Raw genomic sequence first — 144,179 nt, forward strand, 5'->3', positions numbered from 1 at the left:
GCAATGATGCAGAGAAAGGGGAACCCTCCTACACTGCTGGTGGGAATGTAAACTAGTTCAACCATTGTGGAAAGCAGTATGGAGGTTCCTCAAAAACCTAAAAATAGAAATACCATTTGACCCAGGATTCCACTCCTAGGAATTTACCCTAAGAATACAGGAGCCCAGTTTCAAAAAGACAGATGCACCCCTATGTTTATGGCAGCACTATTTACAATAGTGAAGAAATGGAAGCAATGTAAGTGTCCATCAGTAGATGAATGGATAAAGAAGAGTTGGCACATATACATAATGGAATATTATTCAGCCATAAGAAGAAAACAAATCCCACCATTTGCAACAGCATGGATGGAGCTAGAGGGTATTCTGCTCAGTGAAATAAGCCAGGTGGAGAAAGACAAGTACTAAATGATTTCACTCATCTGGAGCAGAAGAGCAAAGCAAAAACTGAAGGAACAATACAGCAGCAGAATCACAGAACCCAAGAATGGACTAACAGTTACCAAAGGGAAAGGCACTCTGGTGGGGAGAATGGGAAGGGAAGGAGAACTGGAATAAGAGGCATTATGATTAGCAAAGATAATGTAGGGGGGTTAAAGGCAGTATAGCACAGAGAAGACAAGTAGTGACTCTGGCATCTTACTACGCTGATGGACAGTGACTGTAATGGGTTATGTGGTGGGGGCTTGATAATGGGGGGAATCTAATAACCACAATGTTGCTCATGTAAGTGTATATTAATGATACTAAAATTTAAAAAAGTGTGGTATTTCCTCTTTTGACTCATTTGCTATGGGGAAGCTAGCTGCTTTACTGTGAAGATACTCATAGAAGCCTGTGGAGAGACACACACATGGCAAGGAACTGAAGTCTGTCACCAACCACATAGGGGAGTTTAGAAGTGGCTCTTCCAGCTTGAAGAGACTGTAGCTGCAACCAGCCTTGTGAATGCAACCTCTTGAGAGATCGTGAGCCAAAACCACCCACTTAAGGCACTCCTGAATTCTTGACCAAAGAAACAGTGAAATACTGTTCGTGTTGGGAGTTAGTAAGTTTTGCAGTGAATATGTTATGGAGCAACATATAATGAATATAATATTCACCTAGAATATTAACCTACATAGTATTTCAAGAATTTTGACAATGTAACCTTATATTACTTAGGATAATTAATGTTAACTGTCACAATACACAAATAGACCAAAGTTCATTTCTTGACTAACATCACACACAGTCCAATTCAGATCCAGTGGTTCTGCTTGGTGACCTCCCTTCAAACTGCACTGTAGATCTGGGTTCCTTTTTGGAAAAATCCCATTATTACATTCTAATCACTCTCAGCTGTACATGACAGAGGGATCGTGAACATGGAGGACTGACATCTACCTTCATTCCCTCGAAGCATAAATAATACATCACTTCTCTCAGTTCCTTATTGGTAAAAACCCAAGTACATGACTCTAAGCCAAACTGCAAGGGGGGCTGGTAAATGAAGTCATTTGGATCTAAGAAAAGGAAATATTTTATAGGTAAAATTGTCTCTGCCACCTGGTTCGTACTTTAGAGCCAAAGTAGTGAAGGAGGGATGTTCGATACGTTCACAAAGTGAGACTCTGTATTATTATTAAATACTTGATGAATTTCTATTTTTTATGGATTATTATCAGAGTCAGAATACTTTTACTACTTTGTTCAATTATTTAAAGAAATTGATTTCTAGTTTGCTGTTCACATGAGAATAACTTTTTGATGTTTCTTCATAAACTGCCTTGAATGAACTCTGAATACAGAAAGAATTATAATGGACCAGTTATCTTTTACTGCATAACAAACAACTACAAAACCTGTGGCATACAGTATACATTTATTGCTCATATGCTTTGCTGGAAATCAGCCAAGCATTTCTGCCTATCTTGACTGGTCTCTCTCACTAACATGTTCAGGTAATCTGGTGGCCAATTGCTCTAAGCTGGCTTTGACTGGGGTGACTTGGGTGACTTGGCGGTGTCCAAATGTCTTTCATCCTCTAGTAGACTAGGTCAGGAATGTTTTCATGGTAATGGCAGAGGTGTATAAGTGAATAACCTAACATGCAAGCTCATTTCAAGTTTTTGCTTATATGACATATGTTAACACAACACTGGTCAAACCAAGCTAAGGATGTGTGTGTGTGTGTGTATGTGTGTGTGTGTGTGTGTGTCTGTGTGTGTGTGTGTGTGGAGGGGGGACTATAAATAACATGGAAAAGTGCATGGACGTAGGCAGAGGTAAAAGATTAGGACACCAGTGTAATCTATCACATATATGCATGCTCTGAAATATGTTAACAAATAAATAAATATAAACAGCACACTTAAACTTCAAAAAGGCAGTCTGTAATTACCTGTTCCTAAAGAGGTCACCTTTGGAATGATTTATATTTCCTCATATCCAATTTTATATATAAGTAAACTCAATATCACAATTTGCCAAAATTGAGAATAAGTATGTATTAACTCTTAGTAATGGTTCTGGTCATTAAGAACCCCTTGATATTAAATTTGCCTTGATTGTAAAATAAAGAATGAAATTTTTGTATGGATTTATGATTAAACAAAAAGAACAAAGACATAGTGGCCAGTAGGTTTCCAAATAATATTAGGAATTCCAATTCTTCATTCTTTTGGGTTTTATTTTTCAGGAGAGATATTTTTAAGGAAATATAATATGTTCTGTCTCCTATGAGATAATCATTGGCAATGACATCACCTAATAAATCACCTAACATGTTTTCTTTAAAAGTAATTTGAGTTATTCTTATTAAGCACAGCATACCTGCCATTTTGCTGGTTGCTAGTTTTTTAAGGACTAGCAAGAAAGACTTAGACATTCACCAAGTTTATAATTAAGTGGAAAATACAAACAATAAATCAACATTTGCCATTCAGGCAATACACTGTAATTATATATAAATGTCTATAGTGCTTAAGAGAACAGGAGAGCAAGCCAAGCCAGACATGGGGAAAGTTTTCAAGAAGAGACTAAAATCTCAGTTTGAATTTGGTCATGAACAGACGACTCATGGGAAGGATGTTAGTTTCCTCCAGACAGTAAATATTGAAAAAAATATATATCGGTTTATAAAGACTTGTAAGGTGTATAACCAACAGACCAGGTGATTTATTGGAAACTAAGCATAAAATAGAGAAAATAGTTAAGAAAAATGTATGATTTTATTGTTAGCATAATTGCATTTATTATTCAGTAAGAGATTTGTGAGGGGCAGTCCTGGTAGTAAAGATAACCTTATCATCTGGATAAGATTGGCTTAGGGTTCCTATAAGAAATCCAAGTGGGAATATCTATAAGACTATTGGCTTCTTGCACCTGAAGATGAAGGGAAAGCCCTAAGCTGGAGACACACTTGGAAATGTTAGCTTATATGTTAGCTATGTGCCAGATAGCCACTGAAGTCCTGAGAGTAGTGGAATTGCCCAGAGACAGGGCTGTCTACCAAGGAGAAGAGCCTAGGAATGAAACCCGCAGAACTCAAACATTCAAGGGATGGGCAGAATAAAATTCATCTACAAGAGAAAATTTGGAACCACTGGAATTGTAGAAAGAAGACAGAATAATATGTTGTGATAAAAACTGAAGGAAGAGTTTTTTAAAGGAAAGCAATCATCATTTTTAAATGCTTGTGTTTAATCAAATAAAGTCTGAAAATCCATTGGCTTTATCAACAAGATGGCTATTAATACCCTTGACAAGATTAATGGCAGTAGTGAGAATGGAAACTAGAATGTAATTGGTTGAAAATAAGTGGATATTTTTGAAGCAGAGACTTACAAGTGTATCTAACTTGTTCAATAAAGAAAGATAGGAAGAACATCGTGAGATAAGGGTGTTTTACTTTTTTTAATAACAGGAGAAACCTGCATGTTTTAAAACCCTGCTTATTTGCAGAGAAAAAGGTTAAAAACTCAAATGCTGAACAAAGTAAACAAGAGAACAATCTTTTAGAGACATGAGAGCACATAAACAAGGTAAGAAAGAAACTAGTGAACAGAAAGCCCAATCAAGGATAATAATAACAATAATAATTCAAGACAGAGAGAAACTAGGAAATTATCTGATATATTTGCCTATATAGAAAATAACATTGAGAAACATTTTACTGAGCTCATGGACTATTTAGGAAGGTTTATTTCAAGTACTTTGAAAAATAAGCTGAGGAAAAGTAATATAGTACTATAAAAATGAAACAAAAGAAAAAAATATGATAATACTATTAAAATGGTTCTGAGACTCAATTTCAGTGTGTGGAAGAGAGAGTTCCTACAGAGCACTAAGTAATTCTCAGATACCAGCTGGGTGTCCTACAATTCAACTCAATTCTGACACTATCTACCTGGAGCTAACATCAGATGCCACAGATTGAGGGCTCAATCTAGCAAGTCTGCCCCAACCCCTCTTCCCCAGACCCTTCCAATTTCAGACCCTGGACAGAAGGCCAGGTTGTCACCTGCACCTGGCTTGCTATAAATCAGAGATTCCTAAGACCCCTTCTTCATGTTAGACTAATTTGCTAGAATGGCTCACAGAGCTCAGAGTAACATTTTACTTACTAGATCATTGGTTTATTATAAAAGGATATTACTCTGAAACAGTCACATGGAAGAGAAACATAGGGTAAGGAATGGGAAAAGAGCACAGAGCTTCCATGCTCTCTCTAGGCACACCATCCTCCCCAAATTTCCACATGTTCACCAACCCAGATGCTCTCCAAACCCTGTTGGGTTTCCTATGGAGGCTTCATTACAAAGTCATGACTGATTGTATCATTGGCCATTGGCAACTGATGCAACCTACAGAACCCCCTTCCCTCCCTGGAGGTTTTGGGGTAATATTGTAAGTTCCAAATTGTATTTAATTGTATTCAGAACATTATCATCACCCTTAATCAAATGGCTGGTTTCCCTGGCAACCAGCCCCCATCCATAGGTTACCTAAAGCCTTTCTAAAACTCACCTCGTTAACGTAAAAAAAGACACCTTTATTGCTCTTACCACAAGAAATTCCAAGGGCTTTAGAAGCTCTGTGCCAGGAACTAGGCAGAAGACCAAATATAAACTTATTATATATATATATTATAAATCACAGTATCATAGTTATAATATGAGATGGTGGAGGCACAGGAGGCTGCCCTGGAGGACACCTAGGATGGATGAGGGAAGCTTGGTATTAGTAGACACCAGTGGAGAATCAAATGATGGATTACAAACAAAAAGACAGTCTTGGTTATTATGCTCCAAGGGTAATTCCAGTAGGCCTGGAATTGGCCTGAGATATTTTACTTAAGTAGGAGGTGTATCTGCGTGGTACTGACCCATGGTCAATGAAATAGAATGATTAATAGTATTGTTCTGTAACCATGGGTCTGAGGCAAGTTTCAGCATGTTTTATGCCACCCTGCCAGCATTGTTTATGAAATGAGATTGATGGTATGCACCTGATTGATGGTTTACACATGATAACAGCAGAATTATTGATGGTTTTGCACACCAGCTCCGCCACTGTTGGTTATGTAGCAATAACATGACCGGAAAGGTGTGAGAAGCTCTGGCCAAGCCTCCATCTTGGGATCACTGGCTCCATGTAAATGTTGGGGATTCCAGATCCAAGTGATAAAGCAAGATCATTAAAGGAGGATAATTTGAACCTGCTCCAAACTTTTCAATCCTTTGCTGTGATGTAGTGTGGGGTAAATGGTCGAATTTCCAGAATCTTCCACCTGGCCTTAGTCTATTTACATATCAATGGGTGTTTACCACTGCAGCCTCCAGTGGATCTGGGGCAAGTGGTAGAGAGAAAATGGCCATTCTCTTGTCCCCTCCATTTCTGGTAGTAATTGGTCTGGCATCTGCCAGTCACCAAGGACTCACCCATGGAGTGCCTCCTGGAAGGGGCGGGCAGGGGAGTAGAGAGAGTGCCATGGCTACAGAAGAATGGAGCAGGGGGCAGGTTTTGCTAGTGTGGACTGGGGAGAAAGGACTTGGGGAGCACGCACACCCTGGCTGGTGGGAACGGACGGAGCTGGGCCTGGCTAGCAAATTTGAGCAAGCTGTGAGCAATGAAAATGATTTCTCCCAACCTGCCCTTCCCCTTGCCTTACTTCAGTCACTAGATTCATAGGGGAATTTGTTCCGGGAGGGGTACCCCACTCCTCACAGCAACCTGTAGCTGTGATGCATATCCTGACTCTATTACGGCATCCGATCTCTGCAATAAATAGTATATTTGTAAACCTTGTCCTGTGAGTCCTGTGATTCTTTAACAATCTAAATTTGTGTGACTATCCACCATTAACAGAGTTATAGAAAAGAATATAATTATATGTAATTATGTGCATGCATATTTGAGAACTATGGGGAGGATGGCAATGACAGGGTAACCTCAAAACTTCCTTTTGCCGACTCAGCTGCAGAGGTACTCTCTGGAATTGGAAGAAAATCCCTGTTTACCAGTTTGCAGAGAGGATTTTCTCTCTGAACTCCAGGTGAAAATTGAAAATATCAATTATGTCCAGCCATTCGTGGTAATTGAAGGTGTTGTGGATTGGTGGCTGAATTTGAATGTGATGTCAGATTTCTGGTTCAACTAACTCGCCTTTGCAAATGTTGATAGAATATACTTTCTTTTCTCTTTCTATACATCTCAGGTTACTTTTGAACATCTTAATTTATATCTTCCTTACCATCTTATGTATCTTCTTTGTCACCCTTAACTTGTCCAAAGCCCTGCTGTGATTCATTATGCTTTTGAGCATGCGGGTGTTGGTTCCCTGAGTCTGGTCTGGCCTTCCTGAGAGCTCTAGTCCATCTACGTCTAGGTCAGTGACAGGGAGCAAATTTTGCCACCCCAAGATATGTTTCTTTGGCATATTGATTATTTTAGGCTGATTATTTTTAAGAAACAGAAAACATAGGAAAAGCTCCAAAAACCAAGTAGAAGCTATCCTATTGTAAGACACCAAACCAGGAAGGGAATGACTCTCAATCTCTACAAATTTATCAATCAAGAAGGAGTGAACTTAAAATCCACTTTACGACCTTACGCTTGTTTACTGTACTTTGCCTGGTCACCTTTCATAACTGGCTCCCCCACCCCCAATATCTTCTTTTGTCTTCAGCTGAAGATGGCATTTAAGGTGATGTCTTCAGCCATTTCTGAGAGCTACTCAGTTTTCCTGAGTTACTCCCATGTACATATGTTATCAAACTTTTGTTTGTTTTCCTCCTGTTAATTTGTCTTATGTCAACTTAATTATTAGACCAGCCAAAGAACAGAGAAGGGAAGAAGGGAAAGCTTTTCTGACCCTTTACCAGGTCTCAGAGGTCCTAGTCTCAGATTATCAATGATTCTCTTTCTTCAACAGGAGTACCTCTGCTTTTAGCTGGGTTCATTCTTTCAAGAGGTGGCTACAAACTGTCCATGAATTTATATATTTTTGCTGCCTCACACCCTGAACTGTATGGGTATATTGGTCCTGGGTATTTGTTTTCTATAGAAAAAAAATTCTCATATCCTAATCCAACACTAACAAAGTGAAAACATATAACTAATTTTTTATATTCCTAGTGTGTAGATATTTGAAGTTAGATATTCCTTGTCTGAAGACTTGCATAGCACCATTTAGAGTATGCATATCAGACAACTTTTCTAGTGATGGTATATTAAAAAGCAAGAGACTATTAAATAAAAGAACTTGATATGATTACATTTTATATATACATTCTTCTTTCAGCAGCTACCAGATTATTCTTTCAATGTGCAAGCATTGCAATTTAATTATCCCTATTTGAAAATTCTAATTTTGGAGAACAGAAAGGCATTTCATTATACATTCATTCCATTTCTCTAAGGTGTCTACAGGTGTTATCAAATTCATGTTCCAGAGTTACTCCAGGTGTATTACTAAAGGCTTTGAATCCTTCTGCAGAAGTAACAGCACATTGTAACTTACCTAAGCAGATGTGGCCAAGGGCTAGAGGTCCATGCCCTGGTTCTTCCAGATGGCTAAAGCCTTGCATTAGGCTTGTCAGCCAGTGGTAATGTCAGATTTCAAATTTGTTTCCAATTTCATGGGTTGAAGACTTACAGAAGCAGCAAAATACTAGTAATTTCAGTAATATAATAGTTCTTAAAACTCAATAGCCACTTGAAGATATTTTCTTGAGTTTCCTCACTTTGCACCCACAATGTAAAAGATAAAAATCACTACCATATCTGGCAGGGTTGGCTATTCCTGCATTATCGGCCAAACAGCCTTGAGCAAAGACAAAAATCACAGGAGTCTCTTGGGTAAAGAATAATTATTGTTATACCCATAATACAGAAGTTATTTGCAGATTTCTTTGTTTTTTTAGAACTTACGGATGCCCCTATCTGAATCTGTAGGTTTTGTGTGTTGTCATTGAATCTAAAGGAACACTACATTGCAGAAACAGAAAACTGTTCTAGAAGTTTCACTGTCAAGCCATAGAAAAATGTTCCAGAGTACCCTTGAGCTCTTTAATCTTTAATATATTCTCTGATGATTCTGGTGCTCCCTAGAGTTCCAATGGCCTGGATATAAGTATTACATTTCTTTGCAGAGATTATTGATAAACTGCAAAGTCTTTGGGAGGGGTGCTCAAAATGGGAGGTGATCAGAACTGATTGTTAATGTAAGGTAATATGTCCAAAGAGATTGCTCTCTGGCTGAAAGACTGTTCATCAGCTGTTCCCCACTACATAATTTCTTACAGTGCAACATAAGTACTGGAATCTTTGTGGTGTCTGTTCAAAATTATGTATTATCCAAATTATAACAGTAATATTTCTTTCATACTATGTTCCTATGCAGAGGGTTTTTTCCCCAATTATTTATTGTGATAAAATACATGTAACCTAAAATTTACCATCTTAACCATTTTAAGCATATAGTTCAGTGGTATTAAGTGGTTTCATATTGTTCTACAACCATCACCACTATTCATCTCCAGAATGCACCTTGTAAAACTAAAACTCTTTACCCATTAAACAATGCTTCCAACCTCCAGTTTTGAAAGGCTGAATATATACAAATGGACAATGGCCAGACCACACATAAACATAGTTCTGATGCACAACCTGCAGCAACCAGCCTAGGAAATGAACTCATCTACAGTGTCCAGCCCAGGAAGCTGGCCTGTTATCTTATTAGTCAGACTGGTAGGCATTCAGACCACTATCTCTATCCAGTCAGGGTAAGTGTACCTGAAGGCTTCCCTTTTTTCCACTATAAAGCTTTCCCACTCTGTCTGCTTTTGAGATTTTGCCAAAACTCAACTGATGGTGGCTGATCTCCCTGCTATAGCAAGCTTTGAATAAGTAGCCTTTGAGTGTTCTCATTTGGTTGGTATTCCTTTTTTCCAGTTTGAAAAGGTTAAACAGCTGTTCTACCAGAAGGTTTACAAGGACCAGCATGTTTGAACTTGTTCATAGAAGTAGTATGCCTGGTACCTTCATCTGCCACTAGGGCTCAAGGTAGCCCATCCACCACCAGATAAAATTTTTTTTATCAAGATTCTTTGAACATCCATTAGTGTTCCTCCAGGACCTACATGTGAAGTGAGTCAGAAAAAAAGAAAAAATAGAGAGGGGCAAAGAGGAAAAAAAGAAGAAAGGAAGAAAAAATATGTAAGAGACAGAGAGAAGAGAAGAAAGAAGAAAGAAGGAAAAAGTTTGTCAGATCTTGGACAGTGTTTTCTCAATATAAGCATTAACAACTAGTTAGCCTTTTGAATTAGAAAGCTGCCTAGATATCAGAATTTTTAGTAACAGAACGTTAACTTTTGGATATAAACTCTAATCTCTGCCTTGAAAAATGAAAAGTCATAATGTACGCTTATTTAATTTAGTTTGTTTCTTTTTACCTGGCTGGCAAGTTACTTCAATTGTATTCAGAACATTAGAATTGGTAGGAGCTTTTGTTTTGTCACAGCTTAGAAACTGACTGTTCCAGTTTGGAAAAAGAAAACCCAAAAACCTCAAAACCAATCCACCAACTACATGGAAAATCTCCTTATTATAATTTTCAATAAGAAAACTCTCCTTGGGGTGAAATTTCAATTAGAGATTAAAATAAAACAAAATTATCCAAAATTCATTAATATAGTGATGAAAAATTACAGATAGATAGTTCTATTCTCCCTACTAGAATATTATGATAGAAATGGAGTTAGGAATTAATGGGCCTTTTTGCAAAGTTGTTTCATAATAAAAACTATATAACTTGTGGGTTTTTTCATTTTAAACATTTCCCTATGAGAAGATGGGAAAATGATGAAGTAAATGTTCATGTACAACTCTCACTTCCCCCAAAATTAGTAACAATAATGAAAAATAGAGATTGAATCATTATTTATTACTAAAATAGAAAAAGGCTCCAATCACCATGTTGGAAGCATACACACCAAATACAATGCAATTTGGTCCCAGTTGAAAGAGGATATTGGAAGCTGATACAAAACTTTGTGTTGAGAAAATCTAGCAAAATTTCCTCTGAAGGACCTTGCTGGGCACCCTCAAATTGGAGGGCCTTAGGCTGTTTGGCTTGTAGGGTTTCTTTCCTGACCACATATCAACAGTGAAAGCAGCACAGATGCTAAAAACTCAAGGCTAATCAGTACTCGTTTCTGAAGTCTGGAAACAAAACACCTTTTGCACCTATAAGCCAGAGATTTTTTTTTTAAATATATGCCCACTAACATAATGAGATTCTATTACATATCCAGGAAAATGGCTAAAATATAAAGAATGACAAAACCAAATATCAGTGGGGCTGGGGGGCAACCATAATTTTTGTACATTGTTGGTGGGGGTGTGAAGAGGTACAATCATTTCAGGAAAAGTTCTGGCAGTTTGTTATAGAATTAACCATACATCTATCATATGACATAGCACTTCTTACAGGTTATTTAGCCAAGAGAAATGAAAATGTATGTTCACAATAAGATGTAAAAATTGATCACAGTAGTTTTATTCATAAGAGCCCAAACTGTAAATATCCCAGGTGTCCATCCTATTAGAGAATGGACAACCTGTGGTATATTCAGGTAATAGAATACTACTTAGCAGTAAAAAGGAACAATTCAGTGATATAACCAACAACATGGATGGATCTCAAAATTATTATGCTGAGTGAAAGAGGTTTTACATGAAAGAGTACATACGGATGGAGTTCAGGCTGGGCTGTCCCAAAACATGGCATATTGATTATTTTGAATTAAAGCTTTGAAGAATTAGCTGGTGCAAGAACACTCTGACCTACCTCTGTGCCCCCAAAAGCAGAAAATAAGTTCCCCATGTGAAAGGTACCCTTATGGAACCTGAAAGAAAAAAGGCATCTTCATCACCAGAGACAGGGAATTTAGGGCCGAGAAGACAATATAAACAAACGCTGTTACTTCATTAATTTGCTACCCGAAGCCCAAACCCCAAAACTGTCTTGTCTATTCTTCACAAATTTACTGTTTCTTTGTCTAAAAGATATAAAAGCTGTCTGCTTTGGTCACTTCTTTGAAACTCATATTTCTATGAGCTCCCATACATATAAACTAGATTTGTTTTTCTCCTGTTAGTCTGGTTTAAGTCAATTTAATTATTAAACCAGCCAAAAAACCTAGAGGGAGAGAAGGAAAAAAGCTTTCCTTTATCCTACAATACTCTTTGCCATATTATAGTCTGCCTTGTTTTCATAAGTGGTATAATATATACTGCATTATTCTACTTATATGAAATTTCAGAACAGGCAAAACTAACGTACAGAGAAAACTAACAGAACATCGTTTTTCTCTGGAAGGGTAAGGGCCAGGATTTTCTAGGAAGGGGCATGAGTGAACTTACTGCTGTTTTGAATTATTTTATGCCTCGATAGAAGATTGGGTTATATAGGTGTATATACTTGTCAAAACTCAACAAATGTATGTTTATGATTAAAATAAATTTCACTTCAAAGAAAGAAAACATGGCAAAAAATTTCACTCTAGTCAATGATAAATTTGCTGATGTATTTAGAGGAAAGAGTACTACTATCTGAAAATCAATTTGAAATGCATAAAAATAAGACGGATTAATGTATATACAGATGAATGGATAGACATGTGTGATTTTAAAAGTATAGTAAAATGTTAATACTAGAATTTAGGTTTTAAGAATATGGAAGTTCACTGTAAAATTCTTTAAATTTTACTTTAACTTAAAAATTTCTCATAATATTTATAAAATATTCAGACATAAAATATAGGAAGACAAAGACCCCAGTAGAAAAGTACCAGGTAGCAATCCTCTTTTCACTGATCCTGAATGAATTAATGGCTAAACATGGAAAATTAATAATCTGCTTCCAATCTCTGGGCTCAAATTTAAAGGTTTTGATCTTAAAATTTGTTTGCATCACCTGGAAGGGGAGTCAAGCAAACACCACTGAAAAGGTTCAGAATGAGCCACCTTAAAATGTGCCACTTTGGCATATGGGTTACCTTGAGCTGAAGTGAATCAAGGCCCAAAAAACTCAGGAAGAGCTTTTTATCTTCCCCCTTAACTGTCTTCAAAGAATTTACGTATGTGGGGAAATGGAACTTTCTGACCAGGATTACCACCTGGCCTTAATAGTGCCCATTGTGTATATAATAAGAGCATGTTTGTACATTTATGAGATGTTCACCTGCAACAGAGCCACTGGTCAGGCATGGGATTGCTGGTTCAAGGTAGGGGTGGAGGGGAAACTCCCATTCTCTCCTCCCCTCCATTCCTGTTACATAATTGGTCCCACGCCTGCCAGTCACTTGGGATGTGCCCAAAGAGTTCCCCCTGTTGTGTGTGTTGGGGCCAGTGAGAGGAGGGGAGAAAGAGAGCTTGGGAGCTGGGAGCTGGGTAGCCAAACAAGAGGCGGCCCTGAGTGGTGCTGGGGGAAGAGTGGGGGCAGCCTGGGTTTGGAGCCGAGAGAATGGGGTGGGAGCAAGGAAACCCTATAATTCCCAATTTCTTGCCCTTGCCTTTCTTCAGTTCAATGAATACATAGAGAACTTCCCCTGGGCAGGGAACCCCTCTTCTTGGAGCTACAGTATAGTTCTTGTCGGAGATAGCTACAAAGAATATGGCCTAGTTGTGGTAAGCTGCGGGAAGCCCCAGCAGGGCCTGGAGATCAAATTCCCCTGTGTCCCATGGTCTCTGCATGGCATGGCAAACATTTGTTTACCAGACATTTGCTTGTCCAGTCTTCCTGTAAAATGTCTTCCTTCCCTTTGCGGTCTCAGACCCTATCTCCTCCTTAGCTCAGAATGGCACATAGCCTCAATTGCCTGACTGCCTGGGAGTTTCATATTCTTAGGGTTCCCATATGTAATTAAATTTGTTTTTCTCCTATTAATCTGCTTTATATCAATTTACCTACCTAGGAAGTCTAAAAAAGAATGGAATATATTGAATTCTCCTACTTCATATTGAAAAAGAAAAAGTCCAAAGGCAGTCTTGTTTTCATTCTTTTCTGGGTCATCTTTTCCCCTCTCTCTTCCTGGATGTTTATATACTTTTATATTAAACTCTGTAATGTATCCCATTGGACAAAGTATCTAGATGTAGCTTTCCCTACACTGATTTTGCTGGTGTTCAGTGACTGTTTTGATCTTCACCCTCAGACCATTTTTTTTGATGTTCAAGAAGCATTTTATCAATTGTAACACTGATATATTGGTTATTTTTTCTTTGTCATTTGTCTCTCCACCTATTTCTGTTTTATATTTATGTTATCCACCTGTTTCAGCACAACCATTTCTGTATATAGTAACCTCTTTATCTTTTTCTCAATCTTTAAGACCTTCTCAGGTAGCTCATGTATAATAGAGCATGCAGTAAAAACTTGGCTTTACTGCTCAACAGCATTGCCTTGGTTTACATTGCCTAATTCACAGATTGTTGTAAAAATCAAATAATCCAGCAAATATAAAACTTATCATTGAATGAATGTATGTGATTATGTTGCAATATTGTATATTCTGTTCTTTATTTTTTTCCAAAATGGATCTGTAAGCAGCTCCTCAATTCTATTTGCCCTATAATCTTTTCCTATTTCAAATTTTGTCTTGTTTCATCTAATTTTATCCATCTCCTCTTCAAATTAATCCTGATGTCTATTCATTTGAGCTTTGTGAATCCTGGCTTTCTTATACTTTAGCACATAACATTTGTCTTCTTGTATTCTTTCTGAATATCAGATTATTTCTGAAATATTGCTTGGATTAACGTGAGCTATTACTTCCAGATGTATGCTCTATCTTTGAACTTCAAGGACTGTTTCTCCTCTTCATGGGAATATAGTTAAAGGACCACCTATTTTTGCTTTCCCCCACAGAGATGGGTTGGATTAGGGACAAGAAATTTGTATTTAATTCTTCCAGAAACTCTTCCTTCAGTCAGAGTAAGCCACTATTCATTAGCTCAATTTTATAGCTCCTTCTCTAACAGGAAGACAAATTAGCAAAAAAAGTCTTTAACTCCTCATGGCTATTATACTCTAGAGTAGTGGTTCCCAATCAGTGGTGATTATGCAACCCCCAACCCCCACCCCCAGGGAACATTTAGCAGTGTCTGGAGACATTTTTGGTTGTTTCAACTGGTGGAGGTGGCAGCATTGTCATTTACTTGGGAAGGGCTAAAGATACAACTAAACTCCCCACAACATATAGGAGAATATCCCACAACAAATAATAATCTGCCTCCAAATGTCAGTAATTTTGAGGATTAGAAACCCTACTCTTGAGCTTACTGCTTGCTCCTACCTTAATTATTTTAAGGAGAAATTTCAGTGGCTTAAGATACTTAGACATGAGTTTCCAGAAACTATGACTCCACAAAGATTACGTTTTAGGAATTTTTCAGCCCAATTGTGCAGATTCTAACAATTTACAGTCCATTTCAAACTGTCAAGACCTTTAAATCCAATATTCTATTGAAATCTTCAACAGAGACAGGGCTTGAGAGATCAAAGTTTACTTTATTTTAAATAAAATTTCTATGATGTATCAGAAAATTAGGCAGGATGTTCTCAAAGAACTGAAATGTCAGTTTGGCTGGAGAAAACATTTCAAAAGTGACAAATAACATCTGAGTTCAGACATGCTAACCTGAGGAAAAAAGTTAAGTCTTCTCTGAACTTATTCTTTTTGAACAGCTGAAATCTGAAAAAGAAAAGCTAGACTTTTCTTTATCTACTGAACAGACATGAAAGCTTTTTAACCAAGCAATGAAGAGATAAAGCAGATAAAAGTATTATAACTAAAACAGTCACTGAAATCATTTGAGGCAAGTCAAAATAATTGCTGCTTTTTAAAACCTGTCTCCTCGTCTCCCTAAAACATTAGAATGATTCAGCATTAATCTAAGCAAAGCAAGCTCAGAGAGAGAAAAAGGAAAAATAAAACATGAGGAAAGGGTATGGCTATGAAGACAGAATCCACATGGCTTTAGAGACAATTAACTTAATGAAATATGATAAACACTGGAACCATGTAGCTAGAGCTGGAAACAAAAAAAGACGGTAACACTGCACTAAAAATAGCTAGCTATATATAGAACAGCATCCTAATCTAACAGGCAGACACACCATAAACTTTAATGGAGTCATTTGATGATTGCACATTTTGTCTCCCTAAAACTTTAAGTGTATCATATCCATCATCATTAACTTTAATGGATGAATCCACAAGAGCCTGGGATGTAAGCATGAATAATTGGTTGGGGACAACAGGAATACATGTGTAGATAGAAAGCCATGATAACTATTAAAGTATAATTTTATATATAAAAACAAAAATAAATAACTGACATAACATGATCTATATAAAGAAAAACTGGAAAAAATAGCTTTAGAACACAAAAATAGTTAAAACAGTCATCAACAAGGAAGGGTGTGTAGAATGGACTGTGAGAGTTTATGTAAATCAGAATTGGCCATGTACTGGAATATCCAGTAGTATAAATCCAGTATTATAAATTCCCCCCAAACTGATCTATAGATCCACTAAGTTTACCATAAAGATCCCCAGCAGGTTTTAATTTAGTTTTCTTTTTCATGTGTGTGTGAGTGGAAGTCAACCAACTAATCAACTAACCTAAAATTTATATGGAAAAGAAAACGCAAATCAATCTCAACAATCTGGAAGAACTTAATGTATATTAAGACTTATTAAAGAGCTATTTATGACAGTATGTTACTGATTGAATGAATAAACTAATATGTTGCATTATATTCACACAATGGGTGAATGTAATAAAGATGAATACACTACTCCTTCTTGCATCATCAAGGATGAGTCTCATAAAAGTAACTTTTAGCAAAAATACTCCCATCCACAAAAGGATATGTACTGGATGATTCCATTATATCAAGTTTAAAAATAAGGAAAACTGATCTATGCTATTAAATCACGATAATGGTAACCTTTGGTAAAGAAGACATTATAGAGATTATGATGGGGCTTAGAGAGGGAATTGCTAAATTTTGTTTAGTTTTTAGAATGGGTTGTGGTCACATAAGCATAATCACTTTGCTAAATCCACTGATATGTCTACTCAGGAATTGTGAATGTGTCTTTAAGAATATTATATTTAAATATTAAAAAATATTTTATTATTTTCTTTTATAAAAAAGGATTCTATGGGCTTATAAGGAACAATATGTTTCAGTTGCAAACACATTGAGTATAATTTAAAAAATTAATGAGTTTATAATGTTGCTCAAAAAATCCTTATTGGCCACCACTGGATGCTGCTATGGTACACTGTCATTGCTCTGAAAATTGATAAATAGAAGGAAATCTTCCATTTACTCTATGTCAGAGTAACTAAATATTTGTTGAGGGAAGTTCTCTTTAAAAAAGAATTTCAGCTTGATACAGAATAATAGAATTATAAAATTGCAATTTTAAAATCTAATGAAAAAATGGAAGTAGCCCACAAACTTCAATGGATGCTCAATCCTTTAGATAAGGTTGTGATGGAAAAGTTTAAGATGGGGGATAACACTGATCCCACCTAAACCCAGTAACCAGACTTAGTATAACTAATAGACAACCCTACATTATGTGTCTACTGATATGACACAATAGGAAATACATGTACCACCTGTAAGATATCTTATCAAAATATTGTTCCTGAATATAATAAGCCCTATAGATCTTGCAGAAATTGATAGGAAATGTGGAGAGTAGGGTGATATGCAGACTAGAAAGTGAAAGCACACCATGAGAAAAGAAAAGTCAACTTCAGAATATAGGTCTTTTTATAGAATAAGTGACCTGGTTTATCCAACAAACAAACACATTAGGAAAAAAAAAAGTGAGGAACATGTTACACAACCAAAGATACTTCAGAGACCTAGTAACCAAATTCAATGTTGGAATTTATTTGAATACTAATTTAAAATAAAAAATATTTAAAAATTGACTTTGAGATAATCAGGGAAATTTGAATATGGATTGTGTATTTGTTGATATAAAGGAATAATAATTATGTTAAGTTTCATAATGGTATGGTGAATGTGTTATCATAATGGCCCTGATCAGTTAGAGCTGCTGACTGAAAAATTTAGAGTGGAAATGTCACAGTACCTTTGTTTTACTTTTAACTTCTCCAAAAAATTCCTGCTTACCCACAAATACACAGATACACATCATATATATGAGAATTAATTTTCACAAAGTATCACAAGACAACCCATTAATAGAGTAACACTAGGTTTGTTTAAAATCATTTTAGTCAGGAAGAATACCATATTGATACAGAGTTAGCAGTGTCTCAGGCTCAAGTGGTTTAGGGAAAGGAACTGAATGGGATTGGGCAAAAAAGTCATAATATAATAATTTAGGACTAGTGAGGTAGCAAGGACCTTAAAGCAAGTTTCCATAAGTAAACTTGTTTGCCTAGATGAATAGACTACTATCTTCAATAAACTAATTTGTAGGAGTTTCCTGAAGTAAATAATAAAATTATTGATTAATTTATGGTCTTTCATTTCCAGACCAAAGGTTTCCTGGAAAGAAAATAAAGCAACTAACTCATATTGATATAGATGATCTTAGTTGTCAGGAAATAAATAGATTTGCAAAATGTTGGTGACTGTTGAGGCTACATGTGGATATAAAGGATTAGCTTATTTTACTTTCCTATAGTTCTGTATTAATTAAACAATTCCAATAATAGCTTGTAAGGCAGTAATATTGAGATCCTCTTCTTTCATAATATCTAAGGAAGCCACTTGGTTATAAATGAACATTTGGAGAACTAAAGAAAGAAGTGGTTAAAAGGATCGGGTAAGAAAGGAACTGGATAAACATCAAGAGTAATAGGAAATGTCCTAATGTGACAGTTAGAAAATAGTTATCTGACATGGATGCTTGTAAATCAAAATACCTGTAAATTTGTATCTTAGCTAATTTGTAAAGTACTTAATATATCCCAGATATTCTGTTAAATGCATAATATGTTTTATGTCATTTGATTCATGCAAAAACTCTTTGAGATAGGAATTCTTAGTAGCAGCATTTTACAGTTGACTTTACTAAGATTTCACAAGGTCAGTATCATGTTCAAAGATGTAAAGCTAGAAAAAGATGGAATACAATTTGAAGACAGCCTCTTCTGGCTCCAGAAAGTGAGGGCTAAACTGCTGCAATAAGATAATTAAACTTCACAAATGGAATGGAAGGTTTTTCCTAAACTATTATTTTCACTTTTTAGGGTATAGAAACTTCATACTTCATATGGAAGCCAGTGCCTGTGAACATGTCTAGTATACTTTGAGAAGCAAGTTTGATCCCAAGACCTATCTAAAGAGAACAGCAGTAACTCCAGATAAATGGTGTTTATGCTTAAATGCTCAAGTTGGACAAATACATTGCAGCTGAATTTCAGTTACAGTCTTGATAAATGGATGAGGGCCCCTGACTTGGAACTACCAGTACTTAGAAGCACCTAAGAATGTGGTCATTTGTCAACATTACTGCTTGCTTTGCTTTTAGAAACACAAGCAATGTGCTCATACACTGACATTAGTGCATACGAAATGTGCAATCTATCATCATCATCAACAAATATTTCTGGAGCGCTCGCTGTAAGCTAGTTTCAGAAGTTGCCATGGGAATTTATACGGCATAGAGAAACCATTGTGTTTTTCCTTCCTTTCCTTTTCATCCATATGTGATATTCCTAAGAAATGTGAACATTGAAAAAATATACTTACCCATCACAAATCTGACAATTTAGAAAGCTGAAAATGCCTTTTTGCCCCTGTTATAATTTGTATTGAATTCAAGATATACCATAGTCATGATTCTTTTGTAAACAGGGTGGGGTTTTAAAATATGAATTAAATGAGTGATCAGTCAGACATTAGATTGCTGATCACCACTGTTTTGAATTTGGGAAAAATGGAAAGAAATATAAGACATGTTTTCACTTGTACATATTGCCAGCTACAGCATACTATTTTGAGTAGACATGTAAAGGAAGACGCTAACTTGTTTTCCTATGGGCACTTAAATTGTAAACACTTCCTGAATCAGTATTCAGTTAGTTCTGCTATGGTTTAGATCTCACCACCTTATCTATTAAATAAATATTATTTTTACCGGATGCAATCCCTATGCAAATAAACGGCAAAGGTTATTTCCATTTCATTTTTGCAAAGGACAGATCTGCAACAGTATTTGTTTAAAATACGTTGTTATTCATCTACTTTCGAGCAGAATTGGTGTTGGCCAACAAAGAGAGAGAACTGGGTTACTAGGCAACATATGCTAACAGTGTTACTTTTAAGAAGTCATTAGCAATTAACTTCCCTCACTGTATTTTAACTACAAGACTGTTGTGGGAGCAGAAAAATTTTTCCTCCACTACAGTTGGTGACCTAGATGGGACAAACTTCACTGGCTAGACAGTGTTCATTCCAGGGCTGCTGCAGTTGAGAGACTCTGGGACCTGTGATAAGTGTTGGCAGTAGGAAGGAATTCCTACCATGTTAGTCCCAGGGATCTCTGCCGGCAGGAATTGGTGGAACCAAGAGTGCTGAGTCTTGTCTTTTCCTTTTCTAAATCAGGACAAAATATCTGTGGAACTGCTCCTTGGATATGGCAACTCTGGTAAAGATTTGATATGAGTACTTCTGATTGTTTTGATTCTTTTTGTCCCAGAGATGGTCACAGTTTTCTTTGTTTCTGTTATGTCATTTATGATAGGGAGAAAAACCAGAGGGTAGAGCACAGGTAAGCCTGCTGTTCAACCTGGCCTCACAGTGGTGAGTTCAGTTTTCACCAGACTCAGTCTCTTTAGACAAACTTTGTTGTGAGTAAATATGTACGTGAAGTAAAGGCTGTTGCTAAGGGACACCTTGGAAGCCAAAGCTGCAAAGGCACAAGTTGAGCACCTCAGGGCTATTAGAGTACTTGCCACCTAACCCAAAGATCCCATGTTAGAATAAGTTTGTCCTGGAATGGGTTGGACCGGCACTGGGTCACTAACGAAGAAAATTTCCACACAATGAAGTACTGTGTAAAATATCACATAGCCCCAACCCCTCTTAGGTATTAGTTTGTTTCCAAGAGACCAAAGGCTTAGCTAAAGCTGTTAATGTGGATATAAGAAAAACCAGATGAGGTTTCCCTTTAATTTTGCTCTATGTCTTGAGAGCTTGGCTTTAAGACCAATGAGAATATTCTCTCGGGTCTCTGCCAATCGGAGGATGCATGTACTGTTGTGTATCTGGCAGACTGCCAAATAGGCTGTGGATCTGAGAAACAATGTTCCCTTTGTCTGGCTGTGCCAGCATTCAGGGGAATTTGTCATAAGGGGTCCTGGTCCGTAAGAGGCCTTTGTTGTCCAGTCACTAATCTGGTTGAACAGAAATGTAGGTTGTGCTCCATTAGGCTAACTTTAGGAGTGAACTTTCTGGATCTTATGAAGGGCTGCATTTTTTTGTACTCTCCTTTGGGGACATCTCTTACATGGTTAAGCCATAAAAAGACTTGAGGGTTTGAGTTCCTATTGAGATGAATGTAAGATCCTGCTCATCAATAGCCAGATAATGGATGCTGTGAATTGGCCATATTTGACAGAAAAAAAAAATTTGAGAAAGCTCTCACCCAACACAGTTGTATCACTTGTACCTATAGAAAGACCAAATTAAAAAGAGGACACAAAGAAATAAAATAGCTACCCTTAGGGACACACTTAACAAGAAGAAAGAACAGAAATTAGAACAAACATTAAAACCAACATACACTTCCCTTCTCAAAATCTGGCCCCATCTGCCTGTTTTAAGTTCCCTTTCCCTATAAGATTCATAGAGAAGACTCTGGTCTGATCTCCAGGCTCAGGGGTTTACAGGTTACTCATGTAAATGCTGTCATAAGGGGCCCTGGTCTGTAAGAGGCTTTTGCTGTCTAGTCATTAATTTGGTTGGACAGAAATGTGGGTTGTGCTAGTTTAAGTTTGTTGGTTTAATTAAAATAGGCATGTCTTTAGAGTTGACACTGAACATAATGTAGACACACAACTTCTGTTCTGCGTTTATTAGCCAAGTTCATATTATATTTCTTATACAATTTGTCACCCAGAAACACAGCTTCAGATGATGATTGCCTTTGTCTAGTGGTTCATGAAGTTTTTGTGAATACACTAAACAAAATTGTTGGGAGCAAGTGATTTAGATAGATATAAGTGGAATAAGAGTTTTTTAGGTAAACTTTTTATCAATAATTCTATTTTATGGTATGTGTACTTAAAAATAGTTCCCAAAATCTATTTGACAACTTGAAACTTTAGAGTTTTCTAAGTTAAGTTAAATGATGGAATTTATTGACTAGATCATTTCCAAATAAGATAAAATAGCAAAACATTACTAATTGAACATAAGTTTCTCTATTTTTGGCTTCCTATTGCAGAGAAACTAAGATAAGTTGGTCTATTAGTAAACATGTCTTATGCCACATTAAAAGAACATACTATAAAAAAAGCATATGTTTCTAGAAATTATGAAATGCACTAAAAAATTTGCCAGTCTAAAAGAATACTAGTGTAACACAAAATTCACAACTACTTATGACTTAGTTTTCACTAGAAATTAAAGTTTCTAAGGGTTAAGAATTCTAATTAACAGATATAATTAAAATAACTCTGCAAGGAAAGTCTAAATATGGTTATCTTTGATTTAAATGGGGGTGACTGTAGACAGAAAACTTATGTTTCAGTAGAAAGTAAATACACACTTGTGTGTATTAGATTCTTGTCCTGTAAGTTATCTCTGAGGTTTCTTGTCTACCATATAAACTAGACTGGATCATGAATTCTTCTTCTTCTAGTTTCCTCCAATATTTGGCTACAACTCTGTGAACTAACATATCCAGTTTTCTCCTACCCTTCTGACCTGGAATCGTTGAGAACAAAGCTACTCTTTTTCTAAAACCATGCAAGCTAAAGTTGCACAACTTGATATAAACTTCAGAGAAATCACCACGATACCATGGACAATCTTCATGCCTGTTGCTGTATGGATGACTCAGAAAGATCACCTGAGGTATTCAAACTACAAACCAGAGCAATCTATCAGATTGTCACTACCTGACTTCACTCCAACTAAAGATAACTTTGAGCTGTACATCTAAAAATCCTCTCAACTAGTTGGCTTCAGAATGCAGAAACTAAGATTATAGTCTGACCCAATCATTAGCTATTGCTTTTCTTTTCTTTCCATAGAAATGCCTTTTATTAAATACCTGATTGCTTGCACCATAGGCTTAACTTATGATAGCCCACCTGCATCACTACTTCTTGAAACAAGACACAACTATTTAACTGAAGTGACCTATTCTCAGGACTAAGAGATTGGTTCAATGAGATGGAGCAATCTACCAACTCAGTTTCTGTACTGTGAAACTTCTTGGGTAAGTTTCAAAGGTGGGACTGAAATGTGAGGGCAAAATACATGATGCCAAAATATGCTACTTTGGCATGTGGATTATTTTCAATTGAAGGCAATCAAGACCCAGTAGATTCAAGAAAAACTTATTTCTCCTTTAACTATCTACAAGAACTTATATAGGGGATGTGACCCAGAAAGAGCTATTACCAGAGATAACTTTTTATCTAAATGACCTATTTGTATGTCAGGGCAAACACCTAATTTCCAAACATCTGCTCTTTTATTGTCCTGTGACTCACCCTCTCCCCCTTTGAAGCCCCAGACCCTTATCCCATTCCTTAGCTTAGGAAAGCATACAAGCCTCAACTGCCTGACATGTTCTCAGGTCTCATATTCTTATGTGGCTCCCATACGTACATAATTAAATTTATTTTTCTCCTGCTAATTTGTTTTATATCAATTTGATTTATAGACCAGAAGGGCAGAAGAAAAATTTTTTCCTACACTTTCAACTTATATCTAATTGAAATTGGAGATAATGGATCATAAGTTTTAATCTCTTTATCTCAAGATGCTGTCAACTTCAACTTATTAATAGTCTTCCATGCCTTCTGTAGGAGAGATACAGTATAAACATCACGGATTATTGGATTAAAGATGGCGGTGTGAGAGGTAGGGCAGAGACTTCCTCCTAAAACCACATATAATATGAACATACAATTAATACAACTAATCCTGAAAGAGAAACAGGAAAGAAGGTTGCACCAGACTGTTTACACCTGGAGAAAGGAGGAGACGTCACGGAACAGGGTAACGTACCAAAGCTGTGACCCGGTGGGGCCCAAGCCCTTCCCCCACCCCAGCTCACAGGCAGGAAGAAGAGAAATAGAGCAGGGAGGGAGTGGAGGCCTGGGACTGCTGAACACCTAGCCCTGGAGATCTGCTCTGGGAGCATGAACCTACATTGCATGGTGCTCTGGTGATTTAGTGAGGTTGTAAAGCTAAGATAGATGGAACACCGGAGAGACGGAGATTCCAGCTGCTTGTGGAAAACAGGGACTCATATCCAACTGATCTGGGTGGTCAGCCTGAGAAACTTCCTAAAAACAAGAGGGCTGCTAAAGGGGCAAGGACTGCACAGAGCTTACTGCTCAGGAGAAATGACAGGTAGAAAAAATTGTCTGGGTGCACTCTGTCCAGCAGGCTGGGAGCTTAAACGATCTTCAGGTGCTCCATCACCCTGGTGGGCTATGCAGCTCCAAGGCCCCCCACCATGATACACAGCCTGCTGTGTCTTCCTCCCAGCTAGGCTGCACCTGGCTCATGCTTGCAAATGGGCAATGCCTGCCCTAGTGTCAGGCCAGCCAGAGGGAAGCTCCCCCTATGGCATCTACAAACACAAAGCACAGAGGCTTAAACCTGTGTGTTCATCCCACTGGTTCTGGCAGTGGAGACAGGCATAGCAGCCAAGAAGCAGGAAATAGTTCTTTCCTCCCTCCAAGCACTAACACTGATTGCCTGCAACTGCTGCCATTGCTCCAGGAGCTGAGCAGCTCCAGAGAGTAGAGCTTCTGGGCACTAGAGGGCACCACAGACAAATTATGAAATGTCAAAGGAACCTGGTTCAAAGGAATATTATGAATATACATGAAAAAGATTAAAATGAAATTGACCTCATGAATCTTCCTGAGAGAGATTTCAATATAAAAATCACTAACCTGCTCATGGAGGTACAGAAAAATATTCAAGAAATCAGGAACGAATTTAGGACAGAGATCCAGTCATTGAAGAACACAATGGAGGGTATTAAAAGCAGATTAGATATGGTGGAGGAGATGATAAATGAAATAGAAATTAGGGAAGAGGAACACAAAGAACCTGAGGCACAGAGAGAAAAAAGGATACCTAAGAATTAAAGAATATTGAGAGAACTGTGAGACCAATTGAACCAGAACAATATTCACATTATAGGGGTACAAGAAGAAGAAGAGAGAGGAAAAGAGATACAAAGTCTCTTTGAAGCAGTTATTGCTGAAAACTTCCTGAATCTGGGGAAGGAGATAGACTCTCAGGCCATGGAGGTGCACAAATCTCCCAACACAAGGGACCCAAGGAGGACAATACCAAGACATATAATAATTACAATGGAAAAGATCAAGGATAAGGACAGCCTATTAAAAGAAGCCAGAGAGAGAAAAATGATCACCTACAAAGGAAAACCCATCAGGCTATCATCAGACCTCTCAACAGAAACCTTTAAGGTCAGAATGGAGTGGCATGATGTATGATGTATTTATTGCAATGAAGCAGAAGGGCCTCGAACAAATAATACTGTATCTGGCAAGCTTATCATTTAAATTTGATGGAGGGATTAAACAATTCCCAGATAACCAAAAGCTGAGAGAATTGAGCTCCCACAAGCCATCTCTCCAGTGTATTTTGGAGGGACTCCTATAGATGGAAGTGTTCCTAAGGTTAAATAGCTGTCACCAGAGTTAATAAATATGAATAGACAAAGAGTAAAATATGATACATAATATATACAGAATGGAGGAGGAGGAAGAGGAGGGAATAAAAAAACCTTTAGATTGTGTTTGTAATAGCATAGGAAGTGAGTTAAGTTAGACTCTTAGATAGTAAGGAAGTTACCCTTGAACCTTTGGTAATCATGAATCTAAAGCCTGAAATGACAATAAGTACATACCTATTGATAATAAGCTTAAATGTAAATGGTCTGAATGCACCAACCAAAAGACATAGAGTCACTGAATGGATAAATAAACAAGACAAAACTATATGCTGCCTACAAGAGACTCACTTCAAACCAAAATACATAGAGAGACTAAAAGTGAAGAGATGGAAAAAAATATTTCATGCAACTAATATGGTGAAAAAAGAGGGTGTTACAGTACTTGTATCAGACAAAATAGACTTCAAAACAGAGTAAGTCAAAAGAGACAGAGAAGGACATTACATAATGATAAAAGGGTCAATCCAAGAAGAGGATAAAACCATTAAAAATATCTATGCATACAACACAGGAATACCTACATATGTAAAACAAATACTGACAGAATTAAAAGGGGAAATAGAATAATGTGTTCATTCTAAACTTCGACACTCCACTCACTACAAAGGAAAGATCAACTAGATGGAAAATAAGGAGACAGAGGCCTTGAACAACACAGTAGAACAGATGGAACCAACAGACATCTATAGAACTCTCCACCCAAAAGCAGCAGGTTGCACATTCTTTTCAAGTGCATATGGAACATTTTCCAGAAGAGACCACATACTAGGCCACAAAAAGAGCCTCAATAAATTCAAAACGATTGGAATTCTACCAGCCAGTTTCTCAGACCACAAAGGTATGAAACTAGAAATAAATTAAGCAAAGAAAATGAAAAATCCCACAAACACATGGAGGCTTAAGAATATGCTCCTAAATAATCAATGAATCAATGACCAAATTAAAACAGAGATCAACCAACATATGGAGACAAATGAAAACAATAGCACAATGCCTCAAATTCTGTCAGACTCAGCAAAGGCAGTTCTAAGAGGGAAGTATATAGCAAACCAGGCCTATTTAAAGGAGGAAGAACAATCCCTAATGGATAACCTTCATTCACAATTACTGAAATAGGAAAAAGAAGAACAAATGAAGCCCAAATTCAGCAGAAGGAGGGACATAATAAAGATCAGAGAAGAAATAAATAAAATTGAGAAGAATAAAACAATGGAAAAAAATTGATGAAACCAAGACACGTTTCTTTGAGAAAATAAACAAAATGAATAAATCTGTAGCCAGACTTATTAAGAAAAAATTAGAATCTACACACATAAACAGAATCAGAAATGAGAAAGGAAAAATCATGACAGACACCACAGAAATACAAAGAATTATTAGAGAATACTATTAAAATACATATGCTAAAAAACTGGATAACCTAGAAGAAATGTATATCTTTATAGAAAACTACAACCTTCCAAGATTGACCCAGGAAGAAACAGAAAATCTAAACAGACTAATTAACAGCAATGAAATTGAAATGGTAATCAAAACATACCCAATTAAAAAACACCTGGACCAGTTGGATTCACCGCTGAATTTTATCAGACATTTAGAGAAGACATAGTACCCACTGTCCTTAAAGTTTTCCAAAAAATAGAAGAGGAGGGAATACTTCCAAACTCATACTATGAAGTTATAATAGACATATACCAAAACCAGGCAAAGACACCACAAAAAAGAAAACTACAGAAAAATATCCCTGATGAACACAGATGCAAAAATACTCAACAAAATATTAGCAAACCGAATTCAAAAGTACATCAAGAGGGTCATACATGGTGATCAAGTGGGATACATCCCAGGGATGCAAGGATGGTACAACATTCAAAAATCCCTCAACATTATCCACCATATCAAAAAAAGGACAAAAATACATGAACATTTCCATAGATGCTGAAAAAGTACTTGACAAAAGTCAACATGCATTCATGATAAAAACTCTCAACAAAATGGGTATAGAGGGCAAGTACCTCAACATAATAAAAGCCATATATGACAAACCCACAGCCAACATCATACTTATCACTGAGAAGCTGAAAGTTTTTCATCTAAGTTCGGGTACTGGAGGTAATAGCCACCACAATCAGACAATACAAAGAAATAAAAGGCATCCAGACTAGTAAGGAAGAAGTTAAACTGTCACTATTTGCAGATGACATGATATTGTACATAAAAAACCCTAAAGAATTCACTCCAAAACTACTATAACTAATATCTGAACTCAGCAAAGTTGCAGGATACAAAATTAATACACAGAAATCTGTTGCTTTGCTATACACTAATGATGAACTAGCAGAAAGAGAAATCAGGAAAACAATTCCATTCACAGTTGCATAAAAAAGAATAAAATACCTAGGAATAAACTAAGCAAGGAAGTGAAAGACCCCCTGAAAACTACAAGATACTTCTAAGAGAAATTAAAGAGGATACTAATAAATGGAAATTCATCCCATGCTCTTGGGTAGAAAGAATTAATATTGTTAAAATGGCTATCCTGCCTAAAGCAATCTACAGATTCAATGCAATCCCTATCAAAATACCAACAGCATTCTTCAACAAACTGGAACAAATAGTTCTAAAATTCATATGGAACCACAAAAGACCCCGAATAGCCAAAGAAATCTGGAGAAGAAAGAATACAGCAGGGGCAATTACTCTCCCTGACTTCAAGCTGTACTACAAAGCCACAGTAATCAAGACAATTTCGTACTGGCACAAGAACAGACCCATAGACCAGTGGAACAGAACAGAGCAACCAGATATTAACCCAGGCATATATGGTCAATTAATATATGATAAATGACCCATGGATTGGGAAATAACAGCCTCTTCAACAGCTGGTATTGGTGAAACTGGACAGCTGCATATAAGAGAATGAAACTAGATTACTGTCTAACTCCATACACAAAAGTAAATTCAAAATGGATCAAAGACCTGAATGCAAGTCATGAAACCATAAAACTCCTAGAAGAAAAAATAGGCAAAACTCTCTTGAATATAAATATGAGCAACTTCTTTATGAGCATATCTCCCCAAGCAAGGGAAAACAAAGCAAAAGCAGACAAGTGGGACTATATCGAACTAAAAAACTTCTTCACAGCATAGAACACCATGAGTAGAACAAAAAGACATCCTACCATATGAGAGAATATATTCATAAATGACACATATGATAAGAGGTTGACATCCAAATTATATAAAGAGCTCATGCACTTCAACAAACCAAAAGGAAATAAACCAATTAAAAAATGGGCAGAAGATCTGAACAGACACTTCTCCAAAGAAGAAATTCAGATGGCCAACAGGCACATGAAAAGATGCTCCACATTGCTAATCATCACAGAAATGTAAATTAAAACCACAATGAGATATCACCTCACACCAGTAAGGATGGCCAACATAGAAAATAATAGAAAAAAACAAATGCTGGCGAGGATGTGGAGAAAGGGGAATCCTCCTACACTGCTGGTGGGAATGTAAATTATTTTAACCATTGTGGAAAGCAGTATGGAGGTTCCTCAAAAAACTCAAAATAGAAATACCATTTAACCCAGGAATTCCAGTCCTAGGAATTTACCCTAAGAATGCAGGAGCCCAGTTTCAAAAAGACATATTCACCCCTATGTTTATCGCAGCACTATTTACAATAGCCAAGAAATGGAAGTAACCTAAGTGTCCATCAGTAGATGAATGGATAAAGAAGATGTGGCACATATACACAATGGAATATTATCCAGCCATAAGAAAGCAAATCCTACCATTTGCAACAACATGGATAGAGCTAGAGGGTATTATGCTCAGTGAAATAAGCCAGGTGGAGAAAGACAAATATCAAATGATTTCACTCATCTGTGGAGTATAAGAACAAAGAAAACACTGAATGAACAAAACAGCAGCAGACTCACAGAACCCAAGAATGGACTAACAATTCCCAAAGGGAAGGGACTGGGAAGGATGGGTGGCGAGTGAGGTATAAGGGGAAAAAGGGCCATTATGATTAGCACATATATTGTAGTGGGGGAGGACATGGGGAAGGCACTGTAACACAGAGAAGACAAGTAATGATTGTATAGCATCTTACTACACTGATGGACAGTGACTGTCATGGGGTATGTGGTGCGAGCTTGATAATAGGGGGAGTCTAGTAACCATAATGTTGTTCAAGTAATTGTGCATTAACGATACCAAAACAAAAATTTTAAAAAAAAGAGGCCAATTTGCGCTATGTTTAAAAATCATTACAAATTAGTTTTCTAACATTCTCTTTGAACACGCCTATATATGTTGAATTTTGTCAAATGCTTTTTCAGCATCTATAGAGATAATCATGTCGTTTTTGTCTTTCTTTTTGTTGATGTAGTGGATGAAGTAGATGAATTTTCGAATCTTGTACCATCCTTGCATCCCTGGGATGAATCCCACTTGATCATGATGAATGATCTTTTTGATATTTTTTTGAATTCGGTTTGCTAATATTTTGTTGAATATTTTTGCATCTATGTTCATTAGGGATAGTGGTCTGTAGTTTTCGTTTTTTGTGGTGTTTTTGCCTGGTTTCTGTATTAGAGTGATGTTGGCCTTGTAGAATGAGTTTGAGAGTATTCCCTCTTCTACTTTTTTGAAAACTTTAAGGAGGATGAGTATTAGGTCTTCACTAAATGTTTGATAAAATTCAGCAGTGAAAACTTCTGGTCCAGGAGTTTTGTTCTTAGGTAGTTTTTTTGATTACCAATTCAATTTATTTGCTAGTAATTGGTCTATTAAGATTTTCTGTTTCTTCTTGGGCCTGTCTTGGAAGGTTGTATTTTTCTCGAAAGTTGTCCATTTCTTCTAGGTTATCCAGTTTGTTACCATATAATTTTACATAGTATTCTCTAATAATTCTTTGTATTTCTGTTGTGTCCATAGTGATTTTTCCTTTCTAATTTCTGATTCTGTTTATGTGTGTAGATTATCTTTCTTTCTTGATAAGTCTGGCTAGGGGTTTATCTATTTTGTTTATTTTCTCAAAGAACCAGCTCCTGCTTTCATTGATTCTTTCTATTGTTTTATACTTCTCGATTTTATTTATTTGTTTGTTTGTTTGTTTGTTTATTTATTTATTTATTTCTGCTTTAATCTTTATTCTGCTTTAGCCCTTATTTGTTCTTCTTTTTCTAGTTTCATTAATTGTGAGTTTAGACTGTTCAAACTGGGATTGTTCTTCTTTCCTGTGATAGGCTTGTATTGCAATAAATTTCCCTCTTAGCACAGCCTTCTCTGCATCCCAAAGATTTTGTGGTGTTGAATTATTTTTATTTGTTTCCATATAATGCTTGATCTATGTTTTTATTTGGTCATTGATACATTGATTATTTAGGAGTATGTTCTTAATCCTCCATGTGTTTGCAGGCTTTTCATATTCTTTGTGTAATTTATTTCTAGTTTCATACCTTTGTGATCTGAGAAGCTGGCTGTTAAAATTTTAATCTTTTTTAATTTACTGAGGTTCTTTTTGTGGCCTAGTATATGATCTATTCTTGAAAATGTTCCAGGTGCACTTGAGAAGTATGTGTACCCTGTTGCTTTTGAATGGAGTGTTCTGTAGATGTCTGTTAGGTCCATCTCTTCTTATACGTTGTTCAGTGCCTCTGTCTCTTTACTCATTTTCTGTCTGGTTGATCTGTCCTTTGGAGTGAGTGGTGTGTTGAAGTCTCCTAAAATGAATGCATTGCAATTTATTTCCCCCTTTAATTCTGTTAACATTTGTTTCAGATACGTAGGTTATCCTGTTTTAGGTGCACAGATATTTATAATAGTTATAACCTCTTGTTGGACTGACCCCTTTATCATTATGTAATGTCCTTCTTTGTCTCTTGTGACTTTCTTTGTTTTGAAGTCTATTTTGTCTAAAACAAGTACTGCAAATCCTGCTTTTTTCTCCCTGTTAGTTGCATAAAATCTCTTTTTCCATCCCTGTACTTTTAGTCTGTGTATGTCTTTTGGTTTGAAGTGAGTCTCTGTAGGCAGCATATGGATGGGTCTTATTTTTTTTATCCATTCAGTGGCTCTATGTCTTTTAATTGGTGCATTCAGACCATTTATATGTAGGGTGATTATTGATAGGTATGTACTTATTGCCATTGCAGGCTTTAGATTTGTGGTTTCCAAAGGTTCAAGGGTAATTCCCTTACTATCTAACAGTCTAATTTAACTCACTTCTTGAAATATTACAAACACAACCTAAAGGTTCTTTATTTGTTTCCTCTCCTTTTTCTTTGTATGTTATGAGTCATATTCTGTATTCTTTGTCTATCCCTTTGGTTACATTTATTTAGCCTTAGGAATACTTCCATCTATAGGAGTCCCTCCAAAATGCAGTGCAGAGGTGGTTTGAGGGAGCCAAATTCTCTCAGCTTTTGCTTATCTGAAAAATGTTTAATCCCTCCTTCAAATTTAAATGATAACTTTACCGGGTAGCGTATTCTTGGTTCGAGGCCCTTCTGCTTTATTGCATTAAATATATCATGCCACTCCCTTCTGGCCTGTAAGGTTTCTGTTGAGAAATCTGATGATAGCCTGATGGATTTTCCTTTGTTATATGATCTTTTTTCTCTCTCTAGCTGCTTTTAAAAGTCTGTCTTTATCCTTGATCTTTGCCATTTTAATTATTATGTCTTGATATTGTTGTCTTCCTTGGGCCCCTCGTGTTGGGAGACCTGTGCACTTCCATGGGTTGAGAGACTATCTCCTTCCCCAGACTGGAGAAGTTTTCAGCAATTACCTCCTCAATGACATTTCTCTCAATATTCTTTCATTCTTAGAGATTCTTTTTTCTCTAGGTGCCTCAGCTTCTTTGTATTCCTCTTCCCTAATTTCTATTCCATTTACTTTCTCTTCTACTACATCCAATGTGCTTTTAAATCCCTCCATTGTATGTTTCATTTCAGAAATGGAATTTCCTAATGATTGAATCTCCATCTTAAATTCGTTCCTGAGTTCTTGAATATTTTTCTGTACCTCCATAAGCATGTTTATGATTTTTATTTTGAACTCACTTTCAGGAAGACTGGTGATTTCAGTTTCATTTGGCCCTCTCTCTGGGGTTTGTGAAATGTGGTCTGAACCAGGTTCTTTTGACGTTTCGTATTTCTATGTGGTGCTCTCTAGTGCCCAGAAACTCCAGTCTGAAGTTGCTCAGCCCCTAGAGTGAGCTTGGAGGTCATAGGCGGTGCTGGTGCCTGAGGGGAGGAAAGAGCTGTTTCCTGCTTTCTGGCTGCAGTGCCTGTCTCTAGTGTTAGAGCCAGTAGACCGAGCACACAGGTGTAAGCCTCTGTGCTTGGCGTGTCCTGCTGTTGTAGGCGGGGCCTCCCTCTGGCTGGCCTGTGGCCAGCGCAGTGACTGCCAGTTTGTAAGCAGGTGCTGGCAGGCCAGGAGGAAGGCGCAGCAGGCTGAGTGTCACACTGGGGGCCTCAGAGCTGAGTAGGCAGCCAGGGATATGGAGCACCTGAAGCTCCTCAAAGTTCCCAACCTGCTGGGAAGATTGTACCCAGACAACCTTGTCCAGCTCTCCCTTCTCCCATGCAGCAAGCTCCATTGAAACCCCGCCTCTTCAGCAGCCCTTTCTCCACTAGGAAGCCTCTCTGATTGCCCATATTTCCTCTGTCCCAGAGTGGCTGGATGTGGATCCCTGTCCTCCACAAATGGCCGCAATCTCAGTCTCTCAAGCATTACGCCTGTCCCAGCTCCCCAACCTCCAGAGCAACACACAATGTAGGTTTCTGCTCACAAAGCAGACCTCCAGGGCTGGGTGTTCAGCAGTTCTAGGCTTCCACTCCATCCCTGCTCTGTTTCTCTTCCTCCCGCCAGTGAGCTGGGGTAGGGGAAGGGCTCAGGTCCCTCCAATCAAGGCTGTCATACATTTCCCTGTTTCGTGAGGTCTGCTCTGTTTGTGAGGTCTGTATGCAGTCTGGTGCAGCCTTCTTTCCTGTTGCTGTTTTAGGGCTAGTTGTATTAACTATATTTTCATACTCTACGTGGTTTTGGGAGGAGTTCTCTGTCTCACCTCTCATGTCGCCATCTTGAACCTCCTGGGCTCTTGTTTTTAATTACGTATTAAATATCAGTTACTTATCTTCTAAATCTATATTCTGCCTCCAAATGTGCAGTTGTGAGGATTTAATGAGAAAAAAAGATATACAAAACTTACTACTCTACCTTGCACAGAGTAAGTGGGTATTTAATAAAGCAAGCCAAGAATAATAAGGTCAATGAGAAAATGCAAAATCACCTAAGCTTATACTGTACTGGATCAATACTGGATCAATTAATATACTGGAGGGCTTAGGATAAGGTAAGAAAAGACAATCCTCCAGCCAGGGAGAAGAGTATAGACTAGATAGATATTTTACATCTGTATCTAGAAAGTTTGAAAATTTTAGTCTATTAGAATTAATCAAGTAAAATGGACATGAAAAGAAAAATTAGAAGCTATTTAGAATAAAGAGAGGTGATGGTACCAGGGAATGCAGAAATATTGTCAGATGAATGTTTACCTAGTTCTGTATGAACACAAAAGCATTTCTTTAACCAGATTTAATATATCCAAGTACATTGCTCTTTGGTTATCTAAACGGGAGCACCCAGAGTAACCAATTATCTCTTAAACTGTCATTATAATATAGATTTTGTGAATAGTACTTTTCCCAAGTCTTTAAAGACATAAAGTGAAAGTTATGTGTGCCAAAAATGCAAATAAATAATTATTTACTGTAAATATTTTAGCCTTCCAAATAAGCAGGTAATAAATATAACTTTCTCTTTTGAAAACTGAGGTACTTTACACATTTCTCATTCCAAAATTTACTACATGGTTACACAGAAAAATGTCATAAATATAATTATAGGCAAAGTCAATAGTATTCTTAACAGTAAATTTAGATTTCTATCCATCATAGATGGATGTAATGAGCCACAATACCACAGCATAAAATAGAAGGAAAAGACAAGAAAAAGTCGATTTAGCCTGAATAACTTTAAAACACAAGTGAATAAATTCACCTAACTGAGTATAAAATAATAGAAAATCAAAAACATCTGACCTGGTGTTAGGTGGTAGAATAGGAAAGAATATTGTCCTTAATATGGGTCTATCAGAATGAACTGGTGGCAAACTATATCCCTAAACACCTGTTATGATGGAATTGTTTACAATCTTCATTTCAGAGCTTCAGAAGTTTGGCCCAATGCATTGGCTTTAATATAAGCATAGGTATTGTTGAGATATTATTTTGGAACAAACTTAATATATGTAGTCACAGATAGTTTTTATACTTTTGTCCATAAATGATTACTTATGTGCAAGAAAGGCTAATCATAACTGTATACATAATATTAATTTGATATTTTTCTCATGAATAAAATTTCAAATAAATAGAATGAAATATAATTATTCCTTTGAAACAGAATATAATGATGAAATGCAATATAATCAAACTTGCCTCAGATAACTTTAAACATGTATTTATATTAAACTCTATCTAAAAAATTTGTTACCTATTCCCATATCTGCCTGCTTTTCATTAGGATATAGATAGTACACAAATGTCCTGATAAACATTCTAAATTACTGATAAATAGCATAGATGCATTTGTAAATCTAGCAAAGTTCCAGTTTGAAGTATTTTATATTATGAGAAACAAAAGATTGAAATATATTTTGCTTCTACACTTACATACATTAAAAAGATGGTCTTTAAAAATATTTATTTTGTGAGACTAGAGGAGGAAAAAAACCTTTATCTCCAAATATTGAAATTACATGTTTTGACAAACAATCCTCTACTATTATATTGATCTTATCATAAAATACATCTAATCTAAAACAATGAAAATATGTAGGACACTAAGAAAATCTAATCTCTCTTTTTGCTGAATTCAGCTTCTGTTAATGTACCTCTTTTCAGACAGAAGAAGTAAATTCACAGTATTACAAAGACTCTACTAAGAACATCTTCTTGAATAAATTTAAATTTGGAGAGTATTTCCAGAAATTTCCCAGATGGCTTCAATAATGATGGAAGTTTCTCTAACTACATTGGGCAAGAGAGAGCGAGTGAGAGACAACACATGAGAAACATAAGCTAATATAGCTAGGCCAAGTATAAGAATAATAATGGACTTTAACTATAGAAATGAAAACAAAAATTATGGTTTTACCAAATCATCCATCAGAACTGAGTAAACACACTAAGAGGCCTAGGAACCAGTGACTTTATCAAGCTATAGGAAACATGGTCTGAGAAGTTTCTGGCAATTAAAAATAAGTCTGGACTGCCTAGTCAAGTGTTAGGAGAATTCGCCAGTAGGCAGTAGCAGAAAGATAAGCAAGCAGGCAGCCTGCCCATGTAATCAGCAATGTCTACTGGAGGGCAGCCAGTGGATGTTCTGGCAGGAAAACGGTGTTAGGGAAATCTGTTGACTGGTAATCAATAGAAGTACTAAAAGGCAATGTTCAACATGCTGGAGGCTTGGCTTAAGATACTACCAAGGTAGTTGAAGAGACTGAGTACTAGGATTTCTGCTCAGAGATGGGGAAATAACAAGGATCCTGTGAATTAACTAGAGTAAGAAGGAAAAGCCTTCACCAAGAATATAGCCTAGAGCCAGTTATTAGAAATAACAGCAGAATCAGCATCAAAGGTGAACTTGAAGCTGATCAATAGAATTCTCAACTGAGACAGTAAGAAACCCTCCAGTAGAAAAGAGATTATTCTAGAGGGTGATAATGGTTTGGGCCAGAATTTTAAAATTAGGCAGCCTCAAATGAGGGACCTTGATGGATAAAATCAAGAAACCAGGCAATTTATTCCCATCATCGGAAAAATTAAGATGAAGTACCCTGATTCTTAGAATAAGACTATAATGTAAGCCACTGCATATTACAAACAATGGTGTCATTAGATATACTGCAAACAATAGTATTTTCTTACTGGATTCCCTACTGAAGACTTTTCCTGCTGCATAATAAAAAAAATTTCCATTTCCATTATTCAGCACGTAGGAGTCTATTTCACTGACAGTTCTGTTTTTTTTAAGGCAACAGAAGCTGACTACAAGTAACTTTAGCTGAATGGAAGTTTATTGCAAGACTAGATACAGCTCACAGAATCAATAGGACAAAGCTTAAGGACAAAGCTCAGGAGATGAGTAGAAAACAAAGGGATCCTGGGCAATGTAGAAACTTCCAGGATATGGTATTGATTTGGAATCATTTTGCTGGACTTAGATGCTGTTAGCATGTCATCAGCAGGCATGACTAAATTCTCCCTTCCATCACCAAACCATTCTGTTAGATTCAAATTCCTGATGGAGAGAATGTGATAGGCTAAACGTAAAGCAGGCTTACACTTGAGCTTCCAGATGGTGGTTTTCCTCCCACTCACCCTCAGCCTCAGACAACCACTGGTCTGTTCTTGGTCATTATGGATTATTTTTAGATTTTCCAGAATTTCATATAAATGGAATCATATGTGTACTTTTCTGTCTGGCTCCTTTTGCACAGCATCTTTTAAATTTTTTCCATGTTATCACATGTATCAGTAATTTGTTATCTTTATTGCTGAGTAGAATTCCATCGAAATACCAAAATCTGATTACCTATTCACCTATTGATGAGCTTTGAGTTTTTTCCAAATTTTTGCCAATATGAAAAAAGTCTCTAAAAAATTCTACAAATAAATATTTGCATGGCATATGTCTTAATTTCTCTTGGGTAAACAATACGGAGTGCAACTGCAGGATTATTTGGTAAAGGTATTTTTGACCTTGTAGGAAACGTCTAAACTGTTTTCCAAAGTAGTTATGCTCTTTGCATTCCCACTGGCAATGTATGAGTGTTCCAGTTGCTCCACATACTAACACTAGGTACATTATATCTTTTTAATTAGTCATTCCAGCGAATGTGGAGTAGTAATTTCTTGTGGTTTTCATTTGCACATCCCTGTATACTAATCATGCTGATGATCTTTCCTTCAGTTTACTGGTCCATTAGGATATCGTCTTTCGCAAAGTGTCTGTTCAATCTCCCTGTGCCAGACTGCATTTTCCACATAGCCACTCCAATTTCTCTTGTTCCACATCCTTTTATTAACAATGTAATTGTAACACACCAACCACCAAGAGAGAGGGCCTATGTCCCTCATCTTTGAATTTGAGAAATCCTGTAGCTTCTAAGGATATGTGATTAAAGGTCTTAAAAAGTGATACAGTTTCCACCTAGTTCTCTCAAGATGCTTGTTCTTGGAATTCAGCCACCATGCAGTGAGGAAACACAAACAGCCACATGGAGAAGCCATGTATAGGTGTTCTGGTCAAAAGCCTCTTTTAAGGTCCCAGACAAAAGCCAGCATTAACCACCAAACTTATGAATGAATAAACTTTTAGATGATTCCAGCATCCAGCTGTGGATTCATCTTGCAAGCTGAGATCTCCAACTTTACAGAACAGAGAGATGCTGCCCCTGAAGTGCCTTTTCCAAATACCTGCACCATGGAATCCATGAGCATAAAAAAACAGCTGTTACTTTGCACTGTATAGGATGACTTTTTTTTGCCATGCAGTAACACCTAAATAAAACAGGCTTTGTGATGCAATCAAGTAGTTAAAGACTCCTTGAATGGAAACACAATGTAGATTGATTTTTTTCCACTTTAAAAGGTCATTTTCTGCTTCATAGTGTTAATTATCACAAATATATATATACACACACACACACACATAACTTTTATGTAGAACTCTTCAAGTGTTGCTTGGACATTATTCTGTCATTATCACTTTTTTCATTGACTTTCAGGAGGCTTATAAAGTTCAAGTACATACCTATGATTAGGTGAAGAAACTGGTAAATGTTACCAGTACTTATTGACTTATCATAAATGTTTCTGCAGTTCTGAATAAGATTTTCATTTGGTCAGATTTGAAGGTGCACAAGGGAAAAACAAGAACACTAAACCAAACAAACAAGAAACACATTAAATTTTATTTTTATTAACTCAGAACAGATGCCAAGGTAATAAGAACCCCAAATCACTATTCATCTAGCCAAGTCAGTGCATGACCATAATTACATCAGTAATTCAAGTTTACAAATGTGCTTGTATTCAAATTGTCTAGGACAATAAGGTAAAGAAGATATACATTTGGATATATTTAGGTTGGCTTAAAATATCTTGATAATTGTGGATTAATGGATGAGTTCAGTTAGCATCTCTAAACTTAAGGAGAGATATCATACCTAGTTCTTGGATTTTTCCACTAAACTTTTATGAACTAAATGTACACAACACATAGTGTATATCTTCTGTGTGTTGGCAAAGGATAAAGTGCTGGAGATAATAAGACAGGCATGCATCCTTCAAGGATCTCAAAATAGTGGAATATGTTTTGTCTAAATTTTATTTTCGATCACTAAGAGGTTTTCCATGCTTTCCATAGTGAAAATGTTTTCTTTGAAAAGTCAATTTATGTGATCCACATTAAAATCATGTTACAAATTAATCAGTATTTTTACAATTGCTTGGTTAAACATGGAATGCATTGTCCATTTCAGAACTTTATATATCAACTATTACATAATAAGAGAATTTACTTATGCATTTACACATCTATCTTCTTTTTCCAGAATTCATCAGCTACAATTATTTTTAATGAAATGATACAAGTTTTTTCTCAATGACCTTGTAAGATGAAAATCCTGATGATACATTGGAAAGATATATAATATAGAAGCTAAAATTGGCATTTGAGTTAGGATGAAATATTTGAAATAGAAAAATAGTTTTAATTGGAGTTAAAAAAGGGAGTGTCTCATTATGTATAAGAATATATGTATAATTGGAAAATTACAATCATTTCTAATGAGACTATGTGTCCATTTCATTCTTTTATTAATAGTAGTGAACACCCTTATAGAGCTCTTCTATTTTTTTTTTAATGTAGGACTGAATGTCAGCTTACACAAGAGACAAACTAAATGTGTGGAGCACCAGAAAAAAAACACTGATTTAAGTTAGTGTTTTCTTAAGAATTTTCAATGAAGATTCAATAAAAGATGATCAGGTGAGAAGGGAGGCAGAAACCTTTAACCACAATTCCAAAAAACATGAAAATACAGCAAATAAACCTAATCCTGGAAAAGCAACCTGAAGACTGCAAAACAGACTGCCTACATCTGGGGAAGAAGAGAAGACTTCACAGTAAAGGGTAAAGTAGGAAAGTCACAATCTAGCATGAACTAAACCCTCCCCCTGGAGAAAGAGGAACAGAGTGGGGAGGTAGTACAAGCCCAGGACCAGTGAACACACAGCCCTGGAGATCTGTTCTGGGAGCATGAACCCACATTACATGGTGCTCTGGAGATTAGTGGTGTTGGAAAGCAAAGGTCAGAACACTTGGAGAGACTGAGATTCCAGTGCTTGTGGAGAATAGGAATGCAAAACTGGCCCTCAGGGACAAAAGAAAGGTGGGCAGTTTGAAGGATTTCCAAGCAGCAAGAGGGGTGCTAAAGGGGCAAGAACTACACAGAGCTCTCTGCTCAGGAAGAAGGGCAGGTGACAAAACCTTCCTGGCACATTCAGACCAGCAGGTTGGGAACTCACAGGAGCTTCAGAAACTCCACTCCCTGGCTGGAAATGCAGCCCAAAGACCCCCACTGTGGTACACAGCCTGCCACACCTACCTTCTGGCAAGCACAGGTCCCTCTCACCTGCTGCCCTACTATCCCATCAGACCTGCCAGAAGGTGGACCACTCACAGCAGCTACAGGGACATAGCATCAGAGGCTCCTTTCTGTGTGCAGTGTCCACTTGACCTGGCAGTGGAGGCAGGCATCACAGCCGGGAAGGCAGGAAACCTTCCAAGCCAAGATCTTTCCTCATGGGAGGTGCTGGTTCTGCTCGCCTGTGATCCCCACCATTGCTGCAGGCACATGGAAGCTCCAGAGAGTAATTTCCCTGCTCTTATAATCAGCTGATGGCCCACACAGCTCACTACAAACAAGGCAGAAAGGCATATACCCACTGCTCACCAACAACTGGGGTTCCACACAGGATACTGAGCTTCTGGGTGCCAGAGTGTGCTGTCTACACAAAGGTGCTATTACACAGGAAATACTAGAAAAATGAAGCAGCAAAGGAATATGGTCCAAACAAAATTACAAGAAAAAAAAATGTCAGAAAGAGAGCATAGTGAAACTGAAATTACCAATCTTATTGACAAAAATTGCAAAATAAAAGTCATAAACATGCTTATGAAGCTGCAGAAAAATATTCAAGATCTCAGGGAGGACTTCAACAAAGATACAGAAACTTTGAAAAACACAGTATCTGAAATGAAATATACAAAGGAGGGATTTAATAGTCAATTAGATGAGGTAGAGAAGATGGTAAATGAAATAGAAATTAGACAATGGGAAAACAAAGAAGCTGAGGCATAGAGAGAAAAAAGGATCTCTAGGAATGAAAGAATAAGAGAACGGTGTGACCAATACAAACAGAACCATATTCATATGGTATGGGTACCAGAAGAAGAGAGAGATAAAGGGATAGAAAGTCTATTTGAGTAAACAATTGTTGAAAACCTCCCCAATATGGGGAAGGAAATAGTCACTCAGGTCATGGAAGTGCAGAGATCTCCCAAGACAAGGAACCCTAGGAAGACAACACCAAGACATATAGTAATTAAAATGGCAAAGATAAAGGACAAAGAGAAAGTATTGCAAGCAGCCAGAGAGAGAAAAAAGAACACTTATAAAGGAAAGCCCATCAGGCTATCAGCAGACTTTTCAGGAGAAATCTCACAGGCCAGAAGGGAGTGGCATGATATATTTCATGCAATGAAACAGAGGGGCCTCCAACGAAAAATACTCTACTGGCAAGATTATCATTTAAATTTGAAGCAGGGATTAAACAATTTCCAGATAATCAAAAGGTGTGAGAATTTGCCTCCCACAAACCATCTCAACAGTGTATTTTAAACGCACTGCTCTGGATGGAAGTGCTCCTAAGGCTAAATAGCTGTCACCAGAGAAAATAAAACCACAGTAAAGGAAGTAGACTAATTACTTACTAAGCAAATACAAAATTAAATCAGTGACTCACAAAGTTAGTCAAGGAATACACAAAGAGTACAGAATTAGACACCTAATATATAATGAGTAGAGGAGGAAAAGAGGAAGAAGGGGAGAAAAAAGATGAACCTTTACATCATATTTGAAATAGAATAATAAGTGAGTTAACATAGTCAGATAGTAGGGAAGCTGTCCTAGAACCTTTGGTAAACACAAATTTAAAGCCTACAATGGCAATAAGTACATACTGATCAATAATCACCCTAAATGTAAATGGCTTGAAGGCACCAATCAAAAGACATGGAGTTACAGAATGGATAAAAAAACAAGACTCATCTATTTGCTAACTAACTAACATAAAAACCAAAGACATTCACAGACTAAAGTGAAGGGATTGAAAAAGACATTTCATGCAAATAATAGGGAGAAAATAGCAGGACTAGCAGTACTTATATCAGATAAAATATATTTAAAAATAAAGTAACAAGAGACAAGGATGGTGGCGTGAGTAGAGCAGTGGAAATCTCCTCCCAAAACCACATAGATCTATGAAAATATAACAAAGAAAACTCTTCCTAAAATAGAGACCAGAGGACACAGGACAACATCTAGACCACATCCACACCTGCAAGAACCCAGCGCCTCGCAAAGGGGGTAAGATACAAGCCCTGGCCCGGCAGGACACGAGCGCCCCTCCACCAGGCTCCGGGCGGGTGAAAAGAAACCGGAGCAGTTTTTTTTGTTTTTTTTTTGGCGAGTGCTTTTTGGAAGCCTTAAAGGGACAGGGACCCCAATACCAAGGAAACAGGGCAGCAAGACTGGTGAGCGGGTGCCTGAGACCAGCGCCTGGGGACAAAGAAAATCGCGCATTTTCCCCAATACTAGAGAGGCAGAGCGGCAGGACCGGTGGGCGGGTGCCTGGGGCCGGCGCCTGAGGACAAAGAATATCGCATGTTTTCCCCTTTTTTTTCTTTTTGTTGGCAAGTGCTTTTTGGAAGCCTTGGAGGGATGGGGACCCCAATACCAGGGAGGCAGGGCAGCAAGACTGGTGGGCAGGTGCCTGGTGGACAAAGAAAATTGTGTGTTTCTCCCTTTTTTTTCATTTTGGCGAGTGCTTTTAGGAGGCCTTACGGGGACAGGGACCCCAGTGCCAAGGAGGCAGGGCGGCAGGGCCAGTGGGCGGGTGCCTGGGAACGGTGCCTGGGGACAGAGAGGGTCGCGCGTTTTTCCCTTCTTTTTTTGGAGAGTGCTCTTTGGAGGCCTTGGAGGGATGGAGACCCCAGTGCTAGGGAGGCAGGGCAGCAGGACTGGTGGGCGGGTGCCTGGGACCAGCGTCTGAGGACAAACAATATCGCACGTTTTCCCTTTTTATTTTTTTTATTTTTTTCCTCTTTCATTGTTGTTTTGGTTTGGAGAGTGCTTTTTGAAAGTCTTAAAGGGGCAGGATAGGACACTTAGACCAGAGGCAGGGAATCTGGGGATCTCTGGGCACTCTAAACCCCTGGGCAACAGGGAGCACAGAGGCCCCTTACAGAGATAAATAGCCTCCCGGCTGCTCCCCCTCCAACAGGGCTCCACCATTGTGGAGGAGCAGCCCCAGCCAGGCCACGCCCATGGCAACAGCCGAGATAAACTCCACAGCAAACGGGTAGGTAGCAGAAGCCCTGTCTGTGCACAGCTGCCAAGCATAGGCCACTAGAGGTCGCTATTCTCCCAGGAGAGGAAGGCCACAAACCAACAAACAAGGAAAGCTCTTCTAGCGGTCACTCATACCAGCTCTGCAAACTATCTCTATCACCATGAAAAGGCAAAACTACAGGCAGACAAAGATCACAGAGACAACACCTGAGAAGGAGACAGACCTAACCAGTCCTCCTGAAAAAGAATTCAAAATAAAAATCATGAACATGCTGACAGAGATGCAGAGAAAAATGCAAGAGCAATGGGATGAAGTCCGGAGGGAGATCACAGATGTCAGGAAGGAGATCACAGAAGTGAAACAATCCCTGGAAGGATTTATAAGCAGAATGGATAAGATGCAAGAGGCCATTAAAGGAATAGAAACCAGAGAACAGGAATGTATAGAAGCTGATATAGAGAGAGATAAAAGGATCTCCAGGAATGAAACAACACTAAGAGAACTATGTGACCAAGCCAAAAGGAATAATATTCGTATTACAGGGGTACCAGAAGAAGAAGAAAGAGGAAAAGGGATAGAAAGACTCTTTGAAGAAATAATTGCTGAAAACTTCTCCAAACTGGGGGAGGAAATAATCGAACAGACCATGGAAATACACAGAACCCCCAACAGAAAGGATCCAAGGAAGACAACACCAAGACACACAATAATTAAAATGGCAAGGATCAAGGACAAGGAAAGAGTTTTAAAGGCAGCTAGAGAGAAAAAGGTCACCTATAAAGGAAAACCCATCAGGCTAACATCAGACTTCTCGACAGAAACCCTACAGGCCAGAAGAGAATGGCATGATATATTTAATGCAATGAAACAGAAGGGCCTTAACCAAGGATACTGTATCCAGCACGAATATCATTTAAATATGATGGCGGGATTAAACAATTCCCAGACAAGCAAAAGCTGGCGGAATTTGCTTCCCACAAACCACCTCTACAGGGCATCCTACAGGGACTGCTCTAGATGGGAGCACTCCTAAAAAGAGAACAGAACAAAACACACAACATACGAAGAAAGGAGGAGGAGGAATAAGAAGGGAGAGAAGAAAAGAATCTCCAGACAGTGTATATAACAGCTCAATAAGCAAGCTAAGTTAGGCAGAAAGATACTAAAGAGGCTAACCTTGAACGTTTGGTAACCACGAATCTAAAGCCTGCAATGGCAATAAGTACATATCTCTCAATAGTCACCCTAAATGTAAATGGACTTAATGCACCAATCAAATGACACAGAGTAATAGAATGGATAAAAAAGCAAGACCCATCTATATGCTGCTTACAAGAAACTCACCTCAAACCCAAAGACAAGCACAGACTAAAAGTCAAGGGATGGAAAAACATATTTCAGGCAAACAACAGTGAGAAGAAAGCAGGTGTTGCAGTACTAATACCAGACAAAATAGACTTCAAAACAAAGAAAGTAACAAGAGATAAAGAAGGACACTACATAATGATAAAGGGCTCAGTCCAACAAGAGGATATAACCATTCTAAATATATATGCACCCAACACAGGAGCACCAGCATTTGTGAAACAAATACTAACAGAACTAAAGAGGGAAATAGACTGCAATGCATTCATTTTAGGAGACTTCAACACACCACTCACCCCAAAGGATAGATCCAACAGACAGAAAATAAGTAAGGACACACAGGCATTGAACAACACACTAGAACAAATGGAACAAACAGACATCTATAGAACTCTACATCCAAAAGCAACAGGATATACATTCTTCTCAAGCGCACATGGAACATTCTCCAGAATAGACCACATACTAGGTCACAAAAAGAGCCTCAGTAAATTCCAAAATATTGAAATTCAACCAACCAATTTTTCAGACCACAAAGGTATAAAAGTAGAAATAAATTCTACAAACAAAACAAAAAGGCTCACGAACACATGGAGGCTTAACAACATGCTACTAAATAATCAATGGATCAATGAACAAATTAAAACAGAGATCAAGGAATATATAGAAACAAATGACAACAACAACACAAAGCCCCAACTTCTGTGGGACGCAGCGAAAGCAGTCTTAAGAGGAAAGTATATAGCAATCCAGGCACACTTGAAGAAGGAAGAACAGTCCCAAATGAATAGTCTAACATCACAATTATCGAAACTGGAAAAAGAATAACAAATGAGGCCTAAAGTCAGCAGAAGGAGGGACATAATAAAGATCAGAGAAGAAATAAACAAAATTGAGAAGAATAAAACAATAGCAAAAATCAACGAAACCAAGAGCTGGTTCTTCGAGAAAATAAACAAAATCGATAAGCCTCTAGCCAAATTTATTAAGAGAAAAAGAGAATCAACACAAATCAATAGAATCAGAAATGAGAATGGAAAAATCACGACAGACTCCACAGAAATACAAAGAATTATTAAAGACTACTATGAAAACCTATATGCCAACAAGCTGGAAAACCTAGAAGAAATGGACAACTTCCTAGAAAAATACAACCTCCCAAGACTGACCAAGGAAGAAACACAAAAGTTAAACAAACCAATTATGAGCAAAGAAATTGAAACGGTAATAAAAAAACTACCCAAGAACAAAACCCCGGGGCCGGACGGATTTACCTCGGAATTTTATCAGATGCACAGAGAAGACATAATACCCATTCTCCTTAAAGTGTTCCAAAAAATAGAAGAAGAGGGAATACTCCCAAACTCATTCTATGAAGCCAACATCACCCTAATACCAAAACCAGGCAAAGACCCCACCAAAAAAGAAAATTACAGACCAATATCCCTGATGAATGTAGACACAAAAATACTCAATAAAATATTAGCAAACAGAATTCAACTGTATATCAAAAGGATCATACACTATGACGAAGTAGGATTCATCCCAGGGATGCAAGGATGGTACAACATTCGAAACTCCATCAACATCATCCACCACATCAACAAAAAGAAAGACAAAAACCACATGATCATCTCCATAGATGCTGAAAAAGCATTTGACAAAATTCAACATCCATTCATCATAAAAACTCTCAGCAAAATGGGAATAGAGGGCAAATACCTCAACATAATAAAGGCCATATATGATAAACTCACAGCCAGCATTATACTGAACAGCGAGAAGCTGAAAGCATTTCCTCTGAGATCAGGAACCAGACAGGGATGCCCACTCTCCCCACTGTTATTTAACATAGTACTGGAGGTCCTAGCCACGGCAATCAGACAAAACAAAGAAATACAAGGAATCCAGATTGGTAAAGAAGAAGTTAAACTGTCACTATTTGCAGATGATATGATACTGTACATAAAAAACCCTAAAGACTCCACTCCAAAACTACTAGAACTGATATCGGAATACAGCAAAGTTGCAGGATACAAAATTAACACACGGAAATCTGTAGCTTTCCTATACACTAACAATGAATCAATAGAAAGAGAAATCAGGAAAACAATTCCATTCACCATTGCATCAAAAAGAGTAAAATACCTAGGAATAAATCTAACCAAAGAAGTGAAAGACTTATACTCTGGAAACTACAAGTCACTCTTAAGAGAAATTAAAGGGGACACTAATAAATGGAAACTCATCCCATGCTCATGGCTAGGAAGAATTAATATCGTCAAAATGGCCATCCTGCCCAAAGCAATATACAGATTTGATGCAATCCCTCTCAAATTACCAGCAACATTCTTCAACAAACTGGAACAAATAATTCAAAAATTCATATGGAAACACCAAAGACCCCGAATAGCCAAAGCAATCCTGAAAAAGAAGAATAAAGTAGGGGGGATCTCACTCCCCAACTTCAAGCTCTACTACAAAGCCATAGTAATCAAGACAATTTGGTACTGGCACAAGAACAGAGCCACAGACTAGTGGAACAGATTAGAGACTCCAGAAATTAACCCAAACATATATGGTCAATTAATATTTGATCAAGGAGCCATGGACATACAATGGCGAAATGACAGTCTCTTCAACAGATGGTTATGGCAAAACTGGACAGCTACATGTAGGAGAATGAAACTGGACCATTGTCTAACACCATATACAAAGGTAAACTCAAAATGGATCAAAGACCTGAATGTAAGTCATGAAACCATTAAACTCTTGGAAAAAATCATAGGCAAAGACCTCTTAGACATAAACATGAGTGACCTCTTCTTGAACATATCTCCCCGGGCAAGGAAAACAACAGCAAAAATGAGCAAGTGCGACTACACTAAGCTCCAAAGCTTCTGTACAGCGAAGGATACCATCAATAGAACAAAAAGGAACCCTACAGTATGGGAGAATATATTTAAAAATGACAGATCCGATAAAGGCTTGACATCCAGAATATATAAAGAGCTCACACGCCTCAACAAACAAAAAACAAATAACCCAATTAAAAAATGGGCAGAGGAACTGAACAGACAGTTCTCTAAAAAAGAAATACAGATGGCCAACAGACACATGAAAAGATACTTCACATCGCTAAATATCAGAGAAATGCAAATTAAAACTACAATGAGGTATCACCTCACACCAGTAAGGATGGCTGCCATCCAAAAGACAAACAACAACAAATGTTGACGAGGCTGTGGAGAAAGGGGAACCCTCCTACACTGCTGGTGGGAATGTAAATTAGTTCAACCATTGTGGAAAGCAGTATGGAGGTTCATCAAAGTGCTCAAAACAGACCTACCATTTGATCCAGGAATTCCACTCCTAGGAATCTACCCTAATTACGCAGCAATCAAGTTTGAGAAAGACAGATGCACCCCTATGTTTATCGCAGCACTATTTACAATAGCCAAGAATTGGAAGCAACCTAAATGTCCATCGGTAGATGAATGGATAAAGAAGATGTGGTACATATACACAATGGAATACTACTCAGCCATAAGAAGTGGAAAAATCCTACCATTTGCAGCAACATGGATGGAGCTGGAGAATATTATGCTCAGTGATATAAGCCAAGTGGTGAAAGTGAAATACCAAATGATTTCACTCATCTGAGGAGTATAAGAACAAAGGAAAAACTGAAGGAACAAAACAGCAGCGGAATTACAGAACCCAAAAATGGAATAACAGGTACCAAAGGGAAAGGGACTGGGGAGGAAGGGTGGGCAGGGAGGGATAAGGGGGTGAAGAAGAAGGGGGGTATTAAGATTAGCATGTATGGGGGGTGAGGGAGAAAGGGGAGGGAGGGCTATACAACACAGAGAGGACAAGTAGTGATTCTACAACATTTTGCTGTGCTGATGGACAGTAACCGTAATGTGGTTTTTAGGGGGGACCTGATATAGGGGAGAGCATAGTAAACATAGTATTCTTCATGTAAGTGTAGATTAAAGATTAAAAAAAAAAGAAAAAAAGAAAGAAAGAAAGAAAAGGGGGAATACTCCTTGATAGGATAAAACTATTGGTAAATCAAAGATTAACACATGCTTTAAATATCCTTAATGTTGATCACTTAGAGGGTATCAGATGATCAGCTATGGAGGTACTCTTTTCTGATAATATGCCTTTCTCTTAATAAAAAAAAAAAAAGCAGCTCCTGTGTGCTGACCTTCAATGAGTTCTACACAGTGGTATAGAGGGCATGTCAAAGTGTGGGCAAAGGGTCTGTTTGTTTCTATGCAGAAGATCAAGGCCTAGCTTGGCTACCCAGAAAATGAACTAAGATACGATATGAGGAGGAGCTTCCGGCATCAGCACTCTCTGGAGGACTCGTGCCATGGGATGATCATCAAAAAGCCTCCACAGGGATCCGGGTGGTGCTGCAGATGTGGCTGCGTCCACCCCACCATTTCCTGGACTTGCCATTGGAATGAGGAGGGAGATGTCTAGGCTGGCATGTGCATACAGTGAGACAACGAATTTGACCGGATCTGTACTGTTGGAACTCAACCAGGAGTTGGGAGGCGTGCAAGTTGTAGTGCTCCAAAACCTTACGACTATAGACTATCTATGGTTAAAAGAACATATGGGATGTGAACAGATCCCAGAAATGGGTTGCTTTAATTTGTCTGACTTCTCTCAGACTGTTCAAGTACAGTTGGACAATATCCATCATATCATAGACAAATTTTCACAAATGCCTAGTGTGCCTAAATGGTTTTCTTGGCTTCACTGGAGATGGCTGGTAATTATAGATTTGCTTAGTTTATGTCACCGTATTCCTATTATGTTAATATGTGTGCACAAGTTAGTTAGTAGTTTAAAACCTATACATGCTTAAGGTACTCTACAAGAAGATATGTCAAAGAAATAATCAATCCTCCCATGTTTTCTTCCACATGCTACCTCTATAGCTTTTCTTCTTCCTTCCTAATTACAACCCTTAAATAGAATTCGTGCCTCATATCGAATTTACCGAGTATAATAATTCCTCCAGGTGGTAAAGATACCTCGAGACAAGTGCTGGGCATAGAAGCCACAGGGCATAAATCTGCAAAGAAGTAAAAAGCTAACCTTTTCAAACAATATGGCTTCTCTCTCACTTACCAACTTTACATTTCCCTGTATGGCCCCGGAAAATGACTGGTTAGCCAGAGACGGTTAAGATTCCTCAGGGGAGGAATAACCTAAGACAGGCACAGTCACAGGGGGGCCATCAGGTGAGAAATCGGGGAACAACAGTGGTGAAGCTTAGAACCTCACCCCCCCTGTTTTGAGAGAAAGCTTCTGCATCAATGGATGTTTTATTGCCCTTGTCTAGCTCGGATTAGCACATAGTCTACAGGCACACACCTGATCATCTACAATTGCTCTCTTAAAACACTAAACTATGTTTTCTACCTTTATCTTGCATCTACCTACCACTTCAGCATTTTATTAAAAATAAAAATAATAATAATAATAAAGGGAGAAATGTGGGATCCACATATAAATCAAGTATAAAAATCAAATGAATATTCATATTTGACCTGATTGTTTATAGTTCATAATGCATGATCAAAATTAAAAGTTTCTGTGATGACTGCCCTTGTCCTGTTCACCATGTATGAACTTATTCACTGTGTAAGAATTCATTCACCATGTAAGAACTTGTTCGTTATGCTTCAGAAGATTGGAGACTGACGAGAATTATGCTTGAGATGGATTAATGATTGTGCATTGAGCATTGACCCCCCTATACAGAATTTCCTTGTTGTTAACAACCATTTGATCAATAAATATGAGAGATGCCCTCTTAAAAAAAAATAATAAAATATAAAATGTTTTCCTTTAAAAAAAATGTAACAAGAGACAAAGAAGGACATTACATAATGATAAAGGGGTCAGTCCAAAAAGAATATAGCCATTAAAATATCTATGCATCCAATGTAGGAGCATATAAATATGTGAAACAAATACTAACAGAATTAAGGAAGGAATAGAATGAACACATTCATTTTAGGAGACTTCAACACACCAACCACACCAAAACAGATCAAGCAGACAGTAAATAAGTAAGGAGACAGAGGCACTGAACAGTGCATTGGAACAAATGGGCCTAACAGGCATCTTCAGAACATTCCACTCAAAAGCAACAGGATACACATTCTTCTCAGGCATACAAGGAATATCATCCAGAATAGATAACATACTAGGCCACAAAAAGAGTCTCAGTATATTCGAGAAGACTGACATTGTTCCAACCAGTTTCTCAGACCACAGAGGTATGAAACTAGTAATAAATGATACAAAAACAAAAAATCCCACAAACACATGGAGGCTTAACAACATGCTCCTAAATAATCAGTGGATCACAAGAGAGATCAAGCAATATATGGAGACAAATGAAAACAACAACTCAATAGCACAGAACCTGTGGGATACAGCTAAGGCAGTTCTAAGAGGAAAGTATACAGCAGCACAGGCCTACCTCAAGAAAGAAGAACAATCCCAAGCAAAGAGTCTAAACTCACAATTAATGAAACTAGAAAAAGAAGAACAAATGCAGCTCAAAGTCAGGAGAAGGAGGGAATTAAAAAGGATCAGAGAAGAAATAAAATTGAGAAAAATAAAACAATAGAATCAATTAAACCATCAGCTGGTTCTTTGAGAAAATAAACAAAATAGATAAATCCCTGCATATAGATGTATCAAGAAATAAAGCAAGTGTATGCACATAAAGAGAATCAGAAATTAGAAAGGAAAAATCATTATGTATACCATGGAAATAGAAAGAATTATTAGACAATACTCTGATAAATTATGTTAACAAATTGGACAACCTAGAAGAAATGGACAACTTTCTAGAAAAATACAACCTTCCGAGAATGACCCAGGAAGGAACAGAAATTCTGAACAGACCAGTTACCAGTAATGAAACCAAACTGGTAATCAAAAACTACCTAAGGAAAAAACCCTTGGTTCAGACGGCTTCATGGCTGAATTTTATTGAACATTTCAAGGGGAGCTAATAAACACCCTTAAAGTTTTCCAAAGAGTAGAAGAGGAGAGAATACTTCCAAATTCATTTTATGAGGCCAGCATCATTCTAATACCAAAACCAGGCAAAGACACCACAGAAAAAGAAATTACAGACCAATATCCCTGATGGACATAGATGCAAATATCCACAAAAAAATATTAGGAAACCAAACTCAAAAATATATCAAAATGATCATCCATCATGATCAAGTGGGATTTATTACAGGGATGCGAGGATGGTACAGTATTCAAAAATCAATCACCATCATATGCCACATAAACAAAAAGAAGGACAGAAATCACATGATCATCTAACTAGGTGCTGAAAAGCATTTGAGAAAATTCAACATCCATTTATGATAAGAACTCTCAATAAAATGTGTATAGAGGGCAAGTACCTCAGAGTAGTAAAGGACATATATGACAAACCCAGAGCCAACATCATACTTAACATCGAAAACCTGGAAGCTTTTCCTCTAAGATCGGGAACAAGACAAGGATGCCCACTCTCACCACTTTTATTCAACATAGTACTGGAGATCCTAGTCACAGCAATCAGACAACACAAAGAAAGAAAAGGCATCCAGATTGCTAAGGAAGAAGTTAAACTGTCACTGTTTGTAGATGACATGATATTGCACACAAAAGATCCTAAAGAATCCACCAAAAAAATTACTAGAACTAGTAACTGAATTCAGCAAACCTGCAGGATACAAAATTAATACAGAGAAATCTGTTGCATTCCTATCTACTAACAATCAACTAGCAGAAAGAGAAATCAGGAAAACAACTCCATTTACACTCGCATCCAAAAGAACAAAATACTTCAGAATAAAGCTAAACAAGGAGGTGAAAGACCTATACCACGAAAACTACAAGACACTCATGAAAAAAATTAAAGAAGACACCAATAAATGGAAATATATTCTGTGCTCATGGATAGGAAGACATAAAATTGCAAAAGTGGCCATCCCGCCTAAAGCAATCTACAGATTTGATGCAATCTCTATCAAAATATCAGCAGCATTCTTCAACGAACTAGAACAAATCATTCTAAAATTCACATGGAACCATAAAAGACCCTGAATAGCCAAAGAAACCCTGAGAAGGAAGAACAAAGCTGGGGGGATCATCACACTCCCTAATGTCAAGCTCTAATATGAAGCCACAGTAATCAAGACAATTTTGTACTGGCACAAGAACTGACCCATAGAGCAGTGAAACAGAATAGAGGGCCCACATACAAACCCACATATATATGGCCAATTAATATGTTATACAAGCCATGGATAAACAATGGGGAATGACAGTCTTTTCAACAAGTGGTGCTGGTAAAACTAGACAGCTACATGTAAGAGAATGAAACTGGATTACTGTCTAACTCCATACATAAAAGTAAGCTTGAAATGGATCAAAGACCTAAATGTCTGTCATGAAACCATGAAACTCATAAACGAAAACATAGACAAAAATGTGTTGAGTATAAACATGAACAATTTTTCCTGGATGCATCTCAGGGAAGGGAAAGAAAGACCAAAAATGAACAAATGGGACTACATCGAATTAAAGTACTTCTGTACAGCAAAGGACACCATCAGCAGAACAAAAAGGTATCCCAAATATGGGAGAATATGTCCATCAACATTGGGACTTATCCCATGAGGGGTTAACGTTCAAAATATATAAAAAACTCACATGTCTTGACACTTAGAAGCAAATAACTGGATTAAAACATGGGCAGAGGATCTGAGCAGATACTTCTCCAAAAAAGAAACTCAGATAGTCAATAGGCACGTGAAAAGATGCTCCACATCACTAATCATTAGGGAAATGCAAATTATAAACCACAATGAGGTATCATCACACACCAGTTAGGACTGCCAACATCCAAAAGACAAGAAACAACAAATGCAGGTGAAGATGCAGAGAAAGGGGAACCCTACTATGCTGTCGGTAGGAATATAAATTAGTTCAACAATTGTGGAAAGCAATAAGGAGGTTCCTCAAAAACTAAAAATAGAAATACAATTTGACCCAGGAATTCCACTCCTAGGAATTTACCTGAAGAAAACCAGATCCATAATTTAAAAAGACATATGTACTCCTATGTTTATCACAGCACCATTTACAATAGCCAAGAAATGGAAGCAACCTACATCCATCAATAGATGAATGGCTAAATAAGATGCGGTACATATACACAATGGAATATTATTCATCCATAAAAAGAAAATAAATCCTACCATTTGCAACAACGTGGATGGACACAGGGCATTACACTCAGTGAAAAAGCCAGGCAGAGAAAGAAACATACTGAATGATTTAACTCATCTGTGGAGTGTAAAAACAAATCAAAACTGAAGAAACAAAACAGCAGCAGACTCCCAGACTCCAAGAAGTGACTAGCAGTAACCAAAGGGAATGGGCTGGCAAGGGTGGGTGAAAAAGGAGGGAGAAGGGGATTAAGGGGCACTATAATTAGCAATAACAATAGGTAGGTCACAGGGAAAGAGCACATCATGGAGAACCACAAGTAATGACTCTACAGCATCTTACTATGGTGACAGACAGTGACTGCAATGGGGTGGGGTTGGGGAGCATGATAATATAGGTGAATGTTGAAACCACAATGTTGTTCATGTGAAACCTTTATAAGATTGTCTATCAATGATACCTTGAATAAATGAATAAATAAATTAATAAATAATAAATTAATAAACAAATAAAAAAGCTAGCAAGAAAGAAAAACATACCAGGATTAAAGATGGGTATTACATAATGACAGAGTGGTCAACTCTCAAAGAAAACATAAAAACATAATTTGCATGGACCATAAAACTCAGTATTCAAACACATGAGTCAAACACTGATGAGACAAGTCTACTTTCAGAGATGGAAACTTCAACATCCCTTTATTAGTAATGGATGCTTCTAGCAGGCAGAAAACCAGGAAAGTACAGTTGAAGTGAACAACTCCATCAGTTAACTAGATGCACATGGTATTGGGAATTATGCACACTTAAGACAACAGCAGAAAACACATTCTGTTCAAGCTCTCAGGGAACATACCCCAAGAAAGATCCCATTCTGTGCCCTACAACTTCTCACCAAATGTCAAAGAACACAAGTCACCCAAAGAATCCTTTCAGACCAAGATACAATTAATTACACTAGAAACTGATACAACTAAGACAGCAGGATAATCAAAAGTATTTGGTGATGAAACAACACACTTCTGAGTAACACATAGGCCAAGGAGGAAATCTGATGAGACATTTAAAAACACTTTGAACTAAAACAGGAAAACCAGAGCTAATACAGAGGCACATGCGATGCTAGAAGACCAAAGAAATTAGAGCTATGAAGAGTGAAAAGGAAAAGATAATAACAGGAACAGTTTCATCCTCTAATTCAACAAATCTAAGGGAACAGGCACAGAAAATACTGAAATGTACAAGGGATTCAGAAACCTGGTACCAAAAAGATCATCAGAGCAAAATCCAGAGACTGATCTGAAGGAAAATCAACAATTACTTAGGACGTGTAATGACAAATACAACACACACAGCAGAAACGATATAAAAAAACATACTTAGAAACATACCTCACAAACACGTCCACACTCTTTAAGGAAGTGAGTCTAAACATTTCCTGACCGATTCAGGAAAAAGAAGCGTCAGCAAGAACCACATGCCATGTGCACTCACGAGGAGCACACGTTCTAAACCTATCAGTCACCCTTAACTCCTTGGTAGACTTAGGGCCTCACCCATAGCAGCTGAGATGACAGCCACACTCAGGCCACTGTTCCCCATGCCCAAAATCAACCCTGGGAAAATTAAAGGAGTGAAAAAAACCAGTATGAACAAAAGCAGAAACTCACAGCAAAGGAAGCCCTGAGGGACACCATGTCTCCACCGGCCTACAAGCTCCGTGGGCAGAAGGGACCAGGCCCTGGAGAGGAGACAGGTCTGTAGTTGCAGTAAGGGAAGCTGTCAGGTTGGGAGGAAGGATGTGGAAGTTCAGCCCATGTTTCTTCCCGAGTGCCCAGGGACAGGGAGTTTATACTGCTTCATTGGAGAGATGGGAGGTGGAAACTCAAGAGCACACGCACCAGAAACATGGGTAACAACCAGACGTCAGAGTTGGTGGTGGCAGTGTGAGTCCACCGGCTGCGCTAAAGCAGCTGAAACTTCAGCAGCGAATGAGGACTGGCCCTAGTTAACGGTCATCTTAACAGAATATAAAGCATGAACTAAAATAGAATAACAAGACCAAAGTAATTTAACATGAGGCCAGAAATTCATTCAGAAACGTTCTGGACAATGAGCCTCATGTCCACAAAGAGAGATCACACAGTGTGAGCGCACAGGCTAAGGAGCCCCTCACTCTGCCTTTTGGGATGTTGTGCACCAAGATAGAGGACAGGGATGGAGTCACATCAGAGAAGGGATGTGACTCTGCCTGCAGTCACTGTGAGAATCTGAGGGAGGACGCGGAGCTACACACCGTAGGGGGTATGGGATCCCACAGGATCCCCTCTGTCCCCTTACCACACGTACCTGCAGCAGCCAAGCTCGGGAGGCGACAGGCAGCTGTGGCCAGGTGAGGTGTACATGCATTTCAAAGCTGGGCTCCGGGAACTGACATCTTTCAGGTGAGGAGTTGGCCTCGTGTCACGAGAGAGGAGGTAGTGCAGCACCTACAAGGAGTCAAAGGAAGGCATAGAAAGGGCTGAGAGGGGCACTCACCAACCCGACTGTCAGACCTGGGGGAGACCGTGTCACGGTAGTAGGCACAGGCCCCCAAATACTCCCTCCTGGGGGTGCTGAGGGGAATGAGAGGCTTAGTGGGAGGTCAGCTGACTCAGCTCAGCAGAGCCTCAAGTCCCAGGCCCAGCCCTGTGGGACTCTGGGCAGAAGCAAGCTGGTCTCTCCCCCGACTGCCCTGCCTCTACCCACAAAACCCCTTCACACCAACTGTACTGCTCCCCCACCTCGAGTGGGAGGTCCGGTGCGCAGGACCCGAAGTAGCCCTTCCTAACTTCTGCCTATCCATGCTGTGGGTGGCGGCGGAGGCCTTGTGGGAGAGCTGCTGTCCTGATAGAGCACACGGACAAGCCCCACGTCTCTCATCAAGTGCTGAGGTGCCAGGCGTCTGGTGTAAGAACTGCGAGGATGTGCCCCCAATACCCCCAAACCCCTTACCCCAGAAAAGAAGCAGCCACACAGGCCCGGCCCCACCTGCCCCAACTCGTGGTCCCGGGAGGACTCGGCCGGGCCGTGAGGTCCCAAGTCCAATTACTTTCTGCATGGGGGCCTCAGGGACCAAAGCTTGTCCCAGTGCCGGTGCCTTTGGCTCAGCTCAGCAGAGGGAGAAATCCCAGGCCCTGTGGAGGGAAGAGGGGCCCTCTGGGAGGAATCAAGGGACTCCAGGCCCTGAAACAGGGGCCACACAGAACCCTGCTCTTGACATCAGCCTCGGAGGATTTGGGCATGTCTGAAGACTCAGGTGCTTCCTCACTTTGCTCTCAGCAGAGTCATGGAGGAGGGGCCGTGGTGCATATGTGTGTGTGTGTGTGTGTGTGTGTGTGTGTGTGTGTGTACGTGCATGTTCCTGGCAAGTGGTGGAGGGTGGCTGCAGGTCTGCAGAGGGAGGATTTTCCGATCAGGGCAGGAGTGGGGATGAGTGTGTCATCTGTCCCGTCCTGTCCTGTCAACCCTTAAAATAGGACAAAGGTCCGCCAGGCTGAGATGTCACATAATGTCCCATAGCACACCTCGGGGAGCTCAGAGCTTGGCTCTTAAGGTACAGCAGGGCATCAGTCAACAGGAACAACGGTCCCAGGACCAACATTTGACCAATGTGAGGATTCGCTGTCATTCTGAATAGCCACAAACCTGTGTTACGAAAACCCTGGCATGCCTACCTCCCGGGTTCTCAGGGCTGAGTACAGGCTGATCGGGAGGTCAGGGTCCCTGGAGGCACCCTGAAGAGGCAGCCTTGACTAGGACCCAGGCAGCGGTGTTGGGCATCTTGAGGCCGAGAGTGCACACGCCCTCATCTCTCTCCTCCGCTTCTTTCCCTGCCAGGTGTCTGCACGACCTGCCCTCCTACCCACGACCGTATGTGCTGTCGAAGCCGGGTGTCAGAATGTCTCTAGAGCCCAAGAGTAAGCACCACATCCAGGAGAATAGCCTCCAGGCCAAGCGGGACACCCAGGGTCCAGAAGGTGTCCAGCCAGCTGTGGCAGCAGATGATGCAGCAGAGACGCCCTCCTCACCCTCCATTTCCGTGTCTGCTTTTGTGTCTGGCTCCAGTGGCTCTGCCCTGTGCTCACCTGTGGGCGTCTCTTCCCAGTAGCCCAGGAAGGTTCCGCCAGCCAAGACAATCAGGGCACAGGCCACTCCCAGGCTGCAGTGCCCCTGTGCAGAGCTGGTGAGCACGTGATCACCAGGAAGGTCAACAAACTGGGGCAGTTGCTGCTGGAGAAGTGTAAGACCAAGGGGCAGGTCACACAGGCAGTGCTGCTCAAGATCGTCAGGAGGAAGTACAGGCACCTATTCTCCAAGATCTTCAGGAGAACCTCTGAGCTCATGGAGCTGCTCTTTGGCCGGGAATTGAAGGAAGCCAATGGCAGACGTCACGCCTACACCCTGGTCAGCAAGCTGGGCCTCCCTGATGATGCAATTCTGAGCAGCGATAGTGTGTTGCCCACCACCGGCCTCATTATGTTGTTGCTCCGCGTGATCTTCATGAAGGGCAACCGTGCCACCGAGGAAGAGGTCTAGGAGTTCCTCAACATCATGAGAGTCTATGTCGGCAGGAGGCACCTCATCTTTGGGGAGCCCCCGAGGCTCATCACCAAAGAGCTGGTGCAGCAGAAGTACCTGGAGTACTGCCAGGTGCCCGACCATGACCCTCCTCACTATGAGTTCCTGTGGGGTGCCAGGGCCCACACTGAAACCAGTAAGATGAGGGTGCTCGAGGTTCTGGCCAAGATCAACAACAGGGTTCTGAGTTCCTTCTCCAACCTGTACAAGGAGGCTTTGAGGGATGAGAAGGAGTTTTTGGAAGCCAGAGCTGCAGCCAGGGTCACTGCCAGGGCCGTGGCCAAGAAAGCCACCAAGGCTGCTGCTAAACACGCTGCCAGGGTCGCCTCTGCTGCCAAAGTCTCTGAGTCTTTAGGGGCCTAGTTCCACAGGTCCTTCCAGGTCTAGGTAGTGCTGGGGAAGCTCTGAAGTTTTGTAGTAGGAAGAGAGTGGCCAGCCTCTTAGTCATTTTAAAGTAGTAGGTCTGTAGGGAAGCAAAACATTTGTTCTGTTTGTTTTCCTGTTGCTTAGAAGTTACTTGTAGCTTTCTTTTTTTAAAAAAGTTTTCAAATATTGCACCTTTAAATTGAAGTTTTGTTTTATAGTCTAAGGCTTTTAATGACATGGATGTCACATATATTACTATTTAGGTTGAAAATTAAGAGTTTTGTTATTTGTAAAGAAATTGAATAGGCTCCAATATTTCCTTCATGCTACAGAACAAAGTAACATGGAATTGGAATAGGATTTTTCATGTAAATGTGAAAGAAACCTGTAGGAAAAACATTTGGATCACAAAATGGTTAAATAAAAGTAAAAGCTGGTTAATTCTGTTTGCCTTATATTCTTTTTGCTCTTTGCTTGTAAAATTAAATATTGTATATCTAGGCTACCTCAGCTTATTCTATGAGAAATTAAATGGTAACAAATTAGACATTGTGCCCATTCCATTTTTTTTTTTCAACTCTAGCATTAACTGAACATCTACTCTTTGGAAGGCTCCCTAATAGTAGTACAGATGGTAACATAAAGAATATCAAGCCATGGCCCATAGATCTGCAGTCTAGCAGCAGCTATCATGTAAGGCTGACTCTGCAAGAAAGGTGTCAGAGATGTGAGGGCCTTGGCCTGAGAAAAGCAGCCTCTAGTCAGCAAAGCCCTGCTAGCAGTGAACATGAGCCCCAGAGTGAAGACTCAGTGAACTCAGCGAAGAACTGAGAGAACCAGACACCCCCACAGCCTTGCTGGCAGCACTGGCATACCTGGGCATTGTTGACCCAAGGTGATATACTTCCTCATAGGGTGTCACAAGGGCGTGAGGGACGTAGGGTCTAAGGCCAACGATGGCAGGATTCCCAGCTTTTTCCAGAGGCCAAGGAGAATACCCTGAGGATAAAGAGAACCAAATACCCCATCACCGTGGGAACACCATACAATTCATTCCTTACTCAGCCTCAGGAGACCAAGGACAGGTATATGGTCAGATGAGGAGACCCTCACTTCCTCCTTCCTCCTAGGGGTCCTTGGTGGCACTGGCCTTAGTATTCTGGCCTAAGGGCAAGGGAGGGAGGAATTCCAGGCCATGACAGGGGTCAGAGCCAGGCCCACGGGACTACGCACCACTACCCCCAGCAGAAGGGATAACAAAATATCTGGGGCAGCCCTTGGTTTCAGGCCTTGAAGAACCAGGGCAAGGCTGTGTAGCTCAAACTCCCCCAACACTTATTTATATCAGGTCTTTGGGAGGTGAAACCCTTAGTTTGAAGGTGCAGCCACCATTCATTGCAAGGGGGGGGGGCTACTAGGCCCTAAGTGGAGCCAAAGTAAGGATTCTTAACAAGGACTGAGGATCCAAAGGAGACCAGGACAGAAAACAGCTCACCGAGCAGTCAGCACTGGGGGCACGTGGACAGGGGTGATGAGGTGGGGACCCCCTGCACTCCCTTCTTGTGGGTCCTGGGAAGCTTTGTGATGTCAACCTCAGAGCAGCAGAGGGACCAGGTCCCATGAGCTCCCAGAAGTTGAGCGATGGCCTTGAGTGGGAAATAAGAGACTTCTCAACCTAGAAGACTGCCAGCCCCTGCTGTCACCCCAGAATGCCTGAGGCAGGGCTGGCAGGATGTAGCCTCACACTCACTCCAGTTTTCTTCACAGGTTTCCCAAGGGACAAGCTCATGAGAAGTCCCATCAGTTTTTAAAGCAGTGGCCCCAGGAACCCTGCAAGTGTCGCCTTCCTTACACACGCCAGCTGAGAAGGTATTTCCACTCTGGAGAAGCACCACCTTTCCAGCGTTCCTCCTCCAGTGGGCCGTCATCACCCGTCCTCCTCTTCACACTCATGCCTGCTGGCCCTGACCACAGAGTCAGAAGAGTAGGCGGCACACTCGTGGGAAATGCCCCCGGGCCCGAGGATTCTCCCAGTCACAGATTTCAGGCCCTTGCAGCCAAAGAAGAGACGCCTTCCTCTTCTGTTTCAGAGGGGAACCCCCAGCCCTCATCATCTCCTGTCTCAGGCGGTGCTTCCCAGGGTGCTTAGAGAGTCCCGTGCACACCATTACTTCTTGGGGCATTTTTGGTATAAGATCTAATGAAGGTGATTAGATCCAGGGTGAGGAACCGTCACGTTCTGCTGAGGTCTCCCTTTCTACTGAGTGATCACAGGGTGTTGCTCTAAATATGAAAGTGTGCTTGTTGGAGCAGCTCCTTCCACAGAAGCATAAAATGAAGCAGCCCGTTATGAAGGAGGACATGCTGAAGATGGTCGACGAATAGCACCCAGGCCGATTTGCTGAAATCCTCAAGACAGCCTCTGAGCACATTGAGATCTTTCCAGTTGACTTTAAGGAAATCAACTCAACCAGCCACTAACAGGACCTCGTCAGAAAACTGAAGGTCCCCACCAATGGGAGGGGGTGTGCTGGCAGGGGCTTGCTGATGCCCAGCCAGTCTCCTGATGACCGTCCTGGGTGTGATCTTCATGAAGGACAACCGTGCCTCTGAGGAAGACATCTGGAAATTCCCGAACATGGTGCAGGGATATGCTGGGAGGAAGCACTTCATCTAGAGGCAACCCAGGAAGCTCCTCACCCAAGCTCTGGAGTCCCTGGAGTACTGCCTGGTGCCTGCCACTGATCCTCCATGTGGTGAGTTCCTGTGGGTCCCAGGGGCCCATGAGGAAAACAGCAAGACGAAACTGCTAGAATTTTTGGTGAAGGTCAACAAAAGGGTCCCCAGTGTCTTTTCATCACCAAATGAGGAAGATCTGCACGGTGAGAAAGAGAGGGCCCGAGCCAGAGCTGCAGCCGGGGCTGGCACTCTGCCGCAGCCGCTATGAATTCCAGGGCCCTCCCCAGCAGCTTCCACAGCCCCTACTGAAGTTTGAGACAGTTTTAGTCATCCTGTAGGAAAATGTGATACCACAATAGGGATTTTCAGGGAAGGAATCCCACAGTAAAATAGCTGGGATAACGGAATAGAGAAATAAAACAGATCACCTTTGAGTTTCCTTACTCCCTTCAGTCTTTCGCTTTATAAAAGTAAATGATTTACACCTTGGTGTGCTTAGCATGTTAAAGAATGTAGGAGATATTAAATCTTAACAAGTTAGACTTTCTCTTTATTCCCCAAACATCAGTTGAGTATCTGCTCTTTGGAAGCCTTTGTATTAGTGCTGGGATGATAAGATAAAGCCCGAGCCTCTGCCTATAGAACTTCAGAAGCTAGGAGCTGCCATCACAGAAGGAAGATGTTGCGATATCCTCTACGACTTACGAGAAAGGGTGGGAATGAAGGTGTCACAGGTGAGAGTAGTAAAGTGTAAATTCCTTAGGCAGGGTACTTTAAGTTTCAGGAAGCTGCAAGTCAATACATGCAATGTAATTATAATTAAAGTGCCTTATGGAGTAGATGTGACTGTGGGAGTGCCGAGTAGAGGCCAGACCCTCAGATGATGTGTCTCAGAGCTGAGGGAAAAAAATCTCTGAATGGAAAACTACACTGTGGTGTAAGGTCTAAAATTAAGGTCCAATGTCAGGTGCTCCTTGATACTTGGAGAACCCAGCAGGGCTCTGAATTGCCTAACTGCAAGTTCTCCTCCACACTGTGCACATGCAGGAAAGGTCCTGTAACAACCAACCATCTTTATCAAGGGAACAAGGCACAGACACATCTTGCTTATTCCTAAATTGCAAGTTTTTCTTGCCTACCAGTTGGTGAAATTTTTCAAACAAACCGATTACTTGCTCCCATGGGGACAGGGGATTGCCTCATCCTCTGATACTGCAAACCCTGCCTTCCACAGGTCCGTTTATTTTATTTGTTCCTGAGTGCAACCCCATGTTGTGCTAGGTAGCACATGGTGTTCCCCCCTGAATCTGTGCATACACTTGATTCATAAACACCTGTTTGTCTCATCTCTACAGTGTCCAGTGTGTTTGGACACCACACAATCATACTGGGGAAAATCTTTCCTCACCTCATGGGGTGTCTAGGAGGCTGTGAAAACATACTACTGTGAATTACTTTGGCATCATAGATAAGCCAGTAAGAAATCTTCATCTAGGGCAGTGTACTCACTTGCTTGGCTAGGGCTGCCATAATGAAATGCCACCAACTAGGAGGCTTAAACAACAGAAAGTAATTTTTTCCTAGTTCTGGAGGGTGGAAGCCCAAGATCAAGGAGCTGGCATTGTGGTTTTGTCTGAGGCTGCTGTCCTTGGCTTGTAGCCCACCTCCCATCCCTAGTCCTCTGCCTTCTTCCTCAGCTTCCCCATCTCATATCACTCCTGGGACACAGACTCATTTTCTGTAAAATTTGCAAGTAGAAAAATTACTCAAGGGTTTGCAGGGATGTGTCATCCCCCGAGAAGCCCTTCATTAAAAAGACAGGCACCAAGATGAAGATCTAGATGAATGTTGACTGAGTACCACGCCCAAACAGCGCGTCAGGTAGAGTTCCCTCACCTCCACTGCCGGGCTGATTTCTGCAAGGAAGGTCTCAAGGAGGTGAGGGCCTTGTAAGGGCAGTGGCAGAGGGAAGTGCCTACAGTATTAAGGAATATAACTGAGAGTCCTGTGTGAACTTGAGGGTATTCCACCCCAATACAGAAGGTTCATCAGAGATCCCACCCCTGCTGTCAATGTACAGCAACTCCGTTATAACTGAGGGGGGTAGTAGCGCTCCCCAGAACATCCGGGTCACCAGAGATCCCGCCCCTGCTGTCAGTCTAGGGAGACTCCGTTATAACGGACGAGGGGAGTAACGCTCCCCAGAATATACGGGGCAGCAGAGATCCCGCCCCTGCTGTCAGTCTAGGGAGACTCCGTTATAACGGACGAGGGGAGTAACGCTCCCCAGAATATACGGGGCAGCAGAGATCCCGCCCCTGCTGTCAGTCTAGGGAGACTCCGTTATAACTGAGGGGGAGAGTAGCTCCCCAGAACATCCGGGGCAGCAGAGATCCCGCCCCTGCTCTGAGCCTTGAGAGAGAGACCCCGTTGTTGCTCACTGGGAGAGTAACGGTCTCTGACTTCTCAGGCGCCTGAGGAACACAAGTTTGCGTGAAGCGGGAAACCACACAACAGGCAAGTGAAGTCCCAAACCCTACCAGGAGTTACGGGGAAGGGCCTGAACAAAGGATGAGAGAACCCCTCACTCCACAAGAGTGGTGGAGGCGGCTCCTTGTGCCAGTCGTAGTGCTGTCCTGGGAAGCTCATCAGGCGGAGGGAGAGTTCTGCCTAGAGGGTCTCGGGAAGGTGAGGAAGGGCCGTAGTTTAAGGGGGCAGCCCCAGGGCAGCAGAGGGAGAGAAGACGCCAACAAGGGTGTAGGTGAGGAAACATAGGCTCAAAGTTTCACCAAATCCCGCCCACCTTCCTCTCCGACCCAGACCCCCCCCCCAACCCGGTGGGCCGTGTAGAGGAGGGGCAGGGCAGCAGCGAGCCAGGGGCTGTGGGAGTGCCGGGGGGTCGTGTGTGACGCGTGGCCCAGGAGGGGGTGTTGTGTGGGGGCACAGCAGCCGGCTGGGGGATGGAGAAGGGGTGCGTGGTGGGGAGTGGGGTGGGTCCCGGCAGTAGTTGGGTGGGGGGGGGTGTGGGCCGGCAGGCAGCGTAGTGCTGGGGGTGGCATGGCGCTGTGGCAGGCTGGGGCGTTGTGGGTGGTTGGCACGGTGCTGCAGCGGGCACAGGGGTAGTGGGGCACGGCAGCGGTATGGGTCACCGCAGGGGGCTGGGGACAGTGTGGTGGGGGTGTGAGGGACATGGCAGGGGCTGGGAGCAGGGGAGCTCCGTGGCGGCCAGCAGGGTAGGGGGGTGGGGGGGTGGCCCACAGCAGTGGGCTGGGTGGTGTGGTGGCCAGCCGGGTGTTGGGGCAAGGTGGTGGCCCGGGTGGTGGGGGGACTGTGTTTAAAGTGGAAGGTTTGTCCTCTGAAACTGGAGGATTTCAGGCCTTTCTATGAGTTTAGGTGAGGACCATGATGTGTGAGGAGAACACACAAAATGAGGGTACACGGAATCCATCCCCTGTTCTCAGCCCTGGAGACCATGGGCGGGAGGGTCTAGGGGCAGGCCACGACTCACATATCCTCCTGGGGGTTCTCAGGAGGTGATGAGTCCCAAGCTATGCCTCGGGGAAAGACTGAGGGACAGTCCACCATTGAACAGATCACAAAACATTCTGAGCCCCACCTCTGCACTCAGAACGTGAAGGCTCAGGTCAGGGCTGTCAGGCTGAGGCTCAACTTCACTTATTTACATTAAATCTAAGGGAAAAACGGTACTTTGTGTGAGGGTGCTGCCAGCAGTCGGCCAACGGGAGGTGTACCAGGAAGTACCGCCAGACCAAGCACCCTACACGAGAACTGCGGACCCGAGCGGCTCTTGAAGGAGAGTGCTCCACCTAACTCTCAGGTGGGTGTCCCCCGACTGGGATAGGGGCTAAGGGACCCCTTCTTTTGCTCCTCTTGGTTCTCCGGGAGGTGTTGGCGTTGGGGCACCTTTACAATAGCAGAATAGAGGGGGCCTAGGACTTGCCAATAGCTGACATTACACTCTTATTGTGAACTGAAAACACCCCCACACCCAAGAACAGAGGCTCCCCACTGGCAGCCTCTGCTGTCACCCCAGTGTACCCCAGATGGAGCTAGCAAGCTCTCATCTCAGGTTTCCTCCGAGGTCCTCTTTGAGGTTCTCAGGGAACAGGATGACCAGAACAGGAGCCCTGTGGGGACCTAGAGTAGAGCCCCGTGGAAACTTGCAGAGGTGGCCTTGGTTAGAGCCACGGTGATCTCCCAGCTGAAGGGGCTCACATCCTCGCATCTTCCCTCCCCCACGTATCCTTACCTGCTCACAGCCTGCCCAGACTTCTGCCTGCTGTCCTTGACCAGAGAGTCATTATGCCTCGGCGTCGGAAGAGCAAGCGCCAGGGCCGCCAGACACAGCAGCAGGCCCAGGGTGAGACCCAGAGTCGTGGGCATGCTCAGGCCACCGCAGCAGCAGCAGCAGCAGAGCCCACTCCCTCCTCGTTTCCTCAGTGTGAAGATCTTCTCCAGAGTCTGCCTGATGTTGAGCCACGTAGCACTGGCCAGCAGCCTCAGGAAGCACCACCTGGCACCACGGCATCTACTCACACTACATCTGATGAAGCTTCCGACGACGAAGATCAGGATATGCCAAGGACTGCTGAGGTCCCACACGACACTGAAGGCTCACGCAAAGTTTATTACGTCAGTAATGTTATTGACCTGTTGGAGCACTTCATTGTGCAGAGGTATAAACTGAAGCAGCCCATCCTGAAGGAAGACATGCTGAAGATGATTGGCAAAGAGAATGAATCCCAATTTTCTGAGATCCTCAAGAAAACCGCTAAGCGCATTGAGGTATTCTTTGCTCTTGACTTGAAGGAAGGTGACTCACCTAGACTATCGTATGACTTGGTCAGCAAATTGAAACTCCCCAACAATGGGAGGGTGCGTCCTGGCAGGGGCTATCCAAAGACTGGTCTCGTGATGCGTATTCTGGGCATCATCCTCTTGCACAACGACTGTGCTCCTGAGGAAGATATGTGGAAATACCTGAGGAACCTGAGAGTATATCCTGGGAGGAGGCACTTCTTCTTCGGGGAACCCAAGAAGCTCATCACCCAAACTTTGGTGAGACTCAAGTACCTGGAGTACCGCCAGGTGGCTGGCAGTGATCCCCCTCGCTATGAGATCCTGTGGGGCCCCAAAGCCCACGCTGAAACCAGCAGGATGAAAATCCTGGAATTTATAGCAAACAGCAGGAAAGAATTTCCCAGTGTCTTCCCAATGTTTTTTGAAAAAGCTGTGCAAGATGAGGAAGAAAAAGCCCAAGTCAGAGCTGCAGCCAACCTTGGCACCACTGGCTGTGCCCAAAAGGGTCTCCCCACCTCTACTGAAGTCTGAGAATTTGGTCCTCCAGACCAAATACAACGTCACGTCACAATTAGGCTTATATTCTTAGAAATGCAAAAGAATCCCATAGGAAAATGGTTGGGGTAATGGGATAGAAAAAAAGTAAACATGAGCAATGTTAGTTTACCTGTTCATTTTAGTCTTTAGTTTAATAAAATAAAGTGATCTATACTCTGCTTTTCATAGCTTATTCAGTAAAGAAGAAAATAAATCTTAATTAATTAGATGTCATGTTGACTGGTTCTTTTATTCACCATACACTGAGTATCTGCTCTTTAGAAGACTCTCTTACTATTGGGCATGCTAAGATAAAGAAAATCCAGCCTCTACTCACAGAATTTTAGAGCTTTTGAGCTGCATGCATCCAAGTTAAGATGTTGAAATACCCTCAATGACCTACAGGTAAAGTAAAAAGAAGAGGGTATTCCTTATGAAAGCAGTTAAGTGGGAATTTCTGGAGCAAGGCAGTTCGGGACTGTCGGAAACTGCAAGTCCTCGGTAGGATATAATTTTACCTTACACTGTGTGGTGAGCTAGTTCAAGTTGCAGAACTGGTGAGTAGATGCCCACCTTCCGGCGCTATGCTTTGGAGTTAAACAGAACCCCATTTGTCTCCTTGGGTTACTATTACAAAATACAAAGGATTGGGTGACTTAGACAACTGGCATTTATGCTTTAACAGCGACAGACACTGGGAAGTCCACAATCGAATGTGACAATGGACTCAGTTTCTGGTGAGACTTTTCTTCCTGGCTTGCAGCGTCCACCTTCTCCGTGTGTCCACACACAGCACAGAGAGAGGGGCTTCTGGCCTCTCTTGCTACTCTTACAAGAGCACTAACTGTATCACGGGCACCCCATTTTCATTCCCTCACCTAAACCTAGTTACCTCCCAAATACCATCACACTGGGGGTTAGGGCACCAACATACCAATTTTGGTGAGGGATACAAACATTCAGTCTACAGTGGAAAACTGCAGCTTTGATTGCTTTGGGATTGTGGGTAAACCACAAAGAAATCGCCACCTAGGGCAAGAAAGGAGGGTGTCCATTGCCCTTGCTCCAGTGCGGAGGAACACAGTGTTCACGGGCAAACCAGGTGTTTGTGCACATTATCTACAGGGAGTTTCTGAGACATAAGGGAGATACTCCCGTGAGGCGAGATGCCAAGTGGCCTCTGTGCTGGCACTATTTGCCCAGAGCTGGGAAAGCCAGAGCCTGCTCCATTAAAAGGGCATTTTAATTAGAATATCTCAAATGTAATTTGGCAAGCTCCAAGGGAGTGCTACCTTCATGGAGCGGGGAGCAAATATAAATAGAGGTCATCGGGAAGCAAGGGTGTCTGGGGGGATGGGAGGACTTGTACATTGACACAAATTCTAGGAGTCTTATTTGTATCCAGCTGGGGAAAAAATTCCACACCTGAATTAAGTGACAGATGCTCTAAAGGGAAAAATTACTTCGTTTTACTAGTTAGGGAGAGTTTTTGGTTGATTCAGTATTCTTTGTGCAAGAATATTGCACGTTCACTGACAATTCCTGGATTAAAAAAACATTCCAAGGGAGGTGGGTGGTATGATCTAGGATCAAAATAATAATATGAAGTGCCATTCTTTAAATGTTAGGGAGTATTTGCTGGTCATCTCCCATGTGGTTTATATATACTGTACACATTGCAACAGTACTCTAAAATAGGGCTTACCACACCCACCTGGAAGATGAGCAACTTGCAGTTTTCTCAACTTTACAAGACTGGTTAGTAGCAGAGCTGGGATTAGACCCCTGGTCTGAGTTTGTCTAGCGGCCACACTGTTCACTGCCTCTCACCCCGAGGCAGACCTCTGGTCTCTAAAATCACTTCTGTTTCCGCTGTTCCAAAACGTATCTCAGGCAATAAGAAGGCACTTGTAGCCAAAGTACTGAAAGGAGGCCTATTGAAGGGGATGGCAAATCTGAGAACAAATCAAAATGTGGAGATCGTCCTCGGGTTCTATTTTCCTGGGATCTTACTGAGAGTGAACTCTGCCCAGGAGCTGGTACATTGCCAAGCTGCAGCTCTTTCCATCATTACAGCGCCTTTTCCTTAGCATTTCCCCAGTGTGCCTACCTTCGAACCCCAGAAGCTGACTGGCCGGCCAGCTCTTCCCTGTGGCTGCTTCTGAAGGCTGCACTCTGTTCTCAGTGCAGCAGACAGCCAATGTCACCTGCTCTTCCCAGACTTAGAGCATCCCGGCCACCCGGTGGGCCCTTCCCCCACGGCGGATATACAGCGTCTTTATGTTTGTCTATGTGGTAATTTGGAGATCTTCCTTTCTCTCTCTTATTTTTAAAATGTTGTTCCTTCTAATAGGTGGTTTAAATATCTTCTCATTATAAGTTTATGAATCACCTTTACATATTTATTAATGGGCGTCGAGTTTACAAGTAGGCGTTTTTAAACATTGTGAATTAAATTGGGAAACCTTCCCACTTATTTTTGATCCAGAACAAGATAACATGGCACTGTCAGAGGGTTTAACTTTGGAAAGGTGGAATAACTCACTAGTAAAATTGTTGTGATCAAAAAACAGAGCAGAACAAAATGAAAAGACTGTCGATTCCTCTTTTCCTTATCTTTTTCAGTCTGTAGTACAGTAAAATTAAATGGCATACCTGGATTTGCTTAGCTTACTTAAGAATTATGGAGAAATTCAATATTAATAATTAGATAATATGCTCATTTGCTCATTTATTCCCTTTAAATTAATTGGACATATGCTCTTTCCAATAGTCTGTGCTATTGCTGGAGGCATTAGGATTTCTGTGTGTGGGAGCAGTAATCTTATGAGGACGATGTTGAGATACTATGGTAACCCAGAGGGACAATTAAAAAGAAAGAGTGAGGGTGTTGGGGTCCAGATGACTACAGTGAAGTGACAGTACAGTATACATGCTCCAGGTCTGCTTGAGGAAATGCAAGTTCTTTAGTGAAACTGCAGTTAAGTTTAGCTATGTAAGGTAAGGCTGAGGGAGTGAGGATCTTCATTTAGTGTGTCTCAGAGGTGAGAGACTTAAGCTTGTAGTGCAAAATAACTTCTGAACTCTGTATAAACTAGAAAACTTCCACTGGTAGAGGTAAGGCAACTTTCTGTGCCCTTTTCCATTGCATTTGAACACTGTTTACCAAGTAATTGTGCTACGTATGTCACCCAAAAACTTTCACAATTTTTATTTTGCAATAAAAAAGTTGTATTTTTATTTCATTTAGTTCCAAATATTTTTTTAAATTTCTGTTGAGATTTCTTCTTCTACTCATAGTTTTGGAGTGTTTTATTTAATCTCCAAGTTTTGGGGATTTTCCAGTTATCTTTCTTTTGCTGATTTCTAGTTTAATTCCATTATTGTCTGAGACAGATATTCTATGATTTCTATTTATATTTAAGATGTGTTTTTTGGCCCAGAATGTAGTGGATCTTGGTGAATGCTCCAAGTGAGCTTGAAGCAAAGTATATTCTGCAGTTGTAAGAAGTAGTCTGTAGATGTCAATCAGATTCAGTTGATTGACGATGTTGATGAGTTCGACTATGTTCTTACTGATTTTCTACCTGTTGTATCTGTCCATTTCTGATTGAGGGGAATATAAGTCTCCAACTCTAATGGTGGCTTCATCTGTCTCCTCTTACGGTTCTATCAATTTTTGCCTCACATGTTCCGATGCTCTTGGTAGGTGCGTTGCTATGTCTTCTCAGAGATTTGACCCCTTTTCATTATGTAATGCCCTTCTTTATCCCTTACTACTTTCTTTGCTCTGAACTGTGATTGACTACGGTTACTTTTACTTTCTTTTGGTTAATGTTAGCCTGGTATATATTTTTCCATCCTTTTACTTTTAACCTATAGGTGTCTTTATATTTAGAGTGGGTTTCTTATAAATAACATATAGATGAGATTTATTTTTTGATCCATGCTGATAATCTTTTGTTTTCATACTATTGATATCCAAACTAATTTTTGATAGCCTTGGATTAATATCTATCATATTTGTTACTGTTTTCTATTTGCTAATCTTTTAAAAATTTCTTACATACTTTTTCTGTCTTTTGTGGTTTTTAGGTTAAGTAGCTTGACTGGAGGAATCATTTCACAATATATATGTATGAAAAACATTTCATTGCACACCTTAAGTATATACAATGTTTATTTGTCATTCATATTTTAATAAAACTAGGAAAAAAAGTTGAGCATTTTATGTGATTCCATTTTCTCTCCTTATATCAATTATTTATTTTTCCCCCTTTTGCAGTGGTTGCACTAGTGTTTGCAATATACATTTACAACTAATGCAAGTTCACCTGACCAATTTACTGATAGTACAAATAGCTTATAATTACAATGTAATCATAATTCCTCCCTCCTGTCCCTTCTATCATTTCTGTCTTTCATTTCAGTTATGCATAAGCCATAATCATCGATTACATTTTTATTATTTTGAATAAATTGATATCTTATAGATCAAGTAAGAATAAGTAAAATAAGTGTTTTGCCTTCAGTTATCTCTTCTCTGAATGCTCTTCTTTTCTTATATGGATTCTATATCATTTTCCTTCTTTTTGAAGGACTTCTTTTAACACTTCTTGCAAGGTTAATTCTACGGACAACAACCTAAGTGTCCATCGATAGATGAGTGGATAAAGAATATGTGATACATATACAGAATGGACTATTATTCAACCATAAAAAGAAAACAAATGCTACAATTTACAACAACATGGATGGAGTAGAGGGTATTATGCTCAGTGAAATAAGCCAGGCAGAGAAAGACAAGTACCAAAGATTTCACTTATTTGTCGAGTATAAAAGCAAAACAAAACTGAAGGAACAAGATAGCAGCAGACTCATAGATTCTGAGAAGGGATTAGTGGTTACCAAAGCGGAGCAAGGGGTTAGGGAGGGTGAATGGGGAGGAGAAGGGGATTAAGATGTACTATAATTCTCAATTACAATATAGATAGGTCTGCAGGAAGGCAGTACAGCATGGAGAGGGCAAGTAATGACTCTTTGGCATCTTATTACGCTGATAGTGAGTGCAGTGGGGTCATGGTGAGGACTTGATCATATGGGTGAATGTTGAAACCACAGTGTTGTTCATGTGAAACCTTCAGAAGATTGTGTGTCAATGATACTTTAATAACAAAAAAGAATTTTCAGTAAAACAACTCTGTCATCAAAGGAAAAAGCAGAACTCTGTTATACTTGCTTACACCTGTTTTATGGCTTACTGTGCTTTTAAAAAATATATTACATATTAAGCGTTTACCATAAGCTTTGTAGTGCATGGGCCTTATTATTTTAATCTGATCAAGATGGAGCTTTAAGAATATCAGAATCTCATTACATTGTGATATTTTTGGATTCATTTTAAAATATATTGGGAAAAGAAAAGTGATGAAAAATGGGAATATTTTATCATCTAATTCTGAAAATAAGAAAGAAATTCTCAGCACTGTATTTGTTCACAGTCACATGGTTTCTACTCAATCATTTCTTCAGGTTTTACTTTGAGTTAAATAGATGGCAAATTGGAAGACATTTATTTCAATCTTTCTATTATCCTGTTTGTGGCAATTGATACATTCTAAGATACTTGATCTTTTTAAAATAGTCCTTTAAATTTTATTATTTGTATCCCATTTAATTGTTTTTCAGTCCCTAAACATTGACCACTAAGCCCAGCAATGAGATGTTTGGGGTCTAGTTATCAGTCATGTGACTCTGGTGAATGAGGCCACTTAGGATCCCAGATCTAAATTGCCGACTTCTCATATATTGGCAAAATAAATTTAGTAAATGAAAACTGATACTTTGAACTTTATATACCAAAGGCTTCTTCTGCCTGGGCCAATGAAATGTTCTTTTGTGTAACATACCTGATGTAAAAGCTCAAACTTATAAAGTATTCAGGCTGGAATTTTTATTCCTCAAATTCTGAGGGTGCTTATTGACTCTATGTATGGATAATTTCCTGGTTGTTTTGGCCAAAAGGGTAATTTGTCTTATTTTCTAAAAATCTATTAGTTTATTCATCACAAAGCATAGGCCTATTGCCTTAAAAGGTAAGCATACCACTTAAATACATATTCAAAATTTATTCCTGAAATGCAATGTTGATTGTCTCTGGTGAATATTTCTTTACTTCACCACATTGTGAAAACAACTTATGCAATTTGTGCTATTACTCATTTTTAAAAATTAAATGAGTGACATGTGTGCATCTCTTAAAAACTAAAACTTCACATACAAAAGAAAAAACCCTCCTAGTCTTACCAAAATTCTTGTCCTGTCCCCAAAGTAACTACTACTATCAATTTGGTATTTATACCTTGAGATCCCTTTCTAGTGATTTATATACAGTTATTAAAATTGGGGTAAGAAAAATTTTTTAAATAGTTTATAGGCAAATTAATTAGGTATGTATCAATCTGCAATTTTTCTCACTTAATAATTTTTATTGAAGTCGTCATTCTGTAGTGTGAAATATATCTCATTTACACAGAGGGATACAGTGAGCCAAAACCTATAAATGCAAGTGTTCAGCAACTTCTATGCTTGTCATTTAAGTAGCTTGTTTAAAGATTTTAGAAAAAAAATGCTGTTAGGAAGACTCTTGATGCACTTGTACAATGATTTCCTTAAGACAGTATTACGTGCCAAATACTGCGTTATGGGAGAGAGGTATTATTTCCTCATTGCACTGTAAATAAAAAGAGACTTATCTAAGTTCACACAGCCAAGTGCAGATCTGGGATTTCCACACATCCTGTCCAGCACCAGGATCAATGTTCTTAGCAACTACTCTGTAGTCCCCAGTTTTAAACAAAATAAGAACTGGATCAAACTGTATATACATTTAGATTTCAATATATGCTGTCCATTTGCCTTCAGAAAGGCAAGAGCAATTTATATTTCTACTAAGAGTGACATTTTTACTGATACTTCCCTGGCATATCCTTCCAATAGCAGGAATTGGTTTTAAGTAAAACAGTAATGAAGGACTCAATATAGATCTTCAGTTAGTGATGATTAGAACCTGTGTCTTAATGTGACTATTAGGGAAGGCTTAATTAGTTGGGTATTGTTCTCTGGTGGAACAGATAATAATGTCCTGTAAAGTGAACGGGTGTGTGTTCTATTCTCACCCACCTCATATCTCTTATAATTACGTTTTTAAAATTTTATAACAGTTTTTGAATAAACTATCTATGTGCTTCTATATTCTCATTTTCTTCTGCTTCTGGTATTGGAAATAGAAGGGTGAATACTCTGTTCTCATAGTCTGGAAAGATGATTCTGTTGTCATATATGTGTATACTTTGTTGTCATATATATGTAGGTGGCAACAGAAAACTGCACCCACTCTCTAATTACAGTCAGAATACTGGTTTCTGATGAACTATTCCTAAACCAAAATCATCAGTTCGATGTCTGCACCATTTAACTAGCTAATAGGAAGCCAGTCTATAGAAAGATAAACAATTTGGTCACTTAGTACAACATATTGCTCATGGTTAAAATATATTTTGGTGTTAGAAAATTTTTTAATGGTTGAGTTTAGCATTTTGTTATTTAGAAATAAATTAGTTCTGGTTGTGCTTTAAATGAAATTTCAGTTAAAAACTTAAGAAAAATTTTACCTAACAATAGTGATGTTTTTCATCTATTTCCTCAATCACCTGGTATAAGACAGAGGTTGTGTCCCCTGGAATAACTAATAAAATTATATAATCTCAGTGCTTTATTTGAATGGCTCATGCTTTTAAAGATTTTTATGATTAGACTTTATTCTACATTAAAGTACACCTTCTTTTCCATTTTAAGCATGTCATATATGAATATATTTAAAATAAGCAACAACTTGATAAAACTACTGCAGAATATTTGATAAGTTATATTTGTCCTCAATATATAAAATGTTCCTTAAAAAATGAAAGATCTATACTTGAATAGGAAAAATGACAAAAGTCATATAAGGTAACCCATGAAGAATACATTCTTACAATCAATAAATGTGTGAAAAATACAATCAACATAGATATGAAGAGATATACAATGAAACATTTCCAAAGTATATGATAACCTAATATTTTAGCCCTCAGTATTTAAAATGCTCTTTAATAAAATCAAAGTCCTATAGTTAGATAGGAAAAATGGAAAAAGCTATATAAAATACCCCATCAAAGAATATATTCCTATGGTCAATTAATGCATGAAAAACACAATCAATCCAACTGTGAACAACGGAAATACAAAGATAATTAGTGAGAAACCTTTTCACATATCAAATAGACAATGGAAGTACAGTTGATACACAGAATTATATTGGTTCCAAGTCTACAACATAGTGATTCAACAATTATATACATTAAATCCTCATCCCAACTAGTGCAGTTACTGTCAACACAGAAGGATGTTACAGAACTACTGACTATTTTCTCTGCTCTACTTTCATCCTCTGACTAATTTATATTATGATTGAGATTTTGTGCTTCTTGAATGGTTCATTTTGAGTGATTCACTTTTAAGTATTTTCTATCCTTATTGAGTTACTCCTTTTTTTTTGTAGATAATTATTTTTTATTGAGGGGTAATTGACACACAGTATTACATTAGTTTCAGGTGTACAACACAGTGATTCAACATTTATATACATGATAAATCTAGCTACCAGCTATCACATACAAAAAGTTGTTACAATATTTTGACTATATTCCTTATGCTATACATTACATCCCGGTTACTTATTTATTTTACAATTGGAAGTCTGTACTTTTTTTTTTTTTTTGAGAGGGCATCTCTCATATTTATTGATCAAATGGTTGTTAACAACAATAAAATTCTGTATAGGGGAGTCAATGCTCAATGAACAATCATTAATCCACCCCAAGCCTAATTTTTGTCGGTCTCCCATCTTCTGAAGCATAACGAACAAGTTCTTACATGGAGACCAAATTCTTACATAGTGAATATGTTACATGGTGAACAGTACAAGGGCAGTCATCACAGAAACTTTCGATTTTGATCACACATTATGAACTATAAACAATCAGTTCAAATATGAATATTTGTTTGATTTTTATACTTGATTTATAGGTGGATACCACATTTCTCTCTTTATTATTATTTTTAATAAAATGCTGAAGTGGTAGGTAGATGCAAGATAAAGGTAGAAAACATAGTTTAGTGTTGTAAGAGAGCAAATGTAGATGATCAGGTGTGTGCCTGTAGACTATGTGTTAATCCAAGCTAGACACGGGCAATAAAACATCCACGGATGCAGAAGATTTCTCTCAGAACGGGGGGGGGGTGTGAGGTTCTAAACCTCACCTCTGTTGATCCCCAATTTCTCACCTGATGGCCCCCCTGCAACTGTGCCTGTCTTAGGTTGTTCCTCCCTTGAGGAATCTTACCCGTCTCTGGCTAACCAGTCATATTCCGGGGCCATACAGGGAAATGTAAAGTTGGTAAGTGATTGAGTTACTCTTTTTAAATCATATTTCTAAGCTATACTTTTATATACAATTTTTCATTTTTAACATTCTTAGAAGTCGCATGTATTGGCATAGTTTTTCATGGTTTTGTAATATGCTAAATGTCTATTATATCTCAGGTTACTAACTCTTCCCTGGGTTGGGCCATTCATTTGGCTCTTTTATACAGCTTCTGTTTCTCTGTTGATATTTTCTTTGTTTCATTCATTTTAAGCATTGCTCATTGGAGCATTTTTATGATAGGTTCTTTAAAATTCTTGTTAGATAATTCCAACATGTGCACCATCTTGGCACTGGTATCTCTTGATTATCCTTTCTCATTCAGGTTGCAGTCTTACCGGTTCTTGGTATGATGAGAGATTTTCAATTAAACCCCGAATATTTGGACTATTATATTAGGACATTCTGGATCCTATTTAAATCTTCAATTTTAGCAGGCAGTCCCCCTGTTAAACTTTAGCGTGTAGGCCCCGGCCTACGTTTGAGGGCTGTAGATTCAAGGGCAATTTAATTTTCAGAGACTCTGCCATGCTAGTCCAGTCTACTCTATGAAGTATATGACTCAGATACCACTCTGAAAAACCAAGTGTTATTCCACACTATAGTTCAGTTCTTGAATCCTCTGGTGTGATAATTTGGGTCAGTCTCTCATGTGGGTTGCTCAAGGCTTCCTATACAAGTTTAAATAACCCCTTTCTCCTGCGTCTTCCTTTCTGAAATTCTCCAACTCTCCAATTGAGAAGCTGAGGGGCTCTGCCTGCCACCATCAGAGGAATGTGAAGTCCAGACTCACTACTCCATCTCCACTGGCCCCACAGCAGCGGGGAGCTGGGACATCTGTGGGGTTTGTGGAGTCAGACAAGTATTTGTAAAAGTTTCTGTTATCCTGGGCTGCCCCTTTCCTCATTTTTTTGTCTAAGAAATCAAGCTTTTCTTTAAGCTTCTTTTGTGGTATGTGCCTGTTTGGTGTTCCACATTACAGAATAATCCAGTGCCCAGTAAGAATATATAGAATATTTGAAAAAAATGAATTAAAAGAAAAAAAAACAGAGAACTTGCTGTCATGTCATTCCTCAAGACCAGGGATTCCCCAGCCAGTCTGCCCTCTTCTTTCCACCTTTCAGAGTCCTTTACGATTGTTATAATTTGTCCACTGTTTTTAGTTGTACTTTTCAGGAAGAAACAGGGAGAAATGAGTCTATTCCAGCCTATCTGTAATGAGGGTCCTAGTATGTAACCTTTTAAGTTGTGTTTTTTCACTTAGCATAATGCTTTTGAGATTTATTCGTGCTGTAGTATGTTTCCAAGACCTTGCTGCTTTGAAGAGATTTATTTTACACTTCTGTCTTCAGGTTCAAAAACTAATTATTTTAACCTCTGTAGCTTGAGATCACTCTCTTACTATTGTTTTTTTGTTCCTTACTCTTTGCTGATACTTTGGAAGTAGACTTTTTAAAAAATTTTTCAGATTGGCTTAAATTGTAAAACTATTTATATTTTTTTGCATATACTTCATCCACATTTTTATGTGCTTTTAACTGCTAGTGGTGGAGGTAGATAGGAATCGAGGGGAAATTGCATCAATTCAGTCTGCTAAGGTTATAAGCTGCATCAAATCCATTTTGTAATAAAGCAAAATATACATAAATAATTATTTTTTATAGAAAGGCATACATTGTGGAAAATATATCACTTACTTTATTTCATTGAATCCATACCACAATGACATGAGGTAAAAGTGGTTAGAGTAGATTCTTATTATTGACAATTTTATGGGACAGAAGACATCAAATGTGAGGTAATTTTGATTAGGCATTTGAATAGAATATAAAAAGGCAGAATGTATCCCAGGTCTTATGCTTCTTACTCCATATTCTTTTTGCTTTAATTTACTGCTAAATAAAATACAACTCTGCCAAATTAAACTTTGAACACCATGCATAAAAGTAGATATGTAAAATTTTAATATAAAAACCACAAAGGATGTTTAATTTAGCTGGAATACAATAGCTAGTTGAATCTCCATTAAAATACTGTTGAAGATGTATATTATTACATTTTACTTAATAATTTGACTAATTCAAATTTTTCTAACTGTACTGTACAATCAGCTTCACATTGAAGTTATTTTTACAAGGATGCATATTCCTCTTAGAACAGCTTTAGCCTTTATCTTTCATGGCTTTTGCTATACAAATAACCTTAAAAAGACAATCGGTAAAACAGGGTACTTAGGGCCTTGCTTGCAAAACATGCAGAAATATGAGAAACCCAGAGAGAATTATCACCCAATAATTAACAAATGGGCTTGGAAAATGTAGTTCATGGTACACAATCCCTGCAGTACACATTCTAGTATAGTATGTCCACAGACAAGTAAAAGATGACAGACATTATCTGCCACAGTTTGAAAGATGAAGACAATTTGTGAATGCTAATGTTTGTTCATTGGCTTAGATAAAATAGATTGGTGATAATAATGTTGTATTATAACATGTATAATGTTGTAAACTAATATTTGAGCTATTTTAAATAGAAAGATGATTCTTGTTAATATGAGCACATTCAGATGCTTGCATTTGGATCTTCTAATGAAATTAATAGAGTTGGCTTACACTCAGCATCCACATTTGGAAGAACTCAGTCTCTTAAGCCAAATAGTTTTGATATTTTCCAGTTATTTATTCAGGAAGACAACATAATAAATGTGTACACTTCAAAAGCAACACCTTGGTGTGGTTTGAAAATGTGTGTGTATGTGTGTGTTTTTACATGCCTATATTTTTTGCATGTTAGATTAAACAATATATTTAAAGTGCTTAGTACAGTGCTTTTTCTTCTAGATTACTTTGATGATAGTATTTTCTTAATCTTATGACAGTAGTAATTGATCTATTTAGATTGACCTAGTTTTTCCTAAGAGCTATTTTAGGTTTGGGTTAAGAAATTATCAAGTAACTATGTTTCCAGAATGATATCCTGTGAGTCCATAATCATCGATCACCAAAATGCCTCTCAGTACAACCCATCTCCAAGGGGTGGGTTTGTGGGTGTGGGAAAAGCCCATGAGTTAGTGTTCTAGGTAATGATCTGATACATAACTCTCAGGAGAAAAGAGGAGGAGAGGGAGGGAGAGAATGACATCATTAGACAAAGCCTACATTCACATTATGTACAATAGTTGTCTCTATGTAACTACAATGCCGAAAGCCCTAGGATACATATTTCCAAAATCCTATATTCTATAAAGTTTTTGTTACTTTCCTAGCATCTTCTCAGCCACCAGGAGCTGTTGCATGTCATGGCCTAATTCCAACAAGTTAGGCGAGCAGTTCTCAATTTTATACCAAAGCCCAGAACAGGTAATTTTGTTAAAAGAGTTTCCTATCGGCACTCAATATACAATCTATTCTTTCTTTCTTTCTGTTTTTTATTGGTGAGAAAAGACTTTGAAAATACATATATTGTACCATTTACAAAAGCTTGATAGGATCACACAATTTTTTTAACATCACTTATCTACACAGGTGTTAAATCACCCACTGAACCATACAACTAGAAGAATATGGAGATGACAAAATCCTATTAAAAAAGTATTCTATTAGAAAGTATTAGTTTCCCCCAGGTTTGTTCCCCTCACTTGCAACATATGGCCAAATCAACACTTTGTAAAACTATTAAAATAATTTTGCTAAATCAAAATCAAAATTTTTAGAAATTATTTAATACATTTTAATAATTGGAATATTTTTCATATTCTATAAAATAGCTACTGTAAGTACATGGTTTTAATCAATAGGTAATATGAACATTTTTTATACTGGCTACTTTTTTCTTATTAAGGTATTTTTGATATACACCATTATGAAGGTTTCACATGAAAAACAATCTGGTTACTACATTCACCATATTATCAGGTCCCCTCCCCCATACCCCATTGGAGTCACTGTCCATCAGTGTAGTAAGATGCCACACATTCACCATTTGCCTTTTCTTTGCTACACTCTCTTCCCATTAACTCCCACACCATGTGTACTAAACATAGTACCCCTCAATTCCCTTCTCCCTCCATCCCCACACACCCTCCCCGACCCGCACCCCCACCCCTCCTTTGGTAACCGCTAGTCCCTTCTTGGAGTCTGTGAGTCTGCTGCTGTTCTGCTCTTTCAGTTTTGCTTCATTGTTATACTCCACAAATGAGGGAAATCATTTGGCACTTGTCTTCCTCAGTCTGGCTTATTTCACTGAGCATGATACCCTCCAGCTCCATCCATGTTGTGCAAATGGTAGGATTTGTTTCTTTCTTATGGCTGAATAGTATTCCATTGTGTATATGTACCACCTCTTCTTTATCCATTCATCTACTGATGGACATTTAAGTTGTTCCCATTTCTTGGCTATTGTAAATAGTGCTGCGATAAACATAGGGGTGCATATGTGTTTTTGAATTTGAGAACTTGTATTCTTTGGGTAAATTCCAAGAAGTTGGATCCCCAGGTCAAATGGTATTTCCATTTTTAGTTTTTTGAGGAACCTCCATATTGCTTTCCACAGTGATTGAACTGGCTTACAGTCCCACCGGCAGTGTAGGAGGGTTCCCCTTTCTCCACATCCTCACCAGCATTTGTTGTTCTTAGTCTTTTTGATGCTGGCCATCCTGACTGGTGTGAGGTAATATCTCATTGTGGTTTTAATTTGCATTTCCCTGATGATTAGTGATGTGGAGCATCTTTTCATGTGTCTGTTGGTCATCTGAATTTCTTCTTTGGAGAATTGTCTCCTCATACACTCTGCCCATTTTTAATCGGTTTATTTGCTTTTTGGGTGTAGAGGTGTGTGAGTCCTTTATATATTTTGAATGTTAACCCCTTGTTGGATATATCATTTACAAATATATTCTACCATACTGTAGGATGCCTTTTTGTTCTGTTGATGGTGTCCTCTGTCATACAGAAAGTTTTTAGTTTAATGTAGTCCCACATGTTCATTTTTGCTTTTGTTTCCCTTGTTAAAGGAGATGCATTCAGGTAGAAGTTGCTTATGTTTATATTCAGGAGTTTTTGCCTTTGCTGTCTTCTAAGAGTTTTATGGTTTCATGACTTACATTCAGGTCTTTGATCCATTTCAAGTTTACTTCTGTGTATGGGGTTAAACAATAATCCAGTTTCATTCTCTTGCATGTAGCTGTCCAGTTTTGTCAAAACCAGTTGTTGAAGAGGCTGTCATTTCCCCATTGTATGTCCATGGCTCCTTCATCGTGTATTAATTGACCATATATGGTTCCATATAGTCTGTTCCACTGGTCTATGGTTCAGTTCTTGTGTCAGTACCAAATTGTCAAAATTATTATGGCTTTGTAGTAGAGCTTGAAGTTGGGGAGCATAATCCCCCCAGCTTTATTCTTCCTTCTGAGGATGCCTTTGGCTATTCAGGGTCTTTTGTGGTTACATATGATTTTAGAAATATTTGCTCTCATTCATTGAAGAATGCTGTTGGTATTTTAATAGGAATTGCATTGAATCTGTAGATTGCTTTAGGCAGGATGGCCATTTTCACAATATTAATTCTTCCTATCCATGAGCACAGAATGTGTTTTCATTTATTGGTATCTTCTTTAATTTCTTTCATGAGTGTCTTGCAGTTTTCAGAGTATAGGTGTTCACTTCCCTGGTTAGGTTTATTTCTAGGCATGTTATTCTTTTTGATGCAATTGTGAATGGAATTGTTTTCCTGATTTCTCTTTCTGCTAGTTCGTCATTAGTGTATAGGAATGCCAGAGAATTCCACGTATTAATTTTGTATCCTGCAACTTTGCTGAATTCAGATATTAGATCTAGTAGTTTTGGGGTGGGTTTTTTAGGTTTTTTTCTGTACAATATCATGTCATCTGCAAACAGGGACAGTGTAACTTCTTCTTTACCAATCTGGATGTCCTTAATTTCTTTGTGTTGTCTGACTATCTTGGGGAGGACCTCCAGAATGATGTTGAATAAAAGTGGAGAGAGTGGGCATCCTTGTCCTTTCCCCATATTTGAGGAAAGGCTTTCAGCTTCTCGTTTTTAAGTATGATGTTGACTGTGGGTTTGTCATATATGGCCTTTATTATGTTGAGGTACTTGCCCTCTATATCCATTTTGTTGAGAGATTTTATCATAAATGGATGCTGAATTTTGTTGAATGCTTTTTTGGCATCTATGGAAATGATCATGTGGTTTTTGTCCTTTCTTTTGTTGATGTGGTGGATGACATTGATGGATATTCTAATATTGTATGATCTTTGCTTCCATGGAATAAATCCTACTTGATCATAGTGGATAAACTTTTTGATATATTTTTGAATTCGGTTTGCTAATATTTTGTTGAGTATTTTTGCATCTATGTTCATCAGGGATATTGGTCTGTGATTTTATTTTTTGTGGTGTCTTTGCCTGGTTTTGGTATTAGAGTGATGCTGGCCTCATAGAATGAGTTTTGAAGTATTCCTGCTTCAACTTTTTGGAAAACTTCTTTAAGGAGGATGAGTATTAGACCTTCACTAAATGTTTGATAAAATTTAGCGGTGAAGCCATCTGATCCAGGACTTTTGTTCTTAGGTAGTTTTTAATTACCAATTCAATGTCATTGCTGGTAATTGGTCTGTTCAGATTTTCTATTTCTTCTTGGTTCAACCTTGGAATGTTGTACTTTCCTAGAAAGTTGTCCATTTCTTCTAGGTTATCCAGTTTGTTGGCATAAAATTTTTCATAGTATTCTCTCATAATTCTTTGTATTTCTGTGATGTCCGTAGTGATTTTCCTTTCTCATTTCTGATTCTGTTTATGTGTGTAGACTCTCTTTTTTTCTTGATAAGTCTGGCTAGGGGTTTATCTATGTTGTTTATTTTCTCAATGAATGAGCTCTTGCTTTCATTGATTCTTTCTATTGTTTTATTCTTCTCAATTCTTTTTATTTCTGCTCTAATCTTTATTATGTCCCTCCTTCTACTGACTTTGGGCCTCATTTGTTCTTCTTTGTCCAGTTTCTTTAATTGTGTGTTTAGATTGTTCATATGGGATTGTTCTTCTTTACTGAGGTAAGCCTGTATTGCAATATACTTCCCTCTTTGCATGGCCTTTGCTGTGTCCCAAAGATTTTATGGCGTTGATTTATTGTTATCATTTGTTACCATATATTGCTTGGTCTCTGTTTTTATTTGGTCATTGATCCATTGGTTATTTAGGAGCATGTTGTGAAGCCTCCATGTGTTTGTGGGATCATTCATATTCTTTGCGTAATTTAGTTCTAGGTTCATACTTTTGTGGTCTGGGAAATTAGTTGGTACAATTTCAATCTTTTTGAATTTATTGAGGCTCTTTTCTTGGCCTAGTATATGATCTATTCTTGAAAATGTTCCATGTGCACTTGAGAAGAATGGGTATTCTGCCGGTTTTGGGTGTAGAGTTCTGTAGATGTCTGTTTGGTCCGTCTGTTCTAATGTGTTGTTCAGTGCCTCTGTCTCCTTACTTATTTTCTGTCTGGTTGATCTGTCCTTTGGAGTGAGTGGAGTGTTGAAGTCTTCTAGAATGAATGCATTGCATTCTGTTTCCCCTTTTAATTCTGTTAATATTTGTTTCACATACCTATGTGCTCCTGTGTTGGGTGCATAGATATTTATAATGGTAATACCTTCTTTTTAGATTGACTCCTTTATTACTATGTAATGTTCTTCCTTGTCTCTTGTGACTTTTTTGTTTTGAAGTCTATTTTGTGTGATACAAGTACTGCAACTCCTGCTGTTTTTTCCCTATTAGTTGCATGAAATATCTTTTTCCATCCCTTCACTTTTAGTCTATGTACCTTTTTGGGTTTGAAGTGAGTTTTTGTAGGCATCATAAAGATGAATCTGTTATTTTTATCCATTCAGTGACTCTATGTCTTTTGATGGGTGCATTCAGACCATTTACACTTAGGATGATTATTGATAAGTATGTACTTATTGCCATTGCAGGCTTTAGATTTGTGGTTACCAAAGGTTCAAGGTTACCTTCCGTACTATCTAAGAGTCTAACTTAACTCAGTATGCTATGACAAACACAATCTAAAGGTTCATTTTTATTTTTTTTCCTCCTTCTTTTTCTTCCTTTCCCATTCTTTATATATTAGGTATCATATTCTGTACTTTTTTTTATATGCCATGAATGACTTTGGGGAGAACTGATTTAATGTTGCATTTGATTCAGAATGAATTGTTCTACTTTCTTTACTGTGGTTTTATTTCCCCTGGTGATAGCGTTTTAGCCTTAAGAACACTTCCTTCTATAGCAGTCCCTCCAAAATACACTGTAGAGACAGTTTGTGGGAGGCAAATTCTCTCAGCTTTTGCTTTTCTGGAAATTGTTTAATCCCTTCTTCAAATTTAAAAGATAATCTTGCTAGATAGAGTATTCTTGGTTCAAGTCCCTTCTGCTTCATTGCATTAAATATATCATGCCACTCCCTTCTGGCCTGTAAGGTTTCTGCTGAGAAGTCTGATGATAGCCTGATGGGTTTTCCTTTGTTATGCAATCTTCTTTATCTGTCTGGCTGCTTTTAATAGTCTGTCTTTATCCTTGATCTTTGCCATTTGAATTATTATATGTATTGATGTTGTCTTCCTTGGGTCCCTTGTGTTCGGTGATCTGTGCTCCTCCATGGCCTGAGAGACAATCTCCTTCCCCAGATTGGGGAAGTTTTCAGAAATTACCTCCTTAAAGACAGTTACTATCCCTTTTACTCTTTCTTCTTCTGGTACCCCTATAAGGTATTCACCTTATTGGGTGAATTGGTCCATTTGGATTTGTCACAGAGTTCCCTCAATAGTCTTTCATTCTTAGGGATCCTTTTTTCTCTCTGTGCTTCAGCTTCTTTGTATTTCCCTTCTCTAATTTCTATTTTATTTATTGTCTCCTCCACCATACCTTATCTGCTTTTAAAGCACTCCATTGTATTTGTTAATAATTGGATCTCCAAACAGAATTCGATTCTGAGTTTTTGAATATTTTTCTGTACCTCCATGAGCATGTTTCTGATTTTTATTTTGAAATCTCTTTCAGAAAGATTCATGAGATTGGTTTCATTTGACTCTTTTTCTGGTGTATGTAGGATTTTGCTTTGAATCAGGTTCTTTGATGTTTCATATTTCTATGTGGTGCCATCTTGTTTCCAAAAGCTCTACTCTATAGAGCTGCTCAGCCCCTGGAGCAATGGTGGGGGTTGTAGGGGAGCAGTGTTGGTGCCTGGGGCAGTGAAAAGAGTTGTCTTCTGCTTCCTGGCTGCTATGCCTATCTCCACTGCCAGAACCAGTGGGCCAAACACATGTGTAAGCCTCTATGCTTTGCGATTGTAGTTGCTGAGGCTGGGCTTCACTTTGGCTGGCCTGATGCCAAGGTAGGGGATGCCAGTTTGTGAGCCAGGGGAGGGGTGGCCAGGAGGAAGGTGCAGCAGGTTGTGTATCACAGTGGGAGGCCTTGGAGCTGTGTATCCAGCCACGTATATGGGGCACCTGAAGCTCCTGAAAGTTTGTAACCTGCTGGGTAGAGTGTGCCCAGACAATTTTGTCTACCTGTCCTTTCTGCTGAGCATTAAACTCTGTGCAATCCTTGCCCCTTTAGCAGCCTTCTTGCTGTTAGGAAGTCTCTCAGACTGCCCTCCTTTCTTTTCTCACAGAGCAGCTGGATATGCATCCCTGTTTTCCACAGGTGGCTGAAATCTCAGTCTCTCCAGGCATTCTGCCTGTCTTAGCTTTCTAACCCCACTAATCAATGGAGCACAATGCAATGTAGGTTTGTGCTCCCAGAGAAGACCTCCAGGGCTAGGTGTTCAGCAGTTCCAGGCCTCCATTCCCTCATCTGTTTCTCTTCCTCCTGCCAGTGAGCTGGAGTGGGGGAAGGGCTTGGGTCTGGCCGGGCCACTGCTTTTGTATATTACCCTGTTCTGTGAGGCCTGTTGTTTTCTCCAGGTGTATACAGTCTGGTGCAGCCTTCTTTCATGTTGCTCTTTCAGGATTAGTTGTCTTAATTATATTTTCATATTATATACAGTTTTAGGAGGAAGCCTCTGTCTTACCTCTCAATGCCACCATCTTTTGTAATATGAACATTTTAATGGCCTAAAATATAATTTACTGTTGTTACTTAGATTTTATAATCTTTTTTTTCTTGCCCTTGCTGTTACTCATGATTACACTGCTGTGCACCCACCTCCCATTTAATTCCAGGCAAAATATAATTTCATTTATTAATTTTTTCATAATTACTGCTATAAGAATATGGTAAACATTCTTTTGTGTTTCATAGTAATTTCTTATTGTTCCACTTAAAGTTATTGATTTTCTGATGGGCTGTCCCTGATTAGGTGGTGATTTGCCTGCTGGTAGGGACTATTTCTCCTTTATGTCAGAACCTAACAGTGCCACACATGGAGGAGGTGTTCAGTAAATGTTTTCTCAATTGACTCATATTAACATTTCCACATTAAGGCCAGTTAAACAATGCTAACATGCACATACAGACATATGATTAGAAAAAGCAAAGCATTCTATTTCATCTTACCCAGTTCTTTGTAAGAAGCTTACATCTGGATGGAATATGTTTTCACACTTATAAAGCCCAAATTAGTTTTTAATTATACATGATAGCATAGTGTTATGTGAAGGAATTTTCAATTTCAGTGATTTTATTCTTCCCTTATCTTAATGGGATATTTTTGAGAAATTTATTTTTCCTTTACCTATGACTAAAGTGTTATTTTAAAGTTATATTAGCTCTACCTCACTAACGTGGATGTATGAAAGAGGTTTATGAGTATGCTTTGAGGAAGTACAAATTAAATGTATAATTTTAGAATACTCAAAATAAAAATGTCAAAGTACTCTAAATCCGGACATTAAGGAATCATATTTTAAGCTTTAAATATTACATGAAATTAAATTTTGTGAAGTGAGTGAAGGTAAGACAATTTAATGTTCTACTAATAGCCAGACAATAATGTTTCTCTTCCTTAGAGCAGTCATTGTGTTTGAAACATAACCTTTATTTTAGTTGTAAATTCATACATATTTTTAAATGATGTATACAATATATTGAGATATTAGTTTGCAAATATTATATTAGATGTTCTGTGACTACCAACTTCAACTCCCACAACTGCTCTGTAATGTAGACACCATTTTACAGATGTGGAAACTGATGTCAGAAAGATTGAATAGCTGGATATTTTATCATAGGATATCTTAATTCTAAATTATCTTAACATTTCTACTTCCTTTATGAATTTTTTGCTTAAAAATAGTTTTAACAGCTTCTGCTTTCCCAATAAATAATTGTTAAGTTAACAAATGGTAATACTTAACATTCTATTTGCTATGGTTAGTGTCACTATAGCAATTATTAAAAGTCAAAAACTGCTGTTAAGTACAAATTGAAGTAAGGAATTATAGTATATTAGAAGCTTCTAATACAAATCTGGGAGAATATTGATGAAATTTTAAAACTTTTTAATATCACCATGATCTCACTAGCTAAATTCCTAAGACTAAGGAACTAGTTTAAGCAGAGAGAGGCACTGATGGTTATGAACAGAGATGCTGGAGCCAGACTTCCTCAGTAAAAAATTCTGCTCTTAAAAACGAAATGAGAAAGATTGATTCAATATGGTGGCATGAGAGGTGAACTCCTCCCAAAACCACACATACTATGAAAATATAGTGAATACAACCAATCCTGAAAGAGCAACAGGAAAGGCTGCACCAGACTGCATAAACCTAGAGAACAGAGCAGACCTCATGAAACAGGGTAACATACCAAAGCCTTGATTCAGCAGAACTCAAGCCCTTTCCCCACCCCAGCTTATGGGCGGGAGGAAGAGAAACAGAGCAGGGAGGGGTTGGAAGCCTAGTAATGCTGAACACCCAGCCCTGGAGATGTGCTTTGGGAGCACAAACCTACATTTCACAATGCTCTGGAGAATAGTGGGGTTGGAAAGCTTAAACAGGCAGAATACTTGAGAGACTGGAACTCCAGCCATTTGTGAAGGACAGAGATCCACATCCGGCCACTCTGGGACAAAGGAAAGGTGGGCGGTCTGAGAGGATTCATAGCAGTGAGAGGGTTACTGAAGGGGTGGGATTTGCACAGAGCTTGCTGAGCAGGAGAAGGGATAGGTGGACAAGGTTGTCTGGGTGCACTCTGCCCAGTAGGATGGGAACATTCAGGAGCTTCAGACACTCTCTACCCCTGGCTCGCTACTCAGCTATGAGGCCCCCCAATGTGATACGCATCCTGTGGGCCTTCCTCCTGGCCTGCTGGCACTGGGTCACAAACCAGCAGTCACTGCACCGGCATCAGGCCAGCCAGAGGGAGGTCCCACTTACAGCTACAGAAGCTAAGCAAAGAGGCTTACAACTGTGTGCTTGAAATGGAGACAGGCACTGCAGCCAGGAAGCAGGAAACAGCTCTTTCCTGCCCCAAGGCAGCAGCGCCGCTCCCCTATGACTGCCGACCACATTCCAGGGGTTGAGCAGCTCCAGAGACTGGAGCTTCTTGTCACAAGAGGGCACCACATAGAAATATAAAACATGAAAGGGACCTGGTTCAGACCAAAATCTCACAAACCCCAGAATAAGGGCCAAATAAAACTGAACTCACCAATCTTCCTGAAAGAGAGTTCAAAATAAAAATCATAAACATGCCCATGGAGGTACAGAAAAATATTCAAGAACTCAGGAATGAATTTAGGATGGAGATTCAATCATTAAGAAATTCTATATCTGAAATGAAACATACAATGGAGGGATTTAAAAGCAGATTAGATGTAGTAGAAGAGATGGTAAATGGAATAGAAATTAGAGAAGAGGAATGCAAAGACGCTGAGGCACAGAGAGAAAAAGGGATCTCTAGAAATGAAATACTGAGAGAACTGTGTGACCAATCCAAATGGAAGAATATTCACATTATAGGGTATCAGAAGAAGAAGAAGAGAGAAAAAGGGATAGAGAATGTCACTGAAGAGGTAATTACTGAAAACTTCCCCAATCTGGGGGAGGAGATAGTCTATCAGGCCATGGAGGTGCACAGATCTCCCAACTCAACAGACCCAAGGATCACAACACTAAGACATGTAATAATTAAAATGGCAAACATCATGGATAAAGAGAGACTTTTAAAAGCAGCTAGAGAGAGAAAAAAGACACATACAAAGGAAAATCTATCAGGTTATCATCAGACTCATCAACAGAAACCTTACAGGCCAAAAGGGAGTGGCATGATATAGTTAATGCAATGAAGCAGATGGGACTTCAACCAAGAATACTCTAACTGGCAAGGTTATCATTTAAATTTGATGGAGGGATTAAACAATTTTCAGATAAGCAAAAGCTGAGAGAATTTACCTCCCCAAAACCACCTCTACAGTGCATTTTGGAGGGACTGTTAATGATGGAAGTTTTCCTAACATTAAAATGCTGTCACCAGGGGAAATTAAACCACAGCAAATTAGAACAATTAATTACTAAGTAGATGCAAAATCAAATCAACTACCCCCAAAGTCAATCAAGGGATATATAAAGAGTACAGAACATGTTACCTAATATACAAAGAAGGGAGGAGGAAAAAAAAACAACCTTTAGGTTGTGGTTGTAAGAGCATACTAAGTGAGTTAAATCAGACTGTTAGATAGTAAGGGAATTGCCCTTGAACCTTTGGTGAAGGTATGGAAAAAGATATTTCATGCAACTAATAGGGAGAAAAAAGCAGGAGTTGCAGTTCTTGTATCAGACAAAATAGATTTCAAAACAAAGAAAGTCACAAGACACAAGGAAGGACATTATATATTGATAAAGTGGTCAATCCAACAAGAGGATATAACTATTATAAATATTTATGCACCCAACACAGGATCACCTACATATGTGAAACAAATACTAACACAATTAAAAGGGGAAAGAGAATACAATGCATTCATTCTAGGAGACTTCAACACACCACTCACTCCAAAGGACAGATCCACCACACAGAAAATAAGTAAGGACACAGAGGCACTGAACAACACACTAGAACAGATGGACCTAATAGACATCTACAGAACACTTCATCCAAAAGCAACAGGATACACATTCTTCTCAAGTGCACATAGAACATTTTCAAAAATACATCATATACTACTTCACAAAAAGAGCCGCAGTAAATTCAAAAAGAATGAAATTGTACCAACCAGTTTCTCAGACCACGAAAGTATGAAACTAGAGATAAATTACACAAAGAAAACAAAAAAGCCCACAAACACATGGAGGGTTCACAACATGCTGCTAAATAACCAATGGATCAATGACCAAATAAAAACAGAGATCAAGCAATATATGGAGACAAATGACAACAATAATTCAACATTGCAAAATCTGTGGGATACAGCAAAGCCGATGCTAAGAGGCAAATATATTGCAATACAGGGGTACCTCAGGAAAGAACAATCCCATTATTAACACTCTAAACTCACAATTAATGAAACTAGAAAAAGAAGAACAAATGAGGCCCAAAGTCAGTAGAAGGAGGGACATAATAAAGATTAGAGCAGAAATAAATAAAATCAATAAGAATAAAAGAATAGTAAGAATCAATGAAAGCAAGAGCTCATTCTTCGAGAAAATAAATAAAATAGATAAACTCCTAGCCAGACTTATCAAGAAAAAAAGAGAGACTACACACATAAACAGAATCAGAAATGAGAAAGGAAAAATAACTACAGACACCACAGAAATACAAAGAATTATTAGAGAATACTATAAATATGTATATGGTAACAAACTGGACAATCTAGAAGAAACTGACAACTTTCTAGAAAAATACAAACTTTCAAGCACACCCAGAAAGTAACAGAAAATCTGAACAGACCAATTACCAGCAACGAAATTGAATTGGTAATCAAAAAACTACCTAACAGCTAAGATCCTGGACCAGATGGCTTCACTGCTGAATATTATCAAACATTTAGTGAAGACCTAATACTCATTCTCCTTAAAGTTTTTCAAAAAGCAGAAGAGGAGGGTATACTTCCAAACTCATTTTATGAGTCCAGCATCACTCTAATACCAAATTCAGGCAAAGACACTACAAAAAAAGAAAGTTGCAGAAATACTCAACAAAATATTAGCAAACCAAATTCAAAAACATATCAAAAAAGTCATCCACCGTGACCAAGTATGGTTTATTCCAGGTAAGCAAGGATGATACAATATTAGAAAATCCATCAGCATCATCCACCACATCAACAAAAAGGACAAAAACCACATGATATCGCCATAGATGATAAAGCATTTGACAAAATTCAACATCCATTCATGATAAAAACTCTCAACAAAATGGGTATAGAGGGTAAGTACCTCAAAATAGTAAAGTTCATATATGACAGACCCACAGCCAACATAATACCTAACAGCGAGAAGCTTAAAGCTTTTCCTTTAAGACCCGGAAGAAGACAAGAATGCCCACTCTCCCCACTTTTATTCAACATAGTTCTGGAGGTCCTAGCCATGGCAGTTAGACAACACAAAGAAATAAAAAGCACCCAGATTGGCAAGGAAGAAGTCAAATTGTCCCTATTTGCGGATGACATGATATTATGCAGGAAAAACTCTAAAGAATCCACTCCAAAACTACTAGATCTATTCTCTGAATTCAGCAAAGTTGCAGGATACAAAATTAATACGTGGAATTCTCTGGCATTCCTATACACTAATGACGAACTAGCAGAAAGAGAAATCAGGAAAACAATTCCATTCACAATTGCATCAAAAAGAATAACATGCCTAGAAATAAACCTAACCAGGGAAGTGAACACCTATACCCTGAAAACTGCAAGACACTCATGAAAGAAATTAAAGAAGATACCAATAAATGAAAACACATTCTGTGCTCATGGATAGGAAGAATTAATATTGTGAAAATGGCCATCCTGCCTAAAGCAATCTACAGATTCAATGCAATTCCTATCAAAATACCAACAGCATTCTTCAATGAATGAGAGCAAATATTTCTAAAATCATATGTAACCACAAAAGACCTTGAATAGCCAAAGGCATCCTCAGAAGGAAGAATAAAGCTGGGGGGATTATGCTCCCCAACTTCAAGCTCTACTACAAAGCCATAATAATTTTGACAATTTGGTACTGACACAAGAACTGAACCATAGACCAGTGGAACAGACTATATGGAACCATATATGGTCAATTAATATACGATGAAGGAGCCATGGACATACAATGGGGAAATGACAGCCTCTTCAACAACTGATTTTGACAAAACTGGACAGCTACATGCAAGAGAATGAAACTGGATTATTGTTTAACCCCATACACAGAAGTAAACTTGAAATGGATCAAAGACCTGAATGTAAGTCATGAAACCATAAAACTCTTAGAAGACAGCAAAGGCAAAAACTCCTGAATATAAACATAAGCAACTTCTACCTGAATGCATCTCCTTTAACAAGGGAAACAAAAGCAAAAATGAACATGTGGGACTACATTAAACTAAAAACTTTCTGTATGACAGAGGACACCATCAACAGAACAAAAAGGCATCCTACAGTATGGTAGAATATATTTGTAAATGATATATCCAACAAGGGGTTAACATTCAAAATATATAAAGGACTCACACACCTCTACACCCAAAAAGCAAATAAACCGATTAAAAATGGGCAGAGTGTATGAAGAGACAATTCTCCAAAGAAGAAATTCAGATGACCAACAGACACATGAAAAGATGCTCCACATCACTAATCATCAGGGAAATGCAAATTAAAACCACAATGAGATATTACCTCACACCAGTAAGGATGGCCAGCATCAAAAAGACTAAGAACAACAAATGCTGGTGAGGATGTGGAGAAAGGGGAACCCTCCTACACTGCCGGTGGGACTGTAAGCCAGTTCAATCACTGTGGAAAGCAATATGGAGGTTCCTCAAAAAACTAAAAATGGAAATACCATTTGACCTGGGAATCCAACTTCTTGGAATTTACCCAAAGAATACAAGTTCTCAAATTCAAAAACACATATGCACCCCTATGTTTATTGCAGCACTATTTACAATAGCCAAGATATGGAAGCAACCTAAGTGTCCATTGGTAGATGAATGGATAAAGAAGAGGTGGTGCATATACACAATGGAATACTATTCAGCCATAAGAAAGAAACAAATCCTACCATTTGCACAACATGGATGGAGCTGGAGGGTATTATGCTCAGTGAAATAAGCCAGACTGAGGAAGACAAGTGCCAAATGATTTCCCTCATTTGTGGAGTATAACAATGAAGCAAAACTGAAGGAACAAAACAGCAACAGACTCACAGACTCCAAGAAGGGCTTAGCGGATACCAAAGGGGAGGGGTGTAGGAGGGTGGGTCGGGAGGGAGGGGTAAGTGTATTGAGGGGTACTATGTTTAGTACACATGGTTTGGGGTATCACGGGGAAAACAGTGTAGCACACAATAGGGAAATAGTGAATCTGTGGCATCTTCCTACACTGATGGACAGTGACTGCAATGGGGTATGGGTGGGTACTTCATAATATGGGTAAATGTAGTAACCACATTGTTTTTTCATGTGAAACCTTCATAAGAGTGTATATCAATAATACCTTATTAAAAAATTAAAAGAAGAACCTTAGTGCATTGCCTATGGAAAGATCAGCATGTAAAATATTGTTTCTTCAAAGAATGCAGAAAAGAATCCATTTGGTTATAAATGCAAAGACCAGTTAGTAAAGATAAAATAGTGTTTGGTTTGCTCTGACATAAGTTGAGAGGAGAAATGCTGGTGTTATACATCTGGTGTAACTATGACAGCTGGCAGGGGAGAGGGAGTTAGAGAGGGGTGTAGAGGAGGGAATGGGGAAGAGAGAGAAAGGGGGGGAAGGAGGATATTCTTTATAGTCAAACCTTTTCTGGACAAAGAAATCTATTTATACTCACATGCACACAGAAAAAACAAAAGATCATTTATTTCTTGCCACTATTATTGTGATGGAAAAAATCGTTGACTTTTTTCATTAGTTGAATAAACTCTCCTTTATTTAGAAACCAAGGAGCTCATAAAGATAAAATAGTAAGCAGAATATTTTTTATATATTCTGCATACTAACTTTTATTCATTCCAGCATATCAAATTCAGGAAGAAAGCAATAAAATAGATTTAAGAAAATCAAACACAAGCTTTCTAGGATATATGATTGGGAAAAAATACCGCTGCAACCCAATCTCCTTTATTAAGTATATAACATATATGCATACTGTCCATTGAACATCACAATTAAAATCATGAGCTCTAGATATTACAAGAATCACAAGTAAATATTAATTCAGATTTAGGTATTTTAAATACATTCTGATTAAATGGAACATACTCTCTAGATACTCATTCACATCTCTAAACATTCATTTAGTCAATCAACCAACATGTTTGAGTATCTACTATGTGCAAGAGCAGTACAAGTTTCAAGGAAAATGCTAATAGGCAAGACATTTGATTTTCTGTCTATACGTGGAAAAGTCTCAACATGGTTATAGGTTTTTTTTACTACAAGTACAAAAAAGGCAGGTAGAGGGTCAGTTCTATCTTGAAAGGTTAAGAAAGGCTTATATAAATGCTATTCTGGAGTTCACTGGGACTTCTCAAGTCAAGAGGAGCCAAAAATACATTTTAAGGAAGAAGTGCCATGAACATATCTCCTTTTTTGAAAGACCAGGGTAGTGTGATTATGGATGATGAGTTCTAATGATTTGAATTTGAAGGCATAATGACAAGTGAGGACACCACTAGGATATTCTAGGTGAAAGTGGATAAACAGCTAGAATCAGGTGACAGTGGTGTCATTGGTGAGAAGTATGTAAAAGAAGTACTTCAGGATACAAATGAAAGGAATTGCTCACTGATTGAATGTGAAAAGGAGAAACTGAAGATGCCTTACATTTGGAATTTTCTAAACTAGCACTGCACTTGACTATCCCTGATAAATTGAATAGATGTTTAAGAGCTGGGTCACTTCATTGTACACAAATTTCTGCCAAAATCATTACTGCTGTAGAATAGTGCTTTTTGCCAAAATATCCTCATCTCATGCCCAAAACTCCTTGGCATACATGAAATGTGACAATATGTTCTAAAAAAAAAAGTGTTATAAATCAGAGATCCTATTGTTGCTATAAATCAGAGATCCTATTATTGCTATACCTCCCTTTATTCTTGCCTCTTTGTAGGGATCTTGGAGATTTCAGCGCTGATCAAGAAACATAGGCCAAAATACGATAACAAACACAAGCTGTATATGGATTACACTTTGACAGGTGTGCATGTGGGTGATGTACCTCACAGTATAAGAGTACCCAGGGCTCCACATAAAGGGACATCCTCCAAAAGGAGAGGAAGGCAAGAAAACTCCTAGGGAAGAAGGAGGTCTATGAAAGGGCTCATGTATCTAGGTGATGTCACTCACTCACAAAGCAGAGAGTCTCTGGGTCAGAGATCTTTAAAGAGGTGCATCGTGGTCTTCCTAAACCAGGGGTTTATCTTATCTATGGGTAGCAGATGTGGGGCACAGTTTCACAGGATATACAAATCAAGCAAGCTATAACTGGTTAAAAATCTCCTTATTTGGGCTATACTTAAAAACTGGATGTGCTAAATTTTGAGTTCAGGGCTGGTAGGCTTTTGAGCTAATAGGTCTCAGCCTGCTGTCAAATAAAAAAAGAAAAAACACTAAGAGCCAATATAAAAAGGTCACCTTTGGCTCATTTATATAACATGCTAAATAACTGCTTATATATTAGTTCTAGTCTGTAAGGCTGTATTGGTAGATGTATGGGTTAGGATTTGCCAATCCTTGCATTCTACTGTGTATTTTCTGTGGTTCAACCCCCACACCCCTCCAAAATATACTGTGATACGACAATTTATTAAATCATCCATGCATTCATTCAGCAGAAATGTGTAGTTATATATATAGGCATATTTGTGTACTGGGCACTTTTTTAGAACACATGATAAAAAAAGAAAGAGAACACAAAAACAGGGTCCTTGAACTCACTGTATCTGCTTGTTGACCAAAACAAAAGACATCAACAAATACATACAAAGATTAGATACTGATAAATAATTAAAGATAAAAACAGGCTGACTGAAAGGAATTCCCCAAATCACCTAGGGTGATACCTTAGAGATATGGTCAGAGATACACACAGATATAATTCACTTATATGAATTATAATAAAGCATATACCAAAAATGATGTCAAAGGATTAACAAATTTTTTCTTTAAAAAAAAGGAAGACTGACTCAGAAGAAAAAACACATAAGTAATCACAGACGTACTCTGCTTAAATATTTGGCCCTTGATTTTCTCATTCTCCCATTACTGCCTTGTTTACACCCCAGAGACTTTGTAAAAATCTAAAGAAATAATCGTTTTAAAAGCACTTTAAAAATGAGAAAGCAGGTTCCCGAACCTCATCTGTGCCACTCCAGCCCTCCACTAATTTAATGAATCCTGGCAAACACTCAGCATACCTTCACTGCCCTCAAGCAAGATGGCATAGGGCACAGCCTTAAGGGAGCAGTCATCAAGCATTTTAGCAGAAGGGATTAAGTGTCATTACCCTGAAATTTGTTAGAGGTTTTGAAGAATACAGGAAACAATACATTGTCCTGGTATATCACCCTTTTTGTCAAAGCCTGATAAAGCTCATGAATTTAGGGCCAATTGTGACCAAATTCACAGGAAGCTAAAGGTGCTGAAAAAAGGGCAATCAATTCTGAGGAAAGCCAATCCACCACCTGCTAAGACTAGCACCTTTATTGCCATCAAGCCAGCAGGGGCCAGTGGGGTATATTCAAAGCCTGCAGCACCTAGTTAAAAATAGGTAGGTACCATTGGTCTTAAGAGGAGTGACCATAGGATAATTCTGGGGGTAGTAATCCAGGTGATTCTAAGTCAGCCAACCTAATTGCCATCAGGCCCAGTGGCTTGCAATGGGGACTTACACAAGAGGTCATGAAGCACTTTGAGAAAAAGGCAATAGATCACATGGACATGACGTTCCTTAACTACTCTGAAGAAACCAGGATGCAACATTATATTAACCTGATAGACCAGCCAATATTCCCAGAGCTGGTGAAGCACATGAACTCAGAGAAAGTTTCAGCCATTGCTCAGCAGGCATTAAAGGGTGTGAACACAAGGGAAGTCATGTACTGGAGACCAATCCAGGAACTTTCCTTTCTCCACCAAGCCATGCAGTACTACACTGGGTGTTACAGGACAGAGAGCAATCACTGTCAGCAGAAGGGATTTGGATTCATGGACACAACGATCCCTTGGGGCTTTCAGAAACACTCAAAACAAATGTTACATTGAAATAATTGTCCAATCTTTCTAGTGTTGATAAATTGCATGAATTTAGGGGCAGTTGAATTGATTGAGCAGCAGCTGTTGGAGGATGTGAACTGAAGCATGGTGATGCCTGGGGAGAATAATCCAAAGGGTCCTAAGTCTGTCACCTTCATTGCTTTCAAGCCTGGCTGTTTATGGTGCAGACTTATGGAAACAGTCATCATATAGTTTGGGAAGAAGGGATGCAGCTTCACTGCCATGACATAATTTCAGACTTGTGAAATATCTATGAAGCAGCATTTCAAGGATCTGACAGACCATTCCTTTTTCTCAGGGCTGGAGATGCACCCAAACAGGAATTTGTGGTGATGATCCAGCATGTGCTGCAGCAAGTGGTAACAGCAAACACAGAAAACAAACATTGGAAGACCAGTAACAGGCTAAGTCTAGTCAGTTATTGTCATCAAGATGTGTGGCATCAACTTTGCTCATGTCCCCTACCTATTGCACAACCCGATAAATGAACCATCTCTGAGTGGGTAAATACAAGGGGACTAATTCTTAGCAAGTATCATCCAGTGAATTTCATCAGATATAATTTCCATCATGCAGGTGGTAATGAAAATTTAAAACAACTGCAAATGAAACAATCTGAGAGGAAGGCAATCAGTTCTATGACCTGACTTACTTTCAGTAATGTTAAGTATGAATCACTGGACAACCTATACATGAAATGAAAGACAAGATAATCTTGTCTAGATGACTGAGTTGCATGAATACATGGTGAAATCTTTCAGCAGGAACCTATCTATATTATTCTACGTGGGATACATACATTGTCTTTGTGGGAGGCATAGTGTTATGGGAATATACAAGATAGTTCATGAAGTATCAGAAGTACAGGAAGAGAATCAAGAGCACAGGAATATTTTTTAGACTGAAAAACAAACTGTAAAGCATTAATACTTCGATCTGATAAACAGTTTTCTTGTCTGGCTGGTGAAGAAAATAAAGTCCACACCTACCATTGGCAAGTTCAGCAGAAACTGAATGTGAGCAAAACAGGGCTAGTGGTTCGGGGAAAACCAGTGCCTGGCATTCATAAAACGGCAACTTCATTTCCCTTCCTCAAGGGATATCTTAAAGCGTGTCTGTTCACACCCAACATATGACCCTAGATAATGACTGCAAGGGTTCATGAGTGGGTTAAGATATGGCTTAAGTTGAAAGAGACCTAATTAAATTTAAGCCCCGAAACTCCATTGCTATACTCATTAATGGTCTGCAATGGGCACTTAGAGAAGAGGTCATCAAACTCCATGAGGAGAAGAGTAGAAGTTTCTTGTTCATATAATACTCTTTCAAGTACATGAGAAACCTCTGAAGAAGCAAACTGACTCAAAGACAAACCCTTATTCTAAACTTAGAAAGTAATTGTAATTAAGTGATATTGGGTACAAAGTTCAGCAGAAACTCAGTGTGGTCAAACTGGTGAGTGGTTTTCAGGAAACCATTGCTTGGCCTTCATAGCATGACATTTTTATCTTCTTACACCGGGGATATTCTGATGGGTCCTGCATCATCTGCAGCATTATGACAGCAAATGGCCTTGAGTAGGGTGAATACAGGGCAAGTAATTCAAGGAGAAACAAATCCAATCACTTTTAAGCCCAGCAATTTATGTTATCATTCAGGAAAGGTCCATAGGCCATGAGAACTGAGAGAAGAGGTTCTTAAGCAACTTGTATAGAAGAGTAGAAGTCTCAGTGCAAAATATACTTTAGGCACCTAAGAAACCCCTGAAACAGAAGTACATCTGAGCATAAACCAGCAATTATTTCTGACCAGGAAAGCAATTGCAACAATGACATGGGTTGCAAAGTTCACCAGAAAGTTAAGTGGGTGAAGATGAGGAATCATTTTGAGGAAAATCACTCTACTTCACTTCATAATTGGCTCCATATTACCCACATCAGAAAACATCTGCCTGGCTTTCTGTTCCTGCAGCACATAGCACATGCTAAACAATGACTAAAGAGTCCTGAATGCGGTAAATACAGGGTGAGCTAATCTATGTTTAAAACCTGCAATATAGCACAGGCACTGTCATTGTCATCAAACTTGTGGCATCTAGTGGAAGATGTGTTTACACCCAACAACACTCAATGGGACATTGCCACACTGGTCCTGTTACAAGCTAACACAGAAAAACTAAGTCTAGGAAACATGACTGACTAAGCCTGGCCACATTACTTTAATTAAATAGCATAGCATTCAATGGAACACTATTCACTAGGTGGGATATAATTCTCAGTAAGACTCATCCAATGGTTCTAGACCACAATTCCTAAATTCCACCATGATGTTGGCAAGCAATTAAAATTTAAAGGAATAGAAATGAAGCACTTTAAAAGGAATGAATCACCTCCATGCCTATGTCAGCCTTTTGCAATGTGAAGAACCAATGAAGCACTAACATGTTGAAATGAAATACAAGAGAGTCTTGAGTGGCCAGAGAGTGGAATAAAAATAAGCTGAAAAATCCTGGAATGAACGTATCTATATTATTCTAAGCAAGGCATCTTCAATATCCCTCAAGGAAGGCATAATGTTATGGAAACATACATGAGAGTTCATAATGCAGTATTAAAGGATGATAATCAGCCTCATGGGTACATCTTTCCTTCAGGCCAGAAACCAACTGCATATATAACTTGCTCTGGTACAACAAGTTTTCTCCAAAGGAGATGAAGAAAATGAAATTAATGCACATAATGGGCAAATTCAGCAGAAAGTGAAATTGGTCAACACAGGGCGAGTAGTTTTGGGGAATGATTTACCAGTAGTCAAAGAAGGGCAACTTTGTCTTCCTTACACATCTGCTGGATATGTGTTCACATCTTACCTTACATGTTAAAAAATACCTGTTAATCACTCTGAGTGGGGTGAAACAGGACAATTCATTCAAATGGAAAAGTACTCAATAGAATGAAAACCAGATAAATTATGAATGAATCAGCAAAGAAAGAGACAATGGGGACACAAAGGAGAGGTCATCCACCATCTGAAAGAGAAGAGCAGGAATCCCATGTGCATAATATTCTTACATGCACCAGAGACCCCCTGGAATAACAATACATTGCATATATAACACCGATCATATTTCACACCCAGAAAGTGATGGCAATAAGTGGCCTGTGGTGCTATAGCCAACCGGAAATGAATATAGTGAATTCAGGAAATTATTCTTAGTGAAGCAATCCACTGAATTCTACAACTTGCTCCAAATTATCCTCACCCAGGGGGACAGACAGCTGGTCCTCTGTTCATATCCTATAGTAAATGTTAGAAAATGACTCTAAAGGGCTTTCAGTTAGATGAATTCAGGATGAGATATTACGGAGATTAACAATTTACAACCCTCCAATCTAAGATTCACACCGATGTTGTCAATAAACCAGGTGTCAACATGAGTAGGTGTGCATATAGCTTCAACACTTGCTGGACAATTGCTACAATGGCTCTCTTAGGAGTCCATATAAAAACTATAAATCTAGGAAACCAATGACTGATATTCTATGCCTGGTAGCTTCACTGTCATCATGTCATGTGACAGCCACTGGGTTGTATTCACATCCCACAAAAACACTGGACGATGACAATATGGGGCTCTGAGTGGGTAAATACAAGTTAAATAATTCTCATTAAGAATCATTCTTGTGGTTTTGACCCAGCATCTCTGATTCTCATTCTGCTGGTGCAAGAATGAAAATTTAAAGGAATGGAGATGAAATGCTTTCAAGGAAGTGAATCACCTCCATGACTATGTTATCCTCTTGAAATGGCAAGAACAAAAGCTGCATCAACACACTGAACTGAAATACAACCATTGTTGATTGGCTGGGAAGTAGAGTGAACATAAGTTGGAAACTTCTGGCACAAACCTATCCCTAGTATTCTAAGCAAGACATTATCATTACCCTTTGATACTGTGGAAACATACACAATAGTTCATAGGCAGTATTAAATCAAGACAATTAGCCTAACGGGCATATCATTCCCAGGCCTGAAACCAATTACTCTAACACAGGTAACAACCTGATAAAACAAGTTTTCCCCCTGGTGGAAGAGAAAATTAACTCAACACCAATTATGGCCAGTTTCTACTGAAACCAAAGGTGGTCAAGACAAAATAAGGGGTTCTGGGGACCACACAGAATGTGCACCTGCATTTTACTTAGATGGAGAATATTGTGCTGTTTGTGTGTTCTCAGCCTACCTGAAACTTTGCATAATTACTGTAAATAGTCCTTAGTGGGTGTACACAGCATATATCATTTAGCTAGAAACCAATCCAATGGATTCCAAGCCCAGCATCCTAAGTGCCATCTAGCAAAGGGGCAGCCAATGGGGACACAGATAAGTCATTTAGCATCTTGAGGAGAAAAGTAGGAATCTCATATGCATAATATTCTTTCAAGCATGTGGAAAACCTATAAAGCAGCAATACATTGACTATATACCAACAATTACTTCTGACCTAGAAAGTAATTACATTAAGTAAAATGTGGTTTAATGGACACCATAAACTGGAAGTCATGAATGCTGGGAATGATTCTGAGGAAAACCCATCTGCTGCATTCTACAACATGCTCTGCATTGTCCTCATACAGGAACATGCACCTGGCCCTTGGTTCCTATTACATAGCAAATGCCAGAAAATTACTTGAATAGGCCCTGAATGCAGTAAATATTTTGGGCAAAATATTCTGGGTATTATCAATATCCTTCAATCTAACACCAGACCCATCACTGCCATCAAGCCTGTGTCATCCATGGGGAGCTTTCTCACAGGCTATAACTCTTGTTGGACAATTGCTGCAATTGGTTAAAAAAAAGAAATGATGAATCTGGTAACTAACGCCTGACATGCTAGGCCTGGCATCCTCATTGTCATCAAGTCTTGCAGCATCCACTGGTAATGTAACACTAATGGACAATGACACAACCAGATCTTAGTGGGTAAACGCAAGTGGAATAATTCTCAGTATAAACCAGCGAATGGAATTGAGCCAGACTCCATAATTTCCATCATGCTGGCAAAACATACTGAAAATCAGACACAGAGAACAGACTCATGCATGCTATAGGGGTGGGGGAGATGGGGAGATGGGTGAAATGGGTGATGGGTGAAACAATTAGTAAGCATGTTTGATATCTGATCTGGGTGATGGTTATATGAATGTATACACATGTCAAAATCTATCAAGTTGTACACTAAGATCTGTGCATTTTATTATATGTACCCCAATATATTAAAAATAAAATTTTAAAACAGCAGAAAAAAAGCTAATGAAAATTTGAAACAAGTACAAATGAAGCTCTTTGGGTACAAGGTAATCACCTCCATGGTTGTGACATACATTCAGTAATATGAATAACCACTGAATCACCAATATCTTGAACTCATAAACAAGACAGACTTGTCTTCCCTACAGTAGGGTAAGCATATGCTGCTACCATGTAGCAGGAACTTATTCATATTTTCTTTTAATCAAGGCACCTTAGTTACCCTGGAGGGATGTGTCATTGTAATGAGAGTGTACATGAGAGATCATCAGCTAATACAAGCAAATAATCAGCCTCTTGGTCATACTATTTTTCAGTCCATAGACCTATCATTGTAGCAGATATAACAACTAATAACACCACGTTTTCTTCCCAGGAAGGTGAAACAAATTAACTCAATGCTGACTATGGCCAAGTTCAGCAGAAACTGAAGATGGTCAACACAGGGTGTATAGTTCTCGAGATAACACTGCCTGGGTTTTGTAGAATGGCACCTTATTTCCTGAGACAGGAGATATCTTGCTGGGTATGTGTTCCATCCTACATGACATACTTCATAATGACTTATAAATGGCTCTGAGTAGGGTGAACACTGGAATGAGCCATTTGGATTTGAACCAATTCAATGGACTCAAACTCTGCATTCTAACTGATGTTCAGTGAGAGGGCAGTCAATGGGGACAGAGAGGAGAGATCATCAAGCATCTTTAGGAAAAGCATAGAAATCTCATGTGCATAATATTCTTTCAGGCACCTGAGAAACCTCTGAGGAAGAAATACATCGATTGTTAATTAGCAATTCTTTCTGACCAGGAAAGCAACTGTAAAAACTTCTGTGTAGTAAAACATCTACCAAATTGAAGGTGGTGAATGTGGGGAGTCATTTTGAGGAAATCCAATCCAATATATTTGACAACTTCCATGTTGTCCTTACCCAGGTAACATCCTCCTGAGTCCTTTGTTCATATCCTATAGCACATGATAGGCAATGACTCCAAATGGTTTTGAGTTGGGTAAATACAGGAGGAGATATTCTGGAGTTAACAATTTAAGATTGGCACCATCATTGTCCTCAAGATTGTACATCATCATCAGCATCCAGGGGAAGCTATGTTCTGAGCCTACAACACTCATTAGACAACTGCTGCAATGGCCTTCTTAAGGATCAAAGAGAAAAGAGAAATATTTGAGACCAATGACTAACATGCTAATCCTGGCACCTTTATTGACATCAAGTCTTTTGACATCCATGGGCACAGGTTCTTATACTGCTAGAGAATTGAACAACAGCAACAACTGGTTTGAAGTGTGTAAATGTCAGGGAACTAATTCTTACTGAGAATCATCCAATGGATTTTTAGTCAGATTCCATAATTTCCATATTGCCAACAGAATGCAATGAAAACTTACATACACTGAAATAAAGCATTTTAATAGGAAGCAAATCACCTCCTTGATTATGGAATCCTTTCAGTAATGTGCAGGACCACTGAATCGCCAAGTCTTGTCTGGCTCTGGAGTAGGGTGAACCAAGCTGTTCTCTTTGACAGATACTTATCTATATTATTCTATGCAAGGCACCTTCACAACCTTTTCAGGAAGGCATAATGCTATGGAAACATACATGAAAGTTCATAAGGCAGTATTAAAAGAAGAGAATCATTATGGGCATACTATTTTTAAGGTCAGAAACCAATCACTGTAGCAGATATAACTTGACCTGATAAACCAACTTTTATCCCCCAGGGAGGTAAAAAAATCATAATGTCAACTATGCCCAAGTTCAGCAGAAACTGAAGGTAGTCAAAAAAGGGCAAGTAGTTCTAGGGAAATAGTGTCCACACTTCACAGAATAGCATCTTTATTTTTATAACAAAGAAGATACCTTGATGCATATGTGATTGCATCCTGTATCACATGGATCACAGGACATTCAACTGATCCTCTGTATCCTACAGTTCATGCTAGAAAAGGACTCCAAGTGGTCCTGAATGAGATAAATAGTGGGTGACTTATTCTGGACTTAAAAAATACCCTGCAATCTAAGACTGGCACCATCACTGTTATCAAGCCTTCATTAGCTTGTGGAAGCTGTGTTCATAGCCTACAACAAGTTATGGTCAATTGCTATACTGGCTGTGCTAGGATTTAAAAAATGAAAAATAAATAAATCTGGAAAACCAATGACTGACATGTTAACACTGACAACTTAATTGTAATCCAGTTGTGTGACCTCCACTGGCTGTGTATTAACATCATTTAGCACTACTGGACAATGGCAATATTGGGCTCTGAGTTAGTAAATGCCAGTGAACTGATTTTTTGTAAGAATCATGTGATGGATTTGAGGCAGACTATAATTTCTATCATGATGACAACATGCAATAAGCTTTTAAAGTGAACTGAAATATTAAGCACTTAGAGAGAAAAGGAATCACCTCCACTACTATGACATCCTTTCAGTAATGTGAGGAATCACTGAAGCATGAATACATTGGATGATAAGTAAGACAGTTTTGTTTGGCCTGGGTGGTGGGGAGAACAATTGTCACCAACTTCTGGCAGAAAACTCTCCATGTTATTCTAAGAGAGGCACCCTCACTGTAATTGAGGAAAGTGTCACACAATGGGAATATACACAAGACTTCATCAAACAGTATTAGAAGAAGAGAATCAGCCTCATTGCCATATAATTTTTTAGGCTAAGATTCAAACCCTGAAACAGAAACAACTAAGATTTCTTTTCATAGTGGTGAAAAAAACAAATCAATGTTGACTATGACCAAGTTCAGCAAAAGCTAATGGTAGTCAACATGGAGTAAGTTCTTCTAAGAAAAACACTGCATGGTCTTCATATACTTGTCCCTTTATTATCCCTACAATGCATATACTGCTTGGTGTGTATTTACATCCTACATCACATGTTCCATAGTGACTGTACTACTCACTGAGTCAAGTAAACACTAAGCAAATATTTCTTATAGAAAACAATACAGTAGGTTCTAAGCCCTGCAACTTAAGTCATATCAAGGTGAAATCCCTGTAATGGTCCTTACAGGAGATGTCCTTGAGCTCTTTGAAAAAAACAGAGTTAATATCTTAACATATTCTTGACAGAAACTTTTCCTATCATGAAACTGAATAGCATCCAGAAATTCATTATAGGACAAGTCATCAAGTGCTTTGAACACAAGCGATACAGATTCAAGGCCAAGACTCTCCAGTGACCTGTGAGGAGCACCCTAAGCAACACTTGACCTGATAGACTGCCCATTCTTCCCAGGGCCAGTGAAGGAAATGAGTATCAACTTTATGTGATGAGTCAATTCACTTGAATGATACGAGGAAAATACATTTACCAAAATTATATTGAGATATAATTAACTCTGAAAGCGTAAATTGAAATTTTTCTTTGAAAATGTAAGATGTAAAATATCTAGAGGGTAGAAACCTAAGGAATTCATGACCTATTAGAATAGAGAGAATGAAAAAGCAAGGTATAGAGAATAGCCTTTGATTATTCATGGACTTTTTTATATGACAAATTGTACATATTGGATCCTAACATAGAAAACATGAGAATCTAAACTTTGTGCGTGTGTGTATGTGTGTGTGTGTGTACACGTGCACATACACACATGGAGTTTAGGTAAAGGAATCTGCTTTAGATGGGTTAAAAATGTCTACTGGTAATGGTGAGATGGGTTATATGGACCATCTCTGTCAATGAGGCAACTTTACAAAGCTGTAAATCTCAAGGAGGTAACAATACACTGAAGAATTCCCAAGCTCAGTTTTGTGAATTGAGAGATACCCAAAGAAATGAGCCCACAACATTGGAATATTTGTGTTCTGGTGTAATTTACTCATCTTTAATTGACTGAGAAGTTTTACTGCATTTTTGATGGTCATAGGGAGATAACGGGACAGTGTGGGCCAAGCGTCTGCTACTGAGCATAGTTAGTGGTTAATTTTTTCATTTATTTATTTATATCATGACTGATTTGGGGTTTTTTAGAGACTAAGGATAAAAGTCAATGGAGAAAAAAATGAGTGAAGACAGAGGAGACAGGAGAAAGAATGCCTTGAAAGAACCTATTTCAATCCCTGTTTAAAGCATATTTCCAAATATAACAGAAGGACTTCAATTTAGAGGAATAAAGTAATTTATAATATGGCTGCAACAAGTAGCTTCACTAATGACAAAGTTTTCCTTAGAGAAGTGTTTGTCACCTTGGACTCCAGAGGACTATTAGACCTAGTCTAAAATACTGAATACTAGTTATCAACATTTACGCAACTACAAATCATAGAGTCAAATTATAATTTAAAAAAATGTATAGATTAGATTTGTATTACCTGATATTGCAGACTGAACTTAACATACTTTAATATAGACACTTTATAAGCATTTTATACTAGAAAAGTATACATTATGAAAGACTGCTACTGCATTAAATGCTAGAGCCGATAACTTTCAAGAAGTTAACTTGGGTGGCAGTGAGATTTTTGGTGTTTTGGTATGCTTTGCCTACTTCGCCCATCACTCTACCCCCTCACCTCCTATGGCAATCACCAGTTTGTTCTCCATGCTTATGAGGCTATTTCTGTTCTGTTTGTTCATTTGTTTTGTTTCTAAGATACCACATATAAGTGAAATCATATGGCATTTTCTTTCTCTCTCTGACTTATTTCACTTATCGTAATATCCTCTAGGTCCAACCATGTTGTTGCAAATGGCAAGATTTCGTTCTTTTTAATGGTGGAGTGATATTCCATTGTATACATGTACCATGTCTTCTTTATCCATTCATCTACTGATGGGCACTTAGGTTGCCTCCATATCTTGGCCACTGTGTAAATAATGCTACAATGAACACAGAAGTGCATATATATATATATATATCTTATAGAATAAGTGATTTTGTTTTCTTTGGGTAAATTCCCAGAAGTGGAATTAGTGAGTGTTATGTCTTACACTATTCCTATTTTTAATATTTTGAGGATCCTCCACACTGCTTTCAATAGTGGCTGTACGAATTTACACTCCCACCAGCAGTGCATGAAGGTTCCCATTTTTCCACATATTCACCAACACTTGTCATTTCTTATCTTTTTGATATTACAATTTGATACTAGAGTTTTTATCTTATGTATTTCAACCTCAAACTATTTATTTGGTGGGCTTCATTATCTCATTATTTTTTTAAGAAAACTGTCTATTGATTTTTTAATGGATCTTGCTGCATATCCTCTCAGGTGCACTCACTCTACCATGTTGCCATTGTTATGTATCAAGACCATAACTTAGATTGTCAAGTATCCTTGCCATTGCACTAATTCTCTGTGCTCCAAAGGCATGATTTGCACCCTTCTTTCACTACATGATATCATTTCCTACTCTATGGACACAATTTGTCTTCTTCTTTATCTCTGATTAAATTGTGAACTCAAGAGAAAAAGTAATGCCTTATTTTTCTCTATAAAGCAATACCTGGAAAGGAATAGATGTCCTATAAATGAAATTTGACATAGATGGCAAATAAGGACCTAAGAAATTGAATACACTTAGTAGACATTTTTACTCAACAGTGATATTTTAAATAAAAAATTGTAGTATTTTGTTGGAAGTAAGTTTATCTGCAATAATAGAATCTAGTTAGCATATACAATGACAAAATTTTTATTCCTTATATTTTTCAGTATTATTTATAGATTGTGATTTAGGTATTTCTTTTTCATTATCATTTTCTCACAAAGGCTTCCAAAATACGTACTGTATAACTACACACACAGCATTTTATACATACATATACAGACACACTCAACACATACAAATAGATGTTCATTTCCCTCACCCAGTTCCCACTGAGCTGGCAAGGACTCTGCTTCAAGTGTAACAGGCTAACTGATACTGGGCCTTGATAATTTCCATCTCCCTGTTTGGCTTGTTGGACAGAGGAGAGGCAAGCCTAGAAGACCTGGGGCTACCATCCTTCCCCACCAGTGCCCACTTAGAGAGCAAAAGTATCACTCTGGGACAAGTGGATCTTTGTCTCCTTCTCTAGCTAAGCTGCAGTAGTGGAGAGGTTTTGCCTGGGGGAAGAAGTAGGCTGTAAGGACTGCTATCTCAGCAGCTTTACCTAAGAGTACTGACTTTATTTGGAACAGAACACGGAGCGTTCATGCCTAAGGGTTTCAAAACAATGGAGATATTGGTGATGAGCTATTAAGAAGGGGCCAGTAGCTCCATAGAAGTAGTAGCAATAAATAGTAGCAGCAAGGGAGATGGTAGTACAGGTAGAAATACAACAGAAAGAATCAGAGAAAGAGACAGCCAAGAAGAGCTCTTTTCATATCACACTCATCCTGAGGGTCCAAAAGTCTGTTTGGATGTACTGGACTGCCAGGAGCTGTTAGGGTAGGATGTGCAGAGAACTTGAAAACATTTCCAAACCACAAAGAGATCCATCAGCAAAGAGCAGAGCTTTAATGGCTCAAGGTACTTAAGCCTAACATCTGACCAGTCGCTGGTTAAACAGTAAGCTATTCTGACACAGCGTGTCTACTCAGAAGCCAGACTTAAAAAAAAAAAAATCACACTCAGTCTGTTCTTTCTAATGCTGAAAGAAAAGATAAAACTTTGAACTCAGAACCGTGAAAACAGTCTCCAAGACACAAACAAATCCAATACTAGAGGGTAATCGTCTTCTGCTTCAGGTGCTTCAGTACAGCCTTTGACCAATAAGTGTCTTATGCTGACCAAAGGAGGACCCCTAAAAAGTCAGCTTCTGAAATCTGGGCAATCATTTCAGAAGCCGCACACTGCAGTGGAAATAAACTTCAAAGACTCAGTCCAATCAAGTCACTGAACAAACAACAAGCCGGTTGGGGATTGGTATCCAAATTTGTTACATTATATTATCTAATACATCCAGTTTTTAACAACAACAACAAAAGGCTATGAAACATGCAAAGAAATAGGAAAGTGTGACACATATATACAACAAAAGGTGAACAATAGGGATTACATTTCAGGCACCTGGATGTTGGAGTATCAGACAAAGGCTGCAAAGCAGCTATTCTAAATCTGTACAAATAACCAAAGAAACCACGTTTAAAGAATTAAAGGAATCTCTGATAATAATTACATCATATGGAGAATTACAAATAAAACAAATTCAGGCTTAGGGAGAGACTTTAGTTACAAAGAAAGACTACTGTAGTAGGGAAAATGCTCCAACTTCAGAAATATGTGAATGTCTTAAAATCTAACAGAAGATTTCTCTTCTTACAGGGAAAGGGGAAGGCAAGCAGATAAACAGAGCTTTTGGAGGGAAACAGAGCAAGCGAAGGAAAATGACCAGTGGGATTTGACAAGAAAATGATCATGCTGTGGTCAGCCAGTCCTTAGGATAAGCTGATACTGGGGAATGTTCCATTTTTTTCTTGTGCGTGCTCCAGCTTGGGGGCAAGCAGAGTCCAGGGGCTAGTAAGAAAGTAGAGAAGCCTGGGAAATGTATGGTATAGACAAAACAGAGGGTAAGAAATGGACAGTTGTGAACTTTGGTCAAGAATATCAATAAAAACCTAGAAATTATTCTTTAAAAAGAAGCAAACTGAAATTCTGGGACAGAAAATTGGCAAACAAAATGAAGAATTCACTAGAGGGGGTTCAAAAATAGACTTGAGGCAACAGAAGAATGAATCAGCCAACTTGAAGATAAATCAATAGAAATTATGTAATCTGAAGAACACTCAAAAAAGAATGAAGAAACATGAAGAGAGCCTCAGAGCAATATGGGACACCATCAAAAGTAGTAATATACACATAATGGAAGTGCTAGAAGGAGAAGCAAGAGGGAATGGGACAAAAAATATGTCCAAATGAATAATGGTTGTAAACTTCCCAGATTTGATGAAAAACACTAATTTACATGTTCAAGAAACTCAACAAACTCTGAAGAGAAAAACATAAGGAGATCTTCACCAAGAGACATCAGAGTCAAAATGTTGCAAGCAAAAGCTAAAATATTAAAAGCAAGAAAAGTGAATCATCATGTACAAACGGACATCAGTAAGAACAACAGCTAACATTTCATCAAAAACATGGCCAAATACCATGGGAGAACATATTCAAAGTGCAGAAAGAAAAAAAAAAACAAAAAAAACTGAAAACCAAGATTCCTTTACCCAGCAAAGCTATATTTCAAAATGTAGATGAAATTAAAACATTCCCAGATAAACAAAAACTGGAAGAATCTGCGTTATGAAGCCTGCAATGTAAGAAATTCTAAAGGTATTTCTTCAGTAGGAAAGGAATGATACTAGACTTACATAAAATCCATATGAAAAAAACAATGATCTCCAGTAAAAGCAATTATGTTTAAGTTAAATAAAGCATAATTACATATTGATATTGATATTCCTTACTTATAACTGATTTAAAAGACAATTCACAAAATAGTATCTATAAAATTATGTTTTGGTCATGTGACATATACAAATGTAATATACTCAGTAATAAGAACACAAAGGAGAGGGTTGTAAATGAACCTGCATTAGAGTAGGGCAATGAAACTGAATAGTAAGACAAATTCATAGGAAGAAATGGAGCATAAGAAGTTTAATATAAAATAAAATCAACTTTATAAATATATGCATGTTTTCTACAAGATTCTTTAATAGACATGTACTTTATATAAACGAATAATTTTAACAATGCATTGTTGGGTATGTAAGACAGATATCATATGCATAAAAACAATAGCACAATAAAGGTGAGTGAGAATGGAGCTACATGGCAGTAAAGGTTCTGTATCGTTCCACCAACCTAGAATTCTGAACCTTGAACACTTATCCTTCAAACAAGAATTGAGGGACTTTGCTGTCAGCAGACTTGCCTTGCAAGAAATGTTAAAATAATTTCTTTACTCAGAAACTCTTGATATTTATAAAGAAACAAAGACATCAGAAAAAGAGTAAGTGAAGGTAATATAAAAACTTTTATGTTTATTATTCTAAATTGATATAGCAGATAACAGCTTCTAAAAAATAACGGCAACAATGTAAATAGCTCATGTATGCTTATGTATAAGTGAATGAATGGCAACAATGATAAAAAGGATGAATGGATTAGGAATATTTTGTTAGAATAAGGTCCCTGTACTATCCATGAAGCAGTATAGTGTTTTTTGAAAGTGTACCAGATTATATGTAAATGTATACTGCAAACTGTAGGGCAGACAACCACTAAAAAAAAGTGAAAAGGAAGTATAGTTAATATGCTAAGGAACCTGAGAAAAATAGAACATATACAATGTTCAATTAAAACCATACTTATAAAAAAGTCAGACTCAGAAGCAGAGAGTACAGTGGTGGTTGCCAGGGGCTGGGGCTGGGAAAAATGGAAAGCTGCTGGTTAAAATGTACAAAGTTTCAGGATACATAAGTTCTGGCGTTCTGATGTACAGCATAGCAATCATAGTTTAATAGTGTATTGTATACTTGAAATTTGCTAAGAGTAAATCTTAAGAGTTCTCACCAAAAAAAAAGGTAACTAATATTTTAATTAGCTTGATTGTGGTAATCATTTTATAGTGTATACATATATCAAAACATTATGTTATGCACCTTAAATATATACAATTTTTATTTGTCAATTATACCTCAATAAAGTGGAAGAAAAATTTAAAAAATTTAAAAAGTCAGAAAAATGCATTAATCAAAAATAGGAACAAATTATAAGGGCAGAAAATAGATAACAGTACTAAACATGATAGATATTAATCCAACTATATCAATAATCACCTTTAAAATCAACAGATTAAATACCTAATTAAAAGACAAAGATTGTCAGAGTGGATCAAAAAACAAGATGCAGCCATATGTTGTCTACAAGAAATACACTTAAAATATACAGAAACATATAGATTAAAGTGAAGAGGTGGAGAAAGTTAAACCATGTTAACCATGTTAACACTAATCAAAATAAAATAGGAATAGCTATATTGATTTCACATATAAGACTTCAGATCAAGGAATATTATCAGGGATAAAGATGGGCATTATATAATGATAAAGGGGTCAATAATTCAACAAAGCATATAAAACCTTAATGTAACCTAATAAGAGTACCAAAATATGTGAGGAAAAAGCTGATATAGCTACAAGGAGAAGGAGAAATAGATGAGTCCACTATTACCGTTGGAGACTTCAACACCCCTTTATCAAAAATGGACAGATCCAGGAAGCAGAAAATCAGTAAGGACATAGTTGAACTCAACAGCACCATCAATCAACTGGATATAACTGACGTCTATAGACTACTTCCAACATGATCAAAATACACATTTTTTCAAGCTCACATAGAACATTCACAAAGACCACATCTTAAGTTATATAACACATGGTAACAAATTTAAAAGAATAGATATCATGCACTGTTGGACCTCAGAACACAAAGGAATTAAACTAGAAACTGATAAAAGACATAGCTAGAAATCATAGAGTGTGTTATTTGACCATAATGGAATCTGATAAGCAACGAGTAACAGAAAAACAATAGGAAAATCTCTGAACACTTGGAAACTAGACAACATATTTCTAAATACTTCATGGTCAAAGAGGAAGCCTGAAGGTAATGTTTTTTTTAAATACATAGAATTGAGTGAAAATGAAAATACAATATATCAGAATGTGTGGGACATAACTATACTAGTACTGAGAGGGAAATTTTTAGTAAGGTGTGCTTACATTAAAAAGAAAAATGTCTCAAATCACTTATATAGATTAATGCCACTAAAAACTAGAAAAAGAAGAGTGAAATAATCCCAAAGCAAGCAGAAGAAAGGGAATAACAAAAGGGCAGGAAATAATAAAATTTAAAATACAGAAAACAACATATAAACCAATGAATAAACTTATTTCTATGGGAAAAAAATACAACAAAACTGGTAAACTTATACAGCAATACTGACAAAGACAAAAGGATACAAACCATCAATATCAGGAATGAAAATGAGGCTGTAACTATAGACACTACAGCTGTTAAAAAGATAACAAGGGGAAAATACACAAATAAAATTGACAGTTTGGAAGGAATAGATTAATTCCTTGAAACCACAAACAATAATACTTAATTAAAATGAAACAGACACTGGAATAGTCTTATAACCACTGAAGGAATTGAATTCATAATTTATAAGCTGCTGGAGAAATATCCAGGCCCAGATAGTTTCACTGGTAATCTACCAAATATTCAAAGAATAAGCACCAATTTACACAGTCGCTTTCAGAAAATACAAGAGAGAGAAATGTTTCCCAACTCAGTAAGTTAGCAAGAGAGGCTATCTACAGCAATTTGGTAAAGAGCATTTCAAACAAAAACTACAGCTAACATCACATTTAGTGGTGAAAGACTGAATGCTTTCACTCTAGCATTAGGAAAAAGGCAAGGCAGTCTCCCACCACTCTTATTAAACATAATACTGGAAAGTCTTGCCTCTAAAATATGTCAAGAAAAATAAATAATACACATACACGTTGGAAAGAAGGATCAAACTTCTCCCAATTTGCAGAAGACTTTATTGTTTATGTTGAAAATTCCAAGAAATCTACTAAAAATCCTCCTAAAACTAAAAAGCAATTTCAGCAAGGTTGCAGGATACAAGATTATGTACAAAAAAACACATTTCTATATTCTAAATTGAAAGAGATCTGGAAAAAACAGGGCAATATCTTTCCAATGCTGAAATAAAAAAATATAGCTTTCAACTCAAATTCTATATCCATCAAAATTATCCTTGCAAACAAAGAATGAGATAAGACACATCCTCACAATCAATCTTGAAACTATTTGTTGCTGTACAACCTATAATGCAAAGTAATATTAAAGCAAGGTCTTTAGGCTAAAAGGAAAGGACACATCATGGAAATTTAAAGCTACAGAAAGGAGTACTAGAGAGGGAAAATATGTGAATAAATATAAAACAACTTTTCCCTATTTTTGAAATAAACCTCTATGAAGCAAACATGATAAATAGCATTGCATATGTAAAATAAATGGCAATGATACATTTGTCATAGGAAATATGGCATAGGAAAGGAAAAAATTACAGGAAATACAGTGTATGAGGATACATTCACATTGAGTGGTACTTTCATAACTCTAAATAGACCAGGATAAGATTAAAGATACATATACCAGTCCCTAGGGCAACAATTCAATATAGTATATCTAGGTAGTAATCTGGCTACTAATGCTGTAAAATGGATTCCTACAAAATTTATCTTTTATAATATTCTCATTATTTACTGTTTGCTTCCCACTAGATTGTACCTCAGTAAGAACACCATCACATGGCTTGTCGTTGGCACAAGTTGGAAAAGGAAGAAAATGTTGATGAAACATTTATTTAAAAAATTTAAAAGATACAAGCAATAAAATGCACAAATCTTAGTTACAGCTTGATGCACTCTGACATGTGTGTACACTCGTGTAACCATCACCCAGATCAAGATATCAAACATTCTCTCCAATGTTTTTCTCCCTTCACCTGTTTCACCCAATGAAACATTTAAGTTGAAAAAATAACTTATGTGAAATGGTAAGAAAAAATACACTCCTTAAAAAGATCACTTGCCTTAACAGACACTGTTTATCTTATGGACATAAGGTTATATTAATTTTCTATATAAAAGAAAAAAATATACACAAATCCAAAAGCATTTCAACAACTAGTGTCTGTAGAGATAAACACTCCCACTAATGGTACACTACCCTCTTTAGCCGAACCACTGTGCCGAGAAAAATTGGGAAAGCTATAAGATATTAAAGATGTTGTATGAGGAAACTACAAACCCAAGGAAGCCAGCATATGAAGAGACAGCATCTCAGAAGAGAAGCCTACATGGTGAAATCCACTCTAAGTTGCTATCGTTTGTACGGTGAATGCTTTGCTGATTCCAAAAATTTGACTGAGTGTTCAAGATACTAAACAGAAAGTTGTAACTAAGCTGTTAAGCAGCTGAACAGACTTTCAGCAGTCTTAACCAACCCAGGGGACAAAGATGGGACCTGACAGTACATCAGGGAGGAGAGGCTCAGGGAAAACAAACCAAGGTTTATTTGGCAACCCCAAGGGGCTATCTCCTAATATCAACAGGAACCTAAAATAGAAAATCACATAAAACCTGAGATCCAGCTCCAAATGGAATCAGTCTTTTGATGGTGATGAAATGAAAGACCCCACCCTAACTTCCTCTCAAAAGCAAAAGTAAAATGCTCACTAAAGAAATATAAAATCACCCAAAAACTTCAATTATTTTCATAGTATTTCATACAGAAAATCCAGCCTGCAATAAAAAATAACCACACATGGCAGAGTGTGAATGGGAAGGAGAAGAACATCTGTTTTATCAGGTGTGGGGCCCCTTTTCTCCATTTACTAAGGATGTTGGCAAAGAGAGAACTAAGACTTGGTCACACACACAATTTACAGCAACAACAAGATACCACTACACACCTACTAGATGAACAACAAAGAAAAATTCCAACCATAACAAATGATGGCAAAGATATAGAGCACATATGACTTCCATATATATATTGCTGGTAAAGAGTAGAACAGTATGTTCACACCACATAACAAACTTTGATATATTCTAAAATAACTGAAATGTACAACTATCATGTGAGCCAGCCATTCTGTTTCTTGAAGTTTTTTCAAGAAAAAAACGCAATTCATCTCCATACAAAAACTCCTACAAGAATGTTCATAACATGAGAAAGTGTGGAGGGCTTGGGAAGATTCAGAGAGGAGAAATATGAGATTCACAAGGAACCATGGTGTGGGAGAAGTGGGTATCTGCATTATTGTAATTGTGGTACTGGTTTCATGAATATACATATGTATCTTAATATGATGATGGTAACTTGAGTGTTGTGCAATTTATTTTAAATCAATTTATACCTCAACGAGCCTGTTCAAAATGTTCAGCATGTACCACGTATGTCTTAAAGAAAATTTAGAGCATTAAATTCAAAACAGAAAGTGTTGAGATTTTTAAGTCATCCTCCTTAAGAAATAGAAAAAAACCTATTTTTTGAAGTAGAAAAACAAAGAAAGTAAAAAACAAAATTAAGATAATGAATGGCATTTTTAAATTACAAAGGGAAAATTTATAAATCAAAAAAGGTGTTTTTTGATGTTACTGTTATTTTTCTTTTCTGGAATAGGGCAAAAAATCATAAACCCTTGACAGTACTTACTAAAAAAACACAAAAAACTAAACATCACTACCGAGAACATAGAGTGATTTCCACTACAGATCCTTAAGACATAGTCATAATAGTATGAACAAAGTTATGTCAATATTTTGAAATTTCCTGAAATCAGAAAATTCAAAGAAACAATCAGCTTAAAAAAGTAAAAGAAGATACAGGAAATCTCAACAATTCTCTATCTTTTTAATAAACTGCATCTGTAATTGGATCCTTCTTACAATGATTCTATACCCTGATGTATGAAGACCTGATCTTATCCATATAGTGAAAAAGAAACAACACAATCTTGCACAATTTTTTCCAGAAATTAGAAACATTAAAAACATTTCTCAATTATGTTACCAGAGTGCTATAAACTTTACACCAAAATGACAAAGATATTATAAGAAAGGAAAATCAGTGATTTATAGTGGAGAACTGGAGAACTTCCATGGTGGAAGAAAAAAATGTGAACTCAAAATTCCATATGCAGAAGAATTATGCTTCCAATATATATAAAACTTATGTGGATAAACACATAAGATTATTTTCTATTATATCTTCACAATTATGACTCACTAGAACTGCTCTCTACTTTAGCCAAACATCACAGAAAAAATTAAGACTCCATTATCACTCACACCACCAAATGTTCACTCTCACTGGACTATAAACTAGTTAACCCAAACTGTGTCCAAAAAGGCTTGAGTAGGGATTTGGGACCTAAATAATTGTTGGGTGGTAAATAGCATACCTTCTACCACACCGCAGTGCCAGTGGAGCATGTGGAAAGTCTAAACTTCCAATCCCCAGGAATTAATGAGACACTGGTCCTTCCTTGCTAGGGTACTGTCAGAGGAGACCTAGTAAAGATGAATGACTTTTCACTACCATCCATGCTAAAGAAGTCAATTTGATGGTATCAGTAGAGTCTACATGAGGAGTTGCAACCTGATGCTCCCACTCCTTCCCTCAGCAAGGAGTTGTGGAGGCTCAGGGGGGAGCCAGAACTTCCAGTCCCACCCAGAAATCACCAGAAGTATCTCCTACTCATGAGTTAACAGAGGCTAAGAGGGAACATGGACTTCCACAAGCACCTGGCAATAGAGACAGTGCCTTCACCTTCCCCCCCCCCCCAATGGTATGATAACAGAGGAAATAATAATTGATCTTGAAGGAAGAAACAGAGAAATAACCTAATCAGGACAATGGAGAGGAAATGTATGGAGGTTAAACAAACAACCAAAAGGAGGTCAATAACAAACATTCTCACAATCCTGTCATTAGAATCCTGTAAGGACTGAATAGAGTATAGGACTGAAAGAGTACTCTAAGAAACAATGCCTAACACCTCAGATTTTCAAAAGACATGAACCTACTAATTCAAGAAGCTTAGGAAACTCCTATCAGGGTAAACATGAAGAAATCCACACCAAGACACATCACAGTCAAACTTCAGAAAACTAAAAACAGAGAAAAGCTCTTCAAAGTGGCAAGAGAGAAACGCCTTCCCACAGGGAAAAACAATATTCAAATTAAGTCCAAGTTTTCATCAGAAACCAAGGAAGCCAGAAGAAAGTGGCACATTTTTTAAGTGCTAAAGGAAAAGAATTGTCCTCCCAGAATCCTATAACTCGCAAAAATATCTTCAGGACTGAAGTAAAAACCAATATATTCTCAGATGAAGGAACACTAAAAGAACTGATTGCCAGCAAAATATCCCATTGCAATGGCTAAGAGGAAGTTTTTTTAGTAAAAAGAAATGATAAAAGAAATAATCTTGGAACATCAAAAAAGATGAAAAACCAGGATAAGCAAATAAACAGAAGAAAACAATAAACCTTTCTCCTTTTGAGTTTTCTGAATCAGGTTCTCAGCTGAGGCAAAATTATAGCATGGTCTGACACAGACATCAAAGTATATAGAGGAAATGTTTAAGACAATATATTAAAAACAGGAGAGTAAAAGGGATATTCTAAAAGGGAAGATTTCTACATGTCACTAGAAGTGGTAAAATGATGACAGCAGATTTTCATGATTGATAGACAGATAGATAGCAAATATATAAGATGTCCAGACTAACCAGCTAAAAGAAACTGCAAAAAGATACACACAAATGCAGTGTAGATAAATAAAATTTGGATTCTAAAAGATTGTTCAAGTACCTATAGGAAGGCAGAGAAAAGAAAACAAAAATTAAAATAGGAAGAATGAATTGAAAAAAAATTAAATGACATGCTTGAGTTCTAGTATACATACAATATAGCATAAAAAGAAAATGGCCAACACAGCAATCAGATAAAACAAAGAAATAAAAGGCACCCAGATAGGCAAAGAACAAGTTAAACTGTCACTGTTTGTGGATGACATGATATTGTGAATAAAAAACCCTAAAGAATCCACTCCAAAATTAGGGAACTAATATCTGAATTCAGCAAGGTTTCAGGATACAAAATTAATACACAGAAATCTGTTGCATTCCTATATACTAATAATGAACCAGAAAAAAAGAAATCAGGAAAACAATTCCATTCAGAATTGCATGAACAAGAATAAAATACCTAGGAATAAACCTAATGAAGGAAGTGAAAGACCTATACTCTGAAAACTACAGAACACTCATGAGAGAAATTAAAGAAGATACCAATAAATGAAAAGACATTCCATGCTCATGGATGGGAAGAATTAATATTGTCAAAATGGCCATCCTGCCTAAAGCAATCTATAGATTCAATGCAATCCCTACCAAAATACCAACAGCATTCTTCAATGAACTATGGCAAATAGTTCTAAAATTCATATGGAATTATAAAAGACCCTGAACAGCCAAAGCAAACCTGAGAAGGAAGAATAAAGCAGAGGGATTATGGACCTTAATTTTAAGTTCTACTACAAAGCCACAGTAATCAAGACAATTTGGTACTGGCACAAGAACAGACCCATAGAGCAATGGAACAGAATAAAGGGCAAAGATATAAACCCACACATATATGGAAAATTATTATATGAGATAGGAGCCATGGTTATACAATGGGGAAAGACAGCCTCTTCAACAAATGGTGTTAGCAAAACTGGACAGCTTCATGTAAGAGAATAAAACTGGATTATTGTCTAATCTCATATACAACAGTAAGCTTGAAATCGATCAAAGAGCTGAAAGTAAGTCATGAAACCATGAAACTCATAGAAGAAAACATAGGCAAAAATCTCTTGAATATAAACACGAGCAACTTTTTCCTGAGCTCATCTCCTTGGGCAAGGGAAACAAAAGCAAAAATGAACAAATGGGACCACATCAAATTAAAGTGCTTCTGTACAGCAAAGGACACCATCAGCAGAACAAAAAGGCATCCTACAATATAGAAGAATATGTCCATCAATGACTAAATCCCATGAGGAGTTAACATCCAAAATATATAAAGAACTCACAAGCCTCAACCCCTCAAAAGCAAATAACCCAATTAAAACATGGGCAGAGGATCTGAACTGACACTTCTCCAAAGAAGAAATTCGAATGGCCCACAGGCACATGAAATGATGCTCCACATCACTAGTCATCAGTGATATGCAAATTAAAACAACAATGAGATATCACCTCATACCAGTTAGAATGGCCAACATTCATAAGACAAACAACAACAAATGCTGGTGAGGATGCCGAGAGAGGGGTCCTTCCTACACTGTCGGTAGGAATGTAAATTAGTTCAACCACTGTGGAAAGCAGTATGGAGGTTCCTCAAAAAACTAAAAGTAGAAATACCATTTAACCCAGGAATTCCACTCCTAGGAATTAACCTGAAGAAAAACAGATCCCTGATTCAAAGACATAAGCACCCCTATGTTTATTGCAGCACAATTTACAATAGCCAGGATGTGGAAGCAACCTAAGCATCCATCAGTAGACAAATGGATAAAGAAGATGTGGTACATATACACAATGGAATATTTTTCAGCCATCAGAAGAAAACAAATCCTACCATTTTCAACAACATGGATGGAACTAGAAGGCATTATGCTCAGTGAAAAAGCCAGCTGGAGAAAGACACGTACCGAATGATTTAACTCATCTGTGGAGTGTAACAACAAAGAAAACTGAAGGAACACAACAGCAGCAGATTCACAGACTCCAAGAAGGAACTAGCAGTAACCAAAGGGACGGGGCTGGTGAGGGTGGGTGGGGAGGGAGGGAGAAGGGGATTAAAGGGCACTATAATTAGCCAATCACAACAGTGGTAGGTCACTGGGAAGAAAGTAGAGCACAGAGATGACAAGTAATGACTCTATAGCATCTGACTATGCTGGTAGACAGTGACTGTAATGGGGTGGGTGGGGGAATTTGCCAATAGGGGTGAATGCTGAAACCACAATGTTACTCATGTGAAACCTTCATAAGATTGTCTATCAATAATACCTTAAATTAATTAATTAATTAATACTAAATAAACAAGCTGGCAAAAAAGAAACATACCAGGATTAATGATAGGTATTACATAATGACAGAGTGGTCAACTCTCAAAGAAAACATAATTTGTATGGACCACAAAACTCGGTGTTCACACACATGAGGCAAACACTGATGAGACAAGTCTACTTTTAGAGATGTAAACTTTAACACCCCTTTATTGGTAATGGATGCTTCCAGCAGGCAGAAAATCAGGAAAGTACAGTTGAACTGAACAACTCCATCAATTAACTAGATGTACATGGTACTGGGAATTACACACACGTAAGACAACATCAGAAAACACGTTCTGTTCAAGCTCCCGGGGAACATACCCCAAGAAAGATCCCATTCTGTGCCCTAAAATTTCCAACCGAATGTCAAAGAACACAAGTCATCCAAAGAATACTTTTCAGGCCCCCAAATACTCCCTCCTGGGGGTGCTGAGGGGAATGAGAGGCTTAGTGGGAGGCCAGCTGACTCAGCTCAGCAGAGCCTCGAGTCCCAGGCCCAGCCCTGTGGGACTCTCAGCAGAAGCAAGCCGGTCCCTCCCCCGACTGGCCCCACTCTAGCCACAAAACAAACCCCTTCACACCAACCGTACTCCTCCCCCACCCCGAGTGGGAGGCCCGGTGCACAGGACCCGGAGTAGCCCTTCCTAACTTCCGCCTATCCATGCTGTGGGTGGCGGCGGAGGCCTTGTGGGAGAGCTGCTGTCCTGGTAGAGCACACGGACAAGCCCCATGACTCTCGTCAGATGCTGAGGTGCCAGGCGTCTGGAGTAAGAATTGTGAGGATGCGTCCCCGATAGCCCCCAAACCCCTTTCCCCAGAAAAGAGGCGGCCACACAGGCCCGGCCCCACCTGCCCCAACTTGTGGTCCCAGGAGGCCCCGGCAGGGCTGTGAGGTCCCAAGTCCAATTCCTTACTGCATAGGGGCCTCAGGGACCAAGGCTTGTCCCAAAGGTGGTGGCCTCTGGCTCAGCTCAGCAGAGGGAGAAATCCCAGGCCCTGTGGAGGGAAGAGGGGCCCTCTGGGAGGAATCAAGGGACTCCAGGCCCCAGAGCAGGGCCACACAGAGCCCTGCTCTTGACATCAGCCTGCAAGGGTGCGGGCAGGCCTGATGACTCAGGTGCCTACTCTCTTTTTTCTCAGCAGAGTCACAGAGGAGGGACCGTGCTGTGTGTGTGTGTGTTTGTGCGTGTGTGTTATCCTGGCAGGTGACAGAGGGTGGCTGCAGGTCAGCAGAGGATTTGTGTGTGTGTGTGTGTGTGTGTGTGTGTGTGTGTGTGTGTGTGTGTGTGCATCTGTGTGCATTATCCTGGCAGGTGACAGAGGGTGGCTGCAGGTCAGCAGAGGGAAGATTTCCAGATCAGGCCAGGAGTCAAGATGAGTGCGTGATCTGTCCCATCCTGTCCTGTCAACCCTTAAAATAGTACAAAGGTCCAGCAGGCTAAGATGTCATATAATGTCCTATAGTCGACATGGGGGAGCTCAGAGTTTGGCTCTTAAGGTGCATTGGGACATCAGTCAATAGAAGGGGGGGTCCTGGGACCACCATTTGGCCAATGTGAGGATTCGCTGTAATTCTGAATAGGCACAAACCTGTGTTACGGAAACCCTGGCATGACTACCTCCCTGGTTCTCAGGGCTGAGTACAGGCTGACTGGGAGGTCAGGGTCCCTGGAGGCACCCTGCAGAGGCGGCCTTGACTAGGGCCCAGGCGGTGGTGTTGGGCATCTTGAGGCCGAGGGCGCTCACACACTCTTCTTCTCTCCCCTCTGCTTCTTTCCCTGCCAGATGTCTGCACGACCTGCTCTCCTACCCACGACCGTATGTGCTGTCGCTGCTGGGTGTCAGAATGTCTCTAGAGCCCAAGAGTAAGCACCACATCCAGGATAATAGCCTCCAGGCCAAGGGGGTCACCCAGGGTCCAGAAGGTGCCGGGCCAGCTGCGGCACCAGATGATGCACCAGAGCCACCCTCCTCACCCTCCACTCCTGCATCTGCTTGTGTGTATGGGTTCAGTGGCTCTACTCCAAGCTCCCCTGCAACAGGCACAGGTGCATTCCTGGTCGAGGAGCCTTGCTCAGCTGTGGCCCGCAGCTGTTCCCCTGTGGGTGCCTCCCACCGAGGAGCCTAGGAAGGTGCCCCCAGCGAAGACGAGCAGGACACAGGCTACTCCCAGGCTGAAGCCCCCGAACACAGAGCTCGGAAGGATGTGAACACCAGGAAGGTCAACAAACTGGGGCAGTTGCTGCTGGAGAAGTGTAAGACCAAGGGGCAGGTCACAGGCAGTGCTGCTCAAGATCGTCAGGAGGAAGTACAGGCACCTCTTCTCCAAGACCTTCAGGAGAACCTCTGAGCTCATAGAGCTGCTCTTTGACCTGGAATTGAGGGAAGCCAACCGCAGACGTCACGCCTACACCCTGGTCGGCAAGCTGGGCCTCCCTGATGATGCAATTCTGAGGAGCGATAGTGGGCTGCCCACCACCAGCCTCATTATGTTGTTGATCGGCGTGATCTTCATGAAGGGCAACCGCGCCACCGAGGAAGAGGTCTGGGAGTTCCTCAACACGCTGGGGGTCTATGACGGCAGGAGGCACCTCATCTTCAGGGAGCCCCAGAGGCTCATTACCAAGGAGCTGGTGCAGCAGAAGTACCTGGTGTACTGCCAGGTGCCCGACCGCGACCCTCCCCGCTATGAGTTCCTGTGGGGCACCAGGGCCCACGCTGAAACCAGCAAGATGAAGGTTCCTGAGGTCCTGGCCAAGATCAACAACAGGGTTCCGACTTCCTTCTCCAACCTGTACGAGGAGGTTTTGAGGGATGAGAAGGAGGTTTTGGAAGCCAGAGCTGCAGCCAGGGTTACCACCAGGGCCGCCACCAAGGCCGGTGCCAAGAAGGCTGCCTAGGCTGCCCCTAAGGCCGCTGCCAGGGCCGCGTCTGTTGCCAGGACTGACTTTGCTGCCAAGGCCTCTGAGCCTTTAGGGGCCAAGTCCCGCAGCTCTTCCCAGGTCTAGGCAGTGCTGGAGCAGCTCTGTCATTTTGTGGGGGGCAGAGAGTGGCCAGCCCCTCCGTCAGTATAAAGTAGTAGGTCTGGAGGCGACAAAACATGTACTTTGTTTGTTTTCCTGTTCCTTATAAGTTACTTGTATGAATTTCTTTTCTTTTTTTAATTTTTCCAATATTGTTCCTTTAAATTGAAGTTTTATTTTGTTTCACAGTCTAAGGTTTTTAATGGCATGGACGTCACATATATTACTGTTTAGGTTGAAAATTAAGAGTTTTGTTATTTGTAAAGAAATTAATTGAATAGCCCCCAATATTTTCTTTATGCTACAGAACAAAGTAACATGGCATTGGAATAGGATTTTTCATGGAAATGTGACAGAAACCCGTAGAAAAACATTTGGGATCACAAAATGGTGAAAGAAAAGTAAAAGCTGGTTGATTCTCAGTTTGCCTTATATTCCTTTTGCTCTTGGCTTGTAAAATTAACTAATATGTATCTGGGCTTGCACAGCTTATTGTATGAGAAATTAAATGGTAACAAATTAGACATTGTGCTCATTCCATTTTTTCCCCCATTCTAGCACTGACTGAGCATGTACTCTTTGGAAGGCTCCCTGATAGTAGTACAGATGGTAACATAAAGAATATCAAGCCATGGCCCATAGATCTGCAGTCTAGCAGCAGCTATCATGTAAGGCTGACTCTGCAAGAAAGGTGTCAGAGATGTGAGGGCCTTGGCCTGAGGAGAGCAGCCTCTAGTCAGCAAAGCCCTGCTAGCAGTGAACGTGAGTCCCGGAGTGAAGACTCAGGGAACTCAGCGAAGAACTGAGAGAACCAGACACCCCCACAGCCTTGCTGGCAGCGCTGGCATACCTGGGCATTGTTGACCCAAGGTGACATACTTCCTCATAGGGTGTCACAAGGGCGTGAGGGACGTAGGGTCTAAGGCCAATGATGGCAGGATTCCCAGCTTTTTCCAGAGGCCAAGGAGAATACCCTGAGGATAAAGAGAACCAAATACCCCATCACCGTGGGAACACCATACAATTCATTCCTTATTCAGCCTCAGGAGACCAACGACAGGTATATGGTCAGATGAGGAGACCCTCACTTCCTCCTTCCTCCTAGGGGTCCTTGGTGGCACTGGCCTTAGTACTCTGGCCTAAGGGTAAGGGAGGGAGAAATTCCAGGCCATGACAGGGGTCAGAGCCAGGCCTACGGGACTGCCAACCACTAAGCCCAGCAGAAGGGACAAGGAAAAGTCCCCTGCCTCTTCTGTTTCAGAGGGGAGCCCAAGCCCTCATCATCTACTGTCTCAGGTGGTGCTTCCCAGGGGGCTTAGAGAGTCCCGTGCACACCATTACTTGTTGGGACATTTTTGGTATAAGATCTAATGAAGGTGATTAGATCCAGGGTGAGGAACCGTCACGTTCTGCTGAGGTCTCCCTTTCTACTGAGTGATCACAGGGTGTTGCTCTAAATATGAAAGTGTGCTTGTTGGAGCAGCTCCTTCCACAGAAGCATAAAATGAAGCAGCCCATTATGAAGGAGGACATGCTGAAAATGGTCGACGAATAGCACCCAGGCCGATTTGCTGAAATCCTCAAGACAGCCTCTGAGCACATTGAGATCTTTCCAGTTGACTTTAAGGAAATCAACTCAACCAGCCACTCACAGGACCTCATCAGCAAACTGAAGGTCCCCACCAATGGGAGGGGGTGTGCTGGCAGGGGCTTGTTGATTTCCAGCCAGTCCCTTGATGACCGTCCTGGGTGTGATCTTCATGAAGGACAACCGTGCCTCTGAGGAAGACATCTGGAAATTCCCGAACATGGTGCAAGGATATGCTGGGAGGAAGCACTTCATCTAGAGGCAACCCAGGAAGCTCCTCACCCAAGCTCTGGAGTCCCTGGAGTACTGCCTGGTGCCTGCCACTGATCCTCCGTGCGGTGAGTTCCTGTGGGTCCCAGGGGCCCATGAGGAAAACAGCAAGACGAAACTGCTAGAATTTTTGGTGAAGGTCAACAAAAGGGTCCCCAGTGTCTTTTCATCACCAAATGAGGAAGATCTGCACGGTGAGAAAGAGAGGGCCCGAGCCAGAGCTGCAGCCGGGGCTGGCACTCTGCCGCAGCCGCTATGAATTCCAGGGCCCTCCCCAGCAGCTTCCACAGCCCCTACTGAAGTTTGAGACAGTTTTAGTCATCCTGTAGGAAAATGTGATACCACAATAGGGATTTTCAGGGAAGGAATCCCACAGTAAAATAGCTGGGATAACGGAATAGAGAAATAAAACAGATCACCTTTGAGTTTCCTTACTCCCTTCAGTCTTTCGCTTTATAAAAGTAAATGATTTACACCTTGGTGTGCTTAGCATGTTAAAGAATGTAGGAGATATTAAATCTTAACAAGTTAGACTTTCTCTTTATTCCCCAAACATCAGTTGAGTATCTGCTCTTTGGAAGCCTTTGTATTAGTGCTGGGATGATAAGATAAAGCCCGAGCCTCTGCCTATAGAACTTCAGAAGCTAGGAGCTGCCATCACAGAAGGAAGATGTTGCGATATCCTCTACGACTTACGAGAAAGGGTGGGAATGAAGGTGTCACAGGTGAGAGTAGTAAAGTGTAAATTCCTTAGGCAGGGTACTTTAAGTTTCAGGAAGCTGCAAGTCAATACATGCAATGTAATTATAATTAAAGTGCCTTATGGAGTAGATGTGACTGTGGGAGTGCCGAGTAGAGGCCAGACCCTCAGATGATGTGTCTCAGAGCTGAGGGAAAAAAATCTCTGAATGGAAAACTACACTGTGGTGTAAGGTCTAAAATTAAGGTCCAATGTCAGGTGCTCCTTGATACTTGGAGAACCCAGCAGGGCTCTGAATTGCCTAACTGCAAGTTCTCCTCCACACCGTGCACATGCAGGAAAGGTCCTGTAACAACCAACCATCTTTATCAAGGGACCAAGGCACAGACACATCTTGCTTATTCCTAAATTGCAAGTTTTTCTTGCCTACCAGTTGGTGAAATTTTTCAAACAAACCGATTACTTGCTCCCATGGGGACAGGGGATTGCCTCATCCTCTGATACTGCAAACCCTGCCTTCCACAGGCCCGTTTATTTTATTTGTTCTTGAGTGCAACCCCATGTTGTGCTAGGTGGCACATGGTGTTCCCCCTGAATCTGTGCATACACTTGATTCATAAACAGCTGTTTGTCTCATCTCTACAGTGTCCAGTGTGTTTGGACACCACACAATCATACTGGGGAAAATCTTTCCTCACCTCACGGGGTGTCTAGGAGGCTGTGAAAATATACTACTGTGAATTACTTTGGCATCATAGATAAGCCAGTAAGAAATCTTCATCTAGGGCAGTGTACTCACTTGCTTGGCTAGGGCTGCCATAATGAAATGCCACCAACTAGGAGGCTTAAACAACAGAAAGTAATTTTTTCCTAGTTCTGGAGGCTGGAAGCCCAAGATCAAGGAGCTGGCATTGTGGTTTTGTCTGAGGCTGCTCTCCTTGGCTTGTAGCCCACCTCCCATCCCTAGTCCTCTGCCTTATTCCTCAGCTCCCCCATCTCATATCACTCCTGGGACACAGACTCATTTTCTGTAAAATTTGCAAGTAGAAAAATTACTCAAGGGTTTGCAGGGATGTGGCATTTCCCCGAGATGTCTTTCATTATAGAGACAGGCACCAAGATGAAGACCTAGAAGAATGTTGACTGAGTACCTCGCCCAAACAGCGCGTCAGGTAGAGGTCCCTCACCTCCACTGCCAGGCTGATTTCTGCAAGGAAGGTCTCAAGGAGGTGAGGGCCTTGTAAGGGCAGTGGCAGAGGGAAGTGCCTACAGTATTAAGGAATATAACTGAGAGTCCTGTGTGAACTTGAGGGTATTCCACCCCAAAACAGAGGGTTCAGCAGACATCCTGCCCCTGCTGTCACCCTACAGTGACTCTGTTATAACTGAGGGGGAGAGTAGCGCTCCCAAGAACTTCCGGGTCACCAGAGATCCCGCCCCTGCTGTCAGTCTACAGAGACTCCATTATAACTGAGGGGGAGAGTAGCGCTCCCCAGAACATCCGGGGTTGCAGAGATCCCGCACCTGCTGTCAGTCTAGGGAGACTCCGTTATAACTGAGGGGGAGAGTAGCGCTCCCCAGAACATCCGGGGCATCAGAGATCCCTCTCCTGCTGTCAGCCTTGAGAGACTCTGTTATGACTGACGGGGTGAGTAATGCTCCCCAGAACATCTGGGGCAGCAGAGACTCCACCTCTGCTGTAAGCCTAGATAGACTCCATTATGACTGATGGCGCTCCCCACAACATCTGGGGCAGCAGAGACCCCGACCCTGCTGTGACCCTACAGCGACTCCGTTATAACTGAGGGGGAGAGTAGCGCTCCCCAGAACATCCGGGGCAGCAGAGATCCTGCCATTGCTGTCAGTCTTGAGAGACTCCGTTATAACTGACGGGGAGAGTAGGTCCCCAGAACATCCCGGGCATCAGAGATCCCGCTCCTGCTGTCAGCCTTGAGAAACTCTGTTATGACTGACGGGGTGAGTAGTGCTCCCCAGAACATCTGGGCAGCAGAGACTCCACCTCTGCTGTAAGGCCAGATAGACTACATTATGACTGATGACGCTCCCCACAACATCCGGGACAGCAGAGATCCCTCCCCTGCTGTCACCCTACAGCGACTCCGTTATAACTGAGGGGAAGAGAAGCGCTCCCCAGAACATCCGGGGCAGCAGAGATCCCGCCATTGCTGTCAGTCTTCAGAGACTCCGTTATAACTGAGGGGGAGAGTAGGTCCCCAGAACATCCCGGGCATCAGAGATCCCGCTCCTGCTGTCAGCCTTGAGAAACTCTGTTATGACTGACGGGGAGAGTAGTGCTCCCCAGAACATCTGGGTAGCAGAGACTCCACCTCTGCTGTAAGGCCAGATAGACTCCATTATGACTGATGACGCTCCCCACAACATCCGGGGCAGCAGAGATCCCTCCCCTTCTGTCACCCTAGAGCGACTCCGTTATAACTGAGGGGGAGAGTAGCGCTCCCCAGAACATCCGGGGCAGCAGAGATCCCGCCCCTGCTGTCACCCTACAGCGACTCCGTTATAACTGAGGGGAAGAGTAGCGCTCCCCAGAACATCCGGGGCAGCAGAGATCCCGCCATTGCTGTCAGTCTAGGGAGACTCCGTTATAACTGAGGGGGAGAGTAGGTCCCCAGAACATCCCGGGCATCAGAGATCCCGCTCCTGCTGTCAGCCTTGAGAAACTCTGTTATGACTGACGGGGTGAGTAGTGCTCCCCAGAACATCTGGGCAGCAGAGACTCCACCTCTGCTGTAAGGCCAGATAGACTCCATTATGACTGATGACGCTCCCCACAACATCCGGGGCAGCAGAGATCCCGCCCATGCTGTCACCCTACAGCGACTCCGTTATAACTGAGGGGAAGAGAAGCGCTCCCCAGAACATCCGGGACAGCAGAGATCCCGCCATTGCTGTCAGTCTAGGGAGACTCCGTTATAACTGAGGGGGAGAGTAGGTCCCCAGAACATCCCGGGCATCAGAGATCCCGCTCCTGCTGTCAGCCTTGAGAAACTCTGTTATGACTGACGGGGAGAGTAGTGCTCCCCAGAACATCTGGGCAGCAGAGACTCCACCTCTGCTGTAAGGCCAGATAGACTCCATTATGACTGATGACGCTCCCCACAATATCCGGGGCAGCAGAGATCCCTCCCCTTCTGTCACCCTACAGCGACTCCGTTATAACTGAGGGGGAGAGTAGCGCTCCCCAGAACATCCCGGGCAGCAGAGATCCCGCCCCTGCTGTCACCCTACAGCGACTCCGTTATAACTGAGGGGAAGAGAAGCGCTCCCCAGAACATCCGGGGCAGCAGAGATCCCGCCATTGCTGTCAGTCTAGGGAGACTCCGTTATAACTGAGGGGGAGAGTAGGTCCCCAGAACATCCGGGACATCAGAGATCCCGCTCCTGCTGTCAGCCTTGAGAAACTCTGTTATGACAGATGGGGTGAGTAGTGCTCCCCAGAACATCTGGGGAAGCAGAGACTCCACCTCTGCTGTAAGGCCAGATAGACTCCACTATGACTGATGGCGCTCCCCACTACATCTGGGGCAGCAGAGACCCAGCCCCTGCTGTGACCCTACAGCGACTCCGTTATAACTGAGGGGAAGAGAAGCGCTCCCCAGAACATCCCGGGCATCAGAGATCCCGCTCCTGCTGTCAGCCTTGAGAAACTCTGTTATGACTGACGGGGTGAGTAGTGCTCCCCAGAACATCTGGGCAGCAGAGACTCCACCTCTGCTGTAAGGCCAGATAGACTCCATTATGACTGATGACGCTCCCCACAACATCCACAACATCCGGGGCAGCAGAGATCCCGCCCCTGCTGTCAGCCTTGAGAGACTGTGTTATGACTGACGGGGTGAGTAGTGCTCCCCAGAACATCTGGGCAGCAGAGACTCCACCTCTGCTGTAAGGCCAGATAGACTTCATTATGACTGACAGCGCTCCCCACAACATCCGGGGCAGCAGAGATCCCGCCCCTGCTGTCACCCTACAGTGACTCCGTTATAACTGAGGGGGACAGAAGTGCTCCCCAGAACATCCGGGGCAGCAGAGATCCCGCCCCTGCTGTCACCCTACATCGGCTCCATTATAACTGAGCGGGAGAGTAGCGCTCCCCAGAACATCTGGGGCAGCAGAGATCCGTCCATTGCTGTCAGTCTTGAGAGACTCCGTTATAACTGAGGGGGAGAGTAGCTCCCCAGAACATCCCGGGCATCAGAGATCCCGCTCCTGCTGTCAGCCTTGAGAAACTCTGTTATGACTGACGGGGTGAGTAGTGCTCCCCAGAACATCTGGGCAGCAGAGACTCCACCTCTGCTGTAAGGCCAGATAGACTCCATTATGACTGATGACGCTCCCCAGAACATCCGGGGCAGCAGAGATCCCGCCCCTGCTGTCACCCTACAGTGACTCCGTTATAACTGAGGGGAAGAGTAGCGCTCCCCAGAACATCCGGGGCAGCAGAGATCCCGCCATTGCTGTCAGTCTAGGGAGACTCCATTATAACTGAGGGGGAGAGTAGGTCCCCAGAACATCCCAGGCATCAGAGATCCCGCTCCTGCTGTCAGCCTTGAGAAACTCTGTTATGACTGACGGGGAGAGTAGTGCTCCCCAGAACATCTGGGCAGCAGAGACTCCACCTCTGCTGTAAGGCCAGATAGACTCCATTATGACTGATGACGCTCCCCACAACATCCCGGGCAGCAGAGATCCCGCCCCTGCTGTCACCCTACAGAGACTCCGTTATAACTGAGGGGGAGAGAAGCGCTCCCCAGAACATCCGGGGCAGCAGAGATCCCTCCATTGCTGTCAGTCTAGAGACACTCCGTTATAACTGAGGGGGAGAGTAGCACTCCCCACAACATCCGGGGAAGCAGAGATCCCACTCCTGCTGTCAGCCTTGAGAGACTGTGTTATGACTGACGGGGTGAGTAGTGCTCCCCAGAACATCTGGGCAGCAGAGACTCCACCTCTGCTGTAAGGCCAGATAGACTTCATTATGACTGACAGCGCTCCCCACAACATCTGGGGCAGGAGAGATCCCGCCCCTGCTGTCACCCTACAGCGACTCCGTTATAACTGAGGGGGAGAGAAGCGCTCCCCAGAACATCCGGGGTAGCAGAGATCCCGCCCCTGCTGTCACCCTACAGCGACTCCGTTATAACTGAGGGGGAGAGAAGCGCTCCCCAGAACATCCGGGGCAGCAGAGATCCCGCCCCTGCTGTCAGCCTTGAGAAACTCTGTTATGACTGATGGGGTGAGTAGTGCTCCCCAGAACATCTGGGGAAGCAGAGAATCCACCTCTGCTGTAAGGCCAGATAGACTCCACTATGACTGATGACGCTCCCCACAACATCTGGGGCAGCAGAGATCCCGCCCCTGCTGTGACCCTACAGCGACTCCGTTATAACTGAGCGGGAGAGTAGCGCTCCCCAGAACATCCGGGGCAGCAGAGATCCCGCCATTGCTGTCAGTCTAGAGAGACTCCGTTATAACTGAGGGGGAGAGTAGCTCCCCAGAACATCCCGGGCATCAGAGATCCCGCTCCTGCTGTCAGCCTTGAGAAACTCTGTTATGACTGACGGGGTGAGTAGTGCTCCCCAGAACATCTGGGCAGCAGAGACTCCACCTCTGCTGTAAGGCCAGATAGACTCCATTATGACTGATGACGCTCCCCACAACATCTGGGGCAGCAGAGATCCCGCCCCTGCTGTCACCCTACAGCGACTCCGTTATAACTGAGGGGGAGAGAAGCGCTCCCCAGAACATCTGGGGCAGCAGAGATCCCTCCATTACTGTCAGTCTAGAGAGACTCCGTTATAACTGAGAGGGAGAGTAGCACTCCCCACAACATCCGGGGAAGCAGAGATCCCGCCCCTGCTGTCAGCCTTGAGAGACTCTGTTATGACTGACGGGGTGAGTAGTGCTCCCCAGAATATCTGGGCAGCAGAGACTCCACCTCTGCTGTAAGGCCAGATAGACTCCATTATGACTGATGACGCTCCCCACAACATCCGGGGTAGCAGAGATCCCGCCCCTGCTGTCGCCCTACAGCGACTCCGTTATAACTGAGGGGGAGAGAAGCGCTCCCCAGAACATCCGGGGCAGCAGAGATCCCGCCCCTGCTGTCAACCTACAGCGGCTCCATTATAACTGAGGGGGAGAGTAGAGCTCCCCAGAATATCTGGGGCAGCAGAGATCCCAACCCTGCTGTCACCCTACAGCGGCTCCATTATAACTGAGGGGGAGAGTAGCGCTCCTCAGAACATCCGGAGCAGCAGAGATCCCGCCCCAGCTGTCAGTCTAGGGAGAAGCCGTTATAGCTGAGGGGGAGAGTAGCGCTCCCCAGAACATCCGGGGCAGCAGAGATCCCTCCATTGCTGTCAGTCTAGAGAGACTCCGTTATAACTGAGGGGGAGAGTAGCACTCCCCACAACATCCGGGGAAGCAGAGATCCCACTCCTGCTGTCAGCCTTGAGAGACTCTGTTATGACTGATGGGGTGAGTAGTGCTCCCCAGAACATCTGGGCAGCAGAGACTCCACCTCTGCTGTAAGGCCAGATAGACTCCATTATGACTGACAGCGCTCCCCACAACATCCGGGGCAGCAGAGATCCCGCCCCTGCTGTCACCCTACAGCGACTCCGTTATAACTGAGGGGAAGAGTAGCGCTCCCCAGAACATCCGGGGCAGCAGAGATCCCGCCATTGCTGTCAGTCTAGGGAGACTCCGTTATAACTGAGGGGGAGAGTAGCTCCCCAGAACATCCCGGGCATCAGACATCGCACTCCTGCTGTCAGCCTTGAGAAACTCTGTTATGACTGGCGGGGTGAGTAGTGCTCCCCAGAACATCTGGGCAGCAGAGACTCCACCTCTGCTGTAAGGCCAGATAGACTCCATTATGACTGATGACGCTCCCCACAACATCCGGGGCAGCAGAGATCCCGCCCCTGCTGTCACCCTACAGCGACACCTTTATAACTGAGGGGGAGAGTAGCGCTCCCCAGAACATCCGGGGCAGCAGAGATCCCGCCCCTGCTGTCACCCTACAGCGACTCCGTTATAACTGAGGGGGAGAGAAGCGCTCCCCAGAACATCCGGGGCAGCAGAGATCCCGCCCCTGCTGTCACCCTACAGCGGCTCCATTATAACTGAGGGGGAGAGTAGAGCTCCCTAGAATATCTGGGGCAGCAGAGATCCCAACCCTGCTGTCACCCTACAGCCACTCCATTATAACTGAGGAGGAGAGTAGTGCTCTCCAGAACAGGCAAGTGAAGTCCCAAACCCTACCAGAAGTTACGGGGAAGGGCCTGAACGAAGGATGAGAGAACCCCTCACTCCACAAGAGTGGTGGAGGCGGCTCCTTGTGCCAGTTGTAGTGCTGTCCTGGGAAGCTCATCAGGTGGAGGGAGAGTTCTGCCTAGAGGGTCTCGGGAAGGTGAGGAAGGGCCGTAGTTTAAGGGGGCAGCCCCAGGGCAGCAGAGGGAGAGAAGACGCCAACAAGGGTGTAGGTGAGGAAACATAGGCTCAAAGTTTCACCAAATCCCGCCCACCTTCCTCTCCGACCCAGCCCCCCCCCCCAACCCGGTGGGCCGTGTAGAGGAGGGGCAGGGCAGCAGCGAGCCAGGGGCTGTGGGAGTGCCGGGGGGTCGTGTGTGACGCGTGGCCCAGGATGGGGTGTTGTGTGGGGGCACAGCAGCCGGCCGGGGGATGGAGAAGGGGTGCGTGGTGGGGAGTGGGGTGGGTCCCGGCAGTAGTTGGGTGGGTGGGGGTGTGCGCCGGCAGGCAGCGTAGTGCTGGGGGTGGCATGGCGCTGTGGCAGGCTGGGGCGTTGTGGGTGGTTGGCACGGTGCTGCAGCGGGCACAGGGGTAGTGGGGCACGGCAGCGGTATGGGTCACCGCAGGGGGCTGGGGACAGTGGGGTGGGGGTGTGAGGGACATGGCAGGGGCTGGGAGCAGGGGAGCTCCGTGGTGGCCAGCAGGGTAGGGGGGTGGGGGGGTGGCCCACAGCAGTGGGCTGGGTGGTGTGGTGGCCAGCCGGGTGTTGGGGCAAGGTGGTGGCCCGGGTGGTGGGGGGACTGTGTTTAAAGCGGAAGGTTTGTCCTCTGAAACTGGAGGATTTCAGGCCTTTCTAGGAGTTCAGGTGAGGACCATGATGTGTGAGGAGAACACACAAAATGAGGGTACACGGAATCCATCCCCTGTTCTCAGCCCTGGAGACCATGGGCGGGAGGGTCTAGGGGCAGGCCACGACTCACATATCCTCCTGGGGGTTCTCAGGAGGTGATGAGTCCCAAGCTATGCCTCGGGGAAAGACTGAGGGACAGTCCACCATTGAACAGATCACAAAACATTCTGAGCCCCACCTCTGCACTCAGAACGTGAAGGCTCAGGTCAGGGCTGTCAGGCTGAGGCTCAACTTCACTTATTTACATTAAATCTAAGGGAAAAACGGTACTTTGTGTGAGGGTGCTGCCAGCAGTCGGCCAACGGGAGGTGAACCAGGAAGTACCGCCAGACCAAGCACCCTACACGAGAACTGCGGACCCGAGCGGCTCTTGAAGGAGAGTGCTCCACCTAACTCTCAGGTGGGTGTCCCCCGACTGGGATAGGGGCTAAGGGACCCCTTCTTTTGCTCCTCTTGGTTCTCCGGGAGTTGTTGGCGTTGGGGCACCTTTACAATAGCAGAATAGAGGGGGTCTAGGACTTGCCAATAGCTGACATTACAATCTTATTGTGAACTGAAAACACCCCCACACCCAAGAACAGAGGCTCCCCATTGGCAGCCTCTGCTGTCACCCCAGTGTACCCCAGATGGAGCTAGCAAGCTCTCATCTCAGGTTTCCTCCGAGGTCCTCTTTGAGGTTCTCAGGGAACAGGATGACCAGAACAGGAGCCCTGTGGGGACCTAGAGTAGAGCCCCGTGGAAACTTGCAGAGGTGGCCTTGGTTAGAGCCACGGTGATCTCCCAGCTGAAGGGGCTCACATCCTCGCATCTTCCCTCCCCCACGTATCCTTACCTGCTCACAGCCTGCCCAGACTTCTGCCTGCTGTCCTTGACCAGAGAGTCATCATGCCTCGGCGTCGGAAGAGCAAGCGCCAGGGCCGCCAGACACAGCAGCAGGCCCAGGGTGAGACCCAGAGTCGTGGGCATGCTCAGGCCACCGCAGCAGCAGCAGCAGCCGAGTCCACTCCCTCCTCGTTTCCTCAGTGTGAAGATCTTCTCCAGAGTCTGCCTGATGTTGAGCCACGTAGCACTGGCCAGCAGCTTCAGGAAGCACCACCTGGCGCCACGGCATCTACTCACACTACATCTGATGAAGCTTCCGACGACGAAGATCAGGATATGCCAAGGACTGCTGAGGTTCCACTCAACACTGAAGGCTCACACAAAGGTTATTTAGTCAGGAACGTTATTGACCTGTTGGAGCACTTCCTTGTGCACAGGTATAAACTGAAGCAGCCCATGCTGAAGGAAGACATGCTGAAGATTATTGGTGAAGAGTATGAATACCAATTTCCTGAGATCCTCAAGAAAACTGCTAAGCGCATTGAGAGCCTCTTTGCTGTTGACTTGAAGGAAGGTGACTCACCCAGACGATCGTATGACTTGGTCAGCAAATTGAAGCTCCCCAACAATGGGAGGGTGCGTCCTGGCAGGGGCTTTCCAAAGACTGGTCTCGTGATGCGTGTTCTGGGTATCATCCTCTTGCAGGACAACTGTGCTACTGAGGAAGACATGTGGAAACACCTGAGGGGGATGAGTATATATCCTGGGAGGAGGCACTTCTTCTACGGGGAACCCAGGAAGCTCATCACCCAAACTTTGGTGAGACTCAAGTACCTGGAGTGCCGCCAGGTGCCTGGCAGTGATCCCCCTCGCTGTGAGTTTCTGTGGGGCCCCAAAGCCCACGCTGAAACCAGCAGGATGAAAATCCTGGAATTTATAGCGAACACCGAGAAAGAAATTCCCAGTGCCTTCCCATCCTTTTGTGAAGAAGCTCTGCAAGATGAGGAAGAAAAAGCCCAAGTCAGAGCTGCAGCCAACCTTGGCACCACTGGCCATGCCCAGAAGGGTCTCCCCACCTCTACTGAAGTCTGAGAATTTGGTCCTCCAGACCAAATACAACGTCACGTCACAATTAGGCTTATATTCTTAGAAATGCAAAAGAATCCCATAGGAAAAGAGTTGGGGTAATGGAATAGAAAAAAAAGTAAACATGAGCAATGTTAGTTTACCTGTTCATTTCAGTCTTTAGTTTAATAAAATAAAGTGATCTATACTCTGCTTTTCATAGCTTATTCAGTAAAGAAGAAAATAAATCTTACTTAATTAGATGTCATGTTGACTGGTTCTTTTATTCACCATACATTGAGTATCTGCTCCTTAGAAGACTCTCTTACTATTGGGCATGCTAAGATAAAGAAAATCCAGCCTCTACTCACAGAACTTTAGAGCTTTTGAGCTTCAGGCATCCAAGTTAAGATGTTGAAATACTCTCAATGAACTATAGGTGAAGTAAAAAGAAGAGGGTATTCCTTATAAGAGCAGTTAAGTGGGAATTTCTGGAGCAAGGCAGTTCGGGACTGTCGGAAACTGCAAGTCCTCGGTAGGATATAATTTTACCTTACACTGTGTGGTGAGCTAGTTCAAGTTGCAGAACTGGTGAGTAGATGCCCACCTTCCGGCGCTATGCTTTGGAGTTAAACAGAACCCCATTTGTCTCCTTGGGTTACTATTACAAAATACAAAGGATTGGGTGACTTAGACAACTGGCATTTATGCTTTAACAGCGACAGACACTGGGAAGTCCACAATCGAATGTGACAATGGACTCAGTTTCTGGTGAGACTTTTCTTCCTGGCTTGCAGCGTCCACCTTCTGCATGTGTCCACACACAGCACAGAGAGAGGGGCTTCTGGCCTCTCTTGCTACTCTTACAAGAGCACTAACTGTATCACGGGCACCCCATTTTCATTCCCTCACCTAAACCTAGTTACCTCCCAAATACCATCACACTGGGGGTTAGGGCACCAACATACCAATTTTGGTGAGGGATACAAACATTCAGTCTACAGTGGAAAACTGCAGCTATGATTGCTTTGGGATTGTGGGTAAACCACAAAGAAATCGCCACCTAGGGCAAGAAAGGAGGGTGTCTGTTGCCCTTGCTCCAGTGCAAAGGAACACAGTGTTCACGGGCAAACCAGGTGTTTGTGCACATTATCTACAGGGAGTTTCTGAGACATAAGGGAGATACTCCCATGAGGCGAGTTGCCAAGAGGCCTCTGTGCTGGCACTATTTGCCCAGAGCTGGGAAAGCCAGAGCCTGCTCCATTAAAAGGGCATTTTAATTAGAATATCTCAAATGTAATTTGGCAAGCTCCAAGGGAGTGCTACCTTCATGGAGCGGGGAGCAAATATAAATAGAGGTCATCAGGAAGCAAGGGTGTCTGGGGGGATGGGAGGACTTGTACATTGACACAAATTCTAGGAGTCTTATTTGTATCCAGCTGGGGAAAAAATTCCACACCTGAACTAAGTGACAGATGCTCTAAAGGGAAAAATTACTTCGTTTTACTAGTTAGGGAGAGTTTTTGGTTGATTCAGTATTCTTTGTGCAAGAATATTACACGTTCACTGACAATTCCTGGATTAAAAAAACATTCCAAGGGAGGTGGGTGGTATGATTTAGGATCAAAATAATAATATGAAGTGCCATTCTTTAAATGTTAGGGAGTATTTGCTGGTCATCTCCCATGTGGTTTATATATACTGTACACATTGCAACAGTACTCTAAAATAGGGCTTACCACACCCACCTGGAAGATGAGCAACTTGCAGTTTTCTCAACTTAACAAGACTGGTTAGTAGCAGAGCTGGGATTAGACCCCTGGTCTGAGTTTGTCTAGCGGCCACACTGTTCACTGCCTCTCACCCTGAGGCAGACCTCTGGTCTCTAAAATCACTTCTGTTTTCACTGTTCCAAAACGTATCTCAGGCAATAAGAAGGCACTTGTAGCCGAAGTACTGAAAGGAGGCCTATTGAAGGGGATGGCAAATCTGAGAACAAATCAAAATGTGGAGATCGTCGTCGGGTTCTATTTTCCTGGGATCTTACTGAGAGTGAACTCTGCCCAGGAGCTGGTACATTGCCAAGCTGCAGCTCTTCCCATCATTACAGCGCCTTTTCCTTAGCATTTCCCCAGTGTGCCTACCTTCGAACCCCAGAAGCTGACTGGCCGGCCAGCTCTTCCCTGTGGCTGCTTCTGAAGGCTGCACTCTGTTCTCAGTGCAGCAGACAGCCCATGTCACCTGCTCTTCCCAGACTTAGAGCATCCCGGCCCCCTGGTGGGCCCTTCCTCCACCGCAGATATATAGCATCTTTATGTCTGTCTATGTGGTAATTTGGAGATCTTCCTTTCTCTCTCTCTTATTTTTAAAACGCTGTTCCTTCTAACAGGTGGTTTAAATAGCTTCTCATTGTAAGTTTATGAATGACCTTTACACATTTATTAATGGGCATCGAGTTTACACTTAGGAGCTTTTAAACATTGTGAATCAAATTGGGAAACCTTCCCACTTATTTTTGATCCAGAACAAGATAACATGGCACTGTCAGAGGGGTTAACTTTGGAAAGGTGGAAAAACTCACTAGTAAAATTGTTGTGATCAAAAAACAGAGCAGAACAAAATGAAAAGATTATCGATTCCTGTTTTCCTTATCTTTTTCATTCTGTTGTTCAGTAAAATTAAATGGCATACCTGGATTTGCTTAGCTTACCTAAGAATTATGGAGAAATTCAATCTTAATAATTAGATAATATGCTCATTCACTCATTTATTCCCTTTAAATTAATTGGACATATGCTCTTTCCAACAGTCTGTGCTATTGCTGGAGGCATTAGGATTTCTGTGTGTGGGAGCAGTAATCTTATGAGGACGATGTTGAGATACTATGGTAACCCAGAGGGACAATTAAAAAGAAAGAGTGAGGGTGTTGGGGTCCAGATGACTACAGTGAAGTGACAGTACAGTATACATGCTCCAGGTCGGCTTGAGGAAATGCAAGTTCTTTAGTGAAACTGCAGTTAAGTTTAGCTATGTAAGGTAAGGCTGAGCGAGTGAGGATCTTCATTTAGTGTGTCTTACAGGTGAGAGACATAAGCTTGTAGTGCCAAATGGCTTTTGAATCCTAGATAAACTAGAAAACTTCCACTGGTAGAGGTAAGGCAACTTTCTGTGCCCTTTTCTATTGCATTTGAATACTTTTTACCAAATAATTGTGCTAACTATGTCACCCAAAAACTTGCACAATTTTTATTTTGGAATAAAAAAGTTGTATTTTTATTTCATTTAGTTCCAAATATTTTGCTAAATTTCTCTTGAGATTTCTTCTTCTACTCATGTTTTTGGAGTGTTTTATTTAATCTCCAAGCTTTGAGCGTTTTCCAGTTATCTTTTTTTTTGCTGATTTCAAGGTTAATTCCATTATTATCTGAGATGGATATTCTATGATTTCTATTCTTTTATATTTAAGATGTGTTTTACGGCCCAGAATATAGTGGATCTTGGTGAATGCTCCAAGTGAGCTTGAAGCAAAGTATATTCTGCAGTTGTAAGAAGTAGTCTGTAGATGTCAATCAGATTCAGTTGATTGATGATCTTGCTGAGTTCAACTATGTTCTTACTGATTTTCTGCCTGCTGTATCTGTCCATTTCTGATTGAGGGGTATATAAGTCTCCAACTTTAATAGTGGCTTCATTTGTTTCCTCTTACGGTTCTATCAATTTTTGCTTCACATATTCTGATGCTGTTGTTAGGTGCATTGCCATGTCTTCTTGTAGATTTGACCCTTTTTTCATTATGTAATGCCCTTCTTTATCCCTTATTACTTTCTTTGCTCTGAACCCTGATGTGAATACAGTTACTTTTACTTTCTTTTGGTTAATTTTAGCCTGGTATATCTTTTTCCATCCTTTTACTTTTAATCTATAGGTATGTTTATGTTTTGAGTGAGTTTCTTATAAACGACATATAGATGAGATTTATTTTTTGGTCCATGCTGACAATCTTTTGTTTTCATACTCTTGATATCCAAAATAATTTTTGATACACTTGAATTAATATCTATTATATTTGTTACTGCTTTCTATTTGTTAATCTTTTAAAAATTTTCTCACGTGCTTTTTCTGTCTTTTGTAATTTTTAGGTTAAGTAGCTTGACTGCAGGAAGTCATTCCATAATATACATATGCAAAACATTTCATTGCACACCTTAACTATATACAATGTTTACTTGCCATTCATATCTCAATAAAACTAGGAAAATAAGTTGAGCATTTTATGTGATTCCATTTCCTCTCCTTTTATCAATATCCATTTTTTCCCCTTTTTTCAGTGCTTGCACTAGTGTTTGCAGTACACATTCACAACTAATCCAAGTTCATCTGATCACTTTACTGATAATACAAATAGCTTATAATCACAAAGTATTCCTAATTCCTCCCTCCTGTCCCTTCTATAATTTTTGTCATTCATTTCATTTATACATAAGCCATAATCATCTATTACATTGTTATTGTTTTGAATAAATTGATATCTTTTAGATCAATTAAAAATAAGTAAAATAAGTATTTTGACTTCACTTTTCTCTTCTCTGAATGCTCTTCTTTTCTTATATGGACTCTGTATCATTTTTCTTCCTTTTGAAGGACTTCTTTTTAACATTTCTTACATGGTTAAATTTACTGATAACAAATTCTCTCAATTTTTGTTTTTCTGAGAAAAGTATTTCTCCTTTTTTGAAGGATAATTTTATAAGACATAGAATTTTAGACTGGTGGATTTTTTTCTCTCAACAGTTTAAATATTTCATGACAACATTTAAATATTCCTTGTTTCTGTGATTTCTGAGGCCTAGTCATATGTAATTCTTATCTGTCCTCCTCTGTAGGTGGGTTGCTTTTCCTTTGACTTCTTTCAAAATTTTTCTTTATTTTTGTTTTTTTGCAGTTTGAGTTTCATACACTATAACATGTGGGCTTTTCCCTCACGACCAAGCAATTCTCCAATACTCAGTGGACACTGACTGGGTGTCCTTCAGGTTTAACTCAATCCTGACACCATCCACCTGGAGAATGCATCAGGTCCTCCAGGCTAAGGGCTCAGTCCCCCAAGCCTGCCTCCACGTCACATGTCAGTCACGAGACCCAGGAAGTGACTATAGCAAGGAGCAACCTATACTTCTGACTTACTGGCTGCAAAGTTCACAAGTGATTGTCAGTCCATCCCCCTCCTTAAACTGGAAAGGCTGTATGGGACTGGAGTTGTTTACTTCCCTTCCACCACATGGAAGAATAGAAAAGGCTAGAGCTAAGTAGCTCCTTTCTCCCACTTCAGCTGAACTGTGATCAACGTCCAATTTAGGCTCTGGTAATAAAGTTTCTCCTGAAGACAGGCCTCATTAAGAGGAATGGCATGCTCTGGAATATTCTAAATGATCACTTTTCCCTCCTCCTGCTGGAAGCCCAGGGAAATTTTTTCCTAATCTTTATTATGAGAATCTGGTAGAGCTCCTGGAGGTAAAACACAGAAATGTGCAGAGAGTTTTTAACTCTTGGACTTTTCCACAAAGAGTGTCCAGAAATTTTTTAATTACACAGGTTTTCAGGTTTTCATACCCTGATACTTGTTTCCATAGAGGTTTCTGGAACTGGTAAGCTCTGATTCGCCATATTGACCTCTCTGACCCTCCAATTTGAGGGAAATAAAGGCTTTCTCTGACAAACAAAAACTGAAGGCATTTGTCACTAGTACATCTCCTTTGCAAGATACATTAAAACGGGTTCTTCTGAGAGAAGAACGATACAGGTTGGAAGCTTGGATCTATGTAAAGAAAGGAAGAGAGAGAGAGAGAAGCAGTATGTGAAGATGAACCCACAGTCTCTTCGATTTTCAACTGTTCAAAAAGATAATTTGTTCAAATGATCACATGAAAATGCGTCGAGTGATTATACCTTAGGGATGAGAGAAATCAATGGGGGCAATGATATGACAGGTGGGAAGGAAGGAAGGAAGAGGGAATACCGTGCTACAAGGAACGTGTGCTGAGTGTCATGTGGTACAGCATAATTGGAAACAGAACTTGGGTAAGTTGTAAATGACAATGTTAGTTCTCCAGAAACATCAAAACTGTTTTTGAGAGTAATTATTATGCTGTGGAGGGGAACCAAATATAGTTAGTATTAAACGCTGAATCAAAACCAGAGGAAGCAGAAAGAGTGAAAGATAAACAACAGCAGCAAAGAACAGGTCAATAAACAAAAAAGAGAAACAGAGCGGGGATGGAGTTAGAAGCCCAGGGCTGCTGCACACCCAGTCCTGGAGATCTGCTCTATGAGCACGAACCCACATTACATGGTGCTCCGGAGATTGGCGGGGTCGGAAAGCAAAGATGGGTGGAATACTGGGAGATACTGAGATTTCAGCTGCTTATGGAGAACAGGTACGCACAACTGGCCCCCTGGGGTAGAAGAAAGGCGGGCACTTTGAAAGACTTCCCAGTATTGAGAGGGGCGTTAAAGGGGCAAAGATTACACAGAGCTCACTGGACA

The 144,179-nt window shown here is 40.2% G+C and overlaps 2 protein-coding genes and 2 pseudogenes across 2 annotated transcripts; 3 read left to right on the plus strand and 1 right to left on the minus strand.

The window, feature by feature from the left end:
• Nucleotides 1-7,849: 7,849 nt before the first annotated feature.
• On the minus strand, nucleotides 7,850-56,788 carry LOC118967264 (archaemetzincin-2-like; annotated as a pseudogene).
• A 705-nt stretch (nucleotides 56,789-57,493) lies between these two features.
• On the plus strand, nucleotides 57,494-58,926 carry LOC108401806 (melanoma-associated antigen B4-like; annotated as a pseudogene).
• Nucleotides 58,927-65,312: 6,386 nt separating this feature from the next.
• On the plus strand, nucleotides 65,313-67,073 carry LOC108403717 (melanoma-associated antigen B5-like). The gene is made up of 2 exons (XM_017671043.3): nucleotides 65,313-65,446; nucleotides 65,889-67,073. The coding sequence occupies exon 2, from the start codon at nucleotides 65,932-65,934 to the stop codon at nucleotides 66,958-66,960; it is 1,029 nt and encodes a 342-aa protein (XP_017526532.2). The 5' UTR covers nucleotides 65,313-65,446; nucleotides 65,889-65,931; the 3' UTR covers nucleotides 66,961-67,073.
• Nucleotides 67,074-136,012: 68,939 nt separating this feature from the next.
• On the plus strand, nucleotides 136,013-137,744 carry LOC118967261 (melanoma-associated antigen B5-like). Its single transcript, XM_073227957.1, has 2 exons — nucleotides 136,013-136,149; nucleotides 136,592-137,744. The coding sequence occupies exon 2, from the start codon at nucleotides 136,635-136,637 to the stop codon at nucleotides 137,661-137,663; it is 1,029 nt and encodes a 342-aa protein (XP_073084058.1). The 5' UTR covers nucleotides 136,013-136,149; nucleotides 136,592-136,634; the 3' UTR covers nucleotides 137,664-137,744.
• Nucleotides 137,745-144,179: the final 6,435 nt, after the last annotated feature.

This window comes from Manis javanica, chromosome X (assembly GCF_040802235.1).
Source record: "Manis javanica isolate MJ-LG chromosome X, MJ_LKY, whole genome shotgun sequence".
In the NCBI taxonomy this organism is placed as follows: Eukaryota; Metazoa; Chordata; class Mammalia; order Pholidota; family Manidae; genus Manis; species Manis javanica.

What these genes read in the sequence shown, in the direction of transcription:
- LOC118967261 (XM_073227957.1), top strand. Translation starts at nt 136,635, where the DNA reads ATGCCTCGGCGTCGGAAGAGCAAGCGCCAGGGCCGCCAGACACAGCAG.
- LOC108403717 (XM_017671043.3), top strand. Translation starts at nt 65,932, where the DNA reads ATGCCTCGGCGTCGGAAGAGCAAGCGCCAGGGCCGCCAGACACAGCAG.